We start from the raw sequence: 144179 nt of genomic DNA on the forward strand, positions 1-144179 counted from the left end.
CCAACACAGGCGGACCGTTCGCGGTCCTTTGGCGGACCGTCCGCAGTGTATTTTTGCGATTGAGAACTTCTCTAGTGAACAAGTCCCATGAACGGCGGACTGTCCGCCTCTTACCCGCGGACTGTCCGCACTATCAAAATTCAGACAGCCCAGAATTTTGCCAACTTTCACAATTTCAATTTTGAATTTGTATCATTGCTCATATAAAAATCTAAAAATCTCAAATCTTGTATGAAGACCTTCCAAAGACTCATATGAACAAGTTACAATAAGAATTCAAAAAATAAAACGAGTAAAATCATGAAAACTCATAAATGGCTCAAAATTGCTTCAAAAAATCAGAAAAAAGAAACAAAGAGTATACATAAGAACCAAGTGTCATATGTACTAGTTTTCAAATCATTTTTGAGAAGTCAATGACATGTAACTCATTTTCCAATATGCAAAATGATTTTTCATCCAAAACAAGATTCAACTCAAATAAATTTGCAAGCCATCAAATATTTCCAATAAATCATCGCAACTAGAAAAAGATATTTGTATGTTGTAGTACTTGGACTTCATTATTTTGACTTGACATTGGGATGAGAATAGCACTAGGCTTCAATTACTTGACTCAATCACATGATGAACAAGATAAAACCAATTGAGTCAAACTTCCAATGTCATTGGTACCTACACACATTTATCCACGTTTTGATGGTACCCAAACTAGGTTGGGTCCTCTCAAGTTAGGAGCAACATACTTTGGCAAAGCCTTAGTATGAATAGCGGGAGTTTTTGTAATAGCAACAAATGAGGTACCATTACCATCCTTTCTAAGCATAATATTTGCATCAATTGAAATAGGCTTAGAATTATTACCTAAGGGACATGAATAAGCCATGTGTCCCCTTTCCCGGCATAAGTAGCATCTTCTCTTTTTTTGAGCCTTTTCTTCCTTACTCATTTGATGCTTCTCATTGCCTTGCTTCTCATTGTTTGCTTGAGCCTTCTTCTCAAGCTTGTTTGGGCAACCCGAAGCTAGGTGACCCAATATTGCACAACTATGGCACTTGATGTGAGCATGTGGATTCTTATCTTGAATCTTGTTCTTGCTCAACATCTTGGCATCTTGAATATGAGTTGGATGCCTTGCTCTTGCCTTGCCACCCCTTCTTGTTCTCTTTTTCATCATCTTCAAGTCATCAACTTGATCATCATGGTTGATCTTGACTTGAGGTTGGGGTACCTTCTCTTGCTCAACTTGTGGCTTTAGTTGAGGCTCTTGTTGCTTCACCAATTGCTTGGTTGGGCACATTGAGGTGAGGTGACCCCAAGTGCGGCACTTGAAGCATTTGACATGTTTAAGCTTCTCTTCTTCCTTCTTCAACTTGAGCTTTTCTTTGTTGGGGCAACCATTTGCAAAGTGTCCCATCTCATGGCATTGAAAGCACATGAAATGAGATAGCTTCATTTCTTCTTGCTTCTTCATCTTCCTATTATATTTATTCTTGCCCCATTTCTTGCCTTTGGCTTTGCTCTTGTTGGAACCAATGCCACTCATGTCACCGAAACTTCTTTGATTTTTGATTATGCTTTCAAGGGTGACTTTTGATTTTGTCCATCTCTCTATCTTGTTGCTTAAATACTTCACTTGACTTTGGAGCTCTTTGTTTTCTTCTACAAGGTTAGTCTCATATTGCATAGTAGAAGAAGAACAAGCATCTATATGTGAAGTACATGGCATAGACAATAAATCATCACAAGAGGTGGATACATGTTTCTTGCCTACATCACAAGGGTTAGCAATATTTTGCAATTGATCATTTGACCCATGTGATGAGCTCTCACTAGTTTTAATTCCTTTATTACAAAGCTTGCTAGTGAGTAAAGCATGGTCTAGTACCAAGTTCTCATGAGCAACACTAAGCTCCTCATGAGTCAATTTTAACTCCTCATGTGAACAACTCATGACATAAAGTAGATGCTTTTGTTGTTCACATGTGTCTTTGAGAAAAGAGTTTTCTTTTTCAAATTTGATTGTTTTGGCTAACACTTCCTCAAATAATTTGGTCATGCTAGCATATCTATTCAAGAGCTCATCATATGAATTAGGATCAATCACATTGCAATTTGATACCTTTGTGTCACCTTGTGACATGAAGCAATGTGATGATGGAGATAAGCTTGACGTAGCAATATCATCCGTGCATGAGCCAACTTGATCATCAAGTGTGCTTGGAGTAGAATCATAATTTGCAACACTTGAATCATCATCAATCATGTCAAGTGAACTTGTTGTAGATTGATTATCATCGTCATCACTTGACCATGAAGTGGAGCAATCTTCCACAACCACCATGTCATGGATGTGCTCATCATCCTCATGCACTTCCTCCTTGGTCTTATAATCATCATGGTCATCGGAGGCCACCCCATATTTCTCATTTAGATAACTCCAAATCTCATGGGCGGTCTTCTTGTCCATGATCTCACCAAGAATGCAATTATGCAAAGATCTAAATAAGATGTTAGTAGCTTGGATGTCTAGATCTAGGCATTTCTCTTGTGTTGGAGTTAGATTTTCTTCATCTAACACATGAGAAAAACCTACATCCACCATCCACCACATTTGTGGGCAAATAAATTTAAAATTGCATATTATCCAATTTTTCCACCGTGCAAAGTGTGTGCCATCAAAAATATGTGGACACTCAACATCTAGCCCATAAGTCGCCATCCTCTCGGGTCGGTAAGGACCACAAATGAGAGACCTCGGCTCTGGTACCACTTGTAGGGTCGAGATGGCGGACTAGAGGGGGGGTGAATAGTCCTTTCTAAAACTAATTGCGTCGGCTAACCGAAACTTATGCGGAATTGAAACTATTCGCTTAGCCAAGACTACACCCCTCTAACTATAACTTTAAGGCACCTCTAAAAAGATCCTACACAAAGCAAATGGAGTGCCAAGCTAGTAAGAGCTCTCTTAAAAATTCTAAAGCCAAGTCACACAAGCCTAAGCACTAGTACTACACAAACCGGGGGAGCTCCTACACAATTCTAATGAGCAAAAGCACAAAGCCAACCTAAGCTCACTCGATGCTCAAGGACAAGGATACACAATCCAAATCCAAGAGCTCAACTTGCTTAGTTACACAATCTAAGCAAGAGCAACTAATTAAGCTACACAAGCTAACTAGATACACTAGGATCTCTACTTCTAGCTACACAAGCAAGAAGTTGATTAGCAAGCTACACAAGCTAACTAATCACTAGAGAGCAACTACACAAGCACAAGATATAGAAGAATGTAAATACAATGCTTGTGATTTGGAGAATGCAAACCACCGAGAAGAGTAGACAAAGTTGACACGGTGATTTTTATCCCGAGGTTCACTTGGTTGCCACCAAGCTAATCCCCGTTGAGACAAGCTCCAAGGTTGCCGCCGATCCTCTTGCTAGTGTTGACTCTCAAGTCACACTCTCCCACGTGGAGTGCTCACACCGAGCTCTAGCACATGATCCGGCCGGACCACTTGTTGCTCTTCATGTCTCGCTCAACTAGAGTTGCTCTTCGCGGCTCCCGCGGGGTGAGCACAATACCCCTCACAAACTCTTCTCCGGAGCACCGCACAAACTTCTTGCGGGCTTCAACGGAGTCTCTTGCCACCAAGCCGTCTAGGAGGTGGCAACCTCCAAGAGTAACAAGCACACCGGCTTGCAACACGATCACCTAGTGCCACTCGATGCAATCTCTCAAAGCAATCGCACTAGAATCGCTCTCTCACTCGATCGGATGATTACTATCAAGTTAGAGTGAGTAGAGGGCTCTCAAGCACTCTCACACATGGACACCAAGTCCCCAAGGTGCTCTCTACTCTCAAATGGCCGGCCACACCCTCTATTTATAGAGGGAGGCCCTAAACTAGCCGTTACACTCAAATCCTGTGAAAACTGAGTTTTCGCGGACTGTCCGCCTCACAAAAACCGGACCGTCCGCCATTTAAAACCAACGGCTGGAACTGTAATGATTATGTGTCAGAGTCGACCGTTAGAGCCCCGGGCGGACTGTCCGCGCCCCTGGGGCGGACTGTCCGCGGTTCAAAACTTCGAACCAACCGATTTGCAAACGTCTCTGACTAAATCTGGAAGTTACCGGCGGACTGTCCGCTCCCCAGGGGTGGACTGTCCGCAGTTCAAAACGTGAGCACACACAGAAACCGCAGTGTTTCTGTCCCAGAAATTTCAGTAGGAGGCGGACCGTCCGCCCCCAAGGACCGGACGGTCCGCAGGTCATTTTGGGCACCCAAGACAGAACAACCAAGTTTCTGCGCCCGTTTCAGCTTTTAAAGGCGGACCGTCCGCCCCCATGGACCGGACGGTCCGCAGGTCATTTTGGACCACCCACAGAGCCAAAAACGGTTCTGTTTGAGCTCAACCGAGATAACGGCGGACCGTCCGCCCCTCAAGGGCGGACCGTCCGCAGGTCTAGGGCGGACCGTCCGCAGGTCTATTTCCAGCAGAAATGTACCTCGGTAAAACGGCCATAACTCTTAGCTCCGATGTCCAAATTAGGTGATCTTGGACTCTATGGAAAGCTAATTCAGAGGGCTACACAACCCAACTGAATTCTTGATCCAAAACACAATGAATCAAAGCAGTATTCCACTCCAAGAGACAACCTAATTTCCGGAGAAAACCAAAAGACCTTTCTTACTTCCCAAAGTTGATCAACATCAACTCCAACTCTTTCTCCTTTGCAAATGTGCCAACACCACCATGTGAACAACACCATGTGCATGTGTGTTAGCATTTCACAATCATTTTCAAAGGATTTTCACTTGATCTCACCACGCCACTCGATCCTAGCAACATCGCAATGTTAGATCGCTCAAGTGGCACTAGATGACCGATATGCAAACAAGTTTGCCCCTCTTGATAGTACGGCCATCTATCCTAAATCCGGTCATGCACTTCTCTACACAACCTTTGACCGGTGAAATGAAATGCCCTACAAGTCATACCTTTGCCTTGCGCATTCCATTTCATCTTCCCAAATGTTGATGCCACACAAGCACCAAACTCCATCAAGCCTTTTGATCATCTTCATGAGTCAACACTTGGCTTGATCTTCCTTGAATGATATGATCCATTCCATATCATTACATGACCTCTTTGGTCCATCGATCTTGACCTTGCTCGCTCTTCACCGTTGCCTTGGTCCATCGGCGCCAAATCTTGCCCAAACTTCACCGCCTCGCGGTCCCTCGCTTCAAAGCCTTGACTTGCCCTTCTCCATTGCAACCGGTCCATCAAGCCAAGCCTTGTCTTGATCTTCTCCACTTTGGTCACATAACTCCATGTCATGTCTCATATGCAATGAGCTCCTCGATCACACTATATGAGCATAGCATCAACCTTTAGCCATTTCTCCTCCATGGCACACGTTGCTCATACTAGTGTCTTTGTGTGGACTAATCTCCTATGTATCTCAACATAAACACTTATTAGTCCACCTAAGTTGTCACTCAATTACCAAAACCAAACTAGGGCCTTTCAGTGTCCCCGGAAGAGACTTGATTGCTGAGAAGCAATACTCTTTGTGAGTGCTTCAACAGCATGGATGTAGGTGTGCCTTTGTGGCTAACCGAACCACGGGATAAATCCTCGTGTCAAAGAGTTTGCTTTCTCTCATCCCTCCTTTAAACTTCCGCATTTACTTATTGCAATTTTTGTGTGTCTTTACATTCATAGAGTAGTATCTTGATAGGATTGGCTATAGGTTGCAAAACATATTTTGGGATGAGGGTTTCACACTAGTTGAACCTTAGTTGTACATCTAAATAGCATGTCCTAGTTCAATTTATGTCTTGAGGTTAAGGTTTTAGTTTGCCTAATTCACCCCCTCCCCCTCTTAGGCTATGAGCACCCAATTCCTTTCACCTGTCGGGACAGGCACACCTTGGGTTGCTCTAGGCTCGACAGGCCAGCTAGGGCATCCTCAAACATCATGGAGACGAAGGAAGAACAACATGTCGAGGTTGGAAAAGTTAGGGTAAAGAGAAAAGGTAAATACGATAAAAAGTAGTAGATTAGCTTGTGTTTGATCGATTGGATCCCCTCAATCGGCCGTGGCTCTTTATATTTACAGGGTGGGTGGTCTTGCCTCGCAAAAATCCTTTTACAGATATAAATCTATGAAAATTCTTAATTGTACTCGGACTCTGTATGGACCGGTCAGACTGGTCGGTCGTGCCAGACCAGCAGGGGCGAAGCTAGCTGAAAATGGAGACGGGGTCTTTGCTATTGCACACCGGGGTCTTTGCCTTCAGAGAACAGTGATGAACAGTAATTCTCATTAAATTTTCAGAAATTCCTCGGGGTTGGCTGACCCCGGCGAGTACATGTAGCTTCGCTCCTGCAGACCGGTTACAAGAACCTTGACCGGTCAGACCGCCTGCGGGCATTGGTCAGACCGGTTTGCCAATTTTGGCCGTCAACAATAAGTAATTGTTCAGCCCACAAGGTTGTTAATAAGTTTGCTTAGTTAATTTGAAGAAGGGACGGCAAGATCTCAAACTCTTTTCAGGTAGGTTGCGTAGTTCTGATATTTCTTAAGAAATATAATTTCATTTAAATTATAACTAAGAAATGTTATTATTTGTGTTAGTGGAAATATAAAAGTTTCCAACCAGAAACTGCGAACCAGCTAACCTCACTACCAGTTTACCATACACATGAGTGTGTAGGTACATCCATTATTATTCTTGCCCCCCAAAATATGTGAAAGTTCATACATGTAGTAATAATGTTAAACCATTTATCTCTGTGTTGAAAAATGTGTAAAAATTTGGTTACATTTTTTAAGGATAAAATCCAGCCATTCATATCCACACAGTGGATATATACAACCAAAAGGTTACAAATTAAAGAGTTCCGGTAAGAAATCCCCATTAGGCTATAGTTTGTTTCGGTTCACATATCCACATAGTGGATATATACACAATGCGTAACTGTAGTTGCACATCTAGATAGCATGTTTTAGTTTATATTTTCTATAAACTAGTTTGAGCCGTAGGTTAAGATTTTAAGTTTACCTAATTCACAAACACTGATTCCTTTCAGTTCTTAGATTTTGATCCTCAACAATGAGGAGCTCAACAATACAAGATGGAAAACTCTAAGACAATTAGATGACTAAGCTTCATTCTTCTTGAGTCCATGTCGTCTTTCGTCTGCTTAAAAACTTGACGTCGGATTTAGAATACTTGTCTCCTATCTCACACAAAAGACTCCACCTTATTAGGTAATGAATGTCGAACCAAAGGGCTTCCAAGACGATGCCTTCAAGAAGGATATGATGTCGAAGACGCCGTCGTCGGCCATCCGTTGGGCTTGAGCAAAGTTTTCACCTAGAAGACCATTGATCTTGTAGAAAGTATCACAACAAACGCATCAAGGGAGGGAAATGACGCCCAACGGTGCAATCGTTGTTGACACTAACATAAACAGTCAGGCAAAGCTTTCGCTCGTTGCTCCTACATGACATCATCACCATTGCAAGAAATGTATCTACCTACCACCTCATAGCATGCACGGTTGAAACACACAGCCAGCCATCGGCGGCCTCACCAGCACCAAATGTCTCACTACCACCAGCATCATAGAGAGTAGGCCCGCTGCTGCCACCAAGTGCATGAGGAGAGGAGGAGGAAGGGTTCCCACCACCGCTGTAGGAGCCGCCTAGACTGGAGTACCTGCACCCCGAAGGTGATGCGCCCCTAGCAGGGTGCAAATCGAGATGGGTGGGGAGGAGCCCGCAAGAATCTAACCGGTCCACCAAGGTGAAGCCCGATCCTACACATGGATCTGCTATCCCAGCTAGCAGGGTCACCGAAACTGGGCAAGGGGAACCGATCGAGATGCATATGGACCACCGTGCTACCATGGCTCAAGAAGAAGATGGGATGGCTAGAGGGGAGAGGGAAGGAGGAGGAAAGGGGAAAAACTTGCTCGGCCGCCGCTAAAGGTGTATGAGTACCGTGAGCAGGGATTCGTGGGAACCCCCGTTTAGAGATTTAGTTAGGGGTGTAACATGCACTAGTATTCAGTCTATGGCGGCGTGGTTCCGTGGACATGGCGGTTTAGATGTAACACGCAGTAGCATAACAGCCTACGTCCTATGTGTTGTCTAGTTATTGGATGCAGAGATAGTCTTCTCCTCTGAGTGATATAGGTCTCAAAAGGAGTCGATCCCTTTACATGTTTCCCTTCTCTGTTTATGGCCTCTTCCGAGGGCTTTTGGAGGAAGGCTCACTACCGCCTTAGGTGTGAACACAGTGCCCAAAGAGGGCGCAGGCCAGTGAGAGGGCCCCACCCCCTGAGCAGAATGCAGGCCTATAGAGCAGGCCTACACTTGCCCAATGGCGTCTTCCATGGGGTCCCGGGGCATCTCCTGCGGTTGTCCTGGGACCTTTGTGTATCTCGAGGTCTCCTTCCCCACGCCGCTCGGGATAGCCTGTGATAGTGGTGCGGCCTATCCCGTCATCCTTCGTCGGGTCATTTGACGTGACCCGGGAGGCGCGTCCCCTCAGGCCGGTCGTCGCCCCGTCTGAAGACACACTTCCCATGTAATCATGGTGTCTTTATGGGGGAACAAAGCCATCCTCGGGCTCCGTTTGGCAGCGTTAGGTCAGCGCAATAAATGTCTTGCCAGCCAATTCCTTTGCCGTGAAGGGATCTTCTTTGCCTTGGTGGTCACCTGTTCTCTTAGTACCAGGCCCTTCCGGGGAGAGCCCCGCAGCCAAGGCATTTGCCCCAGCCCATCTTCTGTTGCTGGGCCGCGGTGGCTCCCCTACTCCCCCCCCCCTTCACCCTGATTTGTCCAGTGCTAGGGGAGACCCGTTCCCGCTGCTCTGACAGCCGCTTTCCTCAAGTCTGTGCGGGCTTGCGGCCGAGCTCTCCGGCTGTGGCGCGGGGTAGGAAGTGGAGATGGCGTGCTGTCAAGTGGCGGCGGGGTTCCACCTGAGTCGCCCTTAGGGGCGATGCGGGTGACGAGCGGCGGAAGTCGAAGGGGTTTTTTTTTCAAATTTGGTTATATTTTAGCAAAACTGTTCGCAGTTACAACACATATTTCAGTTTTATTTACATTTTTTTGCAAATCAGTTTGAATTACATGCTCGGGATGACTATACCACTTCCAACCTGTATGTTTGGGTGAACTCGGATATAGCCATTTATTGTGTGATTGTGCTGTTTGTGATTTTTTTTAGATTGCACAGTATAACTCGGACACTCATAACGCGCACACACTCATCCCCTATGAACACACGTACGCAAATCCTACCACTATGAGCATCTTCGAAGACTGAGCCGGCAAATCATCGAGATTAACGAAGTCACCACAGGCGCCTCGCTGTCGGCGGGAACGTCGCCTACCACTGAATGCACAACACTGTTACATCCTAGAATATTCACTCCCATGAGGAATTAAACCCAGAATTTCAGGTGCTACCGAGGCTCTTGTAACCACTAGACTATAGGCCTTTGTTTAGATGCAACGTGTAAAGTTTTTGATAATGAATTTTTCCACATTTGAAGTATTAAACATAGACTAATCACAAAACTAATTACAAAACTCGTATGTAAACTACTAGATGAATTTATTAAGACTAATTAATCTATCATTAGCACATATTCATTATAACAATTTATTTTCTAATCATGACCTAATTATGCTCATTAAATTCGTCTCATAATTTATAAGCAAATTATATAATTAGTTTTTTTATTTTATCTAGATTTAATACTTTATGTATGTACCGCAAGTGAATTTTAGAACTTTAAATTTTGCATCTAAACAAGCCCAAAGCTACAGAAAGCCGCATCATCTTGTTGCATCGGGAGCTGCACCGCTTCTTACTATAATAACTACCTGGTGGCCTGGTATTTCGCTAAAAAAATAAAGGATAATGAGAACATGCTTCTTCATGGAAAATATCAACGATACTTGACATGCAAGTGAAGTGAAAACGAATGGAAGCCAAGTGAACAAAAATGAATAAAATTGTCCAAAATTGTAAAAAAGGATACATATTCAATATGGCTTCAATACTTGAAGATTGAACTCGATCACATTTCCAATTAAACCTGCAAACAACGACAGCAACATAGTCTTTTGTCCCAAGCGAGTTGGGGCAGGCTAGAGATGAAATACATGATCCCATTTGAATTTTCGGAATCAATATTCTATTTCAGAATTAATAATGTAATTCGCCTATATGCAATGATTGAATGTATAGGCATACTTTCTATATACTGCTAGACCTGGTTGGAGAGCAGACTATTAAGTTCTTGTTTAGATGCACGGTGTAAATTTTTTAAAATGAAATTTTTATACATTTGAAGTATTAAACATAGATTAATCACAAAACTAATTATAGAACTTGTCTAAAAATTACGAGACGAATTTAGTAAGACTAATTAATCCATCATTAGAACATGTTTACTGTAGCATTACTGTAGAATTATTATCTAATCATAGCCTAATTAGGCTCGTTAGATTCGTCTCATAATTTACAAACAAACTATGCAATTTATTTTTTATTTTATCTAGATTTAATACTCCATGCATGTGCCGTAAGATAATTTTGAAATTTTGAATTTTGCATCTCAAGAAGGGCAATGAGGTAAAACTGGGAAAATAAACACAACCCATCACGTCGAAAACAAGGGATGTCATATCATCGAACAGTAAGCCTGTGAAAGACCTACATTAATTTGTAGTGAACCCACATGAGCTCCGGCGAAGGTAGCTCCATGCTTCTAGTGAAACTGGAGATATGGTTACCATAAGTTATTTATTTATTTGGGTGCCGTACCATTAACTAGCAGCAACCGATTTACTAAGCTGCACATTTTACGGACTATGTGAAATAACTTTTTTATTTTAAAGTTAACAAAACATAATGGACCAACTTAAACTTTAGGATAAAATAATAGTGTGATTCGCTAAAAGACGATGTGAAATAATTTTTTAATGAAAACACCGTACAAACGGAGATAGTATATATATTGTTGTTACATGTAGTAGAAACAAGTTGACCGTAAATAATAATGACAGCAAGTCATGTTTCTTTTTCAAACGTAGCAGCGAGTCATGTATGTGAATATTTCCATTCATGTCCATGTATATTTATAGATATGTAGGTGATGTTACCTTCTCCGAATCCAGCAAAGATATGATGCAAGTAGGCTTGGTGCAAAATTAATTAAAAAACCACAACATCCATGAAAAAGTTGATTTGATTTTACTGAGACTAATCAGCAAGATCTTGCTTGATGTTACTATATATTGATTATAATGTTACTTGTTGTCTTAGTTTATTGTATATTTCTATCAGTCAGCAACAATGAAAACATACGTCTCAGCAAACAAGTGGAGGACAGCGAAAGATGCATGCACCTAGCCTCTTCGGGGAAAAAAAAAACTTCGACTTCCACTCTAGGCAAACATGAATCACCATTTTTTTTTCTTTCTCATGCATAACCAAGTACATTACTAGAAGAAGAAATCCTTTTACGCATGAAGCTGGCTGTAAACGGGTATGTGTACTTTTTCATAAACAAACAGGAGGGGCAAGACCCTAATTATTACATATAACTTAATTATAAAAAATGTACAAGTGCCAATTATAAATATAAAAAGAAGAGAAAAGAGAGAAACAACAACTGATAAATTAGCTGAAAGAAACTAGCCACATGGAGAGAGGACGACAGCTTTCTTTGCTCCATGGATAAGCAGAGAACGTACCCATGCTTTGCTGTTTGGATCTTTTCTGGTCGAAAATGAATCGTTTCTTGTTATCCAGATACTCCATCACATTAGTGTCACGATTTCTCTGTAGAAGGGTATGCCATGCCAGGGAACAATTGAACTGTTCCAATGTCTGGAAGGGCTGTAAATTATCTGAAACTTGAACGGTAACCATACTAGAGTTCTTTGGACAAAGGGGTAATGCATGCAATCTACTGAGAACAAATTAAACAATAAATATGATTGCAGGTTCATGTTTTTCTTTCTTAGTTTCTTAGTAGAATGGGCATTCTTACATATTACTTAGGAAGACACTGCAGGGTGCGCGTTCGCCGCCAGCGAACGAACTCCCCTATATTATTCTTCTTCATCCTAGCTGCTTCTTCTTTCTAGCTTCTTCTTCCACCACCTCGCCAGAGCTCGCCCCCGCCGCCGGCGCCGCCCTGCCCGTCCCCGGCGGCTCACGTTGCCGGATCCGCCGCCGCCGTCTCGACCTCCACCACCCTAACTCGTCGCCGGAGCTCGCCCCTGCCGCCGCCGTCGCCCTACTCATCTCCGGCGGCTCACGCCGCCGTATCTGCCGCCGCCGTCTCGACCTCCCCCATCACCGCCGGAGCCTCGTCGCCGCAGCTCGCCATCCCCCACCGCTCGGCTGGCGGCGCCCGCGACCTCCGCCTGGCCGGCCGGCCGCCCCGGCCTCCCTCTATAGCCGGGGAACTCCGGCGACCCCAGCAACCCCAAAACAAGAAGGCCGCCGCCTCCCACCACCGCCCACGGCCGGCGGCGACCTCGCCGCCGACCGCCCGCCCACCTACAGTCGGGCTGGTTGCCGCTACCGGTAGCGGCAGCGGCACGCGCGCGCTCTATAAGAAATTTGTATTAATTATGAACAAATACATCAGGAGAGACTGGCAGTATAAGTTGCATTTTGAGGGCTATATATCCAAGCAATGTCCAGGGAAGCACAATAACTCGAACGTGAATTGCAGAAAAAAAAATTGAATTCACGATCATATATAGCCACTATCTGAAAAGTTTGCATTCTTATGCTCTTCATTACAGTTCTAGACATATATCCAGACATACACATATGCATATAAATTTCAAGATGTGCTGCTGTTATTTTTTACCTTTTGATACAGTTGAACCGCCGATGAAAGTGAGTAGCAACCAGAGTTATATTGTAGGCGTCTTGTTAATAGTAAAATAGCAAACGATTCAAGGATAGATTTGCATTATGAAAATAAAAAACATGTAGATCAACACAGAACAAGACACTGTTTTCTCATAACAAAGCAACAGGAGACTGGAGACAGGAATTACACATCTCAGCCCATGTATTCTCTCATCTGACAGCACGCGGTTCGCCGACCACACACACCGTGCCGACGTGTCTGCGCCTGTAGTTGAGGATCGGAATAAGTGCAGATGCCTATGTGCTGCTACAACAGGGATAAAAAGCTAATAGCAACCGATAATAAAGTATTTTGAAGAAAAGTTATTAGGCCTCAGCACTGCGGAATGAAGTGCACATGCGCATTGCCACTTGACTGGGACACACGTCCAAGTGGACATCTGAAACCGACGACGGGAATGAGAGTGAAACTAGGGGCAGAACCCCGGATTGGGCTGCTGACGATATTGTTGGATCTCCAGGTGCATGAGATTGACAAAATAATTCCAACATGATTCTCTCCTCTCTAAATTTTTTGCTGCTTCTGACACGCCTGAAATCTAGCGTGGGCTGATTGTACCATTCTTTTCAGAACACATCACAATCTGATGCACAGGCTGAGAAGTGCATTAGTGGTGCTTTTCTTGCATAGGTCTCACATGGTGGACTTTGTTCTTGTCTATGATCAAACTGAAGTTTAGTTTTAAGAAGATGAAAGCTGTTTCTTTCCTTTTTTTTCCAGGCCTTCATATGCAATGTGTTCAGGGCACTGCTACTTCCAAACCCTCCTTTAGTCCCGGGTGTCGAATGGGGAATACAAATCTAGGACTAAAGACCCAGATCATTAGTCTCAGTTCCCACACCTAGGACTAAAGGGTCTGTGCAAGGAAAAAATAGTCCGCACCCTGGACTCAAACCCGAATTTCTTGCCTCGCACATAGCTTTTTCACATCACATGTGATTTGTTCACAAGTTATCAATAAAAGTTGTCTCGTTAGATCAATCCGCTTAGACTAGCTTGTTTTAGCTTTTAGCAGAAGTTATCGATATCCGCTTAGATCTTGCTAGTTTAATTCGTTTAATCTAGTCTGCTTTAAGTTTTTACCACAAGTTATCCAGCTTAGATCTGCTCGCTATCGGCTTCCTTTGTGATCCCACAGTCATAGCCGATTGGATCTGGATCTAGGTGTTGCTGTCAAGCTATGTTGCTATAAACGCAACTTGCTACCCTAAATCGGCTGTTCGATAGCCAATTGCTAACGTCATCGATATCGGCTGGCTAGCTGATAGCCCTCAAAATTTAACGTTTCATCCTCCTTATCAATTGCAGGTCAAATTGACTGTCACACCAGCGCACCACAAGCGAGCCATTGGGTTAGTTACAACGGAGCGAAGAAAATCTCTCCGGCCCTAGCGTATGTGGAGCGCGAGGATCCGATCGGCGGATTTTTGCGTCAACAAAATCAAGCCCGCCGCCTCAAAGGGAGAAAAGCCCACCAAGTCCGCCGCCTCAAAGGGAGCAAACTCCACCTAGCTAATGAGTGTGAAGCAAACTTGAAATCTGTGACCTCCACCGTCAAACTTTGAGCAAACTATGAATAAGCAGAGCTGGCGGGATGGAACCCGAGTTGTACACAAGTGTAGTTTAGATGAACGGGCTGCATTTTGTGCCCAACACAACAAGACAGAGGAAGAACTTCTCGTAATAGAGTATGGAGAAGATTGGTGGAAACAACCTTTACTAGTAGCACTTCTTCACTGCAATGTGAAATTGGGAAAGATCTGGTGGAGCCAGAACAAATCCTGATGCTACCCACGAGAATGCGGCAGTTGCATTCTTGGTACAAGACACAAAAAAGGTGTGATGTTTGGGGTAAGATATCTTGATGAAGTGTCTTCATAAGGGGGAAATCATAGTGTTGGTTGAATTCAAGTACTTGTATCACTTCTACCAAAAGGCTGCCCTCGACCTCTCGATCATGAGCTTGTGGACTATGTAAGTGTCCTCACTAGTGGTCTGTTGATGACATCAATTATAACTCATTTGCATGTTTAACTTTTCATCATTCTTTCTAGAATGGAGTCACACAAATGCAGACAAGAGGGGATTAACAGTGTAGGCTTCTTGGACCCTAGCACTCTAAATGAGAAGACAATCAACTTACCAGCCACTATTGACTACTTGTACAATGCTTTCCTCACAATGCAGGATAAAAGATGCATACTTCTTTCATACACCTACTAGTAAATTTGTTTTCTACTTCCATATCAAAGTTATGCTTACCACGCTTATTATTGATTTGCTTTGTTTTCCCTTTATATGCAGCTACCATCATATCTTACTTGATATCTGCCTCGGAGAAAGCAAAATTCTTGTTCTTGACTCCCCAACAAGTAAGTAAAGCAAGTGATTTAATACAACATTTGAATGTCATGTATCTTATTCATGAAATTTCTCGTTCATAATTTTGCACATAGAGCCTTCGGTAAGTTCTGTAAGAAAAGCAAAATCTACTAACCTTTTTGGGGAGACTTCACTATAGATGAGGTTAAATACATCCTCAAGCAGTCTTCAGGCAACGATCACTGCAGATTCTATGTAATGCATTACATGCACTGCTACAATGGTGATTATAGAGGTGCCGATCTGGTTCGTATGAAATGGTTTCATATTAAGGTATGTATGTTCTTGTGTCTTGAATTACCTAACTTGTCTAATATCATGTTCTTGTGTCTCGTAATTTTACAGAATGCTGAGTTGAGTACTTCTGAATTGATCTATGGTGATCTAGTAGCACTTCAAGAGCAACTAGCCAGATGGCTTGAGGACTAAGTTGTGAAGCCAGGAGCTGAGTATAACATAATAGGGTGTGATGCATAGATCGTATCGTTCTTATCAAACATTGTAATATATTTGGTGTATGGACTCTTTGTTTTAATTTCGATGTATGGACTCTTTGTTTTAATCTACATGCATGCTTTGTTTTAATCTTGATGTATGGACTCTTTTTTTTAATCTTGATGTATGTACTCTTTCATTTAATCTTGATGTATGAGATCGTATGGTTAAATTCTGCTGCTATAATTATGTATAAGATGTGTTGTACAAATAGTGCAATATTATCATATGAATAATATTTTTTATGGGAAAAAGGTCTTCACCGCGCGTTAAACTGTTGGTGATGTGAGCTCATCACCGCCAGTTTGTGTCATTAACCGGCGGTGTTGATGTACCCATCACCAACGGATCCAGACAAGAACTGGCGTTGATGAGTACTCATTGGCACACTCATCACTAGCGATTTATGAACAGATGGTGATGATGTCAGACCAGGGGCAGCGGGACTGCTCATAGGCACAAAATATTCTAGAGTAAGGGCTAGCACATGGATGTATCTTACCTCTTTTGTAACTACCCGAATAGGAGTAGAACTAGTTGTAGTACAAGGAAACTACCCGACCAGGTTGTAATAGGACTCCAACAGTACTCGGCTAGGACTTTCCATGTAACCCTGTCCCCCCAGAGTATATAAGGGCGGGCAGGGACCCCCTCCCAAGACAATCAACACCTAAAGCAATACAAGCAACTACACAGGACGTAGGGTATTACGCACCTCGCGGCCCGAACCTGTCTAAATCTTTGTGTTCTTTGCACCATCGAATTCGAGAGCTAGTCGATCCCTTCCCTACAATCCTATAGCTAAGGGTTTCCCTTAGCAGGCTTGGCGGCTAAACACCGACAGCTAGCACGCCAGGTAGGGGAATCGGCGAGTTCATCAGCGAATTCGATGGCCGGATCAAGCGACGCCAACTCCGTTCCCAAGGGCACAACTCTTGTTTTCAGTTCTTGGGCCTGTACGGCTAACGGATCGGGAGGCTTCTCTAGCCACCTCGTCACTTCTAAGGCACCAAAATCGAAAACTAGCAACCAATCCGCCGAAATCGACAGTGCTGACGGACTCGTCGGGAACCAAGCTCCACCTAAGCTCGATCCGGAAACCGATGAAAACGTGTCAACTCCAACTCGTCTTCATGGGTCAGCCGAGTCCGACACAAACCCAAATTCCAAAAAATTTCAATTTTCTCAAACTCTAGGAAAATACGTGGCTTATCTCAAATCAATAAAACGTCCTAAGATCGTCAACTCAGAACTACTCAATGGACTAGATCCAGTTTCTCGATCAATCGAAGGATGTGCATCAAGCTTGCAGAATCTGCCCTCGACTCATCTAAGACACAGCATAGCCCAGAAACATCAAACCCGCGATAGGTTTGCTTGGGCGACATGTTCTTAGGGATCGATCGAGTAGATTCAACACTCGTCGACTGCATTAACATGGCTGAGGAGACTCTGCGACACAAGAAACAGGTCGAGATAAGGAAAACCTATGGGAAACCCGAGAAGGCAAACCCTCGTCTTCCGCCTCCCTCAGGGAAACCCCAGGACTCCTCATCAAAACCTGTCCACAAGTGGACTCCTGAACTAACCGATGTTTCTGATCCTTTACTCGATTAGGACTTTGACTAGTTCATGGAAAGTCTCAACAACCTCGAGCAATATGATGACCTCGAGGACTGGTCAGACGATATCGACTTGTTTATGGATGCCGTGTCCACTCACCACACATGGCCAACATCCTCTGGGAGGAAGCCAATTTCAAGAATCAAGGAGAAACTTCCAAAACCCCAGAAAAACCTAGCGAGTCGATTTTCGACAAGCCATGGCTTAAAGAGCCAGAAGGGCTAACCCCAGCTCAATCCTGGCTGCATTGGATGAATGAAAATGCCCTCTGACTAGAAATGGGCATCCCACTCTGCGCTCATCAAAAACACACATGCTCAAAAATTGGTGGTCTAATCGATTCTGACTCCGAGTACTCCTATGATTCGGAGGATGAACTGGATAACCTTATTTAGTACAGTAAGGAAGCTGAATCCAACTCAACTAAGAACCCCAAGTCCCATCAGGACTCCTTACCCAACTTGGTTATATATCTGATGCCCAGAGGACGGACGGTACGCCTGGAAGAATCAGGGCCAAAGAGTCGATCAGTTGAGACCTCTCGCCCTCAGATCGATGAGCTCCCCTTCCAGAAAGGCACCCCGCTAGACCTCCCCGAGCTCAAAGGAGATCAAGAAGTTGAAGATCTTGGCCGTGAGATCCTCATGGTTCGCATCTCAGAGGTCCACGACTCAGATGAAGACTCGATGGAACGCCTCAACCTCAACGACTACAATTCTGATGACTACAACGAGTACCTCTCCGACAACATGGATACTACTCCCTCTCCAACTACTGAAGTAAAGCAACCACCAAGCAAAACCCGCCCTTAGCATCACCACCTGTGACAGTCACCGTTCAATTGGAAGATGAGCATGTGGCGGAAGACCCGCCTTCAGCTCCACCGGCTGTTACGGTCACCGTTCAGTTGGAAGATGAGCCTATGGCGGAAGATCTCTACGAACAGCGCCGCATTTGCAATCAAAAGTGGGTGATCAGACGCCAACGTGTCGGTGACCGTCACGAAAAACAACAAGGCGACAACTACGACTACTCCAACAGCGATCTCCGCAACCTGATTAATATTGGGCGCGACGCACACACAATATAATCATCTCAAGGAAAAAGGAGCATGAGGAAATTGAGACTTATAGCCCCTCTTCCAACTATCGCATACCCGTCAACAGTCCAGGACCCTCCAAGAAGCGCAAGCAGGCCAATGCTGGTTTTCAGGGCAGGTCCCGTGATCAACATGATGCTGGTTTTCAGGGCGAGTCCCGTGATCAGCATCATATTGGTTTTCGGGGCGGGTCCCGTGACCAGCATCGGGTTGATTTTCAGGGCAGGTCCCGTTCATGCTGATTTCAGGGCAAGTCCTGTGATCAGCATCATGTTGGTTTTCAGGGCGGGTCCCGTAATCAACATCACGCTGATGCATCTATTGGAGGTGACAAAATCAACAAGACACTACAACACAAGTACTTCCTGCACCCAAAAAGCTCCCACACAATCTTTGAGTGCAACTCACTCCGTAAAGCCCTCAGAGCACCACTGCTGGACATAACTCCACCAAGAGTCTAAGTCGACTACCTAGTCGAGTAAAGCTATTTCTATATATTTCATATTTAGTTATGTAAACCATTGCACAAGTGCATATCACTATGGGCAAGGGGTAGCTCTTATGAGTTAGAGTCTGTCATCTTACAAAGTCTTGTAACCGCGACAATTCTTTTTCAGTAAAAGTTGATTTCTGTCTAAATCGACTACTTGCGTCTCTCTCAGCCACGACCTACACCCTCCCCTTAAACTACTTCGAGTCACCCGTGTTACCTCCAGCAAGGTTTGGGACAAAAATCGAGTAGTTTCTAGGCTACGGCCTAGCCAGGGAGTATCTTTAAAAGTTAGTCCCACTTGGGTAACCTGACGAGGTTAATCCTAAACGGTCAACTTTAAAGGTTACTTCAATCCTCAAGGAGGACACCCTACTCGCTAGCATGAGTAGTTTTTGGATATCTTTAAAGTAAGTCCCACTTGGGTAACCTGACGAGGTTAATCCTAAACGGTCAACTTTAGAGGTTACTCTAGTCTTCGAAGAAGACACCCTACTTGCTGGAATGAGTAGGTTTTTGGATTTTTTCAAAGTTATTCCCACTTGGGTAACCTGATGAGGTTAATCCTAAATAGACAACTTTGGAAATTACTCCTGTTCTTAATTAGGACAAGAAGATCTTAAGTCATGGAACTTATTAAAGGGCAGGACAATACCTTCGTTCTTGGTACCCCGAGTAGTTGACGAGAGTCTCCCGCTTGCTTGGACCACCGAGTTCCCAGGGTGTTACACTCGTTCTTGGTACCCCGAGTATTTGAAGGGCGTTGCCCGCTTGCTTGGACCACTGAGTTCGTAAGGTGTTACACTAAGTTCTTGGTACCCCGAGTAGTTAACGAGAGTCTCACGCTTGCTTGGACCATCAAGTTCATAGGATCCTGCACTTGTCCTTGGGTGCCTCGAATTCGAGGTACTCTGCCCCTGTGCTTAGTGCATCGAGTTGTATTGTGCTCGCAACAGCCATACCCTTGAGCTATCTTTCGGATTGCAAAATCAACTAGGATGCTATATATCACATTTCTTTAAAAGGAAACGCTCCACAGGCTATGGCTTGACTCTTTTCCTAGTGCTTTTCCCACTTGGTTAATCTCATCAGATTCAATCCTAACCGGTCAGCGCTAGGAAGCTTTCCAAAGTTCTAATATAGAACAATCTACTCAATTGATTTTCGAGAAAAATCAAAACTGTTTGGCTTTATCCTTGCCTAAGGAATAAACCAGGGTATCCTACTGGACAAATATTCTATCTCTGTCATTACGTCGAGTAGGCGCGTTGCCGCCAAACTCAAAAATTACTTATCCTGAGACTACTCAACCCGTTACTCCTTTTGACATCAATAAATGGTCAGTGCAAAGCAAATTTAAATATTTGTACAAAGCACAGGAGTATTTTGAGACCACCAGTGCTATTACACAATCTTTCAAAAAGATTCAAAAGATCAGGAATTATCCAGGCTGTCCACTATCCTATCCGCAATAGGCGAAACTTCAGAAAGGTATTGGTCAAACTGCTCTTCGCTGCAGTCTGACCTCACGCCCTCGCTTAGCGGATCCAGTGGTGTCTGTGGCCAGTAGGACTTCACCAACCCGAGTACGTGGGACACGTATTGATGGGTAGTTGTCGAGACATACTACAGGAAGCATTGAGGAACCTTCCGAAGCTTTCCTGCTAAGGAGAGCGGTGCCTCTGCATCGTCATCTGGTATCTCTACTATGTCCACCACAGCCTGGGCTGCAACCTTCAACTCTTCGAGTTCTTGTTGCAGTGCCGTATTGGAATCCGACAAGTTTTTCACTTGTTGTAATGCTGCAAGTACCTCCTTGTTGGAATCCGCCTTGATCTTCTAAAGCTTTCCAATTTCATCTGCACGATACATTTCTCGAATCTTGCCCTCAGGATCTTCTTGATTTTGAGGACCTAAGGAGAAATTTCGAGCAAAAAAGACGAGTCAATGGAAAATCCAGATTCAGAGGAAAAGGCATCATAGGCTTATCTATGAGGATCTCCTCATGTGGCCTTTCCTCCTTCTCCATCTCAGGAGTAGGCGAATCCCGTAGCAGGGAATCCGCCATTTCCTCTGCAGCACGAGCATCTGCATCAGCGACACTCATAGGATCCTCCGTTGAAGGCTTGAGGGTCGTACAAGTACTCCCTCCAGACCCTCCGGATCCTAGAATCACATTGCTACAAAAATGTCAGGGTTAAAAGTACTCAACATAAAAAGAAAGACCTGAAAACAAGTATCAAGATACTTACGCAAGCGCTCTCTTCATGGAGAGTTTTTTCGCTGTGGTGAACTTGGGAAGGGACCCGACGACTAGTGCCCTATTGTCACCAGTACCGGCGCCACCTCCCTTAGAACCACCTGTCGGCGCAGTCTTCTGCAGTGGGATAGCTTCTGTCCCCTTTGATGAGTCTGCTAGGGTGGAAGGGACGGTTGATCCCACCCCAGCATCATCCCCAAATGCTATAGTCTGTGGCATCTTGCCCGCCAAACTTAAAAAGCCAAATAGTTTGAGAAAAGCAACTCAAAACAACTTGAAAAAGTACTCGATTACAACTCAAGCTAAAACTTACCTATCGACGTCGGACTGCAAAGCACCCCGACGCTTCCGCACTGTTGTCGAGTGCCCTTGGGGTGATCAACCCGAGTATCTTCACTCGGGCTGGGGCTATGTCCCCCACTTTAATCATCACCAGCAGCTTCTCCAACCTCTGCATGATCAAATTCATTATCAGAACTATCTATATAACTTTCCATAGATATATGCTCTTCTAGATTTGGTTTTGGTGGTGCATGAGTGCTTGGAAGAAGGTGAAAAGGACGAAAATTGCCTGGCAAAGGAGGGCTGCTTCTATAAACATCCACGTCCTCCAGAACAAAAGCAGATTCTATTAGAATCTTGCTAAAATAAAGTACTCGAGAACAGGAATCGACTACTTTGTTCATACCTGTCTCGGAGGATTCGTCGCTGAGAAGGTATCAGGAATAATGGACACATGCTCCACATTCCTAAGTAGTCGCTGTACTCGACTAAGAACTTCTCCATTGGAGATTTGTTTTTTCGAGAACCGAGACAGATCACTTACTCCTTGATATTGGAAACCAAGCATTTCCTGAGCTTGTAAAGGTTGGATCCTTCTTTTCATCCAGTCGAAAATAACAGCCTCCCCGGTTATATGTCTTTGCTTCAGATTGGCAATTCGCTCGAGTAGATCGGGAATCTGGCTGTCATCTACTAGCTTCTTATTCCACTCAGGCCTCTGAATTGGTGGCCCCGGAGTAATTACTAGAAGAGTCTCGCCATGGTTTTCTATGTATAACCATTTTGGCTTCCAATCAATGACCTTATTTGACAACTTGTAAGGGATATACACCCTATCCATTCTCTGCCTAAGTTGAATACCAGCACCTCCAACTTGAAAGTGATCGGATCGTGCTCTAGCCTAAGAGGGGGAGGGGGTGAATTAGGCAACTTAAAACCTTAACCTATGGCTCCAACTAAATTTCACAATATTAAACTAAAACATGCAATCTATATGTGCAACTAAGGTTCTTCTAGTGTGAAACCCCTATCCCAAAAGAGTTTAGCAACCTATAGCCTTTCCTATCAAGATACTACTCTATGAAAGTAAAGGCATACAAGAATTGCTAGTATGAAATGCGGAAACATAAAGAGCGGGATAGGAGGAAGCAAACTCTCGACGCGGGTGTTTATCCCGTGGTTCGGTTAGCCACAAAGGCACACCTACATCCACGTTGTTGAAGCACTCACTAAGAGTATTGCTTCTCGGTAATCAAGTCTCTTCCGCGGACTCAACCATGGTCACCTTGATCCCGATTTCCACTAAGGAGCTTCTCCACAAAGGATGGGGGGTCTCCACGTCCCCTGCACAAGGTCGTCCACGCCGCTCCACACCAAGTCGGAGGGTCGTTGACGTTGCCGGTGAGCTTCAAATCTCCAAGGTGCCGGCGCACCAAGATATCTTGTTGGTTCAACAAAGAACCACAGAACAAAGGCTCAAGGCCTTGCTCTCTCACTCTCTAAAGAGCTCACCTAGCACTAACACTCTCAAATATGTGCTAAGAACTAAAGATATGATCACTAAGCTCTTGAATGGCTTGGAGATGTTCTTGGGTGTGGGTGTGATGTTCTTGAACTCCAGCAATCTTTAAATGACCGGGGGAACCCATATATATAGGCCACCAAGTGGAGAGAGCCGTTGGGAGCCGTTACCCAACTTTTCTGCGTGGTGTCGGATAGACCAATGGCAGGGCACCGGATCATCCGGTCACTCTGCTCCCTGAGGTAGCCGTTGGATCTTCTGACACGTGACGTAGGAGGCACCGGATAAACCAATGGGGTACGCATCAATCAACATGATACGTTCATTTTTCCATGATATCATTATAGTATCTCGTTAGATTAGCCTCTGTCTCATAACAAAGTAAAGGAAAGCCAGCAAAACCAAATACACAATACCCACCAAGCAACTGACCTTTTCAAAGAGGAGAAAAGCGCATTGTCCCTATCTATTTTCCTTCTATTTTGTGTTTGTATTAGATACGTTTGTTTCGTCCTATGATTATATTGCTTGATTGCCACAGTACGTGGGTTAAATAAATTAGGCAGTATCTTCTAGATGTGTGGTTACAGAAGCAGTGATATGGCAAGCAAACATATATGTTGTTTCCCATCAACAAACTGTATCTAATTTGGCTACAGCCTACTAACATATATAGAGAAGGGTCCGGAGGGAGTAATTAATAACTAGCGAGTAATAGAATGGTCTGAACTGTTCGACTGAGAAAACAAGATCTGTTGCATATTATATATATCAACATACGAATCCATCTTCTTCAAAACCAAAGACGCTATACATGTTTAGACTTTCTAATGTGGCTGCCCATATGTTTTTGCAATTTACCGTCAACATAGTTTTGACGAGTACGGCCTAAATAGAAGTAGCATATCCCAGCCCCATTGTTGTATCTGGTTTCCGCAAAACCACAGAAGCTTGCGCCGCATTACAGGCGGCAGTATTACTAATAATAGTTCGTACAACATGCGCAAACAAGATGCATGGTTAAATAATCCTGGAGAATCTTGGAGAAATCATGTGGTGGGGTAGGTGATGAAGGACTGAGTTCTTGGTTTATAGCTATGCCAGATTACAGAGTTTGGAAGCATTCCTCTAACCTGCCGTCTTCGTTTTGTTTGGTCAGCGACCTACGGAGTATCAGGCCCACTATACCTGCTTAAACAAACTGTCAGAATGGGTTGATTCATTGTACTTCGTGCGAGCGGTTATAACTAGCTACTGCAACTTGGAGGGCTTAGTTTTTTAAATACACCATGATAATCTCAAAGGATTTGGTTCTTGCACTGCTAGAGAAACTAGCATTACTATCGCGGGAACCCCCGGTTAGTACCGGCTCTTTGCCCAATACTGTCTGGTCGGTAATAAGTGCGCCTGCACTTAGTACTGGTCAGGCCGCCCGGTACTAAGAACCGGTTGGTAATACCAAGTGGTACTCAACTGCTTGCCACGTAGGGGAGCTTGGTGCGGCAGTTTAGTACCAGATGGTAACACCAACCGGTACTTTTTTTTGCCTAGGTTTCTATTCTTTTCCTTTTTTTAGTTTCAATTATTTTGTATTCGTAGCCATCTGCGTATTCGTATTCATATCCAGCATCCATATTTATCCTACCACAGGGACGAATGCCCCTTTCTTTGGCAGTGTTGATTGTACTTGATGCATGCGTGCATGCATAGAGTAGATACATATACTACTGCTGTTTTTTTGAGAACACAATTTAATTACCTGCTAGTCACATTTTTTTTTTGAATAAGGACCTGCTAGTCACATTGCAACTTATAAACGTATCTGGTGGCTTCTTCAAAAGTACTTGACCCGTATGTGAAGAACAAAGTAGTTATATATCTCTCTTTATGCTCCTTTTTTTTGTGTATCGACATGTATTCAACTCGGATCCACGGTGGGCAGCTAGCACCGAGATATATATACTGTAAGAATCGTGCAATTCAAGCAAACTGCCTGTCATTTCCATTCAGATGAGAGCTACAAGCTCGCCCAAGGGCGTGTCGTCACATGCTAAGGTTTCATGAACCGACACACAATTCACTTAAAATGAGCATAGCCCTAGTAGGTGTGTTTGCCACATGCCCAAGAAATAAATAAGCACACATACCGTATACACACATCACCATAAGAATCATAAAGAGCAAATTTTAGTATTACAAGCTTAGACATTTGGGATCACAAGTTCACAACATAGGAGGGGTTCAAATCTAAAATTAAAGATGTCTAAGCTTCATATTATGTCACACCCGATTTTAATGAAAACCGAATGCATAAGGTACCACAAACAGGTGTACGTACCATAGGTACCCGCAACAAGTATCTTGCCGAGCAGTGCTAAACGGGCCAAGCGCCCCAACAAGCAGGGCCCAATAGTGGGCTACAACAACAGTCGGGGTCGTAGCACTCCTGACTTGATGCCGTGAGGGGACCCATGGTGAATCCCCGACCCTCTCACGAGGGGTAGGGGGATCGCACGCCATCTCGACCAAAGCCGAACCTAGTTCCTAACCTAGGAGGCCACGCGAAGGACATACCGGTGGGGTTTTTTTTTTTGGCAAAAACAGACATGTGTTCCTTTCATGGTGCTCAATCAGAAGGGGTCGTTGAGCAAGGAATTTATCTCCCTATCTTTCTCATGTAATGGTTTTCCCCTTGAACCAAGTGCTGCTTCAGTAGCTTTGGCCAAGGTGCCTAGCCAACGGAATTCAGGTGTAATGATACCTGGAGTTCAAGATGGTAAAAAAACCAAAGAGAAGTGGAAAGAATGGGTTTAAAGATTCAATCAAAATGTTAGTAAAGAAGGGTATGGTAGTGGATAAGATTATTACTGCCTCCTTGAAGCTAGATAGTGAACTTCCTGATCTTAATGAGGAGGCAGAGGATGACAAATTTATGGGTGATGTGATAAGGACATCCTCCACTATTAACCGCTAGCAAAGATGCAACAGGGGCTATGTGGCCCAGTTATAGTCGGGCGGCGACCATGTGAGCCTATGAATAATCCCATCTTGCTTAGCTTGGGAGGAGGAAGCCACCTTAAAAGGGAGAGCCATCCTTCCCCAATCGGACTAGTCTTTTAGGGATATTGGGTGTTTCCCCGAGTGCGTGTGCCTAAGAACTGTTGGGGTTCAGGCAACCTTAATTTGTTGGGCCTCGGCCAACCTCACCTGGGCCGGATCTATCAGGATGTGCTAGTGAAGTTTCACCATCAAAATGTAGCAAGATAAAAAGCTTAAACACAGCAATATCTGGTAACCTGGTGGGAGCTCATGGCGAGCCCTACCAGGAGCAATGAATGCTATAGCCTCAAACTACCAGCAGTGGCGGAGCCAGCAGTCTGGCCAAGCTCCTGCGCCAGCGTCATCCCCCCGAGCATCTTGATAAATTTGATAGCATGCATGTGTGTGTGGTTTATGCTACATGTATATACTGCAATGTCTCTATAGGTAAAGTTTGATCCTAGCTGTGCCACTCACTGCCGGGGGTGGGGAACTCCTAGATAGTTCATGACTTGACTGCTCTTATGCAATCCAATCACCCCAAGCTTGTTTTCCTCTTGGAGACTAGGCAAAGTAGTGAGCAAAGAATGAAGAATTTGCGGTGGACAATTGGTTTAAAGGGTTGTCTTGCTATTGACACTCAGTAACGACCAATTCTAGGCGTCAACTTGATCAGAAAATCATAAGAGTTTGCATTTCTTACACGCATTATCTATCAAATAAATCCCAAAACACACTTTATCCCTAGAGAATTGCAAGTTGTGTTTTCAAGCTAATTTGTAGGTTGCAAGCACACTTTGGTCCGAGATAAAATCACAGACAAAATCAGAGCGCAGATTCAGGCTCAATTGGACCAAGTGTAGCCCAAAGACCAAAGCAAAACTGATTAAGACAGGCCATGACTCGGTGTTTGGACAAGAGGAGGCCCAGACAAGCCCAAACCCCAGCAGTTGGGGGCGGTTGGCACCGTGGGCTGGCTGGCCGACCATGGTGGTCGGCCGATGGCCTAGTGGGCCCCACTGCCTGCAACTGGTCATGTGGAGGCATGGCATTGGCTCCAAATGTCGGTTCACTGAGGATCAGCTGCTACTCGGTCGTGGCTCCCTCCTATAAATATGAGGGGAGGGGGTGAGATTAGAAGAGACACACACCTCTCAAGTTTCAATACACTCTTGCATTAGCTCTTTAGGTTAGTGGAGTTTAGGTGAAGTCTAGTAGTCATCGAGTCCCCGGAGTTGCTCAGGAGTTCTGATATGGGTTCTTCTCTAGTTCTCTTGTGTAATTCTTGATTGTTTCTCATAGATTTGAATTATGGTTACCGATATCTGCTTGATTTATATTCTGAGTCATCATACATATATTTCATGATCTGGTTGCGTTATCATTCAATGCTTGCATTATGTTATCGCCCTGTTCTTGTGATGGTTAATATATTAGCTTTAGAACTCTAGCAACTGCTCCAGTATTCATATGTTTGATTCGGAGGGTGGGGGCTCTGCGCGGGATGCTAGTATCACTTACTAATGTAGACGTGGTGTCTAGACTTGTTAAGTGTTGCTGGATGTCGCCCTTTCCCACGATTTGTAGAGAAAGCCGGCAGGTGGTGACAGCCCTGTTCGTGCCCAGTAATCCTCCACATTCGGATTGGGGGGGTAGGAGGTGCATAAAGCCGCATAGTTTGGTCAGACTCCTCCCATCAAGCTATAGGAGCGGTCTCCCTATTGTACCTGTTTAATTTTCAGTTGATCTAACCATAAGATAGCATAGATATAGCTAGCCTAGTACCTTTGACTCCAGCTGCTAACTTCTTTCTTTCTCCCTGCCTATATGATATATTTAGAGTTGACTGTAATTTGTGTGTGTCACACTACCTCCTATTCAGTTATTTATCTTACCCCTATTTATGCATTTGAATATCCAATCTAGATTAGTTCATTAACTAGTCTATGTACTTCCATTCACCTCCTTCCCTGCGAAAATATAAATGACACCCCGGTATACTCCCGGGTAAAATGTTGCAGCGGTATTTCGTGCACTTGTGGATTTATTCGTGGTTCATGAAATACCTGCCACCCCTTGGCGTCTGCAGGCGTCATCGTTTGGGGTTACCTAGTCATGGCGGTCGGTGACGTTGGTAGTCGTCAACACTTGCTGTGGGCAGTGTGGATTGCTCTATTCTGGGACGAATCAATATCGGTCAAGCTAATTGGCATGTGCAACAGAACTATACATGTCACAGTTCAGGAGTGTCCAGCGTCACCTCTTTCCGAGTCACTTTCTGTAACATCCCGTATTTTTACATAATGTTATATAGTGTAAAAATGTGAATTTTCCAAAACATTTTGCGTGCATGTGATAATAGGTGGAAATAATGTAAGGATTTAATTCTCTTCCATCTCAAATCCTAGTAAATTAAAAACAAATTAAATATAGGTTGATATATTTGATAGTGTGCAATATTTGGAGTTAATTGAATCCTTTTCAATCTACATTGTTTGTATTTAGTTTCAAAAAAAATACCTTGTTTGTATTTGATTTTTTTAATTTTTGTTTGAATTGTGTGGAACTTAATTTGATTTGAACCAATCAAATTAAGTTCAAAAGCTAACTAACCCCTCTGTCTTGGGCCAAAACCCCTAAAAAAACCTAGCCCAGTTCCTAAACCTAACCCGACCCAGCCCGCTTTTGCACCAGCCAAACTGGCCGGTCCGACCCATTTCGGCCGCCTCGGCCCAAACCGCCGCTCCCTCACCCGCTCGGCCTAGCTTCACCACCGCTGGCCCAGCTTCAGCAGCAGCCAACGCCGCCCGCTCCCCTATCGCCATGAGCCGCTACCAAGCGGACCCAACGGGTCAGGCGTACTGTGCGCCTTTCTCCTCCACCGCGCCTCGCGCCCCTTTGCTTTTCGCCGCCGCTGCCTGTCCCGCGCGCGACCGCCACCGCTTTGCGACAAGAAGGCGAGGCCCGCTTGCCACCTTTTCCCCTACGCCCTCGACCACCCGCTCGCGTGCCCCTGGAACCCTAGAACACCGCGTGGAGCCACTGGATGCCGCCCACGTGGTCCCGCATGCACACCGACCCCGGCGTTAATTCTCGGCGTCCGTGCCCTGGGCTAGCCTTGCGCCGCACCTATAAAACCCTCCTCAACTGCTGCGAACCCTAGAGGCCTCCCTCTTCTCGCCAATTGGCACCGCAGCTGCCACAAATCGAGAAACAGAGGAGGAACTTGGCGCCGTCGCCACGCCAAGAGAAGGAGCCCAATGGGAGGAGGACCCCGATGCCGGAGCCGCCGCCACGCCGCCACCGTGGATCTTCACCGCGCCGGCGCCCGAACGGCTACACCAAGGACCCCGCACGGCACGGCACGGAATCGAACACGCCTACACCGACCCGCCACGGCATCAAGCCCATCTTCCCCAGGCCGACCGGTGAGTTGCCGCCGTAACCCCGTGCCGCCGCTCTAACCCTGTGCACCATGGCGCCGCCGTTCTGCACCGCCATAGCCATGCCGAGGCCGTGCTCCGACACGCCCACACGTGCTCGCGCCCACGTCGGCCAGCCTTTGGCTCGTGCACACGCACACCGCCTCGCCGGCCGTCCGCTTGCTATCTCGCCATCGCCGCCGCGGGCCCGGAATGCCGGAGCCCCGTGCGCGCACGCCTCGACTGCGCCGCGGGTCTGGAGCACCCAGACATCGCGCGCGCGAGCACCGCCTGAGCCTCGTCCGGCCTCACCCCTGTAGCCTCGCCGCCACGGGACTGGGAGACCAGCGCCCCCGCGTGCGTGCTGTGTCGCTGCCAGGTGAGCCAAAGGGTGAACCTTGGCCAAGATCCGCCTAATCAGCCCCGCCCCGTCGCCACGACCTCGTCGCCGTCAAGCCCACCGTTCGCCGCCCATGCATACACCGCCTCGCCTCCGCCTGACCTGCCTCGCCGTGGCCGTGCTGGGCATGCGCACGCCATCACGCCGGCCGACAGGCCCTGTGTAACGAACATGGCACCATTGATGCCATTTCGAGTGATTTTGGTGATCGAATGACAACACAACACTTGGACTAATATGATTGTTAAGATGATCATTCTCAGGCTTTTAGGTTCAAGTGATGACAAAGAGAAAGAGAAAATAGGCGTAGCAAGGCCCGAAGGGCAGCCCCTACGGAAGAACCGACGCCAGGGCATCGGAGCATCCGATGGTAGTCGGAAGAACCGACGCCTTGATACTTTGGTGCAGAAGGGAATCGAAGCCAAGTCAGCCTATAGGCACCGGTTGAACCGACGGTCTAAAATAGGGCATCGGTGCAATGGCCGTCCTTTGTACCAGAGACGATGTCAAGTGCCCAGAAGAAGTTTCTTCAGCACCGGTTCAACCGACGGTGCATCGGTGCATACCACCGGTGTAATGACGTCAGCGTCCAGGAGAAGATTCCTTCAGCACCGGTTGAACCAGTGAGGCATCGGTACAAAGCATCGGTTCAACCGGTGGTCTCTGCGTCAGCCATCAGGAGTCCAACGGCTACTTCGTGTTATGAGTGACCGGATGAACCGACGCTACCCTGCCAAGAGGCATCGGTTCTTCCGGTGGTACGCAGATTTTCAGCTAACCGTTGGAGCAACGGCTACAAGACTTGGTGGCCTATATATACGCCTCACCCCGGCCATTTGAAGATTGCTGGAGTTGCTGGACATCCCACACACACCCAAGAACATCTCCAAGCCATACAAAAGCATCAAGATCATATCCTTAGCCCTTAGCACACTTTGAGAGTGTTGTGTAAAGGATTAGCTCTTAGTGAGTGAGTTTGCAAGGCTTAGAGCCTTTGTGCTGTGGTTCATTAGTGAATCAAAACAAGAGCTTGGTGCGCCGGCACCTTGGAGCGTGGAGCTCGCCGGCAACGTCATCGACCCTCCGACTTGGTGTGGAGCGGCGACGACACCTTTGTGCGGGGGACGTGGAGACCCCCATCCTTTGTGGAGAAGCTCCTTAGTGGAACCCGGGGGCAAGGTGACCGTGATTGTGTTCACGGAAGAGACTTGGTGGCCGAGTAGCAATACTCTTAGTGAGTGCTACAACAACGTGGATGTAGGTGTGCCTTTGTGGCTAACCGAACCACGGGATAAACACCCGCGTCAAGAGTTTGCTATCTCCTATCCCGCTCTTTAAGCTTCCGCATTTCATTCTAGTAATTTGTATGCCTTTACTTTCATAGAATAGTTTCTTGCTAGGAAAGGCTATAGGTTGCTAAACTCTTTTGGGATAGGGGTTTTACACTAGAACAACCTAGTTGCACATCTAGATAGCTTGTTTTAGTTTAAGCTTTGTGCAAACTAGTTGGAGCCATAGGTCTAAGTTTTTATTAGTGCCTAATTCACCCCCTCCCCCTCTTAGGCTAGAGCACCCGATCACTATCAATTGGTATCAGAGCCAGGTTCTCACTTGTCTCACAAACAAAGCCAATTCTATTGGCAAATTTGTGTTTACCGGCTCATTAGATCGGTAGGCTTCACCGCATAGTGAGTTAGCTCTTTTAAGGGAAGGGATGGATTCTCTAGGACCTCCTCCACGTTTCGATGGCACGGGCTTCCAACGATGGAAGATTCTAATGCAATCACACCTCCAAGCAAAGGGCCTAAATGTTTGGAGAGTTACGAGTGAAGGAACTAAAAGCACTAATCAACAAGAGAGGCAATACGATGCTATAGCCAAGTGTGCTATTTTAACCTCTCTTGGTGAAAATGTGTTCAATCGTGTATTTGCTTGTGAAAATGCAAATGATTTATGGAAAACTATTAGTGAGAACCATGAAGGCACAAAAGATATTGCAAATGAAAAATATCATGTTCTCATTGATAAACTTAATAGTTTCAAGCAACTTGATCATGAAAATGCCGAAACTATGTACTCACGGTTGAATATTCTTGTGAATGAGATTAATTCTTTAGATGTGAAGAAAATTGAAGATTTGGAACTCATTCGCAAGATCCTTCACTCACTTAGAAGGCCGGACTATGATTTGGTGACAACAATTCTTTATGAGAAAGATCTCACCACAATGACACCAAATAAAGTCCTAAACAAGGTGATAGCCCATGAGCTACGTCATGATATCAAGCCAAGAGCGCCACCTTATTCACCAACACAAAGTGCACTTGCATGCAAGCAAGTCCAAAAGTTAAAGAAGATGGCCATCAAAGATAGCTCAAGTGATGAGGAAGAAGAGGAAGCAAAAAGCTCCTCAAGTGATGATCAAGAGCCAATGCACCCCAACCTCTACGAGCATGTAAAGAAGATGAACAAATGCTTAAAGGAAATCAACTCAATGGGGTATTTGGTCTTCCTCAAAGATGGGCCTCACCATCAACTTATGAAGGTTGAGAAGAAGTTCAAGAAGAACAAGCAAATGAAGGAGAAGAAGCTCAAGCATGAATCATTTGCCATATTTGGTGAATGGGTTAGTGGTGGTGAAGAATCAAGTGCTAGCTCAAGCGATGAATCAAGCAAGAGATTCACCACCCGCACCAACTTCGGATCATCATCAAACACTTGCCTTATGGCCAAAGGTATGGATAGCGATGTAAGTGATGATGACTCCGATTCTCCTTCAATTGATGAACTTCTTGACCTTGTTCATGAGCATCAAAAAGTCATTAAGAAACAATCAAAAGAAATTAAAAACCTTAGTGCTCTCAAAGATCTAAATGCTTCTCTTGCTACAAACTTTGAAAATTTGAGGTGCAAATTCAATTTGCTTAGCAAGGAGCATGAAGAGCTCAAACTAAAATTTGAGAGCATTAATGATACTAATGACTCTTTGGAAATGAAGCAAACTATCCCTTGTGCAATTCCTATCTCTAGGGTAGATGCTTCAACTTCTTGCATTGATTTAATTGATAATTCTTGCTCTGACCCTTGCAATGAGAAATGCAATGAGAATGTTTTTGTAGAATCATGTGATGATCTCATTGCCAAGGAGAATGATGAGCTCAAGCAAGAAGTGGAAAGGCTCATGAAGGACTTGTATAGATTGAAGGGCAAAAGCATGAAGAGCAATGTCCAACCTTCTCAAGATAACCGTGAGAACATGGTGAAGAAGCTTGAGAAGGGGTCCACCGTGACTTGCTCTAAGTGCCACAAAGAAGGCCACAAGTCCAACAAGTGTCCTCAACCAAGAAAGAAGCTTTCGGATGAGAAGAACAAGAAGAAGCTAACAATCAAGAGTTCTCTCATCTACACCAAGCCCAACCGGAGGAACAAAAGCAATAGCACCTCCTATGTGATCAAGAAGAAAACAAATGGCAAGGTGGTTGCCCACAAGGTTGGGAAGCAAGAAAGGAGTTGGAACCGCCCCATTTGGGTGCCCAAGGATGTCATCATCAATATGAAGGGGCCTCAAATGGTGTGGGTTCCAAAGGAGATTTGAAGCCCATGGAATAGCTTCGGGGGATTTGGAGGCTTAGCTCACAAGTTGAAGTGAAGGTTCAAACCAAAGAAGCTAAGCTCACAACTTGGACATTTGATTGCCCAAGTCCCCCATAAGGTAATGGTAGCTAAAAGTTTCAATTCAAGCATCATGTAGCTCCATTGCTCTTGCTAGGTTGTTTGCATTGCATCACCTAGTGTTATATATGGTGGGTTGCTTGTGTCACGACTCTAACCCATGAGCAACCTACATGGTTTGATAAGTGTGTAGAAAGCTACACAAGGTTACCCTTCATGGTACATGCATCTCATAAGGTATGTATTTCATATGTGTACCATGAACACAAGCTATAGGGTAAACTTCCTAATTGTGTCAAAATTAATGTGCATACATTTGCTTGGTGATTCAAACACTAAATGCACACTTTTAGGGGGAGTTCATCCTATAGGTTGTGATTTTTGAGACTAACATGTTTTCTAGCTTATCTTTTGTAGTCTCACGTGGAGTTAACACTCTAAGAGAATGTTTCTCACGATCAATGTGAATAAACAACTCTACAAGAGTGATTAGATAAATTGTGCTTCATGCATATTGAGTCATGCTCTATTGAACTTAAATGCTCATATCAAAGTTCATAGGCTATGTACTCATACATTTGCTTAACCTTGGTGTACCAAGTGCTTCTTGTTTAAAGACTTTCAATTGGTTGCAAGTCACTTTCTTTTAGTACATACAAGGTAAACAAAGTTACCCCCGGAGGTATGTAAGGTTCTAAACTAATTAAATTGGTATCTTTGTCATATCCTATTTACTTTAGAGCTACCTCCGTGCATGATATGATCTAAGCTTTCTAATTATTACTTCTAGTTGTGCACTTGATTTTCACATTATCATTTTTGTGCACATACTTATGGAAAGCTTAGCTCATGTCATGGTAGTTTCGTGATTTTGTGATCCACCATAGTATAGTTTTCAATTGGTATCTTTATTGATATCATACAATTGGATCATGAATCATGAACTAACTCCCTAGGCTACTAATCTTCTCTTGAGCTATATTGTTTTGCAAGACCTTGTTTTTAGGAACAAGACCTTTTAGGTGATTTGATTCCAAAGGGGGAGAAATGTGGATCAAAGCAAGGTATTTTTCTCAAGGAAAATAAGTATATCCCAAAGGGGGAGAAATACCTAAGTGAATCAAGTCATGATGGAGAAGTATCAACATAAGGGGAGGTTAAAAGGGGGAATCATGGTTTTAGGGGGAGGCCAAGTCATCATTGGATGGTGGTAAACATCCAAGCAAGCGTAAGCGGTTTTCAATTAATTTCAATTGGTATCAAGTTGTTAAATTTGTCAATTTTATGCAAATTATGCTTGCTTTGATTGTGTTGTCATCAATCACCAAAAAGGGGGAGATTGTAACGAACATGGCACCATTGATGCCATTTCGAGTGATTTTGGTGATCGAATGACAACACAACACTTGGACTAATATGATTGTTAAGATGATCATTCTCAGGCTTTTAGGTTCAAGTGATGACAAAGAGAAAGAGAAAATAGGCGTAGCAAGGCCCGAAGGGCAGCCCCTACGGAAGAACCGACGCCAGGGCATCGGAGCATCCGATGGTAGTCGGAAGAACCGACGCCTTGATACTTTGGTGCAGAAGGGAATCGAAGCCAAGTCAGCCTATAGGCACCGGTTGAACCGACGGTCTAAAATAGGGCATCGGTGCAATGGCCGTCCTTTGTACCAGAGACGATGTCAAGTGCCCAGAAGAAGTTTCTTCAGCACCGGTTCAACCGACGGTGCATCGGTGCATACCACCGGTGTAATGACGTCAGCGTCCAGGAGAAGATTCCTTCAGCACCGGTTGAACCGGTGAGGCATCGGTACAAAGCATCGGTTCAACCGGTGGTCTCTGCGTCAGCCATCAGGAGTCCAACGGCTACTTCGTGTTATGAGTGACCGGATGAACCGACGCTACCCTGCCAAGAGGCATCGGTTCTTCCGGTGGTACGCAGATTTTCAGCTAACCGTTGGAGCAACGGCTACAAGACTTGGTGGCCTATATATACGCCTCACCCCGGCCATTTGAAGATTGCTGGAGTTGCTGGACATCCCACACACACCCAAGAACATCTCCAAGCCATACAAAAGCATCAAGATCATATCCTTAGCCCTTAGCACACTTTGAGAGTGTTGTGTAAAGGATTAGCTCTTAGTGAGTGAGTTTGCAAGGCTTAGAGCCTTTGTGCTGTGGTTCATTAGTGAATCAAAACAAGAGCTTGGTGCGCCGGCACCTTGGAGCGTGGAGCTCGCCGGCAACGTCATCGACCCTCCGACTTGGTGTGGAGCGGCGACGACACCTTTGTGCGGGGGACGTGGAGACCCCCATCCTTTGTGGAGAAGCTCCTTAGTGGAACCCGGGGGCAAGGTGACCGTGATTGTGTTCACGGAAGAGACTTGGTGGCCGAGTAGCAATACTCTTAGTGAGTGCTACAACAACGTGGATGTAGGTGTGCCTTTGTGGCTAACCGAACCACGGGATAAACACCCGCGTCAAGAGTTTGCTATCTCCTATCCCGCTCTTTAAGCTTCCGCATTTCATTCTAGTAATTTGTATGCCTTTACTTTCATAGAATAGTTTCTTGCTAGGAAAGGCTATAGGTTGCTAAACTCTTTTGGGATAGGGGTTTTACACTAGAACAACCTAGTTGCACATCTAGATAGCTTGTTTTAGTTTAAGCTTTGTGCAAACTAGTTGGAGCCATAGGTCTAAGTTTTTATTAGTGCCTAATTCACCCCCTCCCCCTCTTAGGCTAGAGCACCCGATCACTATCAATTGGTATCAGAGCCAGGTTCTCACTTGTCTCACAAACAAAGCCAATTCTATTGGCAAATTTGTGTTTACCGGCTCATTAGATCGGTAGGCTTCACCGCATAGTGAGTTAGCTCTTTTAAGGGAAGGGATGGATTCTCTAGGACCTCCTCCACGTTTCGATGGCACGGGCTTCCAACGATGGAAGATTCTAATGCAATCACACCTCCAAGCAAAGGGCCTAAATGTTTGGAGAGTTACGAGTGAAGGAACTAAAAGCACTAATCAACAAGAGAGGCAATACGATGCTATAGCCAAGTGTGCTATTTTAACCTCTCTTGGTGAAAATGTGTTCAATCGTGTATTTGCTTGTGAAAATGCAAATGATTTATGGAAAACTATTAGTGAGAACCATGAAGGCACAAAAGATGTTGCAAATGAAAAATATCATGTTCTCATTGATAAACTTAATAGTTTCAAGCAACTTGATCATGAAAATGCCGAAACTATGTACTCACGGTTGAATATTCTTGTGAATGAGATTAATTCTTTAGATGTGAAGAAAATTGAAGATTTGGAACTCATTCGCAAGATCCTTCACTCACTTAGAAGGCCGGACTATGATTTGGTGACAACAATTCTTTATGAGAAAGATCTCACCACAATGACACCAAATAAAGTCCTAAACAAGGTGATAGCCCATGAGCTACGTCATGATATCAAGCCAAGAGCGCCACCTTATTCACCAACACAAAGTGCACTTGCATGCAAGCAAGTCCAAAAGTTAAAGAAGATGGCCATCAAAGATAGCTCAAGTGATGAGGAAGAAGAGGAAGCAAAAAGCTCCTCAAGTGATGATCAAGAGCCAATGCACCCCAACCTCTACGAGCATGTAAAGAAGATGAACAAATGCTTAAAGGAAATCAACTCAATGGGGTATTTGGTCTTCCTCAAAGATGGGCCTCACCATCAACTTATGAAGGTTGAGAAGAAGTTCAAGAAGAACAAGCAAATGAAGGAGAAGAAGCTCAAGCATGAATCATTTGCCATATTTGGTGAATGGGTTAGTGGTGGTGAAGAATCAAGTGCTAGCTCAAGCGATGAATCAAGCAAGAGATTCACCACCCGCACCAACTTCGGATCATCATCAAACACTTGCCTTATGGCCAAAGGTATGGATAGCGATGTAAGTGATGATGACTCCGATTCTCCTTCAATTGATGAACTTCTTGACCTTGTTCATGAGCATCAAAAAGTCATTAAGAAACAATCAAAAGAAATTAAAAACCTTAGTGCTCTCAAAGATCTAAATGCTTCTCTTGCTACAAACTTTGAAAATTTGAGGTGCAAATTCAATTTGCTTAGCAAGGAGCATGAAGAGCTCAAACTAAAATTTGAGAGCATTAATGATACTAATGACTCTTTGGAAATGAAGCAAACTATCCCTTGTGCAATTCCTATCTCTAGGGTAGATGCTTCAACTTCTTGCATTGATTTAATTGATAATTCTTGCTCTGACCCTTGCAATGAGAAATGCAATGAGAATGTTTTTGTAGAATCATGTGATGATCTCATTGCCAAGGAGAATGATGAGCTCAAGCAAGAAGTGGAAAGGCTCATGAAGGACTTGTATAGATTGAAGGGCAAAAGCATGAAGAGCAATGTCCAACCTTCTCAAGATAACCGTGAGAACATGGTGAAGAAGCTTGAGAAGGGGTCCACCGTGACTTGCTCTAAGTGCCACAAAGAAGGCCACAAGTCCAACAAGTGTCCTCAACCAAGAAAGAAGCTTTCGGATGAGAAGAACAAGAAGAAGCTAACAATCAAGAGTTCTCTCATCTACACCAAGCCCAACCGGAGGAACAAAAGCAATAGCACCTCCTATGTGATCAAGAAGAAAACAAATGGCAAGGTGGTTGCCCACAAGGTTGGGAAGCAAGAAAGGAGTTGGAACCGCCCCATTTGGGTGCCCAAGGATGTCATCATCAATATGAAGGGGCCTCAAATGGTGTGGGTTCCAAAGGAGATTTGAAGCCCATGGAATAGCTTCGGGGGATTTGGAGGCTTAGCTCACAAGTTGAAGTGAAGGTTCAAACCAAAGAAGCTAAGCTCACAACTTGGACATTTGATTGCCCAAGTCCCCCATAAGGTAATGGTAGCTAAAAGTTTCAATTCAAGCATCATGTAGCTCCATTGCTCTTGCTAGGTTGTTTGCATTGCATCACCTAGTGTTATATATGGTGGGTTGCTTGTGTCACGACTCTAACCCATGAGCAACCTACATGGTTTGATAAGTGTGTAGAAAGCTACACAAGGTTACCCTTCATGGTACATGCATCTCATAAGGTATGTATTTCATATGTGTACCATGAACACAAGTTATAGGGTAAACTTCCTAATTGTGTCAAAATTAATGTGCATACATTTGCTTGGTGATTCAAACACTAAATGCACACTTTTAGGGGGAGTTCATCCTATAGGTTGTGATTTTTGAGACTAACATGTTTTCTAGCTTATCTTTTGTAGTCTCACGTGGAGTTAACACTCTAAGAGAATGTTTCTCACGATCAATGTGAATAAACAACTCTACAAGAGTGATTAGATAAATTGTGCTTCATGCATATTGAGTCATGCTCTATTGAACTTAAATGCTCATATCAAAGTTCATAGGCTATGTACTCATACATTTGCTTAACCTTGGTGTACCAAGTGCTTCTTGTTTAAAGACTTTCAATTGGTTGCAAGTCACTTTCTTTTAGTACATACAAGGTAAACAAAGTTACCCCCGGAGGTATGTAAGGTTCTAAACTAATTAAATTGGTATCTTTGTCATATCCTATTTACTTTAGAGCTACCTCCGTGCATGATATGATCTAAGCTTTCTAATTATTACTTCTAGTTGTGCACTTGATTTTCACATTATCATTTTTGTGCACATACTTATGGAAAGCTTAGCTCATGTCATGGTAGTTTCGTGATTTTGTGATCCACCATAGTATAGTTTTCAATTGGTATCTTTATTGATATCATACAATTGGATCATGAATCATGAACTAACTCCCTAGGCTACTAATCTTCTCTTGAGCTATATTGTTTTGCAAGACCTTGTTTTTAGGAACAAGACCTTTTAGGTGATTTGATTCCAAAGGGGGAGAAATGTGGATCAAAGCAAGGTATTTTTCTCAAGGAAAATAAGTATATCCCAAAGGGGGAGAAATACCTAAGTGAATCAAGTCATGATGGAGAAGTATCAACATAAGGGGAGGTTAAAAGGGGGAATCATGGTTTTAGGGGGAGGCCAAGTCATCATTGGATGGTGGTAAACATCCAAGCAAGCGTAAGCGGTTTTCAATTAATTTCAATTGGTATCAAGTTGTTAAATTTGTCAATTTTATGCAAATTATGCTTGCTTTGATTGTGTTGTCATCAATCACCAAAAAGGGGGAGATTGTAACGAACATGGCACCATTGATGCCATTTCGAGTGATTTTGGTGATCGAATGACAACACAACACTTGGACTAATATGATTGTTAAGATGATCATTCTCAGGCTTTTAGGTTCAAGTGATGACAAAGAGAAAGAGAAAATAGGCGTAGCAAGGCCCGAAGGGCAGCCCCTACGGAAGAACCGACGCCAGGGCATCGGAGCATCCGATGGTAGTCGGAAGAACCGACGCCTTGATACTTTGGTGCAGAAGGGAATCGAAGCCAAGTCAGCCTATAGGCACCGGTTGAACCGACGGTCTAAAATAGGGCATCGGTGCAATGGCCGTCCTTTGTACCAGAGACGATGTCAAGTGCCCAGAAGAAGTTTCTTCAGCACCGGTTCAACCGACGGTGCATCGGTGCATACCACCGGTGTAATGACGTCAGCGTCCAGGAGAAGATTCCTTCAGCACCGGTTGAACCGGTGAGGCATCGGTACAAAGCATCGGTTCAACCGGTGGTCTCTGCGTCAGCCATCAGGAGTCCAACGGCTACTTCGTGTTATGAGTGACCGGATGAACCGACGCTACCCTGCCAAGAGGCATCGGTTCTTCCGGTGGTACGCAGATTTTCAGCTAACCGTTGGAGCAACGGCTACAAGACTTGGTGGCCTATATATACGCCTCACCCCGGCCATTTGAAGATTGCTGGAGTTGCTGGACATCCCACACACACCCAAGAACATCTCCAAGCCATACAAAAGCATCAAGATCATATCCTTAGCCCTTAGCACACTTTGAGAGTGTTGTGTAAAGGATTAGCTCTTAGTGAGTGAGTTTGCAAGGCTTAGAGCCTTTGTGCTGTGGTTCATTAGTGAATCAAAACAAGAGCTTGGTGCGCCGGCACCTTGGAGCGTGGAGCTCGCCGGCAACGTCATCGACCCTCCGACTTGGTGTGGAGCGGCGACGACACCTTTGTGCGGGGGACGTGGAGACCCCCATCCTTTGTGGAGAAGCTCCTTAGTGGAACCCGGGGGCAAGGTGACCGTGATTGTGTTCACGGAAGAGACTTGGTGGCCGAGTAGCAATACTCTTAGTGAGTGCTACAACAACGTGGATGTAGGTGTGCCTTTGTGGCTAACCGAACCACGGGATAAACACCCGCGTCAAGAGTTTGCTATCTCCTATCCCGCTCTTTAAGCTTCCGCATTTCATTCTAGTAATTTGTATGCCTTTACTTTCATAGAATAGTTTCTTGCTAGGAAAGGCTATAGGTTGCTAAACTCTTTTGGGATAGGGGTTTTACACTAGAACAACCTAGTTGCACATCTAGATAGCTTGTTTTAGTTTAAGCTTTGTGCAAACTAGTTGGAGCCATAGGTCTAAGTTTTTATTAGTGCCTAATTCACCCCCTCCCCCTCTTAGGCTAGAGCACCCGATCACTATCACCCTGCCTTTTGGCCTAGACCACACGCACACCGCCTTGCCATTGCCCGTTTCGTCCTCGCCGACGCCTTGCCGCCCACGATGGCCGCGCACGCCGTTGGGAGGGCAGCCCACGCGGGCATACCATCGAACACCCTAGGGGCGATGGGCACACCCACGCACACACCAGTACAGCCGCACCGGATCCGGGCATAGCCACGCCGGATCCGCCCTCTCGCTGATAGGCGAGCCCCGCTTTTCAGTGAGGGCAGGAAAAACCTGACAAGCGGGACCTAGCTGTCAGTGAGAGGGAGGGAGTGAAAGAGGGGGGAGGGTTAGACCTTGGGCCGTGGCCCGTTCCTTTGAACAGCCGTAAGCTGGCCCGTTCTTCGGTTCAAAACCACAAGCGGTGTGGACGATTTGCGGCAGGAAGATCGCTGCGCGGACTTGAGAGACTGGAGCGACGCGCGACTGGCGACTGCCGCATTTTTTTTATTTTAATATTTTTCAAAATCGTTTTTTACAGAAATATATTTTTGGTTTCATAATTTACAGATTTATACCGCTACCGCCCGCCTGCCGGGCGGTAGGGACCTTAATTGTCGGTGTCGTGACCCGGGGGTCCGGATCCCAACTAGTAAATGCTGCGTGTTTCCTCGTCCCAGATGATGATGCAAGAGGCAACACAGTAACGCACGGTTTACCCTAGTTCCGGCCGCGGGGCCATACATCCAGCAAAGGGGGTGTGCGAGGGTACTATATTATCTTGCACCCAGAGTGCTTGTAGTAGGGTGTACAAGCGAGGTGAGAGAGGGAGGGAAGCTCCCGGGTCTCCACTAGAAGAAGAGTTGAGTGTGGCGATGATCGTGAATGTGGGTGACCGTAGTCACTGATGTCCAGAAGCATCACGTCTAAAGGAAGCCCGCCTCCTCCTTTTATAGTCACAAGGAAGGGCGGTGTACATGAGTGGGGACGCAGAAGTCGTTGTTTTCCCATGAATCGCGGGGTACAGTGGCCGAATACTGTAGAAAGTACACTATGGGGCATGGCGTTGGGCGTGGCGATCGTCCTTGGTCTCACGGAGATCGCGCCGGCGTCCTGCCAACCCCTATAGGCGGAGTGGTCGTCACTGTTGGGTGTACAGTTCTCCAGATGTAGCATTCCGTGGGCCCTGCGGGTCAGGATCTTGCGTACTCCAACGGTGGCGGGGCACGCGGCAGTCCCGGACCCCCTGGACGGAGTACTTGTCGTGCACACTAGGAGGTCCGGGAGACACGTGGAGGTCCCGAACCCCTCGAGGGGGGAGGTCTGGGACTCCGGCTTCGAGTGATGGGCATCCCCCTTCGAGGAGCCCGTGGCGGCACCGGACCTCCTCCCAAGCAGGAGGTGGGCCCAGGGCCATGCGTGTGATGATGTAGAGTCCGGACAGCCGGAGTTGGCAGAATAGTGCGGGGAGCAGGGCCAGGCACGCTTCGTCCCGCGTCGCAGGTCCCACAGTATCGCCACATCGCCCGGGATGGCGGTGCAACGACCGGAGTTGGCGGATGGGACTTCGGTCACAGCCATCGTGGGAAATGGCAGTCTGACACCATCTGTCCTGAGCACTATGGAGGAGTGGTTGGCACTTAAACCCTCCGTACGACGGGCGGGTGAGCAGTAGGGCTGTTTGTCCCTTGCACCGAGGGGTGGCCTTGAGCGAAGTGGAGATGAGTCACCCCCTAGGGGGTAGGTTCGCTACCCTCGAGTGAGGCGAAGATGATTCGCCCGCTCGAGGGTAGGTTCGCTACCCTCGAGCGAGGCGGAGATGTGGGGCGCAGTCGATGGGTCTCGACGGGAGCCCTCGAGCGAGGCGGAAATCACCCCGCGGTCCGAGGGGAGCGTGGATGGGCCGCACCGTGTCGGTGGGCCGCGTGTTTGGGCTTCTTTGAGTCCTTTCCTTTCTTTCAGATCGGAGGGAGGCCGTGGGCCTTCGCGGGCCCAGTTACCTTAACATGTGTTTGCATTTTAAAGCGATCTTAGTACCCCGTTTAGGGTGTCCCTAATCGTGGTACCCGACAGTAGCCCCCGAGGCTTTGGTCGAGTCAAAGGATTCGGCCAAAGGGTGATTCGGCGATTTCCCTCTTGACGTGATTAGTCAATGTCGCGCACCCGCCCGACGCGCCTGAGAGCCAGCCCGGCGGATGTGACAACACATCGATCGGGGTAGTGCGCCCGCGGGGGAGTACTTTGAGGTGAGCGCCCTTTTTGTTTTGTTTGTTCCGGGGACAAGACGTGCCCGCACGCTGAGGGGGGGCCAGGGCGACGATGGCGCCTGCTGCTCGGCAGCTGGCGCTTTCGTCGCGCTGTCCCGCACTCAGGGTGTTGGTCCCGGCTTCCCTGGTTGCCCTGCGGTGCGCCAATCGAGGGCGGTCGGCCTGAGCCGATGCTGCGCCGCTTAGCGTCCAGGGGCTCAGCTTCGCTTTATTTCATTCGGTCGCGTCTCGGCGTGGTAACCGAGGGCATCCTTTGCTCGTGAAGTTGTGCGCCGTCACGGGTGGTCCAAGCCCTTGCCTTTTAACAGGCTTGAAGCTTGGCGCTCGACGCAACTATAAATAGGGGGTCGTAGAGTTCCCTTCCTTCTCCAACCTCCCTGCTCTTTCTTCTAGCATTGCCCAAGTCTTGTAATGTTTTACTTTGCCTCTCGTGTCCGGCCCCCAGATAGGGTGGCATGGCTTTTTAGGCTTTGATGCTAGAAGAATGCTTGCGAGTGGCGGGGGAAGACCGGAGAGGGCGTGCGCACCATCCCTCAGCTTAAGTGGGATCAGTAGAAGAGCATTGGGCCAGTGGGGTCCTGCTCCTGCGATGTCCCCTAGCCTGAAGGAGGATGGAGACACCTGACCGTGGCGCTGGCACCAGGTCTGGCGGCTGTTCTTCGCATCGTCCCCCCGGCAACAAGGTTGCTCTCGGGGAGACGGTGCAGAGGGCGCTGTCCGCCAGCTCGACCCCCCGCGTGGTTTTCGGTGGAGGAGACGCTAGAAGAAAGCTTGCGAGGAGAGCATCCCGCTGGACCCGTAAGGTCTGGGGGCTATTCCTTGCATCCCTAGCAGCCTGGCCGTCGCTTCGGCCAGGGGCTCGGTGCCTTTCTTCGCCGCTTGCTCCTCCCCAAGACAGGGAAAATTGCCACGCAGGTGGCAATGTGTTTGTACTTTTCGACGGCTTCGCACCGGTAACCCTTTGTAATCTTTATTTGCATTGAGCAATAAAGTCCCCCTTTCTTCTTTACGGGAAGTATGATCGAGGGTATAGGGACATACAGAGGGTTACAGTCCTCGAATATGTGTGAAGTCTCCTTCGCGGGGGCACTTCAGCGCACCCGCGGGTGTAGCCCCCGAGGCCTTGGGCTATAAACGTTGCCCCACTGGGTTGCCTCACCGGGATGGTCGTCCAGCGTCTTTTTCAGCCGGCAACGGCACTCTTTCAGCCGCCCTCGGCATTCTCCGTGCTGGTACAGCGACCCGGCATTCAGCTTAACCATCAGGAGAGCGCACGTTAATAGCAGGGGATTTGGTTATACGCGTGGAGCTTCGCAATTGACGGTCATCGACTTATTCGAGGGTGCGGTCGGAACCGTGGTGTGTGAGGAGCCCCCGAGCCCAGGCCCGTGTGAAGGCATTCAGGGGAACCCTCGACTTTGATTACGACCCTCGTCGCCCTTTCGCAGGGAGGAGGGGTGAAGCGCACCATGCTACCCATGCCCGGGCCACGAGCTATGGCTGCTTCAGTGAGCTGTTAGCGGGTAGTTCAAGCGGACGTCCGTGCCCCGTTCGATAAGGGTCGGCTCGTGGTCCATGGACACGTCGCATAAAGCGCTCGCGAGGGTTCGCTAGGCGGGGCTCGGATCCGTTCGATAGGATCCGAGGGCTCGATGCTCTCCCTCGATGGGATCCCCCTTCTAGGCACCCTCGACTGGCCTTGAACACTGCGCAGGATGTCTCGAACTCCGCGTTGGAGGGTAGCTTGTATGGCACATCCATGCAGACCCTGACTCTGGCGATCTGGGGCGCCTGTCGAACCCCCGATGGGCCAGGCTTCAAACCCTTGATCAGTAAGGCCTCGGAATGCGATTCCTTCGAGGGTAACGAGACCCCGGAAGGAATATTCCGTCATGATTCGAGAATGGCGTGGAGTCGCGAGCGGATCTTCCGCTGGTTATGGGCGACGTGGCCCGATTCGTGCGGTGCGGTGTGGGCGCGCCTTTTCAGGCGGCAGCCTCGGGCAGACGAAGCGATGCGGGTGGCGTCTGACAGATGGGATAGCGCAACAGTCGCGCTGCGCCCCCCGATTACCGTGCCGTAGTTACTACTGCGTGCGCGCGTGGGAGACTCCGCAGCCATGGGCCCAGCTGTCAGCGACAGCGAAATCTATCGCATTCAATGCGGTAGATTCGGGCTGTGGCGGCGGGTCCGCCCGTCGTGGTTTATAAAAACGAAGAGAAGGGGGTTGTTTGGGCTCACCTGGCTGTTTGCCTTCATCTCACTTTGCCTTCTCCGCCTCCCCTGCATCCTGAGCCCGCAGCAAGAGTGAAAGGAGGAAGAGGAAGGAGAGAGAGAGAGAGCGCACCTTAGCCATCCCAGAGCCTTCACTCACACATTCCCCCTCGAATCGAAGAAATGTCGGATATCCAGGAGCCCTTGCCGTGGGGGAAATCCTCCGCCACCGTGGCGGTTCTGGAGCAGCTGGTCGCCGACCAGCTGCTGCCGCGGAACCCCGACTCAGGGGCGCCGGCGTGGATTTCCCCGCGGCCAGAGGAGACCGAGCCGAAGCCCCCGCAAGGCTACGTCGTGAGCTTCGTGCGCCTTCACGAGCGAGGCTCCGGCGTCCCTGTCTGCAGGTTTATGCGGGCGTTGTGTGATTATTATGGAGCGGAGCTGCACAACTTCAGCCCCAACTCCATCTCGCAGGCGGCGGTCTTCGTCGCCGTCTGCGAGGGGTACCTTGGCATCGAAGCCCACTGGGATCTATGGATCCACTTGTTCCGCGGCGAACTCTTCATCGAGAGCGCGCGGGGCCAACCAAGGCGATTCGCGCGCGCTGGTGGCCAGACGTTCCACGTGCGTCACTCCCGGAAGAACTTCTACATCCCGAGCAAGATGACGACGAACAACGCCGGGTGGAGCCGAGGGTGGTTCTACCTTCGGAACTATAGCGGCGCTCTCCCGGCGTTCACCAACAGAGTTCTCCGGGAGCGACCGCCGACGTGGGACTGGGGGGTGTCACCCCCAGCACAACAAGCCAAGCTCGAAGTCCTCACCGACGCGCTGGCGCATCTGGCGAGGAAGGGGTTGACGGCAGTGGCCGTCATCGCAAACTTCCACCGGCAGAGGGTGATCCCTCTCGTGGAAAGGGCCCTGCCGATCTTCCAGCTCACCCCCGGGAGCCAGGCTGAGGGCTCGAGGACGTCGTTCAAGCTGCTTTCCCGCACCACCGCCGCCCGGGGATCCCGAGGATGCGGTGGCAGAGTTCCCCCACGATCCCGAGGATCTTTGGAGAATCAAGATGTGCCCCAAGACAGGGTACATTGCTTTGGTAAGTTTTGATTCCGAATCCGCTGTCTTGTGCAGCCCCTTTTCCTGACTCCAACTCGAGCATGCTTTGCAGGGGTTGAAGTGCCGCCCCTCGAAACCCCCGATCCCGGAAGAACGCCAAATCAACCGCCTCCACGTGGAGAAGTTGAAAAGGCGGAAGGACGCAGCGGAGGCAAAGGTCGAGAGGAAGAGGAAGAGGAAGACGAAGCACGACAAGCCGTGCAAGCTTGCTCGCGCGGAGGGGAGGCTGCGGCCCGCCACGCCCGAGTCCACGGAGGAGGACGAAGAGGAGGCCTCGGATGCCGAGGACCACGCTCTGGGGGGCGACGGGGCGGCAGCGGGTGCGAGCTCCCCGCCGACCTGCCAGTGGGATGATGACGAGGGGGCGCCGGCGGCCCGGGAAGAGACGAGGGCCGTGGCGGAGTCATCGGCGGATCCGTCCCTCGAGGGTGCGGAGCGGGAGTCATCCTCTCCGGCAGCTGGTGAGGAGACGCCCGCACCCTAGGTGCTGATCCGTGGCGACGAGTCTTCGGCGGGCGCGGAGTCGTCCGTGCTGGCAGCCTCGAGTCACCAGGCCGACATGAGGGGGGCGCCCTCGGGGCAGTCTTCGAGGGGCTGCGCGGTGCCGCGGGCCCGAAGAAGCGCCACGAGGAAGCGGAGCATGAGTGCTCGATCCGGGTAAGTAAACTTGGGTTTTGTTTCTGTTGCGTGTTTGGTCGATTTCTCGATCCCGTTGTCTTTAGCTTTCGTTTCTCGATTTCCAGCCCCGGGGCCGTTGCCAAAGACGCGGTCCAGCTCGCCCCGACTAAGGCCCTCAAGACTGGGGCACGCAGTACACCGCACACGGTGCCACAGTCCCTGCCAGCCGTGGACCTTGTGGCGGAGGCCGCGCAGCTGCGGGAGGCAATGGCTCGAGGGGCCCAAGCAGCCCAGCAAGCTCGGGCCTAGGAGGATGGAGGCGGCGTCGGCCAGAGCGGTGCTGAGGCTGCCGCTCCGGCTGATGCCGTCGAGGAGACCGGCCGGGTAGATGCGGATGGCGCCACCCGGCCGGACGTCGAAGTTGGGGCCGGTCAGGGCGACGCGGCCAGCGCCGCCCGACCGGATACAAGAGGAGAAACTGGTGGGGGCGCGCAGGAGCGCCCCGCCGACCATGTGGTGGTGGAGACCCTCATCCTCGAGCCCCTGAGGGCTGAGGTCGAGGGCGTCGCAGAGGAGGAGACGGCGCTAGGGGCGCCGGTGGTGGAAGGAGCCCCCGTCTCAGAGCCCACCGAGGCCCGGGACGATGGTATCGTCGCGGTGGTGCCGGTGCCGACGGGGCAAGGGAGCATGGTGGCTGTGGTGGAGCTGCCGGACAACAGCGAGGAATACGGGGATTCGATCGAAATCGACCCTGCTGCTGCGGCAAGCGCCGCCACGCATATCGAGTAGCAGAAGGCCGAGCTGCATGCCTTAGAACAGTGCTCGAGCAGCAGAAGGCCGAGCTCCTCCACAAGGAGGTGACCGTTGTCACGCTCACCGGGACCCTCCGGGAAAAGGGTGAGGCCCTCGAGGAGAAGGAGGTGGCCCTCCAGAAAGTGGGGACCGCCCTTAAGGAGAAGGAAGACTCCTTGTCCTCGCTCGCAGAGGCTGCCCGAGTCCAGAGGGAAGAGGCGCAGAAGAGTATCACGGGTAAGTACCTTCGAGTTTTCGTTGTTTTGTTTCTTTTCGTAGCTCACGTTAATTTCCTTTGCTCAGAGCTGAGGCAGAAGGTGGCGGACGAGTCCGCGGCGAAGGAGGCAGTCCACACCGCACTCACGTCGGCGCAGATGGAGTTCGCCGAGCTAGACCAAACCACCGTGAGCATGTGTCAAGAGCTCGAGGGGGAGGGTGCCGTCTCGGGCAGTTCGGTGATCAGCTGCCTGCGTGCGCTAGGCAGTCGGATTGCCGAACATGCCAAGAGCACCTTCCGCCTCGGTGTCCTGCGGGCCCTCGCCGTGGCCTCGACACACTACCTCATGGATCTCCAGAGGGTGTCATCGGGGTACGTCGTTCCCAATGACGCAGATGCGGACGCCGCGTCGGCCATCATGGACGAAGCCGACGCAGCCGCGGAGGAGTTCGCCACAATCCTCGCCGAGAAGCTCGAAGCCGACATCCCTCCCATTGCTGAATTCGACACCACTGAAGACCCGCAAGGGGGGATGGTAGCCTGTAGGAAATCTAGGCCTCGAAGCCCATGTAAATAGATTAGTGTTTATCGTAATCACACTTTGTAATCATACCTTATGAATATAAGAGATTTATTTTCGTTAAATCGACTATGTGGCCCATCGAGGCCTTATGCATTCGAGCCTATGTTTTCTTTACTTTATTTCCGTGTTCTCGTATGCGATTTAGATGAACGTCTGTGAGGAATTTCGCATTCATAAGCAACGTAGGCGTGGGGTGGTGAGGGGGGTGCCGTATCCCAGAGGCGTACGCGGCCCCGCGACTCGGCCGGCCCCGTACCGTAGTTGCTTACGCCTCGCGTCCGTTTTTTCCAAGGATACGAGAAGCTTAGGGTCAAGATGGAAGTATTTCGAAAAAACATTGGCGATTTTTGGGGACGTTCGGGGGTTCCCCCCGTAGTAGCCCCTGAGGGAGGCGTGGCTTTGCCGAGGGTAAAGCCAGGCGTACCTCAGTGTTCGTGCGCATCCGAGCCTTCGAGGGTCCGGAAGGTTCCCAAAAATAAACAAGTAAGGCCTACTTCTTTATTATTTCGGGAAATCGAAAATGCGAGTACAAACAATGTACAAATAGCTCGGAATTCTAAGGATAGAAGCGACGTAGCTATTGTATGTTCCAAGCGTTGGAGAGGACTTTGCCTTTTTCGTTTGCCAGCTTGTACGTGCCGGGTTTGAGCACCTCGGTGATTATGTACGGTCCTTCCCATGGAGGTGAGATCTTGTGGCGGCCCATGTTGTCCTGTCGAAGCCTCAGCACCAAGTCCCCTTTGTCGAGGTCTCGGCGCCAGACTCTCTGCGCCTGATACCTTCGTAGAGACTGCTGGTAGCGCACAGAGTGTAGGAGCGCCATGTCTCGAGCCTCATCCACTTGGTCCAGCGAGTCTTCGTGGGCTCGCTGGTTATCTGCTACTCTTGGTATGCCCTGAGCCTCGGCGACCCGTATTCCAGGTCCGTGGGGAGTATTGCCTCGGTGCCATAGACAAGGAAGAACGGGGTAAAGCCCGTGGCTCTGCTTGGTGTCGTCCTCAGGCTCGAAATGACCGAGGGTAGCTCCGTGAGCCACCTCTAGCCGAATTTGTTCAGTTTGTTGAATATTCATGGCTTCAGTCCTTGGAGGATCATGTCGTTGGCACGCTCCACTTGCCCGTTCGTCTGTGGGTGTGCCACAGGCGACCAGTCCACAAGTATGTGAAAGCTTTCGCAGAACACCAAGAACTTCTTGCCTGTGAACTGGGTGCCATTGTCGGTGATGATCGAGTTCGGGACCCCGAACCTGAATACGATGTCGGTGAAGAATAGAACCGCTTGCTCGGATTTGATCTTGCCGATGGGTCGAGCCTCGATCCACTTAGAGAATTTGTTGTCTGCCACCAGCAAGTGGGTGAAGCCCCTGGGTGCCTTCTATAGCAGACCGACGAGGTCTAGTCCCCACACAGCAAAGGCCACATAATGGGGATGGTCTGCAGAACGTGCGCGGGGAGGTGCGTTTTTCGAGCGTAGAACTGGCAGCCCTCACAGGTCCTCACGACGTCGATGGCGTCGGCGACCGCAATGGGCCAGTAGAAACCTTGCCGAAACGCATTACCCACGAGGGTGCGTGGTGCGGCATGATGGTCGCAGACGCCAGCGTGGATGTCGCGGATTAGCTCCTTGCCCTCGGGGATGGGGATGCATCGCTGCAACACACCCGAGGGACTGCATTTGTACAGTTCGTTGTCGAGTAGGATGAAGGACTTGGCCCGCCTAGCCAGGCGCCGCGCCTGAGCGCAGTTCAAGGGCAGGACCCCTCGAATCATCCAGTCAAGATACTGGACGCGCCAATCTTGCGATGTGGGGGCATCGTCAACTTCCATTGCTTCGGCCTCGTCCGCGGAGGTGGTCCCGAAGTCAATGTCCATGGACTCGGCCTCGTCCGCCGGGGGATTCCCACCGGAGGGCTCGACGGTCGAGGGGCCCAGCTCTGCCGGATCCTTGAATTCGACGGAGGGTTTGGTGATGTCACGAGCGAAGATGTTCAGGGGAACGGTGGTCTGCCCCGATGCGATCTTGGCTAGTTCATCGGCATCCTCGTTGTACTTGCGCGGGACATGATTGAGTTCTAGGCTGTCGAACTTGTCTTCGAGGCGGCGCACTGCATTGCAGTATGCCTCCATCTTCAGGTCGTGGCAACTAGACTCCTTCATTACTTGGTCGATAACGAGTTGAGAGTCACCGCGTACGTCGAGGCATTTGACGCCAAGCTCGATGGCGATTTAGAGACCACTGAGGAGGGCCTCGTACTCCGCCATGTTGTTAGATGCAGGGAAATGCAAGCGTATTACGTACCTCATGTGTTCCCTGAGGGGTGAGATGAAAAGGAGGCCAGCACCGGCGCCAGTTTTCATCACCGACCCGTCGAAGTACATGGTCCAGCATTCGGCCTAGATCTGGGGTGGGGGTAGCTGAGTGTCCGTCCACTCAGCCACGAAGTCAGCCAAGATTTGGGACTTGATCGCTCTGCGAGAGGCATAGGTGAGTGTTTCTCCCATCAGCTCCACAGACCAGTTGGCAATTCTACCCTCGGCTCCCCGGTTGCGGACTATCTCTCCCAAAGGGAAACATGAGACCACGGTGACGGGATGGGCTTCGAAGTAGTGGTGCAGCTTGCGTCGAGCCAAAACCACTGCATAGAGCAGCTTCTGAATCTGCGGATAGTGTGTCTTAGTTTCAGACAACACCTCGCTGATGTAGTACAACGGCCGTTGGACGAGCAGAGCATGGCCCTCCTCTTGTCTTTCGACAACGACCACCGCGCTGACCACTTGGGTCGTCGCAGCTACGTACAGGAAGAGGGGCTCGTCGTCCGTGGGTGGTGTGAGAATGGGGGCACGAGTGAGCGATGCCTTCAGCCTGTCGAGGGCTTCTTGGGCTTCGGGGGTCCACGTGAAGTGCTTGGTTTTCCTCAAGAGTCGATACAGGGGTAAGCCTTTCTTGCCGAGACGCGAGATCAACCGGCTGAGGGACGCTAGGCACCCCATGACCCTCTGTACCCCCTTTAGGTCTCGGATCGGTCCCATCCGAGTGATGGCCGAGACTTTGTCAGGGTTGGGTTCGATGCCCCGCTAGGAGACAATGAAACCCAAGAGCATGCCTTGAGGCACCCCGAACACGCACTTCTCGGGGTTGAGTTTTACCCCTTTGGCCCGTAGGCATTCGAACGCGATCCTGAGATCGGCGACCAGGTCGTCCGCCTTCCTGGATTTTACAACGATATCATCGACATATGCCTCTACATTGCGCCCGAGATGGTCTTCAAAAATGTGGAGCATACACCGCTGATACGTAGCTCCGGCATTTCTGAGGCCAAAGGGCATCGTAATGTAGCAGTACATGCCGAAAGGTGTGATAAAAGAAGTCGCGAGCTGGTCGGACTCTTTCATCTTGATTTGATGGTAACCGGAGTAAGCATCAAGAAAGGATAAAAGTTCACATCCCGTAGTAGAATCTACGATTTGATCGATACGTGGCAAAGGAAAGGGAACCTTCGGACATGTTTTATTTAAACTAGTGTAATCTACACACATCCTCCAGTTTCCACTCTTTTTCTTCACTAATACTGGATTAGCTAGCCACTCGGGATGGAATACCTCCTTGATGAACCCGGCCGCCAGAAGTTTCTGCAACTCCTCGCCGATCGCCCAGCGCTTGAGCTCGTCGAAGCGTCGCAAGCCCTGTTTCACCGGCTTGGAGTTGGGTCGGATATCAAGGGAGTGCTCGGCGACCTCCCTCGGTATACCAGGCATGTCTGAGGGGCTCCACACAAAGATGTCTGCATTGGCACGGAGAAAGTCGACGAGCACCACTTCCTATTTGCTGTCGAGGGTGGCGCTGATCCGCAACGCCTTGTCGTCGGAACGATCCGGATCGAGGGGCACCCTCTTGATACCCTCGGCGGGCTCGAAGCTGCCCGCGTGTCGGTGCGTGGAGTCCAAAGCCTCGCTTGCCATTTTGTCGAGGGTGGCTGCAAGGGCCTCGTCCTCCGCCTGAGCCTCCGCGTGCTCAACGCATTCGACGTTGCACTCGTAGGCATGCTCGAACGAAGAGCTGACGGTGATGATGCCCTTCGGACCCGGCATCTTTAGCTTGAGGTAGGTGTAGTTGGGGATGGCCATGAACTTGGCATAGCAGGGACGACCAAGAATGGCATGATAAGATCCTCGAAACCCCACCACCTCAAAGGTGAGTACCTCCTTGCGGAAGTTGGCTGCCGTGCCGAAGCAAACGGGCAGATCGATCTGGCCGAGGGGTTGGAGGCGCTTCCCCGGCGCAATGCCATGAAATGGCGACTTGCTGGGGCAAAGCTTGTTCAGTCCGATCCCCATGAGCTCCAAGGTGTGGGCATACATGATGTTTAGGCTGCTGCCTCCATCCATGAGCACCTTGGAGAAGTGAGTGTTGCCGATGACGGGGTCGACAACGAGTGGGTACCGTCCTGAGTGCGGGATGTAGTCAGGGTGGTCATCGCGGCCAAAGGAAATGGTGTCCTCCGACCAGTCGAGGTAGGATGGCGTGGCCTTGGTGACGGAGAAAACTTCTCGGCGCTCACGCTTGCGCTGCCGGGAGGTCATGTTCGTCGTTGGTCCTCCAAAGATGAAGAAGGTGTTCTCCACTGGGGGGAACTCGTCGTCTCCACATTTGTCGCCAGCATCCTTTTTCCTGTCCTCGTCGCGATGCGCGACGCGATTGTAGTACATCTTGAGCATCTCGCATTGCTCGAGGGTGTGGTTGACCGAGCCCTTGTGATAAGGACACGGCTTCTTAAGCATGTCGTCGAACAGGCCACCACCGCCTCGAGGGGGGCCTCGAGGTCCTTTACGGTCCAGGGCGGCAGTGAAGGCCTCCTCGGAGTCCTTTGCCTGCCCCGATCCGCGCTGGTTCGGTGGGACCGGTTTCTTTCCCTTCCTCCCCCGCTTCTGTTTCTTGGGGCGTTGGGCTTGACGTTGCTGCCCTCCGCGGGCGCATCGTCCTTGCACTTGCTTGGCTTGTCGTCGAAGATAGCACCAACTGCCTCCTCGTCGGCGGCGTAGTTGGTGCCAGCGTCGAACAACTCATTGGTGTTGGCGGGTCGACTTCTCGCAAGCTCGTGCACCAGGTTCCTGCACGTCGTACCCTCGAGGAAGGCGTTGATGACCTCGACGTGGGTAACGCTGGGGAGCTCGGTGCATTGCTTGGAGAAGCATCGCACGTAGTCGCGCAGGGACTCGTTGGGCTTCTGGCGACACCCTTTGAGGTCCCAGGAGTTCCCAGGGCGCACGTATGTGCCTTGGAAGTTGCCCACGAAGATCTTGACTAAGTCGGCCCAGTTGTGAATCTGGTCCGCGGGCAAGTGCTCGAGCCACGTTCGTGTGGCATCAGCAAGGTAAAGAGGAAGGTTGTGGATGATGACCGCGTCTTCTGTCACACCGCCTAGCTGACACGCTAGGCGGTAATCGTTGAGCCAGACTGCAGGATCGGTCTCGCCCGAGTACTTGACGAGGGTGGTGGGTTGTCGAAAGCGCGGGAGAAAGGAAGCGGTTCGAATCTCCCGGCTGAACACCCGGGTGGCTGGAAGCTCCGGGGACTCACCCCTGTCGTGCTCGGGGTTGAAGCGTTCACCCAGTCGAGGGGTGTACTTTCTGCCGCCGCCGACGTAGCGGGCATCGCCGTCTTCGGCGTGCCCACGTGTGTCGAGGAGCCTTTCCCTCGCGGGAGGCCTCCCAATGCAGTCGTGCACCGAGGGTGCCTTCGCACCGGGAGCTACGGCTGCCTTGCCCTTCCCTGTCGGTGGAGTGTGCACAGAAGCCTCGTGGTCCTGGCGTGCGGTCCCACCAGGCTGCTCCGGTGCTTTCGAGCGTATACGGGACGCAGAGCTCTCGGCTTGCTGCACGGCAGCTTGCTCGATGAGTGCCTGTGCCTCGCAGCGCAGGTTGCGGCCCGAAGGCGTCGATGGCTCGGGCATGGCTTGGAGTAGGTAGGCCGCAGCGACGAGTTTCACGCCGGCCGTCTTCAGTTCCGGAGGTTTGTCGACGTTGTCGTCGGCCAGGATGCGTTCCCGGGCAACACGCGCCGCCACCTGGGCACGTGCACCACGTGCGGTGCGCTGCTGCTCGAGCGCGGTGCGCAGCTCCTGGGTCTGCTGACGCTGCTCGTCGAGCTTGGCTTGGAGCTCTTTCAGCTGCGCCAGCTGGGCTTACCGCGCCGCCGAGCTTGACGAAGAAGAAGGGGCTGCAGGCGGCACCACTGGTTGGTTCGCCTGCAGGTCCGCCCCGCCGTCCCCGTCGTCGCCTAGGGCGTTGTCGTTTTGCTCGTCCGCAAGATCTACCATGAAGCACTCCCGGGCGGGATCATAATCCCCCTCGCTGGAGTCCTCGGAGAAAGTGAGGCAATAGCCCGTCGCGAGTTGGAATGAGCGAAATGTGTCGGGGTCGCGGTCCCCGGAGTAGTCCTCGGCCTCCTTGGCCGTGAAGTTGTTCATGAAGAAGTTGACATCGTCAGCGACCGAGCTCACCGTCTCGGGGTAGGATTCGTCGGGGGATGACGCGATGAGGTTGCGGATCGACAGAAGGTGATGACCCGGCAGATCCTCATACTCGGTGAAGTTAGAACTGATCAAAGAAGCGTAAGTTGCAGTATTGCGCATCCCAAAGGGGAAGGGCGATGGCGAGGTCGAGCCCCCCTGGGAGGCACTGGTACTGCGGCAGATGATGATGCCAGCGCAGACGACGCCGAGGCACGTGATGACGATGTGGTGGCCCCGTTGGCCGCAATGCCGAGTTGCGACATGCCAGCCTCAACCCACGCGGGGGAGCTGGGACATGAGCACGGCGCCGCTCCGCGCGTGCTTGTCGGGAAGGCTGGCCCGAGCGCCTGGTGCGCTGGGCTAGTGAAGTCGAAGGGACGAGGTTGCATCTGGGCGAGAGGAGCTGCATGAGGTAACCGTTGCCGGTTGCTCTGAACTCGAGACTCCCAAACTAGATCACGAACCCCACTGGGAGCGGATCTGAAACACCCATGGGATATGGGTTGGATCTGCCCGCCATCCCTGGAGATCAAATGGGAACAAGAGAGAAAATGTCACGCAGCGAGCCCCTACCTGGCACGCCAACTGTCGGTGTCCTGACCCGGGGGTCCGGATCCCAACTAGTAAATGCTGCATGTTTCCTCGTCCCAGATGATGATGCAAGAGGCAACACAGTAACGCACGGTTTATCTTGCAAAGGGGGTGTGCGAGGGCACTGTATTATCTTGCACCCGGAGTGCTTGTAGTAGGGGGTACAAGCGAGGTGAGAGAGGGAGGGAAGCTCCCGGGTCTCTACTAGAAGAAGAGTTGAGTGTGGCGATGATCATGAATGTGGGTGACCGTAGTCGCTGATGTCTATAAGCGACACGTCTAAAGGAACCTCCTCCTTTTATAGTCACAAGGAGGGGCGGTGTACATGAGTGGGGGCGTATAAGTCATTGTTTTCCCCCGAATCGCGGGGTACAGTGGCCGAATACTGTAGAAAGTACACTATGCGGCATGGCGTTGGGCGTGGCGATCGTCCTGGCCATCGTCCTTGGTCTCGCAGAGATCGCGCCGACATCCTGCCAACCCCTGTAGGTGGAGTGGTCGTCGTTGTAGGGCGTACAGTTCTCCAGATGTGGCATTCCGTGGGCCCTGCGGGTCAGGATCTTGCGTACTGCAGTGGTGGCGGGGCACGCGGCGGTCCCAGACCCCCTGGACGGAGTGCTTGTCGTGCACACTAGGAGGTCCGGTAGACACGTGGAGGTCCCGGACCATTCGACGGGGGAGGTCCGGCACTCCGGCTTCGAGTGATGGGCATCCCTCTTCGAGGGGCCCGTGGCGGCACCGGACCTCCTCCCAAGCAGGAGGTGGGCCCGGGGCCATGCGTGTGATGATGTAGAGTCCGGACGGCCGGAGTTGGCCGAATAGTGCGGGGAGCAGGGCCGGGCACGCTTCGTCCCGCGTCGCAGGTCCCACAGTATCGCCACATCGCACGGGATGGCGGTGCAGCGACCGGAGTTGGCGGATGGGACTTCGGTCACAGCCATCGTGGGAAATGGCGGTCGGACACCGTCTGTCCTGAGCACTGTGGAGGAGTGGTTGGCACTTAAAGCCTCCGTACGACGGGTGGGTGAGCAGCAGGGCTGTTTGTCCTTTGCACCGAGGGGTGGCCTCGAGCGAAGCGGAGATGAGCCACCCCCTCGGGGGTAGGTTCGCTACCCTCGAGCGAGGCGAAGATGATTCGCCTGCTCGAGGGTAGGTTCGCTACCCTCGAGCGAGGCGGTGATGATTCGCCCGCTCGAGAGTAGGTTCGCTACCCTCGAGCGAGGCGGAGATGTGGGGCGCAGTCGAGGGGTCTCGACGGGAGCCCTCGAGCGAGGCGGAAATCACCCCGCGGTCCGAGGGGAGCGTGGATGGGCCGCACCGTGTTGGTGGGCCGCGTGTTTGGGCTTCTTTGAGTCCTTTCCTTTCTTTCAGATCAGACGGAGGCCGTGGGCCTTCGCGGGCCCAGGTGCCTTAACATGTGTTTGCATTTTAAAGCGATCTTAGTACCCCGATTAGGGTGTCCCTAATCGTGGTACCCGACATTAATGTAAATAAAATTTATTTTTAATCGCATTTTGGCTCCTGCGGGGAGCCTGCCGCCCGGCAGCCGGGCGGCAGGTACCCGCCGCCCGGTGGCGGGGCGGTAGGCCTACCCGCCGCCCGGCAGGGGGCGGCAGGCCCCTCCCGCAGGTTAAACCTTGACCGTCAGTGCGGCAGTGCGGCATTAGATGTGGTTTTAAATATTTTGGATAGAAATAAAAACCGTTAGTAAAGTAGATGAATATGAAAAGTATAACTTAGCAATTCATACACATACGCAACTGAGAACGAAATAGGTGATGCATGAGAACGAAATAAATATAACATGACGACATGTTCATAACAAAAATACAGAAACAACTAGAAGCACCTCCTAACCACCCCGGCCATGTCGACCTCTTTTACGCTGTGTGTGGACGTGGTCTGTAGGATATGTGTGTTGGTCTGGAGGCCCTATGTCTCTACCTGGACGTCCGTTGGCCACATGTGTCTGGAAGGTAGGATCGGCCTGCTGGTTAGGTGTAGAAAATAACCGACTCCAGTCTTCGAAGTTCGCCTCCAAGATATCTTGTGTGGCCCCTATGCAGTAGCAATTAAGATATCTTAATCATCGTCTTATAAGTCATCTATTTGAGTACATATTCATCATACGTACCTGTTGGTGGTCGATACGAAGAAGGACCCATATCAGGAAGCTGGTGGTGCGATCCTGTAAACCGTTTAAATTATTTAAAATATTCATATAAATAAGAAGAATATGATAAATTCGGGTTACGAATTAGATATTTACCATGCGTTCCTTCTGCTGTCGCCATAGGGTAATACGAAGAAGGTCCCGCATCATATAAGTGTTGTGATCCTATATGTAAATGCAAAAGGAATTAGACTTCATACCAAAATTAATTGAAATTAAGATATGGACTATATGTTTACCAAAATGTCGTGGTGGTGCCTGTGTTGGTTGAAATGACATCCCTGTAGCTGGTGCCATGGTACTAAACTGGGTCCCTCCGAGAGGTTGATAAGGTGGGTGTCCATCACCTGTATGGACTGAGAATTAATTGTTATTATCAAAGTAGGAAGTCAGTAAGTATCCTCATGTACCTGGATAATGCTGCTGAGACCAATAAGGTGCTGGGGAAGGCTGCTGCTGTGTGGGACCACAAGAAAATGAGGTCGAGGCTTGAGACGAACCGTAGGAGTCCTCGTACGATGTCCGGCTACCAAAGGCTTCAAGCATGGAATGGGCTCTTTGTGAAACTCGGGTCTAGGCCGACTCTTGCTCATTCCTATCCATCATAGATCCCGCTCGAATCCTCATCAAATTCGCCCTAGCATCTACGTCCATCAACCTGCACATTTCAAACTGCATGCAAGAAAAAGAAAGACATTAACACTCTAATCCAAAGTATTTGAAAAGCGATGATAACTATGACTCACTGTCCCAGCTAATGCCTCATCCCTATGTCATGTATAGCCATCCTGTGGGGTCGCAACATGCGGCTCTGGATGCATGTCAGCATATATCAAGCGGCAACGAGTCTTAGGCTGGTACCAGCTCAGGTACGCCCTGTACGAAGCCTCCGTGTGTGCAGGGGTCAGAAGCGCCACGTTCTCCTCTGCCTGGTCCCAGCCATCGACCCAAGGCTGCACCCTTGTCACCCACATGTTCGAGAAGGGTTGACCAGCCCTCGACAAACTAAATATTGATTAGTTAAAGCAGCAATGCATTATCACTGAAATGACATATGAATCGTTACCTGTGGTCATGACGTTGGACCCGATCCAATGCTAACAGCACAGGATACAACTGCCTTTGACCGAATTGTCTCCTGACTCTGTCCGGGCAGTGGGCCTCAATGTAAACGTCGTACACCAACGTTGTAGTTGTCATCCAAAGGCCCTGGTCCTGAGAGCAAACCGAAGATATCCCGAACGGTGCACGAGTGTTTATAGCCAACTGGGAGTAGGGCTCCCACACAACGTCTTCAGGTGTCAACCAATCAAACTCAGCTACAAACTCAGGATAGGACCGCTGAGACTGTACGTGGGCCCAACTCTTCTGCACGAAATTAATAATATATACCAATAAGAAATACAAAGAGGATCAAACAAAGCAACAGAATTGCCAACAGAATAGTACGAGTAGCAGTCATTTCCATACCTAACGAGCGTACCAGAGAGTCCCCGTGGTCGGCCTATCATCCTCGGTGTCACCGTACATATCCGGCTCATACGGTGAGTGGTCGATAATCGGACGACCAATTGCTATCCTCTCGTACGACCAAAGCTGTAGCAGAATCGGACATCATGTAAGAATTGCATTGTGCTTATTTTGCACCGATGCCTTGTAGAGGCCACGGTACGTGGCTGCAAGTACCGCTGAACCCCAACTGTATTGAGGCATTTCCTCCGCTGGTGGACGTGGACGCAGCACATTAAGTTTCACGCGCTGAACCACTGCAAGGAAGGACCGGTGTGACCGCACATATAATTTTCTAGTACTTTCTAATACTCAATCTAACACTAAATGTACTGTATCAACACTAATCGTTACAAGTAACACCTAAATGTATCACTAATCACTTTTAACAATAATTAAATTGATTGCTAATCTACAGTTTCAACAAAAATAATTACAACATAATCTATTTATAAAATGTAGAAGAATTTTGGTTACCTGCAGTCGCCGACTCAAAAATCCGGCAGGGCTTCGCCTCTCTCCCTTCCTCTTTTTTCTTGGTTTCTGAAATTTTAATGATGCAAATAAAGGGTGGGGGGACCAGCCAACCCTTATATAAGGGTGGGAGAGCCGGTCCCCCTGCAGCGGGGCGGCCAGGGCCGGCCGCCCCACTGCCGGGCGGCCAGGGCCGGCCGCCCCGCTGCCGGGCGACCGGCTCCCATGGACCTGCGCGCAAATATTTTCGCAAAAGTTTTTGCACAAAAACCCTTGCCGCCCCGCAGCGGGGCGACCAGGTCCCGGCCGCCCGGCAGCGGGGCGGCTGGGGTATATTCCTGTAAATTTCGAAAACGAAAATTGATTTTTGTAAAAAAAGCGAAAATAAAAAATAAAAAAATAAAAAAAACCGCGTTGGTTCTGCGCCTGGACAAGGACGCCTGGGCCCGGACGCCGATGAGTTCGGCCGACGGAGTGGCTACGGCGTGCAGGCCGGTACACATGTACTCGCCATTCGGGCACGGGCCCCGGACCTGCATTGGGCAGAACCTGGCGATGACGGAGCTGAAGGTGGTGCTGGCGCGGCTGCTGAGCAGGTTTGCCTTCGCGCCATCGCCGAGGTACCAGCTTGCGCCCGTGTTCCGTCTCACCATCGAGCCTGGCTTCGGCATGCCTCTGGTGGTCACAAGGGTGTGAACCTGTTGCCTATGTCTATCAATGCTGAGCTTATATGCACCTAAAAGTTTGTATGTGTCCTCCGTTGCAAAACAAATCAGTGTCCGCACATTTTCTGAACTTGTCAATATCATCAGGCAGGAAGCCATTGTTGTAACAACAGAAAGGTTAAGCTGGGTTTGAGCGCCAAGTCTGTCGTGGATGCTGTCAGTGAACTGCTCAACACAGATTCCAAATTTCCATACGTGCTGTCAGTGGTTGCAGCGGCCGCACAACCACCTCGGCCGCTCGAATAGCCCGGTCGTGCGGCTGCGGAGACGCTGGCGAAATGCCACGGTGCGTATTTCATTTCCTAATATGTTTGGTTGATTGTTTCCAACAATTTGTTTGGACCTTGACCAATATCTTGGGGATCTCTCCAATTATGAATTGGGATGTTGGATTTGAATTTCTGACGGTCAGTGCTTCTGTCAGTATAGACTATGTCCTGCATCTCGTTCAGCTCTGTTCCAGTTCAGTTTCTAAAATTTCTCTTTGCCGTCTCTTGTTCTTTGAAAGCCTGCCATCACTATCATCCTATCAGGATTGTAAATTTATGCTTCTCATCCTGGCCTGCTCCGCTCATATTATTTCTGTTATATGGACGGACTGTACTGCTTTCGTCACAGCAAGTGGGCAAAGCTCTTGTCTACGGTAGCGCTGAGGTTTTGGATGGGGAGGTTTTGAAATGCACCTTTAGACGATGTTTTTCGCCTAGGCTGTTGAGAGCGTGGGAGGAAATCATCCAGTTAGCCTCCACTATTTGCTTTACCGGAGATGAGGATTCTGTGATTTGGCAATATATCTCTAATGGAGTGTACTCAACTCAATCTCTATATAGAATTGTTAACTTCAGAGGAGTAACACCAGTCTATACACCAGCTGTTTGGAGTTTGTACGTCCCTCCTAGAATCCATGTATTCCTGTGGCTAGTATCTAAGAACAAACTCTTGACTAGAGACAATTTGGCCAAAAGAAAGCATACATCATCTTTTCTTTGATTGTTGTGTGGCCAAACAGATTTGGATAGAGTTAGCTGCAATCATTGGCTTCCCCTCGGACTCTAAAAAAAAAAAGCTCTTGTCTACGCCCACTAGTCTGTCTTTTTCATTATTTTTATGTCAGCAATTGGTGGTGACTCGTGCTACCTGCTCACAGTGCGTGAGCTTTATCTGCAGACTGCAGGTTTCCAGCTTCCCTGCTCCCAGTCTCGAGCACAGGCACAAATGGAACCTGGCTTCTCCTTACTGCGATGGCTGAGACTGCTACTTCCGGTCTTGCTCTGTGTCTCCCTCCTCGTCGCCTACTTTTACAGCATCCTATGGCTGAGACCAGAGAGGCTCAGGCAGAAACTGAGGAGCCAGGGAGTGAAGGGCCCCAAGCCGTCTTTCCTCTTCGGGAACATACAGGAGATGAGAAGAATTCAGCAGCAGCTGACCGAGTCTCGTCAAGAACAAGAAGCAGGGATTACTGATCGCTTCTCCTCAAATTATGTGGCCACTCTGTTCCCTTACTTCCTCCACTGGAGCAGGGTCTATGGTATGCTACACAAAACTTTGGCTGAGTCTTTGTCTATTCGATTTCAAATGTCGATTCTTCTGTGGATTTTATTTAGATCAGTATTTCTGTTGACTTATTTTCTATAAACAGAGATATATTAATTTATATTAGGGAACATAATTTTTAATACTTTTAAGGGAAATGCAAACTTTTAAGGGAAAGGGTATACTGCTAATATTTCTTTAATTTATCATTGAGACGTGGCGATATGTCTGCTTTTCCACCTTAGCACAAGTTTCACATAAAGTTTACAGGCTCAAGCGTATTTCATTTTGTGTCAGGCTCCATCTACCTGTATTCTACTGGAAGCATACAGGCTTTATTTGTGACAGATCCAGACATGGTAAAGGAGCTGGCCAACTGCAAGTCTTTGGAACTTGGAAAACCTCTCTACCTGCAAAAAGAGCTTGGAGCTCTTCTTGGTATGGGAATTTTGACATCAAATGGTGACCTATGGGCACATCAAAGAAAGGTGATTGCACCAGAATTCTTCATGGACAAGGTTAAGGTAAAATTCAGCCAAAGATTTGCAGGGAATGCTGAATTTGATGATGGAGGCAGCAAATGCAATGTTGAGTTCATGGGAAAATAAAGTTGACAGTGAAGGAGGTAGTGCAGAGATTGTGGTTGATGAGTTCCTGAGAAACTTTTCAGCTGACGTCATCTCAAGAGCTTCTTTTGGGAGCAGTTTTTCTGAAGGGAAGGAGATATTCAACAAGATTAGACAACTTCAGATGGCAATGGCAAAGCAAAAAATGCTTATTGGTGTTCCTGGAAGTAGGTATGTAAAAAAAAACTTCTCTTGGGCTATTATGCTATATATTAAAGTAGCATTTTGGGATGGCAAACTATGGTAGCACTGTGACTCATTAGAAAAACAGGAGGCTTTCTGAGGGAATACTATTGTGCTTCCAAGGAATGGAAATTCAGGAAATTTGAAGCAAAGTATCCTTACATAATTCTGCAGTAAATGAATGTCCTGTTCTATTCGCCTGGGGGGGGGGGGGGGTGAGCCCTATTCAGATACATGAGGCACATTATTTTGATATGCAGTTCTTACCGAAATGTTGTCTTAGAAATGTCATGTTCTTTCAGATATGTCACTCTATACTGTTGGTTAGTATGTGCAGCAATCTATTCAGTTTCAAGCTAAAATTATTTGTGACCTTTTCCCCTGATACAAATGAGATGTTTATTCAGATATTTACCAACAAAGGGAAATAGAGAGATTTGGCGTCTAGGCACAAGCATCGGCAACCTCATTTTAGAAATAGCGAAGAGACATGAACATGATTCAGTGACATCTGTGAATAAGGGTCTGCTGCACTCCATCATTGAGGGTGCTAAAGCCGCCCCTTCCAGTTCATGCACCCCTGAGGATTTCATCGTGGACAACTGCAAGAACATCTACTTTGCAGGGCATGAGACAACCTCGACCACCGCTGCTTGGTGCTTGATGCTTCTTGCTTCACACCCCAAATGGCAATCCAGTGCTCGTGCTGAACTTCTGGATGTTTGTCAGGGAAACACACTGGACGCCGACATGCTCCGCAAGATGAAAATGGTATGATTAATTGATTATTACGTAACAGGATCGGTTGCACACTTCTTCTTAGGCAAAAGAACTAGTACTTGTTTGTGTAACATTTGGAAAGTACTATTAGAAATCGATTTTCTGACCCTTGCAAATCCCATTGTGAGTTTGCAGCTAACAATGGTGATCCAGGAGACGCTCCGCCTGTACCCGCCATCAGCTTTTGTCACACGAGAAGCTCTGAACGACATAAAGCTTGGCAGCCTCAACATCCCAAAAGGAACCAACATCAGGATCCCAGTAGCACTGGTTCACCGGGATCCTGCCGTATGGGGTCCTAACGCTGACAAATTTGATCCGAGAAGGTTTGGCAATGGCATCGCAGGCGCCTGCAAGCCCTCTCACATGTACATGCCCTTTTGGGGTGGGTGCCCGGACCTGCGCAGGCCAGAACCTGGCTATGGTTGAGCTCAAGGTTGTATTGTCGCTCCTGCTGTCAAGGTTTGAGTTTGCACTTTCGCCAGACTACGTGCATTGCCCTGCGTACAGGTTGACCATTGAGCCCGGGAAAGGTGTGCCTCTGATTCTTAAGAAGCTGTGAATCATGATCCGTGTGAGCGATCTTTTTTTATTTCTCTATGTAGGAGAGTGAACTGCAGAACCTTTTGGGCCCCTTGTGTCAGTTAGGCTGGGTTGTGTATCATAAGAATGTGCTGAGTCCGCATCAGGTAGCTGCAAAGGCTGTGCGTATGAGCAACCAATGTTTTATTATCTTGCTTACTAATATGTTTTCTACCGAAATAGTTCGTGCAAGGTCAGGATGGCCGAGTGGTCTAAGGCGCCAGACTCAAGTTCTGGTCCTCGGTTGATTCAGAGTATTTTGTTTTATTCATCTTTTTTTTTATCTCTGTTGTAACTATAAGAAAAAAAGAAACTGTTGAGCATCCTTATCTGTTTCTTTTTTCTCTTTTTGTTAATCGTACTTGAGGTGTCATTATATTGATTGCCTATTTTGATAGGCGAATGTATTATGTACTAATGGCCGGCTGCAATGCTGTTGCCATGACTTTTTGTGTCTGCCAATACGCAACTTGAAAGTGGCCCTATAGATTAAGATGACGTTAGGAATCAGACTAAATGTTGTGGACTCATTCCTGGGCCGCACTTATCTGATAGACATGTATCTATTATTTAGGAAGTGTGATTTGATTTGGTTAGGAGATTGAGAGAAGCTAGGGAAGGATCAGATTAGGAAGTTGAGATATTATAGGAAGGTGTAATTATCTGCCGGCTCTCTATATAATGAGGCCGCCTCTATGCAAAGATTAGATGTTAGAAGTTTTGAGCCTGGCCCAAATAATAATTCCAAATAAATACCAAAGACCCACTCACACATGCATGGGCGGCGGGAAACTTTAGTACCACCTTGCTACTCTAGGTGGAATGAGACCAACTAAATAGTTGAGTTGTCTCCACTTGGTTGAAGCTATTGAGGGGCGGGGCGGGGCAATATGGGCGTGGGCGCACGACATGCACGTGAATGGTCCGACGAATTTCTCCTTTTCGCTACTCAATATTTTTGCATGCATGGAGAAAATTGCGGTGGACTAATTTGGTAAGCAATTATTCTCGCACTAATGGTGATTGCTCGAATTATGGTAGTCGACTAAACAGGCAGGTCAATCATGATAGTGCTGTGATTAAGCGGCTAATTATTTTCCTTAGCCGCGGCGGTCTATATATTGGGGGCGAGACGTCGTCTTCAGTACACACGGTTTCCCTCTCCTCGTACTTTCGTGCTACGCCGCCTCAGTCTTCCCCATCCCGTCGCCGACATGCCATCGGCGTCGGGAGAGCAGGATCTCCGAAGCCCACGTCTCCTCGTGTCCCTGCACGGGTAGGGGACGTATAAGGTTTTTGGGAAGTGCCGTCGCGACTGCTCGCCGTCCGTCTACTTCCTCTAGCCGGAGTCGCTGGTCTGCTTCGTCTACTTTTGAATCGTTTCGGTGCCGACAACCCCACTGTAAGAATGTCTAAACTCTCTCTGTTAATCGATCTTGTTTTCTTCATGTTGCTAGCACTAGGTTTCATAGTGCCAGTGGTTTATTCACCCATGTCACCTGCTGTTGCCCCTTTTATGATTGTCGGAATTAATTTGTTTATCACTAAATTGTTGTTTATTCCAACAATCCAAAAACCTTATAGGCATTTAGTGATGGCTGGATTTTCTGATGCGATGAAACCCGAGAAGTTCACTTGTGTGAACTTTAAGAGATGGCAGACGAGAGCGCAGTTGTGGCTCTTGACTATGGGCGTGTTTTGGGTCGTGAGTAACCCTCCCGCACTACCTCTAGGATCTGAGAAAGAGGTGCAGGAGTTTATTGCGGCTACGACGATTTTCGTCGAATGCGTCCTTAACGTTCTCTCTGACCAGCTGTGCGATGTTTACATGAACATCAAGAGCGCCGCTGAACTATGGGAAGCGCTGGAACATAAGTTCTCTGCCGCTGACGCTGGGCGCAAGCTGTACGTGATGGAGCAGTACCACAACTTCAAAATGGTTGAAAACCGTTCGGTCGTGGAACATGCTCATGAGTTCCAACTCATTGTGAGGGAACTCGAACAACTCGGACACGTCTTGCCCGATAAATTTGTGGCGGGCGGCATGATTGCCAACTTGCCCCCTTCATGGAGGAACTTTGCCATAGCTCTGAAACATAAGAGATAGAAAATCTCCGTTGAAGATTTGTTGGCTGGTCTTGATGTTGAAGAGAAGGCTCGGGCAAAGAGTGCTCCACCAAGGGCACCTGAAGGGCAGTCTAGCGGAAACATGGTGCAACATGCTGGGAAGAAGAACATGAATCCCAGTCAGACTACACAATTCAAGAAGAAGAAGATGAACATTGACGAGGTGAGAATGGCCACTTCACCAAGAAGTGCAAGAACCGCAAGGGAAAGAAGAATCAACCTAGGCAGAAATCTGCCAACGTGACTATTGGCGATCCTAGCGGATCTGGGTAAGGTAATTTATCAAGTATATTTTTTGTATGTCAATCTAATGATTGGTGGATAGATATAGGGGCCAATATTCCTGTTTGTACTGATATCTCCATGTTTTCATCTTACCAAGTCGGGCGAGGTTCGGCCGTCATGATGGGGAACGGCTCACATGCTACTGTTCTTGGTATTGGTACGGTCGATCTGAAGTTTATTTCGGGGAAGATCGTGCGGATGAAGAACGTGCAGCATGCGCCCTCAATAAATAAGAATCTCCTTAGTGGATCCCTCCTATGTCGAGATGGATTCAAGCTGGTATTTGAGTCTAATAAAGTAGTCATTTCGAGATATGGCCAATTCATTGGCAAGGGCTATGATAGCGGAGGCTTGTTCCGCTTTTCTCTCTCAGATTTTTGCAACAAAGTCGTAAATCATGTGTGTGATTCAAACAATTCTGTGGCTGATATATGGCATTCTCATTTGTGTCACGTTAATTTTGGTTGTATGTCACGTCTATCCAGTATGAGTTTAATTCTGAATTTTACAAATGCAAAGGTTCTAAATGTCAAGCGTGTGTGCAAGCAAAGCAACCTCATAAGCCACACCATGCTATAGACGAGAGGCGCACGACTGTACTAGAACTCGTACATTCTGATCTTTGTGAGATGAATGGTGTGTTGACAAAAGGAGGCAAACATTACTTTATGACTTTAATTGATGATGCAACTAGGTATTGCTATGTGTTTCTTCTAAAAACTAAAGATGAGGCATTTGAATGTTTTAAGACTTATAAAGCTGAGGTGGAGAATCAATTGGAAAAGAAAATAAAACGTGTTAGGTCTGATAGAGGCGGTGAATACTTTTCCAATGAGTTTGATCTTTTCTGTTTGGAGAATGGAATAATTCAAGAACGGACACCTCCATATTCACCTCAGTCTAATGGGGTTGCCGAAAGAAAGAACCAGACGCTAATGGACTTGGTGAATGCCATGTTAGGAACGTCCGGTTTGACTAAGGCATGGTGGGGGAGGCTACCTTGACAGCATGTCACGTTCTGAATAGAGTTCCCACTAAAAATAGTGAGATGACTCCATATGAAGGATGGAAAGGAAGGAAATCATCACTGCATTACTTGCGTACGTGGGGCTGTTTGGCCATGGTTAGCGTACCAATTAATAAGAAGCGTAAGCTCGGACCTAAGACAGTTGATTGTATCTTTTTAGAGTATGCGCACCATAGCACAGCTTATAAGTTCTTGGTGATAAAATCAGACACGCCTGATATTTTAGTTGATTCACTAATGGAGTCACGGGATGTTACCTTCTTTGAGAACATATTCCCGATGAAAGCTGTATATTCTCTACCTAGTGAATTTAATGAGTTTATTCCTGAACCCACACTTGAAATTGAGCCAATCGAAAATCCACCTGAAAATAGAGAGGATGACAGTGAAGTATCTCCTAGAAGGAGTAAGAGACAAAGGATAGCAAAGTCCTTTGGTGAAGACTTCAATGTGTACTTTGTTGATGATACTCCCACAACCATTGCAGAGGCATATGCATCACCTGATGCTGAATATTGGAAGGATGCAGTCCGTAGTGAGATGGACTCCATCACTACAAATGGTACATGGGAAGTAACGGACCGACCTGTGGGCTGCAAGCCAGTCGGTTGTAAGTGGGTTTTCAAGAAGAAGCTTCGACCTGATGGTACTATTGAAAAGTACAAGGCAAGGTTGGTGGCTAAAGGTTATACACAAAAAGAAGGCGAGGATTTATTTGATACCTACTCACCTGTTGCCAGACTAACTACAATCCGAATGCTGCTATCCTTGGCTGCTTCCCAAGGTCTTCTTGTTCATCAAATGGATGTGAAGACGGCTTTCCTAAATGGAGAGCTAGAGGAGGAAATTTATATGGAACAACCTGATGGATTTATAGCACAAGGACAAGAGGGCAAGGTGTGCAGGTTAATTAAGTCCTTGTATGGCTTGAAGCAAGCGCCCAAGCAGTGGCATGAGAAGTTCGATAAAACTTTGACATCTGCTGGGTTCACTGTAAATGAAGCCGACACTTGTGTGTATTACCGCTATGGTGGGGGCAAAGGAGTAATCATATGCTTGTATGTTAATGACATACTAATTTTTGGGACAAGTATCAATGAGATAAATGATGTGAAATCATTCTTATCCCAAAATTTTGATATGAAAGATCTGGGGGAAGCTGATGTGATCCTGAATATTAAACTTATTAAGGGTGAGAAGGGGATTACTCTTTTGCAGTCTTATTATGTGGAGAAGGTATTGAGCCGCTTTGGCTATACGGATATCAAACCTTCTCCAACACCCTATGATCCTAGTCTTATACTTCGAAAGAATAAGACAATAGGAAAAGATCATCTGAGATACTCCCAGATTATTGGCTCGCTAATGTATCTAGCTAGCGCAACCCGCCCTGACATCTCTTTTGCTGTAAGCAAGTTGAGTAGTTTTTTATCTAATCCAGGAGATGATCATTGGTGTGGTATTGATAGAGTATTGCGCTACCTTAAGGGTACAATGAGCTATGGGATTCACTATTCAGGGTACCCAAGTGTACTTGAAGGATATAGTTATTCAAATTGGATTACGGATGCTGATGAGCTAAAGGCCACAAGTGAATATATATTCACATTGGGTGGTGGTGCTGTTTTGTGGAGATCTTGTAAGCAGACAATAATTACAAAGTCTACCATGGAGGCTGAGCTCACGGCTCTGGAGATAGCTTCTACTGAAGCTAAATGGTTAAGAGAACTGTTGATGGACTTACCCGTGGTTGAAAAACTAATTCCTGCTATTCTCATAAATTGTGACAATCAAACGGTTATCACGAAGGTGAAAAATAGCCAGGATAACATGAAGTCCAACATACATGTGAAACGCAGGCTAAAGTCTGTCAGGAAATTGAGGAGCTCCGGAGTAATAGCTGTGGAATATATCCAGACAGCTAAGAACTTGGTAGATCCCTTCACTAAGGGGCTATCACGTACTGTGATTGATAATGCATCGAACGAGATGGGACTGAGACCCGTGTGAGTTAACCTCAGTGGTAACCCAACCTATGTGATCGGAGATCCCGTGAATTAGGTCTTGGGAAGAACAAGCTATTGGTTAATGGGAGAGTACACTTAACCATTAACCCACTCCGTTGGAGATGCAGTACTCTCATTTCTGTAAGGTAGGCTGACTTAGTCTTAATGTGTTCTAGGCTTTTATAGCGGGATACTGTCCTACAAAGTGTCCTTGAAAGAACACACCTATGTGAGCTCAACTATTGGTCGCAGTTTGTAAGAACACTGGATATTCTTTAATAAGCTCATGAAGTGAGACATGGAGTATGACCTATACGCTCCACTCGCGGGGTAGGCATATGGCGGCCTAGTATCAGTCAAGACTTCAAGAGAAGCCTGTTCACACCAAACTGTCAATTCAAGGCTTAGTCCATTGTGCAGTTGTGGATTGGTCTATCTTGTAGCTCCAGGTGGATGTTCAACCTTAATCGGTCTCCACTGAAAAGGTTGGTATATTAACAGTACTATGGTACAGGGAGGATGAAGCGTGCCTCTGGGATCTGGTGGGGGATTGTTAGAAGTTTAGGGTCTGGCCCAAATAATAATTCCAAATAAATTCCAAAGGCTCACTCACACATGCATGGGTGGTGGGAAACTTTAGTACCACCTTGCTATTCTAGGTGGAGTGAGACCAACTTAAATAGTTGAGTTGTCGCCACTTGGTTGAAGCTATTGAGGGGAGGCAAAGGAAGCCCCACACGCGCGCGCTCGCTCGCCTCATCGGGCGGGGCGGGGCAATAAGCGCGGGCGCACGACATGCGCGTGAATGGTCCGGCGAATTTCTCGTCTTGACCTTGCAGGCGCGCGGCTTCCTTTTTGCTGCTCAATATTTTTGCATGCATGGAGAAAATCGCGCTGGCCTAATTTGGTAAGCAATTATTCTCGCACTAATGGTGATTGCTCGAATTATGGTAGTCGACTAAACGGGCAGGTCAATCACGTTAGTGCTGTGATTAAGCGGCTAATTATTTTCCTTAGCCGCGATGGTTTATATATTGGGGGCGAGACGTCGTCTTCAGTACACACTGTTTCCCTCTCCTCGTACTTTCGTGCTACGCCGCCTCAGTCTTCCCCATCCTGTCGCCAACGTGCCATCGGCGTTGGGAGAGCAGGATCTCCGAAGCCCACGTCTTCTCGTGTCCCTGCATGGGGTAGGGGACGTATAAGGTTTTTGGGAAGCGCCGTCGCGACTGCTTGCCGTCCGTCTAATTCCTCTAGCCAGAGTCGCTTGTCTGCATTGACGGTCTGCTTCGTCTACTTTTGCATCGTTTCAGTGCCAACAACCCCACTGTAAGAATGTCTAAACTCTCTCTGTTAATCGATGTTGTTTTCTTCATGTTGCTAGCACTAGGTTTCATAGTGCCAGTGGTTTATTCACCTATGTCACCTGCTGTTGCCCCTTTTATGATTGTCGGAATTAATTTGTTCATCACTAAATTGTTGTTTATTCCAACATTAGACCTAATACTTCCCAGAGCCTCCAACGTGAGGGCGGGTAGACTCTAATCCTGCTATCTACCACATCAGCAAGGTGTTTATGTACATGAATGAACAAGCATATGGAACCCAGTAAGTAATCTAAAAACAGCAGTGTCTAATCTCTCCAACCTCTCTAGATGCCTGCCGAGGCAGCAACAGCGGCAAGCAACGCCACAAGTCATGTGCTCGCCTGCATCCTCCCCACGCGGGGCTGCTCTTCCCCATCGCTGCATCACTCTCCTCCATCCTCCCCACGCAGCGGCGCCCACCGCTGCCTCACCCTTCCCACGCGGGGCTGCCCTCCCCGCACCTGCATCCCAACACCGGCTGCTGAGTCCCCTCTCGTGCAGCTCACGCCTATCTCCCAGCGGGATTGGCCGCGGCAGCTTGGCCACTATCAACCGTGCCCCCAAAATCTCCCCAGCTAGGGCGGGGCATGATGGGGCCGTCAGGCCGTGGCGAACAGGCGCACACGGCCGGCTTCGAGTTCAAAAATGACCGTCGAATGTCGAGGAATGAAATTAGCATGAGAATCAGGGTGTCGAGGGAATTTCATTTTAGTGCCTAGGTTGGTTGGAGAGGGATCAGGGGTGCAAGTTCGACGACAGGGTTGAGGTCGGGGCGACGACGTTACTGGTGGCCGCGAGATGTGCGATTCCTGACGCTTTGATCGCCGGGGTTTGGGACGGAGGCATCGTGAAGGGAGCTAGGGAGGTGGGTGAGTCATGAATGCAATTTTTTCGATTTGAAGATGGTGGCCGGTGTTGTGCAAATTTTGCCGGCGTAGGTGCTGTGCTTGCCGCGGTTTAGTTTCAGCAAGATGAGGTCGGCAGCTGTGGGAGAAAGGAGGAAGGAAGAAAGAGGGAGACAGAGGCGAGCACAGCACAGCACAGCACCGCAAGATTCTTCTTGCGATTTACAGCTAATTCGTGCAAAAAGTTTTATAAATAGATTTCATTTAGTACTCTATGCATGTGTCCAAACATTTGATGTGATGTTTTTGGGGGGAAAACTTTTGGGATCTAAACAGACCCTTGTATTTTGTAAAACATGAACAGCTCCCTATCAATTCACTATTGCAAGACCCGCAGCCCAAGGAAGGCACCGGCCGCCAGAGCTGCTGGTACCAACCAGGAAGAGTTTGGGAGCAGCATCAACGACGGCACCCGGACACTAGTTCTGCTATTCCAGGCTCCGGTTCAGTCTCGCCCCGAGCGGCCAGGCCCCTGCATCTACGTCGGCGCCACGGCTCCTCTGCGCTGGCTCCTGTGCGCCGGTTCGCCTCCAAGGATGACCGGGAGATTCACGCGCCGCTGGGTCGTGATAGACCCGAACCCTATGTCCTGTGGTATTGAATCGACGCAGTGCCCATGGGGCGATTCGGCTGTGAGCCCGGCAGATGAGCGTGCGGCAGCCATTTGGGGGCGGCGGAGGCGGAACAGAGAGCAACGCTGAGTTGGTGGCGGCGCGATCGATGACGACGCGATCGAGCTGGTCGTTCAGCCGCTTGACATTGAACCGCACGTCGTCGACCACTCCTTCCATCTCTTGCTTCCAACTCTCGAGCTCACCAGCGACCGCCTCCAGCGTATCAACATGCGGATCCGACCGATTCTCGAGCGATGCGAACCGAGACTCCCACTTTTCGTCGTGCTCGCGGAACTTGCGGTCGAGTTCGTCGAGGATGAGCTTGGTATTGGAATCCATGGCGCCCAACAACTTCTGGTGGCGGGTGTAGTGGCGATGGATCAACGGCGGCGGCGGCGAGGGAGGTGGTGGTGGTGGGGAATTGAATGCCAGGACGGTGAATTTGATACCAAATGTTATAGATCCAGCAAGGGGATAGGGAAATTGGAGAATAGCAGAGAGGAATTGAGTTCGGAGGAACTGTAATTAGAATTTTGTTTACACAAGTTTGATTGATTCTCCTCTCCTCTCCCACTACTTAAGCACGCACGCACTCCTCACCAGCGACAGCCTGGCGCCAAATCACGTGGACCATTCTGGGCCCGCCATCCTCACATTGGGTCTTCTGGGCTGAGCTCCCTTGCGAGGCCCAACTTCTCCTTCGGACGCGGCATCCAGTTCTTCAGTGCTGACAGCTAATGGTGAAGTCTGATCTTCAGAGCTGCTTTTTTTTTGAAATAAACGTACATGTATTAGATTGTTAGGTACAGATGCATGCAACAGTACATATACATCATAGGCTATGTTTAGATCCGTAAAATGGTGATAAAAAAGATCACATCGAACGCTGTAGCACACTGTAGCATTTTTCGCTTGTTTGTGGTAATTGTTATCCTATCATGACCTAACTAGCCTCAAAAAATTCGTCTCGTCGTGTACATCAAACTATGCAATTAGTTTTTTTATTTACCTATATTTAATGCTTTCATGCATAAAGCAAGAGATTTGATGTAATAGGTGAATAGTGAAATTTGGAGAGATAAATTTTGGAACTAAACACAATTCACACAAAAGACCCTATGAAAAAAATACAAAAAGATCCTTGAAATCTTTTGTGCTTGCCACCGTCTTCATCCCGCTTCCACCTCCGTCGCACGCCATGGCAGCTCCGGAGTAAGGAGAGGAGGAAGAGCACCAAGACTAAGAGAAGTACCATCGCACGAAGGCTTTGAATCGAGCCGCAGTAGATCTTGACAAAGAAGGAACTTCAGCCAGGGACACGCCCCATACTTCCTTGGCCGCAGCCCTGCAAAACTCGCCAACAAGCGGCGAGGAAGAAGCACAGGGCCACCCACCAAGCAACCGCATAACCCATAGCCATCCATCTGCATCGGGCCACCAGCAATCGAACCATACCTGGTTGAATCGCCGAGTAGCAGACTCCTACATAGAAGCCACCAAGATCTGGAGAAAATCCACCACTGGCAAATCGACCAGATCCAGAGAGCTTCTTCCTTCTGCGCCCACCACCGGCATCGGAGTAGAAACCGACAGAGTGGAAAACAAGCCGGAGAAACTTATTCCAAAAGAGCAGAGCCGCCTCCACCCAGCAGCCGCTGCCAGGAAAGGCTAGCCTCAGCTTCCATGCAACGCAGATGAAACAAGGCACACAATCCCACACCGACGACGAACACACCGAAGACAAGACAACACCACACCAAACTAGACCAAGACTACCTAAACAAGAAGGAACTATGTACACCGCCTCAATCCCCGTTCCTCATCCTCTCCGCCGGCACGACGGCCGCTGGAGCGGAAAAGGAACAGCAGAAATCGGCGCCGGACTTCAGTCGCTCTCCTTTTGCCCTCTCTCAAACAGTAATCGCTGAAGGGTCGAGAGAGAGACGCAGATTTATCTTCAGAGCTGCTAAGGGTCTGTTTAGTTAATTTTGCAAAAAAAAATTGCAAATGAATCTGGGTCATTTGAAGTACTAAATGAAGTCTATTTGTAAAATTTTTTGCATAGATGGGTTGTAAATCGCGAGACGAATCTAATGATGCTAATTAATCCATGTTTAATCAATAATTAGCGGATGGTTACTGTAACATCACTGTTGCAAATCATGGATTAAGTAGACTCATTAGATTCGTCTCGCGATTTACAGCCCAACCATGCAAAAAGTTTTGTAAATAAACTTTATTTAGTACTTTAAATTAGCAAAATTCCTTTTCATTTTAATGCGTTTACGGTTTTTTTACGTTTACATGTAAAGAACTAAACAGGGCCTAACACACACTTAGAACATTCAGTTTAGCTATCTTGAGTCAGAACAGACTCGGCGGATAACCCTTCATCAAGACCGACTTTACCATCAGCCGTCCAGTGCTCATCCTACAGCTGCCTCGACTCCTCTGTTGTCGCCTCTGTTTTGGCCTGCAGGTATAAAGGCTGGGAGAGCTCAGAAAGAAGGCATCAAACAAAAGAAAGCTTCATTATCACTTATCAGAAAAAAAAAAGCTTCATTATCTTATCTAGTAGGCAGTAGCTGTAGTCGAACTCGACGCCCCTCTGGCGGTGGCTCAGTAGGAATAATTTGAATCCATGCTGTTCTTGCTGTTTATCGCTCTGTTTCCTGCTGGATTCGTTTCTCTTTTTCTGTTCTTGACACCAATGTCCATCATCTAGTTATAATCGATGGATCCCGCAAGTCAAATTACTAATGCCCCGAAGGAGTCAATTAAATGCATGGTTAGGCCTGCAGTTTTTTGTCTGTCTGTATGAAGAAGGTATATATATCCTCCTCGTCTTGATCCATTCAAGGACAAGAGATCCAGCCAAAGTGGGTATCCCGTACCCACCAACAAATTCGCGTGACCAAGGCATCTGGAACCATCCATTCTTAATCGTCACATAATCCCCATGACCGGTCAACAATAAGATTTCTCAGTCTTGTGGTGACGGAGACAACAAAACTGTCAAGGTTCCAAAGATAATTCATGAGAAAAGTGGATCCTACAGAGTTGTCAAATAATTGTGAAATTTGCGACCAAAGGTTTTCAACAAGTCCACCGACGTGGATGAAGTTCGTTCTGCTGAACTTCGGTTTGGTTTTGGGATTGTTTAAAATCGGTAACAAATGGAGCCACTATACCATGCACCACTGTGGCAGTCCCGCCTAAATTAATCCGGTGTAAGTGCGCTAACCATCACCGAAACGGCAACTAGGGTTAACACGCACTTAAAACGGAGTAATCCGGCAGTGCTGTCGGGTAAAATTCCGATTAAACCACTTGAAACAGGATAGACAAAGCAGTTTAGAGAATACAACATTCCACAAATTTTTACAGCACAGAGTATGAAACTGAATTATTATTATAAACCAAGTTTGAATTTATAAACGTACAACAGAGTTCAAGTTTGACGGAAAACGAACGATAGTCTAGCGACGAAACCAGATGTCATGATGCAGCCCGGACATGACGTCAACCAGATCCTCAGACGAAACCAGACGTCATGATAAAGCCCGTACATGACGTCAACCAGATCCTCAGATGTAGCATCTGAAAAACAAAGCCACAAGCAAGACTGAGTATACTAATACTCAGCAAGACTTACCCGACTAAGGGTATCCTTAACCCTTAATCTAGATATGCAAGACTTTTGACTTGAGGAGTTTGGTTTGCCAAAAAGTAGTAAAGAGTAGATCCTTAATTGTAGTTTTTAGCTTTCAGGTTCTAGTTCAATTAACCATTCTAGATGAGCATCTATCCAATAGCATACATGGTGAAAACAATTATCTTTTATCATCCAACCAGTCATATTCATCATCATCATCTTTCACTTCTTACTTTATGTGGCAAAAGGGTTAAGCAGTCCCAAACCGTGAGAAGCGGACGATTCGAATCGAATTTGTTAACCTGTCAAGGCAGACCTAACACACGCATGGAGATCGACATCTCGCTTCGCCCACTTGCGGCGTGGCGGACAGGGGATGGCGGGGCGCGTGTCACGTGCGGGAGGGAGCCAGAGGTGCCGGTTTAGGGGAAACTGGGGGCGCGTGAGGTGGATTTGGCCGCAAGCACGGCGAGGGCACGGCGCGTGGCCGACGCCGGCGGCGAACGCCGTCACGGCGGGAAACAGAGAGGGGTAGAGAGGGAGACGGTGGTGAGGGCAGTTTTGTAATTAACTCGAAGTTCAAAATTCTAGTTTGTATACTCAATTTTTCTCCCTATTCAAAAGGTCAAATGAAAAACTTTTGAATACCAAACTTGCTTAAAATTTCGAGATCTACAACTTTCATTTTAGGCACTTTTTCATTTGAGTCTTCGTTTGAAAGATAAAAATTAAAACTTGAGTGCATTTGAAAATGTCCTATACACTTTGAAATTCAAATTTTTCTCCCATTTTTGTGTGCCAACTCGAAAAACTTTGATCACGAAAGTTGTTCATCATTTAAAACTCTACAACTTTGGTTTTAGGCAAAAGTTCATTCAAGCAATGATTTGAAATTCATTTTTAAAACCCGTTTGTTTCAATTTAAAAGATATTTTAAACATTTAAAAATTTTGATTTGAAGAACTCGTCATTTCATGTGTAAAATTTCATTTTCTCCCCTTGGCATCAACTAGACTTTGGTTTACCATGATGTTAGTGATATGTCAATTCAATTTCAGATGCAAACTTGCATCATTTTAAAAGTTATTTAAGTTTTCTCACCTGAGTTCAAATACACATAAACACACATACATAGAGACATTCATGCATACACGTGCATTCATTTCAATGCTTCTTGGTTAATGATGCATGATGACAGGTTTAACATTTCTTGCTTAACATTTTAAAACTCAGGGATGTCACAGCCTACCCCCTTAAAAAGAATATCGTCCCAAGATTCTGAACGATCAAAGTCAAAATAAAGAAGATTTATGTTGACGATATGATCCTTTGCAGATAAGAATTGAGAACTTAGAGAAAGTTTAAGAAGCAAGGTATAAGAAACACGATGTCTCCTACGATTTTATCCGATTGGTAACTTGTCCAACTTTGCGTGCTTTATGCCCTTTTGTTCCAATGGTAATGGCATAGATGGCTTGAGCATCTGGGCAGACTAAACGGAGTCCCTTGTCTACCACCTCTTGGAGTCTTCCCACGTTCACATCCATTACCAATTCCTTCGAAGATTATTCTCTTCGCATCTTCCGAAGAAAGGCTTACTCGATTTGAGGTCCGATATATAGATCTCCAGACAGACAATAGAGACAGAATTGAGGGAGGCTCACGCGATACCTGCGCGTGCCGAGTAATAGAACCTGGTGTTGGTTGTCCACAGAAGGCTCTCGTTTTCGTTGTAGCATTGCCAGTCGTTACTAATAACACCACTACTCAGCATATCTCTAACTAGAATTTCCCGGGTAGTATAGAGAAATAATGTATGGATGAGCATTATGAAAAGATGGATAGCAAAGAGGTGATCCAAATACAAGGTATGGTATATGAGTGGTAGAGATTAATTGTGCCACTGTGTGAACTAATCAATTATTTTTCCACACTAAAAAGCTCAAGGGCTTCAGTTTTTGCAGCAAGAGACTGTGGATAATATATGTGAACACAATCACCATCAAAGGCGGCTGGAAAGGACCGGTGAACTATTCTAGTAGTAACATATAGCAGGATTTTGCAGAGAAGAGAGGATCTAAGTCCTGGAAGAAACAATTTCTCAATCTGATGGTGAATCTAGATAGAAAAGATATCAAAGTGAGTTTTTGCTCAAGGACATTCTTACTCAAACTATTGATTAAATTAAACGGTATGATGCGAGATGCATATGCTTGATGACCATGAAAATGATGCACCCTCGAAATGTATGATTGCAATGCTGGTGTAATACAGTGACGAAATGTTTTATGCGCAATTGAAATGGTGCTTATGTCACGATGCAATTGCCACGATGCTGACCCAATTTTGCATACACTATGATGCAACGATGATGATGCTCTTGATGGATGCATGTATGAGATGCATAAGCATGATGCACATATGGATAAGTTGATAATGCACATATGGATAAGTTGATGATGCACATGATTTGCACCCCGTAACTGTTCTCTCTTGACTAACACCTTGTTAGCTCTATACTCTTGAGAAAGGACAACAAGTGAGGACACTAGTAAGGGTTGCATAAAAAGGAATTGCAGTGAGTTACGTCACACATACCTAGGCACCAGCGCGCCCCTAGTGGCTCAATCATGTGGTTGCAAAGCACATGAGGCCCTAGGTTCCGTCACGGCATCAGGGTCATGTGATTAAACACCACCACAAGAAATCAAGAGTGGCAACCCAATAGCGCCATCAACGACAAGATAGGAACCGAAGACAACCCACAAAGTGGTACTCAAACGCATACCCATTAGTCAGTCTACAGATTCCCGATTATGATGCAACACCATGCACTGACGAATGACATGAAATGATGTGATGCATGATTATTGCATCAAGGACTGTATTTCAAAAGTTATTATTATCATGAATGTTTTTAATTTATCCAAAATTAACTGAGCAAGAATGAAGGTACAAGTTTTTAAATGTTAGAATCAAGATAGCCAGCAATATAGATTACAACATCAAGAAAAGATAGACCGGTCATTAAACGATGAATCGAAGGACTTTGTTGACAAAAACCAAGGCTTAGTCACAAAAGGAAAAGCAACAATGATTTTGTTGGAATAGATTCAAGGCGATCAAGGGTTGGATTGATTAACAAGCTAAGATCAACGGTAAGGTTCATACAAGATCCAAAGCCTCTGAAAAAGATCTTCTCAACCAAGGTTAGCCTAGCAGATTGCATGAGTCCACTACTAAGTACACAAAAATCTAGGTGGACATTTAGGTAACAGCACCACATTTTTGAAGAACGACGTAACAAGTAAGACAATCAACCAAACCAAGATATGCCATGATGCATGCACGTCCTATACGTCCTCACAAAACAAAACAACTGCCAAATAGCTTTGGACTTACGGGGTTAGCACCGGTGGCATGGCACAAATTACGTCTCTCCCTATATATAACTAGCTGAATGCTATTCGTTCTTAATCTATCGCAATTGTGGTTAGCGTACCTGCAGAAAATGAACAGCATATATATATATAAATATTCAAGATTGGACCCTTCGTGCCAGCACTCACGAACGGCCCCAATGTGTCCTACGCTACATGGGTAACGCATATACAGTTGCCCACATATTCACCCACACATTACCGTTCACTATAGAAACGGCAGTCATACAATTTCCGCTGTATGGCCAATGTTAACATACGCCACTGAGGTAGCGTATTCACAAGTTTCTTTACTCCCAATATAATCGACTGATGGTCGGTATATTGGCAGCAGCTCAAGTAGGCCACTGCTTGAGCACAGCGTTCGGTTCGCATCACCGATGGGAAGGTCAGACTCCCTCAGCTGACTGAGTATACTTTACTCCCAATATAGTCAACCGATAGTTGGTATATTGGCAGCACCTCAAGTAAGCCACTGCTTGAGCACAGCATTCGGCTTGCATCACCGACGGGAAGGTCAAACTCCCTCAGCTGACTGAGGATCCTTACCTTCTTACCTTAGCGTAGGTGCGTCGTTACAGAATTTAAGAGTTGATTGTGCACAAAAGTAAGATTTGACAGAAATATAAAGTGCTGGAAGTCAGATATAAATAAACCATAAGTAGATAGCCACCTAACAAAACTCTCATAATTTCCCCTAGGGCTTTACGAACTATGCACAATCCTTAACGGACCAACGTATTTGCAAATGCGATTTTTGTAATCAAGTTTTAAGAAAACATGTTTTTAAGGTTTGTTACACTCTCTGAAGTCTGCTTTGCAGCTCTGATACCAGCTGTGGCAGTCCCGCCTAAATTAATCCGGCTTAAGTGCGCTAACCATCACCGAAACGGCAACCAGGGTTAACAAGCACTTAAAACAGAGTAATCCGGCAGTGCTGTCGGGTAAAATCCCGATTAAACCAATTGAAACAGGATCGACAAAGCAGTTCAGATAATACAACATTTCGCAAATTTTTACAGCACAGAGTATGAAACTGAATTATTATTACAAACCAAGTTTGAATTTATAAACATACAACAGAGTTCAAGTTTGACGGAAAATGAACGATAGTCTAGCGACGAAACCAGACGTCATGATGAAGCCCGTACATGACGTCAACCAGATCCTCAGATGTAGCACCTGGAAAACAAAGTCATAAGCAAGACTAAGTATACTAATACTCAGCAAGGCTTACCCGACTAAGGGTATACTTAGCCCTTAATCTAGACATGCAAGGCTTTTGGCTTGAGGGGTTTGGTTTGCCAAAAAGCAGTAAAGAGTAGATCCTTAATTGCAGATTTTAGCTTTCAGGTTCTAGTTCAATTAACCATTCTAGGTGAGCATCTATCCAATAGCATACATGGTGAAAATAATTATCTTTTATCATCCAACCAGTCATATTCATCATCATCATCTTTCACTTCTTACTCTATGTGGCAAAAGGGTTAAGCAGTCCCAAACCGTGAGAAGCGGACGATTCGAATCGAATTTGTTAACCTTGCCAGACAGACCTAACACACACGCATAGGGATCGACATCTCGCTTCGCCCACGCGACTTTTCCCTTCAATTCCCGCTGCACGGAATAGGCCCACTGCCCTCGACTACAAGAATCCACGCCACGGTACGACGCCGGGTCGTGAGCCTCCTTGCACCCGCATGTGGCCGCATGAGAACAACGTTCAAAGACGGTGGGGAGTATGTTCCGGCCTCGGTGCAATCCTGTACTTAAGCTTACCGATTACCATATTTCTCGGCATGTGGTTAGTACGTTCAAACGCTTAACCACCACTACCACATACTGCGGCCTTATCCATTTACACTAAACAGACGGGGTATCACAAGTACCACAACCCCGCCCGTGTTCCTTATAGTTACAGTATGTAGTAGACATTCAACTCCTATAATTCTCGTGAGTGACAGAAAATCACTCGACTTCTACCGAACCATTAGCCTAGCCATCTAGCGACCTACACATACTAGTGTTCAAGCATAGGTACCTAGGAATCATGTAGCTAAGGTTCCAAGCAACTCCTTTAAACTTAAATGCGCAAGTAGATAGGAATAATAAGTTGCATAAATTTAAAAGAGATAGGACATGCTCCGGGGCTTGCCTGAGATTAACACTAGGTCAGTGTTAGTTAGAGGACACTCGCTCGGCGAACATCTTCCTTCGGTCGTGCACATCGGGATCCTTCCGTCCATCTTCTGGATGTGTCCACCATTCACCGTCTTCTGGCTCGACTCCAACGTCACCTCATTCATGTGGTTATCTATTGTACCTAAATGAAATGAAACAATGCATATGTATGAATGCAAAGTTCCGAGTTGTTTAGCGATTTAGGTTTTATTATTTTTCCTTCACGATAAAGTTGTAGTCCACCTAAAGTGAGTTTGGTCGTGAAACTTCTCAATTAATATTTCCTGGGCAGTCATTTATAGAGTAGCAATTTAACACAATTTAGTTCATAAAATTAAAGTGGGGTTTTCATCATATACCAAAACATACAAAAGTTATTTCCTCTAACAAAACTAAAGATAACATGCCTTGTCCAAAACTATAGTTACTCATAGCTTATGAGGTTGAAATTCTTATGCAAGGAACAAAACTGAAGTACCAACTTACAATAAAATTTTTAGCTATTTTCATGAAGCAGATTATACAGGAACAATAAGTTAAACAACTTCTGTTGGGATAAAGATCTATTTTTATAGGACAAAGTAGGAAGTTATTGATTCTCAAACTTGGCATGCAGGTTCGTCTACTCAAAACTAAGTAATGTTATAAATTTCAGATTTTTCTAAGCACTAGAACTATTTATCATGAAATAGCACTATTACACCTGGATTAAATCGAAACCATAGTTAAATAGTTGTAATAGATTCCAAAATTTTATCATACTGTTCTAGTAGTATATCAAATGTGCTGAAAAAGTTTCACTCAAAAATATGCACTAGAACATCAAGAACACAAATGTGATATTTGATCCTAGCTTAAAATAAGATCTAATAAAACACCTAGTTAAAGTTGGTTTCTGGTCATGAAATTTTTATGGAGTACTCTATTCAGTGATGTACAGCTACTGTCCAAAATCATCCATAGTTCATGTGTGGAACTCCTACAACCATCATGTGCTATTTATTTTATTCATTATCCTAGATTAAAAAGTAATCAGAAACTGAAGATGTGCATGTAATGAAACTTGTAGATCTTGTTGCAAGGAATCCAAAACATTTGAGTTTGCATTTTTCTGATTTTTCTATGATTTTTTTGTTGAATTTACAAGTTCACAGCAACAATTTGAAAACAAACTAAATATTGCAGATGGGTCCCTAGGTTTTGCAGAAAACACCCTAGGAAGAATTGGGGCCTCACAAATAGGCCCTTGACCGGATTTGAAAACAGGGGAGGGGACAGGGAGGGCGGTGCCGCCGTTTCCCGGCAAGGGAGCTCGCCGGCGGCGGGGGCCCCGGGGTGGAGGAGGATGTCGGCGTCGAGAGCTACCTCTAGGTGTCCTCGGTGGGGCCTGGGGTGGTCGGAGGTGGCTCGTCGGTGTGACAGTGGCGGCGGCGGCGGTGTGGCTCGACGGTGGCGGCGCTCCGGCGTGGGTGGAGCGGCAGGACTGAGCTGGGAAGGTTCGGTGGACGGTAAGGAAGCTCGCAGGAAGGTCCATTTGAGCAGTGGAGGGGCGGACGGAGGAGTTCACCATGGAGGCCACGTGCGGCGGCGCTAATGGCAGCCGGCGGCGTAGCTGCAGTGAGGGGAGGGGCCAAAGGTCGGGCTGGTGAGCTTCACTAAGGGGTGGGGATCCCGTTCCCAGGGTCGGTTGGGGCAGATGAAGGCCGAAGGGTGGCGCTCCGCGGTGAGCTAGGGCGGCGGCGGCCATGGCGCGGCGGGATTGTGGAGGGCCGGTGAGCTCGGCGTGCGAGCAAAGCCTGGCTCAGGATGAGAGCGAGAGTGGAGTGGAGAAAACGAAATTGGCCTCGACGGACAACTTAAGCGGTGGCGCTGGGGAAGGGCCACATGGCCAGGCGACACGGAGGCACGGCGACAGCCATCCTCGTGCGCAGTGGCGGACAGGTGACGGCGGGGCGCATGTCGCGCGTGGGAGGGAGCCAGAGGTGCTGGTTTAGGGGAAACCGGGGGCGCGGCGCGTGGCCGACATTGGCGGCGAACGCCGTCACGGCGGGAAACAGAGAGGGGAGAGAGGGAGACGGTGGTGAGGGCAGTTCTGTAATTAACTCAAAGTTCAAAATTCTAGTTTGTATACTCAATTTTTCTCCCTATTACAAAGGTCAAATGAAAAACTTTTGAATACCAAACTTGCTTAAAATTTCGAGATCTACAACTTTCATTTTAGGCACTTTTTCATTTGAGGCTTCGTTTGAAAGATAAAATTTGAAACTTGAGTGCATTTGAAAATGTCCTATACACTTTGAAATTCAATTTTTTTCTCTCCCATTTTCGTGTGGCAACTCGAAAAACTTTGATCACGAAAGTTATTCGTCATTTAAAACTCTACAACTTTGGTTTTAGGCAAAAGTTCATTCGAGCAACGATTTGAAATTCATTTTTAAAACCCGTTTGTTTCAATTTGAAAGATATTTTAAACATTTAAAAACTTTGATTTAAAGAACTCATCATTTCATGTGTAAAATTTCATTTTCTCCCCTTGACATCAACTAGACTTTGGTTTACCATGATGTTAGTGATATGTCAATTCAATTTCAGATGCAAACTTGCATCATTTTAAAAGTTATTTAAGTTCTCACCTGAGTTCAAATACACATAAACACACATACATAGAGACATTCATGCATACACGTGCATTCATTTCAATGCTTCTTGGTTAATGATGCATGATGACAAGTTTAACATTTCTTGCTTAGTATTTTAAAACTCTGGAATGTCACAACCACCGTCTGGCCTTTGATATCTCGACCCCGGAGATCGTCCATGCCACTTAGGTAGGCAAACAAATAGCACGACACTCACCCTTTCTCCATGCTCCACGACCCAATAACAACACATGTCACAATAATCTAAAACCCTAACTCTTCCTACTTCTTTTCCCACTGTCGCTGGGCCCACCCTAACCACTTGGAAGCTCCCGTCTCGCCTACCACCACCGCAACCAACCTACCCTCACTTTTTTCCCTCTAGATGCGGCGGCACAAGGAGAGAAGGAGGGGGGGGGGGGGGGGGGTTGCAGAGTCGCTATGCACGTAGGTGGCACCGACGAATGGGGTCTGGAGCCCATTACTACTACTCTTTCGTGGCCCATCATCCTTCCAAGCAAAGGAAACCTTGGGCCCTGTGATGATGGGCTACTAGTCCGATGGGCTCGCCGCAACATTTTATAGCCCAAGCAACCCTCCAGGACGACACGCACACGCCGGCAGTTTCCGGCCACGTCTCCCCCTTCTTATCCCTCCTGCTCCTGCTCCGCAGCGCTGGCTGCGGACGACGCACTAATAAGCAGCAATGGCCGCCCTCCGCCACCTCGCCGTCGGCCCCGGCCCCACCTACCACCGCCACCACGGCTTCGCTGCCGCTGCAGCCACATCCTCCCTCCAGCTCCGCCGCCTGCCCTCCCGCCCGCTCCGCTCCCGCTTCAGCCGTAACTAAACTTCTCTGCTATCTATTGTTCTATTGTTCCTTTCTGTTCCCAACTTCATTGCTTTGCTTGCAGGGGTCTATGCGCTCTCCAGCAATGACATCAGGGTCGGCACCAACATCGAGGTCGACGGCGCGCCATGGAAGGTTCTAGGTGACTAAACATTTACTACTCCTGAGATCCTTCGTTTCATTGCTGTTGCTGGGCAGCTGATCAGTCAGTCGGTCAATCTAGTAGAATCTCTTGCAGTCTTGCTCAGCTGCTGCTCTTGAAGGATCCATAACACTAGTCACTAGTGCAGCGCGAGAACGTATCTCTAGCATTCGTTTTATTCACAAAGAAAAAATGCTACCTTTGTGAACATTACATACTGCTCTATGTATTATAAATGTATTTAACCTGTACCCTGAACTGCTTCCCAAAATTCCTATCAAAGTTATGCGACAAAAAGTCAATTGATTTCTCCTCCATCCAACAACAGAGTTTCTCCACGTCAAGCCTGGGAAAGGTGCCGCTTTTGTCAGGACAAAATTGCGCAATTATGTCACCGGCAACACAGTTGAGAAAACCTTTCGAGCTGGAAGTACGGTAGGTAATTCGCCTCAAACTCACATCTTCACAATCTTACCTCAATTCAGCCGCTAGTGTTTTTTTTTCTTTTTCTTAGGGATCCCCCTCTGTGTCCATGTTACTAGGAGTACATGTTTCTTCTTCTGAAAAAAATATAATAGTACCTACTTTTTACTTACAGTAGTTAACAAAAATCGTGCTTTTTTCTTGTTTTCCATTTTTTTTTCTACAAGTATATGTGCTATATCTTTGGGCTACCATGGGTTTCCTTTGCTTCACCAGCCCATCACCCATGTATGATGTTCATTGTTTCTCCTCAGTGTTATCCAGACATGCAACAACTAATAGTTGCTTCTGTATCAAAACTATCAGCTACAGCCATAAAAAAAAACTATCAGCTACAGGAACCATCCCTTTCTTACAGTAGTTAACAAAAATCGTGTTTTTTCTTGTTTTCCATATTTTTTTCTACAAGTATATGTGCTATATCTTTGGGCTACCATGGGTTTCCTTAGCTTCACCAGCCCATTACCCATGTATGATGTTCATTGTTTCTCCTCAGTGTTATCCAGACATGCAACAACTAATAGTTGCTTCTGTATCATAACTACCAGCTACAGGAACCATCCCTTTCAAAGGAGAACAAGCAATTTACATACAAGGATGGCTCCCAGTTCGTGTTCATGGATCTGGTATACAATTCTGGACCAAATTATTAGTAAAAAAAATTCAGAATACTTGTCCCTGCAAGCCATCTTGTTTGATGCTTCTAGCTTTTCAATGCTCTTCTTAATTTGAGATTCCAGACGACATTTGAAGAAAGTCGGTTAAATGAGGCAGATGTTGGTGACAAGCAAAAATGGTTGAAAGAGGGAATGGACTGCAATTTGCTGTACTGGAATGGAAAGGTATTTCCCATTTTGTTTCAAGATCATTTGCTATTCAATTAAATACTGAATTGCATTCTAGTAATTTTATATGGTATGCTAGCTAGTTGATCTTTTTTTATTAGAACCCAGGAGAATACTATACTAGTCGATATGTTCTTTTACAGCAAAATACACCAGTAAGTAATAATGATAACATCTGTAGATCATCGATTTCGAGCTTCCAATCACTGTGAGGCTGACTGTAACTGATACTGACCCTGGGGCAAGTGATAGTGCACAAGGTACTGAATTCTTTATCTCAATCACACCTTTGGTAATAAAAGTATCTGTCTACAATCAAGCTGTGAAGAGCACTGGATTATGTTGACCATTTATTTTCTGATGGAATTATGGAAATTGAAATAATGTTCTTGCTGTACTTTTGTAGGAGGAACAAAGCCCGCAACCCTGGAGACCGGAGCTGTGGTCACCGTGCCCTCTTTTGTGAATGTAGGCGACGATATTCTAGTTGATTCAAGAACTGGCCAGTATATGAACCGAGCATAGAGGACCGAAGAGGATGTTAGATTTGAAGAGAACACTACATTTTTGTTCGGACATTTTAGTCCCATTCACCTGTACGAATGCTCTGCATCTTTTGACCCATGAAACTACATATTTTTGCATTCTGTTGTGGATCCTCGGATCCTCCATACCAGGACACAAGAAAAGTATGTTCAACATGTTGAGGTCTTGTCTCAAATTCCTCTGATTATTAACACGCAGTCATACACAGACCAGAATTATGGCTGTCTCAGAAACAATTAGAATCAGCTGTGTCGATTTCAAATTTCAATTTACTAACATGAAGACCAGAGAGCACTACATTTTTGTTCGGCCATTTTAGGGGCTGTTTGGTTCAGCACCATCACTCGCCACGCCACACTTGTGGCTGCCACCGGACGTTGGCTGCTGCTTGGATTGCAATTACGTTGAGGCAGCCACATCGCTTTTGTGAGTAGAGTTTCGCCTTAGGCGGCCAATCTTAGCGCCGCAGCATTGGCTCCGCGCACAGCGGCGTGGCCAACGAAGGCCAGCAACCAAGCAGGCCCTGTCCCATCACCTGTACGAATGCTCTGCATTTTTTGATCCGTGAAACTACAATTTTTTGCATGTTGAATTGTGGATCCTCCATACCAGGACAAAAGAAAGTTATGTTCAACAAGTTGAGGTCTCATGTCAAATTCTTTTGATTATGAACACGCAGTCATGCACAGATCGCAGAAGATGAGATGGATTATGACTGTCTCGAAACAACTAGAATCAGTTGTCAAATTCATATTTCATTTACTAACATCAATACCAGAATCTGATAAATGTGTAAAAGCCATGCATGAGCACGACATACTAGAAACGAAGACACCTGCAGAAATAGTGCTTCAGCTAACCAAACCCAACCAAGATAAATCTGCAATATGTGAAAACTAAATTAAAGGAAACAAACCAACTTCTTTCTCAGAACACCGACTCTTAGATATTTTTGGGTATGAGCAATACATCTTTCTGGTAGACGCCAGTCTCAAGTAAAACGGTTCCATCTCCATGTTACCAAACAATGGATGCCATCATGAACCGAACAACGTGGTGTGTTAGGTGCTCAACTTGCACTTAAATCCTCGAACACTGACCACAAACACAACTAAACAGTAAACACCAGCTATGCCCGTTTGCCCATCTCCTTTATTGGTACTGAAGAAAAGAGATGGCAATTATTACTAAACAAGTCACCCAGACACCCAACTCATACTGTCATACAAAACGATCTAGAAATTTACAGGATCTCGAGTTGCACGCTACACATGATCAACACTCTAGTCACATAGTGCAAGTGTATATATGCAGCCCAAAGGTCAGTTTCCGCTCTTAATCCTATTACGGGGAAGCCAGCTGTGTTGCTCTTCACATCTCTATATGGTGAGAGTGACTCTGAACATCTCCTTGATTGTCCAGGGGCATGTATTGGGCCATGATTGCACGGATCTCTGAATCCATGTAGCTCTGTAGGCACAGGCAATGCAAAGAGAATTAGATGCAGGCCCAGAGTTATCAGCAAAAAATGAACCTGTATAATCTGTCTGTATCTTACCCGGATCCTGTACTTGTAAACAGCATATCCTGCAATTCCTGCTGCCACAAGGCCAAAGAAGATGACCCACAAGAAATTCCAGCCAACCCCTGTTGCTCCATTGTTGCCTGAGCACACCAAATATCCAATTAGCATCACTGTGTGTCAAGTTATATCTAGATTTATCGCATATATTGCAATTGTGAGTTTTGAACTCGCAATTCTTGAAGGGAAATGAATTCCAAATTCTCAAATGCGATTGAGCCTTAAACTTGCAGTGACTATGACCAATAAGTCTCACTGGTTGATTAATTCAGCATGAGCATCACAATTCAATAATAAGCTGACAGTAACATTACACATGTATGACTGTATGAAGAATACATACTTATGCATGTATCATGTTCCTTCATGTAAAGCAAACCTCCACTGCATCCGCACTCATAGCTTCCCCATGTGTTCTTGCATTTGCATTCTTTGCACTGGCATGCAGTCCTTTCCTTGCATTCATCAATATCTATCACAAAATGTTTGATATGAGTTCAGCAGTGACAGCCAATTCTTAAGTGCATATCCACAATTGTGTGCTAAAGCAGAATTTGTGCAGGAGGGCTGAGCGCATTCAAATTCAATAGCCTAATGGAGCTCAGGAATTGATTCATACCTTCACATTTGTGCGTACCATCACCCTTGAAACCAACTGGGCATTTACAGCCCTCATCCTGTCAATTACAGACATCACAAATACAATTACAAACTTTCACGGAATATATGGCAGTTTTAAGGACATAAAAATAAACCATCTGATACTTACAGTGCAGGCAGAGTAAGTATGGCCATTCCGAGTCTCTTTCCAACATCCTCCATTGTTAATCTCACAACGTCCAGATCCCGAAGCTAAAATAATAGGACACATGTTATGATTCAGAAGGCTCTAGTGACAAATGTTGATTTTCCCTGATCTTACTGTGCTATATAATACTAATAAGCACATAAAAGAACAAACTGCAAAAAGAATACCCTGTTGCCTTGTAGCATACCTTCACAATGGGTGTAGCCATCGCCAACAAATTTTACCCCTTTAACAACTGGACACTCACAAACTCTTCCACGGAAAGTATCCTACACGTACACGAATAAGTCCTTTATGCATAAGGCATATGCTAAACAGAAAAAAATCTGACAAACAAATATTTTTAGAAAAGATTAACATCACGGGGAGTACCTTGCATGCAGTGATATTAGCAGCCTTGTCTTCCCAACAGCCACCATTGTTCTCCAGGCACTCATTTGTTTGTATATCTAAGGTTTCAAATAATATGAATGCAACAAATTTAAGACTTATTTACCAGTTTCAATGCAAACTCCACTTAAACAACAGGTATAAGTCATGATTGTAGTAAACATGGGAAACATAGGGAAATCAATGCACTGACCTTCACTCAAGCATACAGCTGGCTCAGTAGTTTCTCGAAAGCCAGCACAAAGTGCTTTAAGAACTGGTCCTTTGTCAAGCTTCCCTAAGAAATATAAATTTGGATAAGTCCAAAGCAACCTCAAATTCCTCCCTTTTCTTTTTCTTTTTCTTTTTCTTTGAAAAATGCAACTTTATCGGATAGAAGAGTACGTACCTCTGTATTGTCTATTGTTGATTACTAGAGTTGGTAAGATGGTAACATCACCACGAGAGCCCTTGCCAATCTATGCAAAAGTAGTGGATTAGGGTATATTCAGATCAGCAATAGGATGAATAGAAAATACATCACATTGAAATACTGACTTGTGCATCCTGTTCAGCTTTCAGAACAGGATTTTCTTCATCAGCATTTGGATCACCAATACACTTATCTATTGCTTTATGGTCAAGACCTGTAAATTATAAACCAATTGAGTACAACTAATGCATGTCCACACCCCACCACAAAACAAAGAAGATTATATGCAAATACCACATACCAAATGACTTGATAACTCCATCAGCACACTCCTTGGTATACTTCTTTTCTTTCATTGGGCACCGAATTGCAAAATCCGTAACATAGTCCCACCATAACCAAGGCTTCTTGTGCTCCTTAGCAACCTTAAACACACAAACTTGGAGCAAATTCTGGACCACCACGTCCTTCCCATCATATCCTCTGCTAAAGTCCTGTTCTGGGTCAGGGGCACAGTATCTCCCATGATTGATGCACTGGGATTTGCACTGCTTGCTCAGAATGAAGGCCTCTGGGCAGTACCAGGTAATGTAATGAGGAGTGAACTCCGTGTAACCCTTCTTCTCAAGAACCTGTGCTGCCCCTTTGAAGGTCTTGACAAAATCAATCTGGCTATCACACTTTGGACCACATTCGTCATTGCTGTTGGTCCAAAACTCATACTCAACACGCTCATCGGGATGGGGCAGGGCCTCCCTCCAATCCAAGTTCACATTAACCATGTCACCGTTATCAATCGCTTTCTTGAGCCTATCCCCAAAGCTCTTGGTTATCAGTGCTGAAGGAATAGTGATGTTGTCTAAATGATCTGCCCTTCCACCCTCTTCAGGGGTGTCCATTGTAATTAGGGGTTCATCCTTGTCATCAGCAACAAGGATTGCTGCAGCTCCTGCATTCTGTGCATTCCATGCCTTCTTTGTGAAGTAGCAATCTGAATACAATAACAAAAACATACCATGCTATCAGTGGAGGATTTATAAGTTTCATTAACAAATAGGATGCAACATCACAAAGAGACGGCAATCATGTTAAATAAACAGCAAATTGACTGAAAATGAAACCATTGAAGATCGTAAGAAGGTATAAAGAAATGAGACAGTGACATAGCTACTACAAACTGAAGCAGCCGACTGCAAGCTTTCAGATTAATTTCTCTTGGTGCAGAGACCTAGACACATTTGGTTGTTGTACCAATTGGGGTCAACAAACATTTCAACTCAATTACATCAGCAAGTGACAAGATCTAATTTTCGCGTACTTAACTAAGCACCCATTGCTGCCCCTGTAATCAAATTGCAACTACACCCTATTCATCTAACTCAGTGGACACATGGATGATCGAACATAGACCAACTACTTGGACTGAATTCCCAATGATAAGAAGCAACTTTCTTTTTCTTTTTTAGGACAGTGACATAGCTACTACAGAATGCAGGAGGGTTCGACAGTAACCTTTCAGATTTTAGTTTTCTTACTGTGCATATCTAGCCACGGATTTGGTCGTTCTACCAAATTGGGTCAACCAACATTCAAATAAAATCATATTATCACATGGAAGAAATATCTAATCCTCAACGCATCTAACTAAAGACAACATGGCTTTAAAAAATACGTATTGGCGGTTAAATCTTCAACTACACTGTATCCAATAATAGGGAGTCCACGCACGGATGACCTAACAGAGACCAACCACTAGCACCACAATCTAGTATTTTTCTCACCTCCCCTGTCGACCAGTAGGAAAGTGGGGAAAGCCCCGGGCTTGGCCTTGTATGAGATGTCGAAATCGTCGAAGCTTTTGCAGGCCTTCTTGTTGGCCTTGGGGTAGGCGACGAAGCCGACCATGGTGCCGCCGTACTGGGGCACGCCGAAGTTGCCAATGGCGCACTCGTAGGTGCCCTTGAGGTCGTCAGGCGCCGTCACCTTGAGGCTGTTCTTCTCCACCACGAACCTGGCGTGGGAGCAGCCCAGCAGGAACGCCGCCCACACCAGTAACCCCAGCACCCCGCCGACGGATCGAAACCCCATGGTCCAATCCAGCCTCTAGGGACGGACTGGATTGGGTTGATACAGTGGGGTTTGATCGCTCGGACCGAAAAAGAAAACAAAAAAGACCGATCTTGGGGGCGGAGGTGGCGGAAAACGGCGGAGGGGAGCAGAAAGATTGGATTTTGACGGCTGGGTCGGGGTCGGGGAGGGTGTTTGAGCGAGGCAGGATTATGGTGCAGTGCTGCTCTAGCCTCTACTTGGGCGAGGTAGTTGGAGTGGGAGAGAATCTTCTGTTCCTCGAGTTTTTCTTTTTTTCTTTTGCAGGAAAAAGATTTTTGCGTTGCCTTCTGGACTCTGGAGTCTGGAGGGTTTGGGAGAGGAGAGAGACGCGGCCAAGGAAACGGAGACGGTGAAGAAAGAAAGCAAGAGGCAGGGCACGTGAGGCACGTGTTGCCGCAGAACCGACTCTCGTTGAGTCCAGAAGATTGTAGGTTGCTCACTTGCTCAGCAGCTGCAAATGTGCTTGTTGATACTCTGTACCAGGGATACCCACTTCTACTGTAACAAGACAGGACTCGCATAGTTATCTGTGACCAACGCCATAAGGGGCGGAGCTGCCGGGCCCCACGGGCCAGGCTCCTACCTCACCGGACCAATGGCCCCGGACCTGCTCCCCGCTCTGGGACGGGTCCGGTGACGCCACGTGTCCCAAGAGGAGGGGGAGCTCCGAACCAACGGCCGGGGCCCCGGACCCCATAGGGGTACGGGACCTCCCGCGCCTACCCGGACCTCCCATACGCGTAGAGCCAGCATGCCGCCAGGGGGTCCGGAGGTTCCACGTGTCCCGCAGGTGCGAGCGCGGGCACGAGTCTTCCACTGGAAGACTCGCCCACCTACCGCATTTAATGCGGATGGTTGAGGCGTGCTCTGCACCCGCGGCACGCGGGGCAGCCTTTTTCAGGCCTCACTGTAGACCGCGTTTTACCGTGGACACAGTGCAGTCGCCTGCGCCGCACCCTCGCAGAGCCCGTCTGTCGCATTAATTGGATACGACGGCACGACACTTTTCCATCATTGCGCCTACGCCGCAAGCTACACGGCCCGTTCAGCTACGTGGCAGGCGACGCCGCTAGCTACGCCTGGCACCGTTACGACAAGACAACGCCTGGTTATGCTGAATGGGGGATTCAAGGAGCAAACAAGGAAATCCAGGAGTGAGATCCCCTTCGCCTGCATCGTCATAATGTATGAACAGTACATTATTTTATGCTACATCATTGGGCCCACCTGTCGGGGACCCAGCAGCCATGTACGCGCCTCCCTTGAGATATAAAAGGGAGACACTCGCTGTACACAACAAGCTCTCCAGAGCGCACTCAAACACACGCTGCACTCAGCTCCAAATTCCTCAGTCTTGAGCAATACAGCACACAGTGGACGTAGGGTATTACGCTCCGGCGGCCCGAACCACTCTAAACCTGTTGTGTTCATCGTGTTCTTGGGTGAGTCGAACTAATCCTAGCTAACCCCCGAGTACTCACCCTCTGGGCTTAGGCGGGTGCATTCCGCCACCCGGCTGTGGTTTGCCACACCACGACATTTGGCGCGCCAGGTAGGGGGAGTTTAGCTGGTCGCAGTTCATCTCTCCCTCGTCTCCATGGTTCGGGTGGACTACGTGGAGATGACGGAGGGTGTGGCGTCCTCCACGCCACACGCCTCTTGCGTTCCTGCTACAGGGGCAACCGTGCCTGTGGGGCAGCCATCGGCGGCGGCGGCGTGCGCTGCACGCCGGCAAGAGTTAGGGCGCCCATCAAGGGCCCCCTCACAAGTTGCGAGCGCGCGGAGCACTGGCGGCGGCTAGGGAGTTGCTTCGCAACCCCCCGGCTGCTGCAGCCTCGCCAGACGCCCTGAGGCAGTGGCGGGACGACGTTGACCGTCTCCTCCATCTGGCTCAGGCCTCCCCCAGTTCTGCAAGGACTGGACAACGACCTCCTCCTGGCAATGCGGTGGTGCCATACCACCAGCGCCAGGGCGGTGCGTCGGCATCTGTGGGTTCCCCCACGGTGAGGGGTGCACGAACAGAAGACCTGCGGGCGGAGCTCAATCGCAGGCGCGCGGGTGAGGATGCCCGCATCTCCGTGGAGAGGGCGCGCGAGCGCCGTCTCAACATTGAGGGCCGCAAGAAGCTGTACGTGATGTACGGCGGAAGCTGGGAGCTTGTCTCCCGACGGGACGTGAAGACCCTTCACCGCGAGGTTCTTTCGGTGAAGCCGGGGGGTCCCGAAGGCGGCGCCACACCAAAGGTGGATGAACACCACCATCTCATTCGGGCCATCCGACTGCCCGGAGAATATGGCTGGGGCCGGTGTACTACCTCTAGTCACTGCTCCTGTCATATCCAATGTGAAGCTCTACCACATGTTGATCGACTGTGGGGCTGGCCTCAACGTCATCAGCTACGCAGCATTCAAGCAGCTGCAGATCCCGGAGTCCAAGCTGACTCCTTCTCGCCCATTCTCTGGAGTGGGCCCACATCCGGTGTTCCCTCTGGGGAGCATCACACTGCCGGTCACGTTCGGGATCGAGGAGAACTTCCGCACAGAGAGCGTTCTGTTCGATGTTGCGGAGGTGAACCTCCCGTTCAATGCAATCATTGGCCGGCCAGCACTCTATCGCTTCATGGACATTGCCCATTACGGGTATTTGGTCTTGAAGATGCCTTCCCCTGCTGGTGTCCTTACCGTGCGGGGTGACCGCACCGCTGCCGTCGCTGCAGTTGAGAGACTGCATGCTCTAGCGGCAGAGGCTGCCCGTACCGAGGAGGAACCATCCACCTCGCAACCCAGGGCGCCTGCAAAGGCTCCCAGGGTCCAGCCGTCTGCTCCGGATGATGTTCCCGTGAAGACGGTGCAGATCGGGGCGGACGCCACCAGGACCACCCGCATCGCGGGGAACCTGGAGAAGAAATAGGAAGACGCGCTCATCACTTTCCTCCGGGCAAATGTGGACGTGTTCGCTTGGGAACCGTCACAGATGCCCGGGATCCCCAGGGAAGTGATCGAGCGCAATCTGAGGATCTACCCCGACGCCATGCTGGTGCGCCAGAAGCCTCAGAAGCAGTCCGTGGAGCGGCAGAACTTCATCCGCGAAGAGGTGCACAAACTGCTGCATGCTGGCTTCATCGAGGAGGTCTACCACCCCGAGTGGTTGGCCAATCCGGTCATCATCCCAAAGGCCAACGGGAAGTTTCGGATGTGCATCGACTACACCAGCCTCAACAAGGCATGTCCTATAGACCCCTATCCTCTTCCACGTATCGATCAGATCGTGGACTCCACCTCCGGGTGTGACCTTTTGTCTTTCCTAGATGCATATTCTGGTTTCCACCAGATTCAGATGTCTAGAGAGGATAGGAAGCATACTGCTTTTGTAACAGTAGATGGGCTTTATTGCTACGTTGTCATGCCGTATGGTTTGAGGAATGCCTTACCCACGTTTGTACGAGCTATGAACAAAACCTTCTGTAATCTAATTAGAGATATTGTTGAGGTGTATGTTGATGACATTGTGGTCAAGACTAAGGTAGGGTCAACACTAGTTGAGGACCTGTCCCTCGTCTTCAACCGGCTGCGCGCCACGCGCACGAATCTGAATCCTGAGAAATGCATCTTCGGCGTCTCGGCAGGGAAGCTACTGGGTTTCCTGGTCTCACATCAAGGCATCGAGGCAAACCCAGCCAAGATTAAGGCGATCGAAGCGATGAGGCCTCCCGGCCGCATCAAGGACGTCCAGAAGCTTACTGGATCTCTCGCCGCTCTTAGCCGCTTCATATCGAGGCTGGTTGAGAGGGCCCTTCCCTTCTTCAAGCTATTGAGGAGGTCCGGTCCATTCTCTTGGACCGAAGAGGCTGAGCAAGACTTCCAGGAACTGAAGCAGCATCTCACCTCACTGCCAGTATTGGTGGCTCCAGAGCCCGGTGAGACGTTGTTTCTATATCTTGCTGCGTCCGCAGAGGCGGTCAGCATGGTGCTGGTCGCAGAAAGGACGGAGCAAGCTCGCTAGGGGAACACCAGGATCTCCCCGGCCAAGGATCGTGAGCCGGACCCCGGCCACGGGGGCTCGTCAGCCTCACCCCTGTCTGAAGGTCCGGACCCCGGACAAGGGGGTCCGGAGGAGCCTCGTCCCAGTGGAAACCCAGAATTGCTGGGGGCCCAAGGACCTGACGTGGTGGATGAGTATGAGCCGGACCCGGTCACCAGGGTCCGGACCATCCAAAAGCCAGTCTACTACATCATCGAAGTCCTCCACGAGGCGAAGGCCAGGTATCTTGAGATGCATAAGCTTATCTATGCCATACTTATTGCGTCCAGGAAACTGCGCCACTACTTCCAGGCACACCGAATTGTCGTAGTGACCTCTTACCCGCTAAGAGCGATCCTGCACAACTCCAACGCCACGGGCAATATCGCCAAGTGGGCAGCAGAATTAACTGAGTTCCAACTGGACTTCCAGCCTTGCCATGCAGTCAAGAGCCAGATCCTGGCTGATTTTATAGCAGAGTGGACTCCTTCCCCAAGCAATTCTGGGGGTCCGGACTTCAACGCTGGACCCCCGGAGCTGGAAATCAGAACACCAGTCTTCACCGAGCCCCACTGGACACTCTTCTTTGACGGGTCTGCTCGCAAGAAGTGGGCTGGAGCTGGTGTGGTCCTCATTGACCCAAACGGAGATCAGCTGAAGTACATGGTGCACCTTGAGTTCAAGGCCACCAACAACATGGCGGAGTACAAAGCCCTGATCTTTAGCCTGACACAAACCCTGACTCTGGGAGTCCGGTGTAACACCCTAATTTAAATTTCAGCATTTATTAATAAATTTAATTGACTTTATTTAATTTTCTAAGGTTTATTGTGTTAGACTTGCATTTAATATAAATTTTTGTTGTATAAGTAATTAAAATTTCATCATAGGTTTACTTCTAATGTTGCATTCATGCTGGTGCTTTTATTTTACTCATTTGAGTGTGGTTTGAATTCAAATTTTATTTGAATTCAAATGTGTTTGATTGTTTTAGAATTAGAAAGAGAGAAATAGAAAAGAAACAAAAAAACCCAGATAAATAGAAAACCAACCCAGCCCAAGAACCCAAGCCGGCCCAGGCCGTCTCCCCTCTCCCTTTTCCCTGTGCCGGCCCAGCACCCTCTCCAGCGGCCCAGCAAACCCCGCTCGCGGCCCAGCCTGCCTCACCCCATGCTCGCTCCGCGCCAGGAGCCCAGCAGTCCCGCGCCGCGTTGGCGGCCATGTGGACCCCGCTTGTCAGCACCTCTGGCCCTCCCCGCTCAGCCCGGCCCCGCCTCATCCCGCGTTGCGTCCCCAGGCCCACCTGCCAGCGCACCGCGCGCACGCGCGTCGCCCACGCCCGCTGATGCCGTGGCCCCACCTGTCGGCCCCTTCCCCTTCCTTCCGCAACCGCCGCTCGCACAGCACCGCCCCGCCCGCAATCCCCGCCGGGATCACGACGGGCGCGCACCCCAAGATCCCCGGTGCCTTCTTAAACGCCTCAGCCCGCACCCCAGGAACCCTATCTCCACCTACCGCCCCTAAACCTAGCTACCGCCGCACCGCCCCACTCCGCCGTGCCGCCGCTCTGCGCCGCCGCGGCTACGCTGCTCCGCCACACCGGAGTCCCGGCCGAGGAGCGCACCGGCTCCGCCTCGACTTCTGGAGCTTCCCCGGGCCCGCTGCAATCCACTCCAACCTCTGCAGCGACCTTCTCCGCGAGCGCCGCCCGCGACCACCGCCCGGATTTCGCCGACGACTACCCTGCGCCGCAACTCCGTCCACCGCAACCCCTCGGTGAGCACCCTGGAGCCCCGTGCCTCCTTTTTCGCCAAGACATTTGGGCCGTAGGCCACTCGGTTGGCAGAGCACCGCCGCCGGCATTCCCCCGCCGCCGCTCCGCCATGGCCACACCTCTGCAGCACCACACAGCCCCGCGTAAGCCCGCGTTGTCTTGCGTTTGCTACGTAGAGCCTCCCTGACCCCTTTGCGCCCACAACCTAGCACAGGCACAGCCCGCACGTGCCGCGCCGGCGAGCTCCGCCGCGCAGAGCCGCCACGGCAGCCATGCCCGGCGAGCAGAGCCCCGCCGTACCCTGTTTTTGGCCCAGGTGCATCGCGCGTAGCGCGCTGGACGCACCCGACCCAAGCACGGGTCGAAGCGACCCATGGAACACCGCTCTTGGTGAACTGTGGCGAGCCCTGAGCCGCGCCGCCGCGCGATTCGTCGCCGGCGGTAGCGTCCCGCCGCCGCCCCCGCGCCCCTTTGCCCTGGACCGCCAGATCCGTTTGCAACGGCCTAGATTAGATCTAGGACCAAGCCACCTAGAACCGTTAGATCCAGATCCAAGCGTCCTGAATCAAACACACCGGTTTGCCTTGCATGTTTTGCATAAGAGCCCCTGTAGTTTATAGTTATCAACCCGCGGTCCAGATCTATTCAAAATTAATTCCAGTTAGGTCCTGGTTTTCACACTTTAGCCCCTGAGCTTTTTAAATATTGAACCTGCCGTCCAGCACCTGGTCTTTTGTACGCTAGCCCTTAGATTTAACAGTTAATTACGTTTAGGCCCTCAGTTTTTGCAGAAAACCCCCTGGAACTTAGTTTTTCTCGCAGATAAGCCCCTAGAACTTGTTTTTAGCCTAGATTATGCGTTTTAGCTCCGTTTTGGGTGATCTTTATGTCCACGCGATCGTTGTAACGCGTAGAATAGTTTTAGACAAGTTTAGTGTGCTGTTTTTATGTATTGATGTACTGTTTCTTAGTTTTTATTAGTGTTTGCGTGTATGCTTATTATTGTGCATTGTTTTGGCCATGTGTTCGTGAGTAGACGTTGATCCATCTGAGGAGCCCCAGTACCAGTACCCGGAGCAGCCGTCTTCCGAGCACTTTGAGCAGCAGCAGGAGCAGTACGAGGAAGGCAAGTATAACATGAACAACCTATCACTTTTAATTATACTTTCATACTGCATTTTAATACTGTATGCCTATAAGGATTTCCTAGCCACTTTATATCCTTTATATATACCTTTGGGTTGCATTTTGGTTAGTTGTGCTAGGTGCCGTGCTATAACACATAATGGTCCTTTTTAATTAATTTGATTAATGGTATATGCAACTTAATTCTGAGAGTGACCCTCTGTGTGGCTTGAGTGGTTCACGTCCCGTTAAAATTGGTTTTGTTAGAAACATGGTTTAGGGGGCCAGCACGGTGCTTACTGCCTGGTTGGCCACTCTCCATAAGGACCGGTTCATAGAGCGACAACCTGGGACAACAGCGCTACCACAAGACTGGAATGGGACGGTCTTGGCGTAATAATTAGGTCTTTTTGGTTTGGAATAACTTACCTGCGGGGCAAGGGTGGTAAGCTTCTATGTCCCTCGTACTGAGTGGCCTCGTCTGTGGTATTCTTGACGCCCACTAGACCTGCTCCATAGTCGCCGATCCACCCTCGCGGTTACTCCTTACCAACGAGATTCTTTGTAAAGGCCTCATAGTGAGTCGCTAGTCATCTCACCTAAGAAAGTGTGATGAACCTCTAGCGTAACTCACGACTTGTGGGTAAAGATGTGCAACCTCTGCAGAGTGTAAAACTAGTATACTAGCCGTGCTCACGGTCATGAGTGGCCCAGATCCTCCTTTTGATTAGTGGGGTTATCTTCCTTCGACGAGGCAGGTTTCCCCGGGTGGCTTGGTTTGGTTTGGTTCTCAGTAGTAGCATGATTAATTTTGATTAATTACTACGTAACTGGGTTAATGGTAATTCATCAACTTGTAGTAAATAGCTTTAATAAAATTTTGCCAAGACTTAAAAGCTAATGCAGTTGAGTCAGCCAACCTTAGAGCCTCATAGTTTGTGTTATACTTGTTGAGTACAAGTTGTGTACTCACCCTTGCCTCTTCTCTACTTTTTCCTCTTGGATACACTACTGCTGCTCAGTTCCTGCCGACGCGAGAGAGTTCGCTCAGCGCTACCAGGACTACGAGGACTTCTAGGTGTTCGTCTCCCAGTCGACGTCCCTGTGGCGCCCTGCTCAGCTTCGGAGAGTTTTTACCGTATTTGTACTTCGCTTCCGCTGTATCAGACATTTTGTCATTAATGTAATAAATAACATTCGTATTCGCTTTATTATGTCTTTTTACGTGATATGTGCTGTGATATACTGTTCATTCTGTTGTATATACGTGTGACTTGATCCTGGCACGTATATGATTGCTCGGTTTATGTTTTTTTATAAACCGGGTGTTACAGAGTGGTATCAGAGCCGTATCGACTGTAGGACGAAGCCTAGATAGAACTGGTCGAGTTGTAGGACTTCTTCTCTCCAATCCTTGTTTGCTGAAACTATTTTACTATTATACCCCTTGAATTCTATGACTTTTACCCATCTTGCCTTGATTTCTCTCTCTGAAGAATAGTTTTCGTAGATTTGGCCTGAATCAGTCATCTGACCACCATGAGTATTAGCTAGGTGACCCTTTTATAATAATAAGATAGCACGATCCGCGACGCGTTGTGTTAGTCAAGTCGTATGTTAAACTCGGCTAAGTTGTGAAAATTGTCTGTTTGTTATTATGCTACATGTTTGATTTGGATTTTTGAATGATTGCATAGCTTAGCAGTTTAAATTTGTTTAAAGAAAATCACTCTGATGTTAAAGTTAACTAATTAATAAAATGAGTTAGATCGTTGGGGGTAAAACAGTCCACTCTATCCTGTCTACTTTATCACAGCTGAGTCTTTTTCCGCAAAGAGTTATCATATCCATCTGAATTTATTCCTGCAATATCTTTACTCGTGAAATCTTTTGTCCAAAATCAGATGGTGAACACTAGGCGTGGTTCTGACCAGCAGGGGCAGAACAACCAGGGTCAGAACACCCAGGGGACCGGGATCCCGATGCCTCCGCCTTTGACTTCGGAGCAGTACTTCCAGCTCCAGATGCAGATGATGGCCACCCTGAACAACACTGTTCAGGCACTTCAGCAGGCTCACACTCAGCCTCTGCCTCCTCCACCGCCGCAGCCTCGCGACAGGCGTGCTGAGTTCCTGAGGGGTCACCCGCCGACGTTCTCTCACACGTCCGACCCTCTTCAGGCTGACGACTGGCTCCGTGCAATGGAGCGTCAGCTGGACATCGCCCAGTTCGATGATCGGGAGCGAGTTCTGTACGCAGCAGGACAGCTGCGAGGGGCAGCTTTGGACTGGTGGGAGTCCCACCCAGTTCAGGACCGCGAGGCTCTCACTTGGCTCCAGTTCCGGGAGCGGTTCCACAGCCACAACGTCCCCGCGGGCATTATGAAGATGAAGCAGAAGGAGTTCCTTGCACTGAAGCAGGTAATCTTAAATATAATCATTCAGCGGTTTCTTTTGAGCTAATGCCCCTTGTTCTATCCTTATGAATCTTGAGTTAATCTTCCGATATCTATTTGTCTTTGTCAATTCAGGGGACTATGTCGGTCACGGAGTATCGTGATCGCTTTCTGCAGCTTGCTTGCTACGCCCCTGCTGATGTTGCGGATGACCGCAAGAAGTAGGAGCACTTCATGGAGGGCCTTGAGGACTACCTCCAGTACGCGCTGCTCAACCTCCGCTTCGACGACTTCAACCATCTGTTTGACAGCGCGCTCAACACGGAGCGCAAGCACCTGGAGATGGAGGACAAGAAGAGGAAGATTGTCCCCGTTGCTTCCGGCAGCAACACTCGTCCTCGCCTCCAGCCGCCCCAGCAGTACCAGCAGCCTCAGTACTGGCCTCCCCAGCAGTACCAGCAGAGGCCGCAGCAGTACCCGCCTCAACAGCAGCAGGAAGGTCAGGGCCCGAGGTTACCGGCACCTCCGGCTCGTGCTCCTCCAGCTCCGCCAGCACTTCAGGCTCCACGGCAAGTAGCTCCTCCTGCCGGACAGCAGGCTCCCGCGACTCCTCGCGTGTGCTATCACTGCGGCCATCCGGGGCACTACGCCAACTCTTGCCCCCGGAAGGCGCAGGCGGGACAGCAGGGGCGCCCAGCTCAGCCCAGGGCGCCAGCACAGGGTCGTGTGAACCACGTGACGGCCGAGTCAGCGGCCGAGGCTCCTAACGTGGTTATTGGTACGTTCATGGTCAACTCTCACCCCGCTACAGTGCTTTTCGATACCGGTGCTACTCATTCTTTCATTTCAAAGTCATTTGCCGAGAAGCATGGTATACCAATTTCTTGTTTGAGGACAGCTATGGTAGTTACCTCACCTGGGGGCCAGATACATACATGTTCTATATGCTCTGGAATTAATATTGTCATAAAGGGGGCAGAGTTCTGCACTGGTTTGATCTACATTGATTCCTCAGGGATAGATGTGATTTTGGGCATGTAGACCCTTACTAGATGGGGAGTCCGTATTGATTGTGCTCAGCGGACAGTTCACTTATCGGCATTTGATGGCCAAGTGGTGATAGTCAGTGCTTCAGAGCCTTCTAGATTTCTTCATCAAATGGAGGCTAGACCCACGGACGGTATTCGCGTGGTGTCTGAATTCCCGGATGTCTTTCCGGATGATCTGCCAGGTATGCCACCTGAACGCGCCATTGAGTTTTGTATTGATCTCTTGCCTGGCACAGCTCCTATTGCAAAGCGGCCCTACCGTATGGCACCTATAGAGCATGAAGAAGTCAAGAAGACTATTGATGAGTTGCTAGCCAAGGGCTATATCCGTCGCAGTTTCTCTCCTTGGGCTTTTCCATTATTGCTGGTAGATAAGAAGGATGGCTCAAAGAGGATGTGTGTGGATTATCGGGAGCTGAATGCAGTCACTATCAAGAACAAGCATCCACTGCCCCGTATCGAGGATCTCTTCGATCTGCTTCGAGGTGCTCGTATATTCTCGAAGATTGATCTTCGTTCGGGTTATTTTCAGCTGAGGATCCGTCCTGGGGATATTCCGAAGACAGCATTCACCTGCAAGTACGGGCTATATGAGTACACGGTCATGTTATTCGGCTTGACTAATGCCCCGGCTTTGTTCATGTATCTGATGAACATGGTTTTCATGGATTATCTGGATGTCTTTGTGGTGATCTTCATTGATGATATTCTGATCTTCTCCAAGACAGAAGAAGAGCATGAGGAGCATTTGAGACTCGTATTGCAGAGATTGAGAGAGCATCAGCTGTATGCCAAGTTCAGCAAGTGCGAGTTCTGGATTGACGAGGTTCCATTCCTCGGTCATGTTATCTCTCAGGGAGGCATTGCTGTTGATCTGAGCAAGGTGAAGGATGTGCTAGAGTGGGAGACACCGCAGACAGTAAAGGAAGTCAGGTCTTTCTTGGGCTTAGCTGGATATTATCGGAGGTTCATTGAGAATTTCTCTAAGATCGCGAAGCCTTTGACTTCTTTGCTGGAGAAAAATGTGGCTTTCGTGTGGACTGATGAGCATCAGAGGGCCTTTGATGAGCTGAAGAAAAGGTTGACTATGGCGCCAGTCCTGACTCTGCCAGACCAGACGAAGAGGTTCACAGTATATTGTGATACTTCGAAGGATGGTCTTGGGTGTGTTCTGATGCAGGAGGGCAGAGTGATTGCTTATGCTTCACGACAGTTACGTCGGCATGAGCTGAATTATCCCACTCATGATCTTGAGTTAGCCGCAGTTGTGCATGCTCTGAAGATTTGGAGGCATTACTTGTATGGCAGCAGTGTGATATCTACACTGATCACAAGAGCCTCAAGTACATTTTTACGCAGAATGAGCTGAACATGCGGCAGAGAAGATGGCTAGAGTTAGTCAAGGACTATGACCTGGAGATTCACTATCATCCAGGCAAGGCCAATGTCGTAGCAGATGCTTTGAGCAGGAGAAGCTATGTCAACATGGCCGTGGCTTTCCAGATGCCTCCAGAGTTATGCGAGGAGTTCGAGCAGTTGAGTCTGGGCTTCTTGCATCATACCTCCAGTGCAGCGTTTGAGGCAATACCGACTCTAGAGTCAGAGATCAGGCAGCATCAGAAGGAAGATGAGAAGCTGCAGGAGATCCGTGAGTTGCTCAAGAAGGGCAAGGCTCCACACTTCAGAGAGGATGATCAGGGTACCTTGTGGTACAAGAACCGGATCTGTGTGCCAGATGTGAATGATCTCCGGAAGTTGATTCTGAGTGAGGCCCATGATACAGCTTACTCTATTCATCCGGGCAGCACGAAGATGTACTATGATCTGAAGGAACGTTTCTGGTGGTATGGGATGAAGCGTTCAGTGGCAGAGTACGTGGCTATTTGTGACACCTGTCAGCGTGTCAAGGCTGAGCATCAGAGGCCAGCAGGTCTGTTACAGCCTTTGAAGATTCCAGAGTGGAAATGGGAGGAGATCACGATGGATTTCATAGTTGGATTGCCTCGTACTCAGAAAGGGTACAACTCCATATGGGTAGTAGTGGATCGTCTGACGAAAGTTGCACACTTCATTCCAGTGAACACTACTTACTCCGGTGCTAGACTTGCAGAGTTGTACATCTCTCGGATTGTCTGCTTACATGGTGTGCCCAAGAAGATCATATCTGACAGAGGGTCTCAGTTCACTTCTCGATTCTGGGAGCAGCTCCATGATTCGTTGGATACGAAGCTTCGTTTCAGTACGGCTTATCACCCTCAGACAGATGGGCAGACAGAGAGAACCAACCAAGTGTTGGAGGATATGCTGAGAGCTTGTGCTATTCAGTATGGTACTAGTTGGGATAAGTGCCTATCTTATGCTGAGTTCTCATATAACAACAGCTATCAGGCCAGTCTGAAGAAGTCCCCCTTCGAGGCATTGTATGGCAGGAAGTCCAGGACTCCTCTCTATTGGGATCAGATTGGTGAGAAGCAGCTCTTTGGCCCTGAGATCATAGATGATGCAGAGCAGATGGTTCAGGCGGTGCGAGAAAATCTGAGGATTGCACAGAGCAGACAAAAGAGCTATGCAGATGGCAAACGGAGAGACCTGACTTTCAGTGTTGGTGATCATGTATACCTGAAGGTGTCTCCGATGAGAGGAATCCGCAGATTCAATGTCAAGGGGAAGTTAGCACCTCGGTATGTGGGGCCATTCAAGGTGCTAGAGCGGAAAGACGAAGTTGCTAATCACCTGGAGTTACCTCTCAGCCTCTTAGGAGTTCACGATGTCTTCCATATATCTCAGCTGAAGAGGTGTTTGTGAGTACCCGAGGAGCAGGCACCACTGGATGGAGTAGATGTCCAGGAAGATCTGACTTATACTGAGCATCCGGTGAAGATTCTGGAGACATCAGAGAGGGTTACTCGGAACAAGCGCATCAGGATGTGCAGAGTTCTGTGGAGTCATCACAGTGAAGCTGAGGCTACATGGGAGCGAGAAGATGAGCTAAAGACATATCCAGATCTCTTTGCTAGCCAGCCCAGCTAAATCTCGGGGACGAGATTTCTTTAAGGGGGTAGGGTCTGTAACACCCTAATTTAAATTTCAGCATGTATTAATAAATTTAATTGGCTTTATTTAATTTTCTAAGGTTTATTGTGTTAGACTTGCATTTAATCTAAATTTTTGTTGTATAAGTAATTAAAATTTCATCATAGGTTTACTTCTAATGTTGCATTCATGCTGGTGCCTTTATTTTACTCATTTGAGTGTGGTTTGAATTCAAATTTTATTTGAATTCAAATGTGTTTGATTGTTTTAGAATTAGAAAGAGAGAAATAGAAAAGAAACACAAAAACCCAGATAAATAGAAAACCAACCCAGCCCAAGAACCCAAGCCGGCCCAGGCCGTCTCCCCTCTCCCTTTTCCCTGTGCCGGCCCAGCACCCTCTCCAGCGGCCCAGCAAACCCCGCTAGCGGCCCGGCCTGCCTCACCCCACGCTCGCTCCGCGCCAGGAGCCCAGCAGGCCAGCGCCGCGTTGGCCCCGCAGCCGTGTGGACCCCGCTTGTCAGCACCTCTGGCCCTCCCCGCTCAGCCCGGCCCCGCCTCATCCCGCGTTGCGTCCCCAGGCCCACCTGCCAGCGCACCGCGCGCTCGCGCGTCGCCCACGCCCGCTGACGCCGTGGCCCCACTTGTCGGCCCCTTCCCCTTCCTTCCGCAACCGCCGCTCGCGCAGCACCGCCCCGCCCGCAATCCCCTCCGGGATCACAACGGGCGCGCCCCCCAAGATCCCCGATGCCTTCTTAAACGCCTCAGCCCGCACCCTAGGAACCCTATCTCCACCGACCGCCCCTAAACCTAGCTGCCACCACACCGTCCCACTCCGCCGTGCCGCCTCTCTGCGCCGCCGCGGCTACGCTGCTCCGCCACACTGGAGTCCCGGCCGAGGAGCGCACCGGCTCCGCCTCGACTTCTGGAGCTTCCCCGGGCCCGCTGCAATCCACTCCAACCTCTGCAGCGACCTTCTCCGCGAGCGCCGCCCGCGACCACCGCCCGGATTTCGCCGACGACTACCCTGCGCCGCAACTCCGTCCACCGCAACCCCTCGGTGAGCACCCTGGAGCCCCGTGCCTCCTTTTTCGCCAAGACATTTGGGCCGTAGGCCACTCGGTTGGCAAAGCACCGCCGCCGGCATTCCCCCGCCGCCGCTCCGCCATGGCCACACCTCTGCAGCACCACACAGCCCCGCGTAAGCCCGCGTTGTCTTGCGTTTGCTACGTAGAGCCTCCCTAACCCCTTTGCGCCCACAACCTAGCACAGGCACAGCCCGCACGTGCCGCGCCGGCGAGCTCCGCCGCGCAGAGCCGCCACGGCAGCCATGCCCGGCGAGCAGAGCCCCGCCGTACCCTGTTTTTGGCCCAGGTGCATCGCGCGTAGCGCGCTGGACGCACCCGACCCAAGCACGGGTCGAAGCGACCCACGGAACACCGCTCTTGGTGAACTGTGGCGAGCCCTGAGCCGCGCCGCCGCGGGATTCGTCGCCGGCGGTAGCGTCCCGCCGCCGCCCCCGCGCCCCTTTGCCCTGGACCGCCAGATCCGTTTGCAACGGCCTAGATTAGATCTAGGACCAAGCCACCTAGAACCGTTAGATCCAGATCCAAGCGTCCTGAATCAAACATACCGGTTCGCCTTGCATGTTTTGCATAAGAGCCCCTGTAGTTTATAGTTATCAACCCGCGGTCCAGATCTATTCAAAATTAATTCCAGTTAGGTCCTGGTTTTCACACTTTAGCCCCTGAGCTTTTTAAATATTGAACCCGCCGTCCAGCACCTGGTCTTTTGTACGCTAGCCCTTAGATTTAACAGTTAATTACGTTTAGGCCCTCGGTTTTTGCAGAAAACCCCCTGGAACTTAGTTTTTCTCGCAGATAAGCCCCTAGAACTTGTTTTTAGCCTAGATTATGCGTTTTAGCTCCGTTTTGGGTGATCTTTATGTCCACGCGATCGTTGTAACGCGTAGAATAGTTTTAGACTAGTTTAGTGTGCTGTTTTTATGTATTGATGTACTGTTTCTTAGTTTTTATTAGTGTTTGCTTGTATGCTTATTATTGTGCATTGTTTTGGCCATGTGTTCGTGAGTAGACGTTGATCCATCTGAGGAGCCCCAGTACCAGTACCCGGAGCAGCCGTCTTCCGAGCACTTTGAGCAGCAGCAGGAGCAGTACGAGGAAGGCAAGTATAACATGAACAACCTATCACTTTTAATTATACTTTCATACTGCATTTTAATACTGTATGCCTATAAGAATTTCCTAGCTACTTTATATCCTTTATATATACCTTTGGGTTGCATTTTGGTTAGTTGTGCTAGGTGCCGCGCTATAACACATAATGGTCCTTTTTAATTAATTTGATTAATGGTATATGCAACTTAATTCTGAGAGTGACCCTCTGTGTGGCTTGAGTGGTTCACGTCCCGTTAAAATTGGTTTTGTTAGAAACATGGTTTAGGGGGCCAGCACGGTGCTTACTGCCTGGTTGGCCACTCTCCATAAGGACCGGTTCATAGAGCGACAACCTGGGACAACAGCGCTACCACAAGACTGGAATGGGACGGTCTTGGCGTAATAATTAGGTCTTTTTGGTTTGGAATAACTTACCTGCGGGGCAAGGGTGGTAAGCTTCTATGTCCCTCGTACTGAGTGGCCTCGTCTGTGGTATTCTTGACGCCCACTAGACCTGCTCCATAGTCGCCGATCCACCCTCGCGGTTACTCCTTACCAACGAGATTCTTTGTAAAGGCCTCATAGTGAGTCGCTAGTCATCTCACCTAAGAAAGTGTGATGAACCTCTAGCGTAGCTCACGACTTGTGGGTAAAGACGTGCAACCTCTGCAGAGTGTAAAACTAGTATACTAGCCGTGCTCACGGTCATGAGCGGCCCAGATCCTCCTTTTGATTAGTGGGGTTATCTTCCTTCGACGAGGCAGGTTTCCCCGGGTGGCTTGGTTTGGTTTGGTTCTCAGTAGTAGCATGATTAATTTTGATTAATTACTACGTAACTGGGTTAATGGTAATTCATCAACTTGTAGTAAATAGCTTTAATAAAATTTTGCCAAGACTTAAAAGCTAATGCAGTTGAGTCAGCCAACCTTAGAGCCTCATAGTTTGTGTTATACTTGTTGAGTACAAGTTGTGTACTCACCCTTGCCTCTTCTCTACTTTTTCCTCTTGGATACACTACTGCTGCTCAGTTCCTGCCGACGCGAGGGAGTTCGCTCAGTGCTACCAGGACTACGAGGACTTCTAGGTGTTCGTCTCCCAGTCGACGTCCCTGTGGCGCCCTGCTCAGCTTCGGAGAGTTTTTACCGTATTTGTACTTCGCTTCCGCTGTATCAGACATTTTGTCATTAATGTAATAAATAACATTCGTATTCGCTTTATTATGTATTTTTACTTGATACGTGCTGTGATATATTGTTCATTCTGTTGTATATACGTGTGACTTGATCCTGGCACGTATATGATTGCTCGGTTTATGTTCTTTTATAAACCGGGTGTTACATCCGGCAGCTTCTGGTGAATGGGGACTCTCAGCTAATCATCAAGCAAGTCCGAGGGAATTGCAGCTACAACAATCCCCAGCTCGCGGCATACCTCATCCATGTGAGGAAGCTCGAGAAGGACTTCGACACCTTGGAGCTGCAACATGTTCCCCGCGAACTCAACTCAGCAGCAGATGATCTCTCCGCGAGAGCATCTACCTGGGCATCCGTGCCCGAGGGCGTCTTGGAAAGACGGTTGCTGAGACCTACCGCCCAGCCTACCGAATTGGGTGAAAGGGATCAAGCTAGCACTTCGAAGCTAGCGGTCCCGGCGGCATACCACCTGTGGTGCCCGCTCTAGGCTGTGAGCTCTGTCGAGGATTCTGGAGACCTCGTAGAGCCACTCCCATCTACCCAGGGAACTCCGGATGCATGGATCTCCGAGATCCGGGACTACCTGATAGACAATATCCTCCCTGATGACGATGTGTCCGCGGAGCTCATAGTACGATTGGCTAAACGCTACGCGGTGGTAGAAGGGGATCTCTACCACCGTGGCGCCAATGGTATCCTCATGCGGTGCATTTCCCAGGGAGAGGGCCGCGAGTTGCTCGCGGAGATCCATGGAGGCGAGTGTGGGAATCATTCCTCATCTCGCATGCTTGTTGGCAAGGCCTTTCGGCATGGTTTCTACTGGCCAACAGCACTCTAGGATGCGGCTGAGCTGGTGAAGTCATGCAAAGCATGCCAGTTCCGTGCAAAGCAAATACACACACCGACTCAGGTTCTGCAAATGATCCCGCCCTCATGGCCATTCGCCGTATGGGGCGTGGATATCCTGGGGCCATTCCCCCAGGCCGTCGGCGGGTACCGGTTCCTCTACGTCGCCATCGACAAGTTCACAAAGTAGCCGGAGGTTACCCCTGTGGTGAACATCACTAAGAAATCAGCAGTCGCATTCCTCAAGTCCATTGTGTGCAGATTTGGCGTCCCAAACCGCATCATCGCGGATAACGGGACCCAATTCAAAAGCAGACTCTTCCAGGAGTACTGCGAGGACATCGTCATCCAGCTATGCTTTGCGTCCGTGGCACACCCCCGCATCAATGGACAGGTTGAGAGAGCGAATGCAGAGATCCTCAGGGGACTCAAGACCCGCACCTACAACTGCTTAAAGAAGCATGGTGCCAAATGGGTTGACGAGCTTCCATGTGTGCTATGGGGCAACCGGACCACACCCATCCGAGCCACCGGGGAGACTCCATTCTTCCTAGTCTACGGGGCTGAAGCATACCTTCCCCCAGAAATTCACCTGGCCTCACCATGGGTCCAGGCCTTTGACGAATCCATGTAGGAACAGCTGCGGCGTGACGATGTGGACTTCGTTGACGAACGAAGGTGGCGAACAGCTATCCGAAATGCACGCTACAACCAGGCGCTCCGGCGCTATCATCAACGGTTCGTGCACAGTAGGGAGCTCCGGGCTGGCGACCTCGTCCTCAGACGGATCCTGAACCGAGCAGGGCTCGACAAACTCTCCCCCAGCTGGGAGGGGCCCTTCAAGGTTACAGAGGTATGCCGGCCCGGGTGCGTTCGCCTTGCCACAGAAGATCTGCGTAAGTTTTACACTCAGACAGAGCAGGGAAATGAATTTTTCCTTTGTAATAAGATAGAGTCAGTGTGCGGCCCAGAGCGGTTGGGGTCCGTCCCCGTAAACCCGACCTCTGGCATCCATCGCACCGATGGCCAGCATTAACGCGCGGCCCAGAGCGGTGGAGGTCCACCCTCGTAAACCCGGCCTCTGGCATCCATCACGCAAGCCATGTATATCAAGTTGCAAAGGAAAGATTTTCTCCCAGTTCTGACTTTGTGTCAAAATTTAGTTTCGCATTACGATTTTCGAGATTTTACTTTCCTAACCCCCGCACGGACTTCGACTCTTGTCGCTACAACTAAGATCTGTATTGAGCTGCTGGACTGTCAAACAGGTCCGGACCCTCTTGCTGCTGGAGAGGGGTCCAGACCCCTAGTGTGGCAGAACCGCCTAAATTATCCCGGCTCAAGTGCGCAGGCCATCACCATAAAGGCAACATTAGCTTAAACGCACTTCAAACGGAACAATTCTTGGTCTGTCGGGTAACGTCCCGATACAACCACCGGTTCTCGGATCGAACAAGCATACCCCGCACGAAGGCGAGTCCAGAGATATTACAACCACAAGTTTTGCATCACAGGCATAAAAGTTATTACAAACCAGTTCTAAAGCATTATTACAAGACCAACCTTAGTAAAACAATTATCCAAGCCATAACCATAAGTTCAGAGTTTAAACACAGCGGAAGATAAAACACGACGGCTGCAACACGTCGTAAAATGGTGCCAAGCTAGCCCAAGCATCGCATCACTCGTCAAAGTCATTGCCGGCCGAAGACGTATCCCACTCTACGGACCAGCCAGGAGGCAAAGAGCATAGATAGATCAAACTAGCGATCTGCTCTTCGAACTCAAACCTGAAAAAGGGGTTCAACAGCAAGGCTGAGTATTCTAATACTCAGCAAGACTTAACCGTCAACGGGTATAAGTAGCCCACTATAGCTAGACTATGCAAAGTTTGTGAGGCTCTGGTTTTCCTTTTTGCTGAAAAGCAATAAAGAGTAGATCCTTACTTTCAAGTTTTAGCTTTCAAGATTCTAGTTGATTAACCATTCTAAGTAAGCAACTACTAAACCATCATGGTAGAAGACTAAGCAAACATCAATATTGATAAATAATATTATTGCTCTTATTACTCTGTGTGGCAAAGGGATCAAGCAGTCTCATTTCATCGTGAGAGGCGGGCGATTCTGAATCGAAATTCAACCTTGCAAGGATAAACCTAGCACACACGTCTGGAACACCGTCGGGTCATTCCCAAACAACCTTTGACCTTTCTTTCCGGCTTGTGGATAGTGCCACTCTCCCCGACTCCAGGGCTCCAAGGCCGAACCTTGTCCCTAGAAGTCGTAGTGTTGCGCAACATAAAATAAAACCTATTTCTAAGAGAGAGTGGGAGGTATATCCACTCCCCGGTCCAATCGGCTACTAGGCTTGCCGCGTACCATATTTACGGCATGTGGCTAGTACTTTCAAAAACTTAACCACCGCTACCACACACCGCGACCTTAGCAAGTTCATCAACACAGACGGGGTCTCACATAAAGTCATGATATCGATCACAACCCCGTCCGTCGTCCTTATATTGATAACAGAAGTAAACAAACAATTCCTATAAAGCTCGCGAGTGACAGGCAATCACTCGACTTTTACCGGTCCTATAAGCTTAGCAAGTAGTCGAACTCAAGTCTAGTGTTCAGTACATAGGTTCCTAGGATCATGCATCTAGGGTTTCAATTCAAATCCTAAGAACTGTAAATGCACAAGTAATACAGTAAATGATATTAATTTGAAGTATAGGTTATGTCCGGGGCTTGCCTTCTCGATAGTTGCTAACTATTTCAGCCCTAGGCTCTTCCGAACTTTGGTCCGGGGCTTCAGTTAGTTCAGCAGTGTTTACTTGAGCTTCGAGATCACCTCCGTCAGACTCCGGGATCAGCTCGTACGTCCCGTCCGATAAGGCATTCGTGTCTACATGTAATGCAAGAACAGTATTATAAACACACATGGGCAATCATTTATAGAGTAGTTAAATACCAAATTTAACTACACAAGGCATCATGATCAACAGCACAAAAGAAGTTGACTAACTTTATAAACAAGTGGGGGTGGTTTTCTTATAACAAACAAACTTAGTTTGCTAACAAATCAACTACTCATAGTACAAATTGTAACAAATGCTGCCAAAATTACCCTAAACAGAACATGAACAAAAGCAATCAACCCTGTAAAAATCATGCCAAGACATGTAGCCATTTAATCACAACAAATCATTCATTCAGACAACACCTAGCACAAGCTTGAATTATACAGGTCAAACTAGAACAAAATAGAAGCTCAAAATTTAACAGGAGGTTGATACGGAAAATAACTAGCAACAGTGAAGTTTTCATGATTTTATCTATAAAGAAATAAATATGAGAAAATAAACAAAACAGACAACAGATGAGCAGGATTTATTTTTAGCCCCTGATCTAGCCATGCACTGAAGCTCAAACTTCCTGGACAATCTAAGATACTCCAGATGAACACTCAGGAATATTTTCAGGATTTAAAAAGAACAGAAACTATTTATCATAAATAAAGTCTATTAAACAAGGATTAAATCAAATAAAAAGTTACACATAAGAACTGAGCACGAAATTTTTATAGAAACACCATATACATATGTGTAAACCACCATAAAAATTTCATTGCAAGATCAGGCTTCACACAGTAGATAAGAAAAAGATAAAATCAGCCAATATTTATGCACTAGCAACACAAATCAAATTCTACAGCAAAAACATGTAACTAAAGCCTAACATATTATGGTTCTAGTGCATAGAGCTCTTCAAGAGGATTCTAAAACATCCAGATTTACTATTTTACGAATTTTCCACGAATTGCTATTGAATTTCAAAGTTCACTGAAAAACATTACAAAGCAGTCCCTAAGGCACTATTCAAATGAGTCTTGGGCTATGCATAAAACCCCTCGGGTTTTCTTTTCTTTCAACCCGAGGTCCTTGGCCCGGTTTGGGAAGGGGAACAGGGGAGGGAGCGCCGGATCCCGGCGGCGTGTGTCGCCGGCGGCGAGGGGAAGGGGGCCATGGAGCTAGAGGGGACCACGGCGCACCTCTAGGTGGCTTCGGGATGGCTCGGGGTGGCCTGTGGTGGCGGCGCGACGCGAGCAGGCGGTCGGCGGCGGAGGAGAACGGCGGTCGCGGCGCTCCGGTAAGGGATTGGCGGGGAGAAAAGGTGGGCGAGCTGCGTGGGGTCGAGGCTAAGCTATATGTGGGGTCGATTTGGGCGGAGCGGCTGTGGAGGCGCGGCTCGACGGCGGGCTCGAGGCTCGCCGGCGTTCGGTGGAGCGGCGGCGGCGTTCCGGGGTGTCTGGGTAGGGAAAGAGCGAGAGGGCGAGGGGAAAAGATCAAGGAGAGCTCCCTGGTTCAGATGCGCGCGAGAGAAAAGAGAGGCGGGCTCTGCCCTGGCCGGGCCACGGCGGCGTCAAGGTGGCGGCCGGCGGGCGCTCACTGGGCGCGTGGCGCGGGATGGAGGCTCCAGCGCGAGGGGAGTTGGGTCCAGAAGCTGGTGGAGGTGCCACGTGAAGCGGAGGCGAAGTTGGAGTTGGCCGGGGGCGACCCAGAGCGGCGGGCGGGCGGCGCACGGCACCGGCGGCGAGAGAGAGCAGAGAGAGAGACAGACAGGGGAAGGGGAAAAGGGGCTAATTTGTAATTTCTGAAATATCCAGGGACCCAAATGTAATCAAGCAATAACTTTTAAACCAAAGCTCAAGTGAAAAAGTGCCCAACATGAAAGTTGTTCAATTTTTCAAGATCTACAACTTTGATGTTGTGCAAAAATTTATTTGATCAAGGATTCAAGAGCTAAATTTTAAAACATAAGAGGGATTTTGAATTCCAGGAATTTTGTCTTTTTCAAAGCAATTTCACTTTAAATTTAAACTTAAAAGCAAAATTTGCTGCCATGTAATAAATGCACTGAAATTTTGCAAAAACACCCTCCACAAAAACTATAACTGCACACCCTATTCAAATTAACTATAGAAAGGACCTTGCATAAAATCATAATTACACATATAACCTTTATATTTACAAAAAGATCATTTTTCAAGCAATTCAAGCACATGGTGCATAATTGGGTTCTAATTACCCTAAATTGGCTATTTAAAAACCTGGGCCGTCACAGCCTACCCCCCTTAAAAAGAATCTCGTCCCGAGATTCCTAACGAAAACTCTCAAGGGAAGAGGAGTAGACTAACCATCAAAGCCAACAGGACAAAGTCACAATAGCGAAGGTTGATGTTGACGATATGATCCTTTGTAGATAAGGATTGAAAATTTAGAGAAAGTTCAAGAAACAAGGTATGAATTTATGAGCGAGAGGAATTACTGTGCGATTGTGTGAACTAATCAATTGTTTTTCCACACTAAAGGCTCTAGGATTTCATTCTTTGCAGCAAGAGTCGGTGGATAAAACACGAGATCACAATCACTATCAAAGTCGGCTGGAAAAGACTGGTGGACTATTCTAGTACTAACATATAGTAGGATTTTTGTAAAGAAGAGAGGACCTAAGTTCTAGGAGAATCAAGGTCTCAATCTGGTGGTAAATCTTGATAGAAAAGAGATCATGGTGAGTTTTTGCTCAAGGACAATCTTGCTCAAACCGTTGATTAAATTAAACATTATGATGCGAGATGCATATGCTCGATGACCATGAGAATGATGCATCCTGGAAATGTATGATTGCAATGCTGGTTAGTGACCCAGAGGGATATACCAAAAACTCACGGTTTTTGGTTGGCCGAAACAAAACCCCAAGTTAACACAATATTCAGGTCGCAAAAAATGGATTGTCGGGGTATTGCTTACACGTACCAAGATACCAGCGCGCTTCTAGTGGCACAAACGTATGGTTGCAGCACACACGAGGCCCTAGGTCCCGTCGCGGCACCATTGGTCAGTGACAGACACCACGACAAGGTAAAAATATAGCAACCTAAATAATGTGCATGGCTAGAAAGAAAGACGGAGGGTTAGGTGATAAACGCAAAACCCTTCCCAGATGCATAGGATGTTAATTGTAATTGAGCCCCATGATGCACATGTTTAAGTAATGGCCATGCAATAACCATGCTAGCAATGATCCTGCGTGTTATTCTAGTATTCTTGATTGCCACTCTTTTTAGTTTTCAAGGAGAGTTATACGAGCAAGGAGGATAATGAGATTTCCCTTTGTTATGCAAAGTATGGGCTAGACGGTTTGAGAATAGAGAATATACCCGTCATAACCGGTGCACCTTCAAGAAGATCGGACAGTGGGGTGCCTCCAACCTTTCCTTGTAAACTATCCTGTCTCATTCCCTTATTTTTGTTGTTCTGCATAGAATCTTGACCCCGTTTTGGTCGTCTAGGCTGGGAGCAGTGTCGAGCGAAGTGGTTAGGATTCCCACAATTGAAGCAACGTTTTATTTTGCCTGAACCACCATGTGGGATGAAATCCGTGCAGGTAATTTCCCACCCAGTCAAGTCTATGTCGCTTGGGTAATGCTTGAGAGTCCGATGCTTTGCTTGGCGAGCCTTAAATTCCATCGGAGGTCGCGATAGTGGTGTTAGGGAGTCTGAGTAAACATCCCTCATCTCCTTTATTCCTTCATTGAGCTCTTGATATTCCGCAACCAGAGGTTGGGGGACATTGTACCCATCCCCTAGCTGGTGTTGCTGCTGTAGGAGTTGATAAATCTCTTGTTGTCTCTGAGCAAGTTGCTGGAGTAGTTTGGTCTGGGTAGCCACGAGTTCAGCCAGGTTGGACAGTAGTGGCTGTCCGCTATCACAAGCATTTCCCAACCCTGCAGGAGCATTGTGTGCCCCTTGCACCATCTGCAATGCGTAATTCTTTCATTAACTAGGAAAAAAAAATTTAATAGTAGCTAGAGAACTCGCTTTCGAACAAAACTTTCCACATGATCAACTATAGATCAGATCACATACTAGGCCAATAAATTTTGTTTTTCCCAGATACAATAGAACGGCAGATTTCTAGATAGATCTTAGGCGATCGATTAGACAGGGTTCTTGTGCTACGATGCTAATCAACAGAGATCATAGTAGTGATTGGACTAAAAATATAGTCTCACAGATTCAATAGGCTAAAATTTGATGAGCATCCATGTCATAGAATTTGCAATATCTTTGGTATTCATCAAACAGCCTAGAAATGCACAATGAAGAGATTTGGCAAGTAGGAAGGATCATGATATTCCAAACTGGTAATCCAAGTGGTACTGGTTCATCATTTGAGATTCTAAGGAATGAAAAGATCACTAGACATCAAGATGGGGCTTAGGATGAAGGCATGACTTAAAAACCATCTTTTTCATCCAAGAAAGTCTAAGCATTTTAACAAGCATGCTACTAACATCAAAATTTCGCTCACTCATGTTTTAAGCACACTAACACTTATCTATGAGGATTCATACTAGGAACAAAATCAAACATCAACCAAATATGCATGCACGTCCTGACCGTTCTCACAAGATAAACAATTGCCAACTATGGTTGGGCTTACGTGGTTAGCACGGTGGCATACATAGATACGGCTCTCCCTATATAGCTAGTCGATACATTCTAACCATTCTGAACTTAGCAAATCGTGGTTAGTGTACCTGCAGAAGATTGACAGAACATATACATATATATCCATTGAACCTTTCACGCCAGCACACATGAAAGCGTCCCCAAACATTACCGCTCACTATAGAAGCAGCAGCCATACAATTTCCGCCGTATGGCCAACGTTAACATACGCTACTCAGAGGCGTATTCACAAGTTCCTTTACTCCCAATATAGTCGACCGAGATCGGTATATTGGCAGCAGCTCAAGTAGGTCACTGCTTGAGCGCAGCGTTCGGTTCGCATCACCGACAGGAAGGTCAGACTCCCTCAGCTGACTGAGCACACTTTACTTCCAATATAGTCAACTAATCGTCGATATATTGGAAGCACCTCAAGTAAGCCACTGCTTGAGGGCAGCGTTCGGCTCGCATCACTGACGGGAAGGTCAGACTCCCTCAGCTGACTGAGGATCCTTACCTTCTTACCTCAACGTAGGTGCGTCGTTACAAGAATTAAGAGTTGCTTGTGAGTATGGTTTAACAAAATGTAAAGTGCTGGAAGTCAGATAACATAAACCATACATAATAACCACCTAGTAATTCCCATAAATTCCCTAGGACTTTACGTTCTATGCACAATCCTTAACGATTCCAACGTAGTTTTCTGAAATACCTTGTTGATCCCATTTTATACGGAAAGCGATTTTTAAGGTTCCAACACCTCTGGTATACGCTTGTAGCTCTGATGCCAGCTGTGGCAGAACCGCCTAAATTATCCCGGCTCAAGTGCGCAGGCCATCACCATAAAGGCAACATTAGCTTAAACGCACTTCAAACGGAACAATTCTTGGTCTGTCGGGTAACGTCCCGATACAACCACCGGTTCTCGGATCGAACAAGCATACCCCGCATGAAGGCGAGTCCAGAGATATTACAACCACAAGTTTTGCATCACAGGCATAAAAGTTATTACAAACCAGTTCTAAAGCATTATTACAAGACCAACCTTAGTAAAACAATTATCCAAGCCATAACCATAAGTTCAGAGTTTAAACACAGCGGAAGATAAAACACGACGGCTGCAACACGTCGTAAAATGGTGCCAAGCTAGCCCAAGCATCGCATCACTCGTCAAAGTCATTGCCGGCCGAAGACGTATCCCACTCTACGGACCAGCCAGGAGGCAAAGAGCATAGATAGATCAAACTAGCGATCTGCTCTTCGAACTCAAACCTGAAAAAGGGGTTCAACAGCAAGGCTGAGTATTCTAATACTCAGCAAGACTTAACCGTCAATGGGTATAAGTAGCCCACTATAGCTAGACTATGCAAAGTTTGTGAGGCTCTGGTTTTCCTTTTTGCTGAAAAGCAATAAAGAGTAGATCCTTACTTTCAAGTTTTAGCTTTCAAGATTCTAGTTGATTAACCATTCTAAGTAAGCAACTACTAACCCATCATGGTAGAAGACTAAGCAAACATCAATATTGATAAATAATATTATTGCTCTTATTACTCTGTGTGGCAAAGGGATCAAGCAGTCTCATTTCATCATGAGAGGCGGATGATTCTGAATCGAAATTCAACCTTGCAAGGATAAACCTAGCACACACGTCTGGAACACCGTCGGGTCATTCCCAAACAACCTTTGACCTTTCTTTCCGGCTTGTGGATAGTGCCACTCTCCCCGACTACAGGGCTCCAAGGCCGAACCTTGTCCCTAGAAGTCGTAGTGTTGTGCAACATAAAATAAAACCTATTTCTAAGAGAGAGTGGGAGGTATATCCACTCCCCGGTCCAATCGGCTACTAGGCTTGCCGCGTACCATATTTACGACATGTGGCTAGTACTTTCAAAAACTTAACCACCGCTACCACACACCGCGACCTTAGCAAGTTCATCAACACAGACGGGGTCTCACATAAAGTCATGATATCGATCACAACCCCGTCCGTCGTCCTTATATTGATAACAGAAGTAAACAAACAATTCCTATAAAGCTCGCGAGTGACAGGCAATCACTCGACTTTTACCGGTCCTATAAGCTTAGCAAGTAGTCGAACTCAAGTCTAGTGTTCAGTACATAGGTTCCTAGGATTATGCATCTAGGGTTTCAATTCAAATCCTAAGAACTGTAAATGCACAAGTAAGTAATACAGTAAATGATATTAATTTGAAGTATAGGTTATGTCCGGGGCTTGCCTTCTCGATAGTTGCTAACTATTTCAGCCCTAGGCTCTTCCGAACTTTGGTCCGGGGCTTCAGTTAGTTCAGCAGTGTTTACTTGAGCTTCGAGATCACCTCCGTCAGACTCCGGGATCAGCTCGTACGTCCCGTCCGATAAGGCAGTCGTGTCTACATGTAATGCAAGAACAGTATTATAAACACACATGGGTAATCGTTTATAGAGTAGTTAAATACCAAATTTAACTACACAAGGCATCATGATCAACAGCACAAAAGAAGTTGACTAACTTTATAAACAAGTGGGGGTGGTTTTCTTATAACAAACAAACTTAGTTTGCTAACAAATCAACTACTCATAGTACAAACTGTAACAAATGCTGCAAAAATTACCCTAAACAGAACATGAACAAAGCAATCAACCCTGTAAAAATCATGCCAAGACATGTAGCCATTTAATCACAACAAATCATTCATTCAGACAACACCTAGCAAAAGCTTGAATTATACAGGTCAAACTAGAACAAAATAGAAGCTCAAAATTTAACAGGAGGTTGATACAGAAAAGAACTAGAAACAGTGAATTTTCATGATTTTATCTATAAATAAATAAATATGAGAAAATAAACAAAACAGACAATAGATGAGCAAGATTTATTTTTAGCCCCTGATCTAGCCATGAACTGAAGCTCAATCTTCCTGGACAAGCTAAGATACTCCAGATGAACACTCAGGAATATTTTCAGGATTTAACAAGAAAAGAAACTATTTATCATAAATAAAGTCTATTAAACAAGGATTAAATCAAATAAAAAGCTACACATAATAAATGAGCACAAAATTTTAATAGCAATACCATATACATATGAGTAAACCACCATAAAAATTTCATTGCAAGATCAGGCTTCACACAGTAGATAAGAAAAAGATAAAATCAGCCAATATTTATGCACTAGCAACACAAATCAAATTCTACAGCAAAAACTTGTAACTAAAGCCTAACATATTATGGTTCTACTGCATAGAACTCTTCAAGAGAATTCCAAAACATCCAGATTTACTATTTTACGAATTTTCCACGAATTGATATTGAATTTCAAAGTTCACTGAAAAATATTACAAAGCAGTCCCTAAGGCACTATTCAAATGAGTCTTGGGCTATGCATAAAACCCCCCGGGTTTTCTTTTCTTTCAACCCGAGGTCCTTGGCCCGGTTTGGGAAGGGGAACAGGGGAGGGAGCGCCGGATCCCGGCGGCGTGTGTCGCCGGCGGCGAGGGGAAGGGGGCCATGGAGCTAGAGGGGACCACGGCGCACCTCTAGGTGGCTTCGGGATGGCTCGGAGTGGCCTGTGGTGGCGGCGCGACGCGAGCAGGCGGTCGGCGGTGGAGGAGAACGGCGGAGGCGGCGGTCCGGTAAGGGATTGGCGAGGAGAAAAGGTGGGCAAGCTGCGTGGGGTCGAGGCTAAGCTATATGTGGGGTCGATTTGGGCGGAGCGGCTGTGGAGGCGCGGCTCGACGGCGGGCTTGAGGCTCACCGGCGTTCGGTGGAGCGGCGGCGGCGTTCCGGGGTGTCTGGGTAGGGAAAGAGCGAGAGGGCGAGGGGAAAAGATCAAGGAGAGCTCCCTGGTTCTGATGCGCGCGAGAGAAAAGAGAGGCGGGCTCTGCCCTGGCCGGGCCACGGCGGCGTCAAGGTGGCGGCCGGCGGGCGCTCACTGGGCGCGTGGCGCGGGATGGAGGCTCCAGCGTGAGGGGAGTTGGGTCCAGAAGCTGGTGGAGGTGCCACGTGAAGCGGAGGCGAAGTTGGAGTTGGCCGGGGGCGACCCAGAGCGGCGGGCGGGCGGCGCACGGCACCGGCGGCGAGAGAGAGCAGAGAGAGACAGACAGGGGAAGGGGAAAAGGGGCTAATTTGTAATTTCTGAAATATCCAGGGACCCAAATGTAATCAAGCAATAACTTTTAAACCAAAGCTCAACTGAAAAAGTGCCCAACATGAAAGTTGTTCAATTTTTCAAGATCTACAACTTTGATGTTGTGCAAAAATTTATTTGATCAAGGATTCAAGAGCTAAATTTTAAAACATAAGAGGGATTTTGAATTCCAGGAATTTTGTCTTTTTCAAAGCAATTTCACTTTAAATTTAAACTTAAAAGCAAAATTTGCTGCCATGTAATAAATGCACTGAAATTTTGCAAAAACACCCTCCACAAAAACTATAACTGCACACCCTATTCAAATTAACTATAGAAAGGACCTTGCATAAAATCATAATTACACATATAACCTTTATATTTACAAAAAGATCCTTTTTCAAACAATTCAAGCACATGGTGCATAATTGGGTTCTAATTACCCTAAATTGGCTATTTAAAAACCTGGGCCGTCACACCTAGGGACCTGCTCCGGAGAGGGGGTGTTTGTTTCCTGGGGTGGTCCGGAGTCCTGTGTAGCCGCTTAGCCGGTTCCGTACCCAAAGCCTACACACTCCACCGCCCTGTAACAAGTGCTCTAGTACCTGGAGCCGGGTAATTAGGGGCTCGGACCTCGTTCTAGCTTAAGAGTTGGCTTCCTAAGTCCTACACGGCATGTCCAGCTCCATATCTCAAAGGATCCAGTATGACAGAATGACCTCACCCACTGCTAGGAAGGGTCTGGAGCATTAGAGCCAGGTCCAGAGAAGTCGTGTTGTTTCCTGGAGTAGTACGGAGCCCTGTGTAGGGCCTTAGCCTAGTTACGTACCCTAAGCTTACACACTCCACTACTCTGTAACATGCACTGAACTGCCTGGACCTGTGCCTCCGGAGCTCCGGACCTCGTACTGGGAGCCGGTCCAGAATAGGTCCCGCGGGCCTGCTACTAAGCTGTGACTTTGAAGTGGTACACATGTTAAGCCTTCACTGGTGGTTGTTAGCCTCAAACCAATGAGCCTACCTACCAGGGGGTCCCGGCAACTGCTTTAAGGTTTCATGTAGATCGACGTCCAGCTTCGGTGGTAGACAGACTCAAAACAACTGAGTCTATCTCCCAGGGGGCCCGGAGCATTCGCTTTGACCCAGACATCACGGATCGATTCTGCATGCGTCAAACAGCTAAGTTGCAGTATCATTGCTACTATATAAGCAAATTTGATTCTCCTCTCTATAGTTCTTTCGACTACACAGGAAACAAGATGCTCGCTCGGCTTGCAAACTATGCCACACCTATGCCCAAGGATGCTTACCCAACCTCATATAGGGGTCCGGAGAGTCTTCTACGGCTCGAGTGGCAGATAGGTCCAAACAACTGCACCTACCTGCCAGGGGGCCAGGGCGCCGGGGTACTGCATACCGCAACCAGAGCAATTGACGAGCAGCTAAGTTGAAATTTTCCTCCATTTAAAATTTCAATTGTTACAGTACAATGTTTTGTTACATAACTCAAAACAACAAAGCAAAGGTAAAATGAGCAGCTAGGAGTCTGCAGGTTCCCGCTTGAAGTAGGCGGCGACGAAGTCGATGACCTCTCGCATGCTGTCCCGAGCGGCGGCCTCCGTCTCCGCCACAGGACCATCGAGCACGGGGGTCAGCGAGATGGACGGGTCGTGGCTCCGGAGGCATGTCAGGATGTGCTCCGCTACCATCCGGATCAGTTCGCGACCCTCGGCTTCAAGCTGGCCAGCAAGGACCGGCTCAAGATGCCGGAGCCTATCCGAAGTGGAGCTCAGCACTGGAAGGGCATCAGCTATCGATGTAGGCACCTCTGCCACTTGGATTGGGCTCATTCCAAATGGCACCAACACCAAGCTCACTTCGCCCGCCCAGTCGACGATCTGCTGGGCCCCCAGGTGCTGATCCTCTTGCAGCTTCTGGACCGCCTCCTGCACCTGAATGTCTAGAGTTGCCTTGGCCGCTTCCACCTCGCGGGACCTCTCCTCGAGCTCTGCCTTCCTCTTCTCCGCCGACTCCTTCAGCCTCTTGAGGGAGTCGCACTGTATCCCAAGCTGCTTCTCCATGTTGGTGGCGTGGGACTCCCGCTTATAGAGGGACTTCCGGTCCTCCTCCAGCTCCTACTCGGCAATAGCCAGCTTGGTGGCCCTCTCCTCCAGCTACTTCCGCCATCCGGCCAGGGTCCAAGAGAGCTCGTCCAGCTCCTGCTTGCGAATCTCGAGACCCTGGCTGTGGGTCTCAAGCTCGGACCGCTGGGCAGCGAGCCGAGTCTCAAGATCGGACCGCTGAGCCGCGAAGCCGACAACCTCCAGGGCAAAAGCCTCCTCCCGCTGCGCCAGGGTTTTCTCCCGGTTCGATACTACGAACTCCCGGTCAAACACCTTCCGAAGGTTGGCTCGGTAGGCCTCTTGGTCGGCCTTGAGTTTGGACCGAGCTTCCGCAGCATGGGAGGCTTCAGCCTTCGTGTCCGCCTCCAGGCGGGTGTGCCAGTCAGAGAGGCGCTGGCGTTCGCTCTCCAAGGAAGCCCACTCCCGCCGAAAGGCCGCCTCTGCGGAGGAGATTGCCTCCACTATCGACCGCCGGACCTGGACCAGCACCTAGGGGAGGGGAGTCGCTTCCTCCTCCGGGGGTTGGAGCTGGAGGAGCTACCTACCAAAGACCACCTCCAGCTCCTCCTCTGCTACAGGATCGGAGCTGGAGGTAGGGACTTCTGGCGCAGGCATCGGGACCTCGCTTGCCGTTGTGCTCGCCGCCCCAGCACTTGTCGCCGTCGTGCTCACCGACGCCGAATCCGGTGGCGGCACAATTGTCATCGTAGGCGGGGTCTCGAGGGCCATCGCGCCGGGTGCGGACGCACCCACCGCTGCCGCATCGGGTGCGGCTGCACCTGTCACCGGCGCCTTCGCCGCTGCCACATCGGGTGCGGCTGCACCCATCACCGGCGCCTCCACCGCTGCCGCATCGGGTGCGGCTGCACCTGTCACCGGCGCCTTCGCTGCTGCCACATTGGGTGCGGCTGCGCCCGTCACCGGCACCTCCTCCGCTGCCGCATCGGGTCGTGCGTCCTTGGCTTCAAGGTCATCACCATTGATTTAACAGCACATAGCATGGCTTCAATGATGTGTCTTCTCCATGATTCTTGCTTTACCCAAGGTATCGGGATTAGTGGAGGCTCCCGTGCTTTGTGTTGATGATCTGAGCGGTTTTCTTCCTTGATAGCATCACTCGACTAGAAGTATATCGAGCATCCCACTGGAGAAGATAGGTGGTGTCATGATTCTTCTAATCTTGTTGCCTCCAGCTTTTGTCAACTTCAAATCATCATCTTTTGTGCACTCGGCCTTCCAATCATCCTTTGACATCGTCATCACTTTCTCCGTTGTTTGCTGCTGCACCTTTCTTTGTTGAATTGCTCCTTTGTCCAGTGCAGAACATGTACCAAACTCCAAGCTCATTGTGAGGTGTATCAAATCATGTTTCCAACAAGTGGTCATTTACCCAAATTGGACCTCGGATGAAAAAGTTATGCTTGTTTTACTCCGGCGCTACGCTTCGTCCCGAGAGATTTCAGAACGAGCAGCGTTGAAAGATCTTTCCATAACTCTTCACACCGATCTCTAGAATTAACGATTTTTGATGCGTTGGAAAGAAGACTTGATGGAACTTCATAATAATCTATTATTTCCTCATGGCACATATCTGATCTTGGACGAAAAACTCATCACAACAGCGACACTTCATAGATGATGATGATCCAATCGCACGATTTTCTTTTCGGACATGCTTCATACCTATTGCTTGAGCAAACAAATCTTCCCAAAAACATTAGTCTTTAAAATCAATTGACACGGCTGCGTACCTTATTTATCATCTTTTGCTTTAGGGAGTGGGGACTCGATAGCGGATGCTGGGCCACTAACAAAAGTTAGCACCTACCACTAAAGAACGAAACTTGATGTTATTCACATCTTGTCGAAGTGGATCTAGGGTTTTCGATGTTGATGTCGAGAAATCCTCGATCGTCTTGTCGTCGATTGTCGAAGTTTGTTGGAGCGGGTTGTGGACTTCTCGAAGCCCAAGTTTGGTGTCTAGCTTTTTCCACCTGCTTTCAAGGACACGAACAAGAAAACAAGGGTATATGCAATAATAAAATTTAGGGTTAGCCCAAAAAATTAGATAGATCGCCCTAGGGTTCGAGTTGCCGATCCCCGGCAATGGCGCCAGAAAAGCTTGTTGACGTTCACTAACGCCCCCGATTTGTATACCGCAAGCGCACGGTTCGTGGTAGCTTTTCCCTTAGAGTATTCCCCCAAGGTTTATCAATCCGTGGATCGACAATGAACTTACTAGGGTTTTCCATCTAATCTAACGGATCCATCCTAACATGAAGCATTAATTGCATATAAAAGGTGAACCTTTGATAAATATGAGTGATGTACGAAGGTTGATCTCATCCATGAACATCGGTAAGGATAAAGCATGACCGAAGGCATGACTAAACCTATCACACGCATTCTAGTTGTAGTTCTAGCTAAACGAGTAAGATCAACATGCATCTCATCCAAAGCCTCTTTAAATCAAAACCTCCAATCCGATCCCTCGATACCCAACCTACTTAGTGGCAACGGCCTGTCACGACACCTCCCCTTTCAACGGGATACCCTGAAGCAAGTCGAACCCCCTTTGGGTAGATCCGGTATGAACTTCTAGCCACCATAGCTACAAGAACACCCCATGCAATCTATCTCGAGAATAGATCTAGGAATAAGCGCACCCAAAGCAAGAACGAAATCGAAAGAGGAGAGACATGATCGCTAAATAGATCGGATGACATGAAGACATTACTCACATAATAGATTCGTTTGGATCGCCACCACCGCGTATACACCATTGACGACTCCAACTAGCTCATGAACTCCACCATGACACAACCACGCAGGGAGGCCATGGCGGCTAGGGATGGCCTAAGCCATCTCCTAAACAACTTCGAAGACTTGCGGCGGCCGTCGTTTCCCTCCGGTCTTGGCCCTAGGTTTTCGTCGAGTTCTGGTTGGATGGATGCTTCGAGTTGAATAAGTTGCGAGCTATTTATAAGCCGAGGAAGCCACCGGTCGAAGGGGAAGGCAATCCGCCTCAGAAAAGGGCTGGGCCGGCCGGCCTACCCCTTTTCGGGCTCGCCTCGGTCTCATCTTTGGCGTGTAGACTCCTCGCATCTTCTAGAGTTTCTGTCCTTGATTGCACCCCTTTGGACGTTGTTATCTTGGAGATATCTTCGAGGAAAGGATAGGATAGGGAATCCTTCCTTAAATCTTCATTTGCTTTGCTTAATCCCGAAGTATCTTGATCTCATCTTCGTGGGCTCGGTCCTTTGGGCTCTCTTGGAGGATGGATGTGCTTGAATGGGCTTCGAATCAACATGGGCTTTGGTCCTTCCTTTGGGCTTTGGCCTTCGTCTTTCTCCGTGTTAGCGCTCGATCACGGGCCTCGTCATTTCATGCTCCAAAATAGGCCAAAAATCTGCAAAAACGAAGTTCCTCCAAAATATATGTGCATATGTGAAAATGACCAATAATTAGGCCGGGGTTAGGACGGTTAGTGATTTTGATATTGAATTCATGCCATTATCAAGGATAAACAAGGGATAAAATGGGTACTTAAGGAGCGCCAACATTCCCCCCATGCTTAAACCTTGCTCGTCCTCGAGTAAGTCCAGGAGCTTTGCTTATAAAGAAATCAACGTTGCCCCTCAATGTCCTCTCTGCACTTAGTCATACATAACAAGACATATTGCTCTCTCAAGTATTTAGCATTTAAGTTCATGTTGTGACCGGCTACTTCTTCATTATGGAAGATAGACCAGCAATTAAAGAACAAGCCACAATAATAAATAAATGCAATGCTCTCAAACTTAAGCCAACTTCAAACCTTTACCTTGTTTCATCGTGAAGAGTTTTCAAAAGAATGCATATCAAACATAAGTGAGGTTCTCTTGCAAAAGATCATGGAAATACTCATCTCATCAAGTCGCTCAAGCCTACATTAGATTGTTTTCAACCTATTCTACTCATATATAAAAGTGGAAGGCTTATGTGGAGCTTGGTAGGTAAAAACAATCCTAGCAAAACATTATATCTGAAATATTGTCAAACTAAGAGAGAGATCTAATGGGATTACCGAGACTAGTCAAAAAGGCCATTGGAAAATAATGTTGGAGAGGGGGAAAGATGAAACACACACATTTAGATAGGTGGACATGTGCAAGTGGCAAATGGATGATCCCGAGACACAAATGAAGTTCTCGTTATCGGATTGCACATGGTTGGAAGATTTGAGTATGGAATAATTCTTCAAAGTAACTTGGAAAATTAATGAAACCAAAAAGAACTAAGGAGCATTTTATTCTTCTCTTTTTTTTCTTTTCTCCCCTTTTTTTCATTTTTCTTTTTCTTTCTTTCTTTTTGCTCCTTAGAACTTTTGATAACACATAATACTTACCCAGCCATCCCCCCATGCTTGAACGAATGCTCGTCCTCGAGTATGAATAGTGGGAGAACCCACTAGCTAGGGTAAGTATCTCAAATTCACCTTCTTCTTCGTAAAACCACTTGAAGGTGCGTTCCAGGATCAAAACCTTTCCCTCCCGCATACTGTCACTACACGAGGATAATCAGTAACGAACAACAAGAACACGATAGTTGATGTACTCTAGGTAAACCATGCAAGAGCAAAGCAAACCCAAAGCCAAGTCGCGATTCTATTAGTCATCAAAGTATCTCCGGGGAGCCTTGTCTCCCAAAACTTTTCTTTATATGGTGCCCTTGATTCTTTTGATTCCGTTGAAATGATAATCCATACTCAAATTGGGTTGTGGTCAAGGAGGTAATCACAAAAAGATATTTTTGGTTTAGGGTGGATATCCAGCGAGGTTTGTAAAATTCCCGAAGTAGAAACTCACAATGCATGGATAAATAGGCTAGCAAAAAGAAGGTTACACAAAAAGAACGGAATGACCAGCTTCTTAGTCTCATACCAAAGAAATCAATCTTAATCCAACTTATCAAAATATATGTTTGCAATCTAAAGGTTTCATCATGAAACAATATGTGTGTATAGGCTTTGGTAGGTAAAACTTTGCAAGAGATTCACAAATGTAGATAGCATAGGAATTAAGTTTTCAAATTAAACAACACAAGGTGTAAGGTCATCAGTAGACTTAAATCAAAGAGCAACATAGAATATGTGGGTTTAGAATTTAGTCATTTAACCTCCACAAATAAAAGAGCCGGTATTTAATCATTTTAATTCCATTTAATTGAGAGCAAATGGTCAAGTCATATACAACATAGCGTAGGTAAAACAAAGCAGCAACTTTCATCACTTTTCCATAAGCAAGAGCATATAAGAATATCATCGTGGTGAGCTCAAGGTGATGGTGGTTATCATTCATTGAAAACAAAAACAAATCTAGGTTGTACTCCTAGTAGCCATGTTATTATACGGAGAGATATACAAAGGTTGCATCTTTGGTTGAAGGCATATATGTACAAGCATTTAGAAAAAGAGAGAGTTGAAGAAGAATTACCGTCCTTCTCGATGCTCGTAATGAAGTGTAGCGCGGCCTCCTCCATACTTAAGCATTGTGCTAAGCATGGAAGAAGAATCATAAGCATCTTGTGGCAACCGTGATTATCTTACTCCATGAGATCTTTCTTCCTTGTCCCCGAAATCCTCCCCCATGCTTAGCATGATGCTAGGCGTGGAAGGAGAAGATGGACCATCTTGAAATTCTTGAAGTCCTTCCCTCATGTGTATGAATATCATCTTCAATGTGTCTTCACCTTTGTTGCCTCAATTTCCTTCAACTTCTTCTTGTACTAAGTCATGGTCCCAATCATTGCTTCACGTCGTCGTCGCCACCTTCAATTCCTTGTTGTCTCATTGCTGCCGCATCTTCACGAATTTTTCTTTCAATTTCCAGAACAGAACCTGTACTAAAACATTGCTCCATTGCGAAGTGCACGAATTTTTTCTTTCCAACGAGTCCTTATTTGCCCAAAATTGATTCCGAACAAGAGAGTTGTGTCCATTTTATCCTAGCGCTGCAATCTGTCCCGACGAATTTCAGAACGCGCAACGTCCAATGTTCTTGCCATATCTCCTTATACGGGTCTTCAAATTCATTGATCTTGGATGCATTGGAACGGGAATTTCATGGAGCTTCTGAATATCAACTTTTTCTTCCTTGTACATCTCTATACATGTTCTCAAATTGATGAAAACAGCTGCGTCCTTCTCGGGTTTCGACGATGTTGACGATCTTGATTGAAATTCTTTTGGCCTTGAACTCATGGGAGCGCTTCTTCATGCCTGCAAAACATTTTAAACACACACTACCCCCGAGGTGACGGTCGGGAGTAGAAACAAATGCCAACAAACCTACTATTCCTAAGATCTCAATTTGTGGCAAAGTTAGCTTAGCGAAACTAGTGAGTGTACGTGTGTGCTAGTGTAAATGCAAATGAGAGGAAGTTATATAAACAAAGACAATGTTTACACCTAGTTCTAAACACCATGTTTACAACTAGATTGCCGAACTTCTCTATAGCCACAAAGACTTATTTAACCAAGGTCAAAACACCATGTCTATCCCAAGATCAATAGGCCTTCATAGCACAAGAAAAAATAAAGCGCATTGCAAAGCTTATAAACCAACCAAATGCAACCTCATAGCTTGGTAACTAAATGATGATGGTCTTCAATCATGTCTAAACACCATGTTTACACAAGATTGCAAAAAGAAAAATGCTCACGTGAAGCATTAACATGGATATGAAAGCTTTCATTAATAAAGTTGAGACCAAGCTAGCAAAATGAGTGTATGAACAATGGAATGGATGCAAAGTGCAAATGCAAAGTTAGCAAAAACAAGTGTTAGCAAGGTTGAAGGGACCTTTCGATGTTGTTCCGCAACTAGCTTATTCAAAAACAATTGCTAAGAGTGACAAAAAGCCTTTGCGACACTTCATAAGAAGTGAGGCTTTTGTCAATGAAAATGTTATTTATCGAAAAGGACCAAGCGACCGAGCTAACAAGGTTTTAGAAGTAGGTTTATGGGTTTCCTATATTTTTGGCTTAAAACAAAAATTTTGAAGAGAGAGTGTTGTGTATAGAAATTCTATCTAAGGTGGTTTCAAAAAAACTAGAGAGAAACAAAAGTTAGATTTTTTTTTGAATGAAAAACATACCCTATGGTTTTAGGATTGCTCTATGAGTGGTTTTCCTAAGGGTTTTAGGATCTCAAAAACGAGGCTAGTCAATGTTTTTTTAGAAAAGGTTTTTTTAAATGCAACATGCAATGCAATGCAAGGGTGAGACGAACAACATGGTATGCAATGCAACACGGGGTGAGTGAATAAAATGATATGACATGATGAGGTGGTCTAAAACAAAACAAAAAGTTAGCCTAAGTTAACTAGCCACAAGTTTAGAATCAAAGGGTGGTGCAATGCTTCATAAATCTCTCTAAAAGGGACACAAAGAAAAAGACTCTAAACACTAATAGGCACACAAAAAGGTCTACAAGTTTCCCAAGAGCAAATAACAAAGTGCTCCCTCAATAACATTTAGAATGAACAACATGAAGTTGTGGTTTTTGTTAGAGTAATGGTACAATGTTACTTGATATTCCGATTAAAGAGTGCAATGTAGACGGTCATATTAATATATATAAAATAAAAGATCGGGTTGCCTCCCGCAAAGCGCTTCATTTAGAGTCATAGAGCTCGACTTTCTTACATACCTTCTCATTGATGCGAAGCCATGGTCCTTCATGCAAGAGGTGAAGGTGTTCCATGCAGCTCTTATTCCACTTCCCATGTTGGACATGATCAATCACGCTTAATGGAAAACTTGCCCAATCGTCTCTCACATCATGGTCACCTCCTTCTTTGTTGTCCTTCATCGCTACCTTTCTTTTCACGGATTTTCCTCTCTGTCCAGATTGGAAGTTGCACCAACCAATTGATCCAATGCAAGGTGAACGAAATCTTCTTTCCAACAAGTCTTCATTTACCCAAAACACATTCCAATTGAGGGAGTTATGCCCCTTTTTCCCCGTTACTGCAATCTGCCTCGTGCTGATTTCAGCACGTGCATCTCCGATGTTTGAGACATAGCTCCTCCCGTGGGTCTTCAATTGTATCGATCATGGATGCGTTGAACCGAGGACTTGATGGAGATCCTGAATATTCAACTTTCTTGCATTGTAAACCTCTGGACTTGTGCACAAAATTGATGAGGCTTAGCGACGTCTGTTCTTGAAACTTGAAGATGTTGATGATGGTGTTCAAAATTTTGGGCACAGTTTCCCTCCTCATCATTTGAGTTTCTTGTCCTGCATGGTTAGTGAAATTCGGGGCTTCTCCCGACATGTGCTCTTTTATGGTCATGAGCTTGACCAAGCGCAAAGCAAGATCGAGATTTGCAATTATTTGTAAACATATGCAACATAATCACATCCTCAATTAATTTTTATCAACAAGACATGGTGTAATTAAATGCAGCATGTGTTTCTTGCATAGTGCAGAACTCATTATTAGGCAAAGGTTCTTTAAGCATGAAATCAACCTTCTCAAGAAACTCTAGCCTATCATCATGAAAAGAACAAGGCATAGAATTTAAACTTTCATTCCGACTATCGGTTCGAAAATGAGATTTTTAAAGATTATCAACAAAACCAATAGATGCTTGAGAATTCACTGTATACCTTAGCCTCGGAGCTTCTTCATACTCATTGGAGTCGTGGTGCTTTGTGCGAGATGTCATCTTGATGCACTCTTCATGGTCCGTCGTGATTTGCTTCTCACGTCTCCATGTGTTGAATGTTGCGCTCTTGTAATCCGTCGTGGTTTGTTTGCAACATCTTCATTTGTCTAAGGTCGACCGCTTGTGCCTTCATTGGCCAATGTCATTGGGGTTCTTCCTCTGCTCCAAGCCTCTGAATTTTATCATGTACGCTTGATGAAAACATCGCCCAAGCTCCTCTTCATTGTTGTCATTGTCATCTTTTCTATCTTGTTCTCATCGCGTTGCTCCTGCCTCTTCTTCGTAGAATATCTCCTGTACACTCAACAGAACATATACCAAAATATAGATCTATTGAAAATTTTATGAAATTACCTTTCCCACGAGTGGTCACTCGCTTTAAACGGAGTCCAAACGAGAGAGTTATGACCGTTTTACTTTAGCGCTGCGTGCTGTCCAGAAAATTTCAGAGTGCACGACTTTTGATGTTTTGGCCATAACTTCTTGTGGGAAACTTCGATTGACTTCATTCTTGATTCGTTGGAATCGGAACTTCGTGGAGCTTTTGAATATCCAAAAATATACTGCAATTTTCTTCTGAGGTCGAGCAGAATATTGATGAGAATAGTATTTTCTTGTGAATTCATCCGAAGATGTCAATGATCTCAATCATGTGGTCTTTGGAGCATCTTGTCGTGCGTCCTTGGCTTCAAGGTCATCACCATTGATTTAACAGCACATAGCATGGCTTCAATGATGTGTCTTCTCCATGATTCTTGCTTTACCCAAGGTATCGGGATTAGTGGAGGCTCCCGTGCTTTGTGTTGATGATCTGAGCGGTTTTCTTCCTTGATAGCATCACTCGACTAGAAGTATATCGAGCATCCCACTGGAGAAGATAGGTGGTGTCATGATTCTTCTAATCTTGTTGCCTCCAGCTTTGGTCAACTTCAAATCATCATCTTTTGTGCACTCGGCCTTCCAATCATCCTTTGACATCGTCATCACTTTCTCCGTTGTTTGCTGCTGCACCTTTCTTCGTTGAATTGCTCCTTTGTCCAGTGCAGAACATGTACCAAACTCTAAGCTCATTGTGAGGTGTATCAAATCATGTTTCCAACAAGTGGTCATTTACCCAAATTGGACCTCGGATGAAAAAGTTATGCTTGTTTTACTCCGGCGCTACGCTTCGTCCCGAGAGATTTCAGAACGAGCAGCGTTGAAAGATCTTTCCATAACTCTTCACACCGATCTCTAGAATTAACGATTTTTGATGCGTTGGAAAGAAGACTTGACGGAACTTCATAATAATCTATTATTTCCTCATGGCACATATCTGATCTTGGACGAAAAACTCATCACAACAGCGACACTTCATAGATGATGATGATCCAATCGCACGATTTTCTTTTCGGACATGCTTCATACCTATTGCTTGAGCAAACAAATCTTCCCAAAAACATTAGTCTTTAAAATCAATTGACACGGCTGCGTACCTTATTTATCATCTTTTGCTTTAGGGAGTGGGGACTCGATAGCGGATGCTGGGCCACTAACAAAAGTTAGCACCTACCACTAAAGAACGAAACTTGATGTTATTCACATCTTGTCGAAGTGGATCTAGGGTTTTCGATGTTGATGTCGAGAAATCCTCGATCGTCTTGTCGTCGATTGTCGAAGTTTGTTGGAGCGGGTTGTGGACTTCTCGAAGCCCAAGTTTGGTGTCTAGCTTTTTCCACTTGCTTTCAAGGACACGAACAAGAAAACAAGGGTATATGCAATAATAAAATTTAGGGTTAGCCCAAAAAATTAGATAGATCGCCCTAGGGTTCGAGTTGCCGATCTCCGGCAACGGCGCCAGAAAAGCTTGTTGACGTTCACTAACGCCCCCGATTTGTATACCGCAAGCGCACGGTTCGTGGTAGCTTTTCCCTTAGAGTATTCCCCCAAGGTTTATCAATCCGTGGATCGACAATGAACTTACTAGGGTTTTCCATCTAATCTAACGGATCCATCCTAACATGAAGCATTAATTGCATATAAAAGGTGAACCTTTGATAAATATGAGTGATGTACGAAGGTTGATCTCATCCATGAACATCGGTAAGGATAAAGCATGACCGAAGGCATGACTAAACCTATCACACGCATTCTAGTTGTAGTTCTAGCTAAACGAGTAAGATCAACATGCATCTCATCCAAAGCCTCTTTAAATCAAAACCTCCAATCCGATCCCTCGATACCCAACCTACTTAGTGGCAACGGCCTGTCACGACACCTCCCCTTTCAACGGGATACCCTGAAGCAAGTCGAACCCCCTTTGGGTAGATCCGGTATGAACTTCTAGCCACCATAGCTACAAGAACACCCCATGCAATCTATCTCGAGAATAGATCTAGGAATAAGCGCACCCAAAGCAAGAACGAAATCGAAAGAGGAGAGACATGATCGCTAAATAGATCGGATGACATGAAGACATTACTCACATAATAGATTCGTTTGGATCGCCACCACCGCGTATACACCATTGACGACTCCAACTAGCTCATGAACTCCACCATGACACAACCACGCAGGGAGGCCATGGCGGCTAGGGATGGCCTAAGCCATCTCCTAAACAACTTCGAAGACTTGCGGCGGCCGTCGTTTCCCTCCGGTCTTGGCCCTAGGTTTTCGTCGAGTTCTGGTTGGATGGATGCTTCGAGTTGAATAAGTTGCGAGCTATTTATAAGCCGAGGAAGCCACCGGTCGAAGGGGAAGGCAATCCGCCTCAGAAAAGGGCTGGGCCGGCCGGCCTACCCCTTTTCGGGCTCGCCTCGGTCTCATCTTTGGCGTGTAGACTCCTCGCATCTTCTAGAGTTTCTGTCCTTGATTGCACCCCTTTGGACGTTGTTATCTTGGAGATATCTTCGAGGAAAGGATAGGATAGGGAATCCTTCCTTAAATCTTCATTTGCTTTGCTTAATCCCGAAGTATCTTGATCTCATCTTCGTGGGCTCGGTCCTTTGGGCTCTCTTGGAGGATGGATGTGCTTGAATGGGCTTCGAATCAACATGGGCTTTGGTCCTTCCTTTGGGCTTTGGCCTTCGTCTTTCTCCGTGTTAGCGCTCGATCACGGGCCTCGTCATTTCATGCTCCAAAATAGGCCAAAAATCTGCAAAAACGAAGTTCCTCCAAAATATATGTGCATATGTGAAAATGACCAATAATTAGGCCGGGGTTAGGACGGTTAGTGATTTTGATATTGAATTCATGCCATTATCAAGGATAAACAAGGGATAAAATGGGTACTTAAGGAGCGCCAACACCTTTCGTCGTGGGGCCGGACCCCGCAGCGCTGGGAATAGCTTGATCCCTGGGCGCACCAGGCATCCGGAGCCCACGGTTCGGGTCACCTCCAGTCTGATGTGCGGCCAGCCCACAGTCATCGAGGGTCGGCAGGGTGGCCAGCACCGTGGACCTCAGGCGCGAGTCCTCGATGAGGGGGACGACGCCCTGGGGAAGGATCAGGTGCTCCGGGACGAAGACTTCCCCGTCACCGCCTTCACCAGGACCTCCAGGACTTCCTGGGTCAGGTCGCTCCCCTCCCCGCGGTGGGTCCTGCTGCAGTCGTTGAGGCCGGTGAAGCTCCAAGCAGGGCGCGGCCACTGCTTCAGGGGGGGTGATCCGGCGCTTCAAGAAGTCCCCGAGCACGTGCAGCGAGGTGAGGCCGCTCTCCGCCAGCGACCTGATCTTGCCCAGCACGGAGTCGAAATCCGGCGGCAGGGACGGTTTGGCCCTCCAGGATTGACGGTCGGAGGCGGGTCCCTCGGTCGGCATGACCAGGCGCTCGTTCGCGTCGGTGGTGGCGACCACCCATCCCTGCGCCACTCCTCCCACTTTCCGCCAATGACTCCGGGGATATACGGCATGGGGGGATCACTCCTCATCTGGAAGTAGTACCCCCCCCCCCCACTTCGTCCTTGCTCCTTCAGGACCTCACCAGGACGAAGAAATGGCGGAAAAGGATGACGCAGAGCCGCACCCCCACGAACATCTCGCACAGGTGCACGAAGATGGCCGTCAAGAGGATGGAGTGCGGCATGAGGTGTTGAAGCTGGAGGCCGAAATCTTCCAGCAGTAGTAGAAAGAAGGAGGAGATCGGCAGCCCCAAGCTGGTAGAGATGTGCGAGGTGAACAGCACAAACTCCCCGGCGCGCAGGATGCCGAGGGGAGCCGAGCCTGCTTGAATCCCCCAACCAGTCTCCTGAGCGCTCCACCCCAGCAGGCGGCACACTGTGTTCAGCTCTTCTTCAGTCTGGAAACAACGGGGATGAGCAAGGGTTGCCATCTCACTATGGAGGTGAAGCAATCTACGCGGGGGAGCAAGGGGCGAGGAAGCTCGAAGGCAAAGGGGCGCAAAGGTTGGAAGGAAGAAGGCGAATGCGGAAAAGTAACCGCAGTATACGGCTCTTCCCTTTATAAAGCCTTACCCAACCAGCGCATCCCGGAACCATCGCTGCAACCCAAGCGACGCCACACACCTGGAGTTAACCGCCCAAACTATGACAAGGGGGGCCAGGCCCACCTGTCGGGGAGGGCGGTAACCACAAAGGTGTGAAAGGGCGGGATCTGAACCGTCGTCCGTGCGTGAAGCGAGGTGGAAGCTGAGCTGACGTGTGCGCAGTAAGCGCTGGCGTGCCGGGCTCTTCGGGAACTGCGCCGGTGGTAAATATCCCATTTATTCCGGCCGCAACGATGCCGAGCGTCGCGCGCGTGACTAGGTGAACCACTGTGAGTGGGACCCATAAGTCAGTAAGCTGTTGCGATGTAATGAGGTAGCAAATAACCCAAAGGATAGTCAAAGGCGGTCAAGACCTCAGCACTAAGAGGCTTCAAGTTAAGTAGAGCCAAATCGTTGTAGTGGCTCCACCTGCGGGTTCGTTCCTCTCCCGAGGTGGGCCCGGGGGCCACTGTCGGTACCCTGTATCAGGAATACCCACTTCTACTGCAACAAGGCAGGACTCGCATAGTCATCTGTGACCAACGCCATAAGGGGTGGAGCTGCCGGGCCCCACGAGCCAGGCTCCTACCTCACCGGGCCAATGGCCCCGGACCTGCTCCCCGCTCTGGGACGGGTCCGGTGACGCCACGTGTCCCAAGAGGAGGGGGAGCTCCGAACCAACGGCCGGGGGCCCGGACCCCCCATAGGGGTACGGGACCTCCCCGCGCCTGCCCGGACCTCCCATACGCGTAGAGCCAGCATGCCGCCAGGGGGTCCGGAGGTTCCACGTGTCCCGCAGGTGCGAGCGCAGGCACAAGTCTTCCACTGGATGACTCGCCCACCTACCGCATTTAATGCGGATGGTTGAGGCGTGCTCTGCACCCGCGGCACGCGGGGCAGCCTTTTTCAGGCCTCACTGTAGACCGCGTTTTACCGAGGACACAGTGCAGTCGCCTGCGCCGCACCCTCGCAGAGCCCGTCTATCGCATTAATTGGATACGACGGCACGTCACTTTTCCATCATGCCGCCTACGCCGCAAGCTACACGGCCCGTTCAGCTACGTGGCAGGCGACGCCGCTAGCTACGCCTGGCACCATTTCGACAAGACAACGCCTAGTTATGCTAAACGGGGGATTCAAGGAGCAGGCAAGAAAATCCAGGAGTGAGATCCCCTTCGCCTGCATCGCCATAATGTATGAACAGTACGTTATTTTATGCTACATCATTGGGCCCAGCAGCCATGTACACGCCTCCCTTGAGATATAAAAGGGAGACACTCGCTGTACACAACAAGCTCTCCAGAGCGCACTCAGACACACACTGCACTCAGGTCCAAATTCCTCAGTCTTGAGCAATACAGCACATAGTGGACGTAGGGTATTACGCTCCGGCGGCCCGAACCACTCTAAACCTGTTGTGTTCATCGTGTTCTTGGGTGAGATCGAACTAATCCTAGCTAACCCCCGAGTACTCACCCTCTGGGCTTAGGCGGGTGCATTCCACCACCCGGCTGTGGTTTGCCACACCACGACAGTGCTTGTTGTTGTAGGTGACCTGAAACCTTGTGTACATGTAATGGGTGCTGCTGAGCATCCTCTTGGATAAATTATTAACTGATCGTGTGGGATTAGGACACTAATCCAAGAAAGATGCTTCGATGTATGGAAACAAGTTCTAACACAGCCATATTAGTTTCTACGCCACACCGAAGAATGAAGTTCAGTCATAAACTAGAGTTTCCCTCGACAGAGTTGACGACGCGTATGCAGTCACTTGAACAGCAGAATAAGCCAAGAATTGCAACTAATACTGCCGACTAATATAACCCCGGCCCCGCGCATGTGTGCACACAAGCAGGGGGTCAGAGTTAGAGTCAGAGTCAAATGAGTTGTTGCCGCTCCTGGTCGTCATCGGGCGGGGATTATGTAGAGGGTTCAGTGTATATGTTCAGGTTTCAGAAAACAGACATGATGCAGCTAGCTAGCTCGATCGGGCTAGCCATTAACAAATTTGTGTTGTGGCAATCGTGGATATCAACTGACACTAGTATTATTATTAATTAATCATCAGATAAAGCTGAAGCCCCAGTGAAGATTATTACAATCAGACACGTGTTATGCGTTGTGACAGCTTAAGAAATCTTGTCTGACAAGTAGGGCAGTAGGCCGCTGCAAGAATTTCGTAACAATCAAGCAGACCATTATATTTCATTATACACTGATGATTGGTGAGTTCGATCCATCAAATAATAATACCAACTTGCTTTGTACTTTATTTACTTCATCTCTACTAGACTATTGCAACCGGCCGGCGTTACTGTTAGAGAAGGCTTAGGAAGTGTCATCCGTCAAATATCATCAACATGCATTGGTGCACACCAAATAAGCAGGAGTACAAGATTTTTACAACATATATATGTCAGTGCATTAATTACTAATTCTGCTAATTTAAGGATGCAAAATAACTTTTAGTCACAAAAAAGAGAAAGATATTATACATAATTAGATTTGCCAATTACTGTAAGATCTCAGACTTTTGTGAGTATAATTTCTGGATGGCCGACGGTTTCTTGTTTTCTCTAGGAATTTTATCAAATGGACGACGATGTTTGCACTGTGATTTGAATGTCCCAAAGGTAAAAATGCTTCCCTCCGCCCCTCTCTGGAGGCTACAGGCGGGAGGCACGAAGCCTTAGGCAGGAGGCGGAGGCGCGACGGTAGTGGTCGCGCCTAGCGGCGTTTTCGGCCGCCAGGGATGCTTTTTTACCGATTCCACGGAGTTTAATCGCTGCCGCGCCTTTAGACGCGGGTTTAGGCGCGCCTAGCGTTTTACCGAGCGTTTAACCCATAAACACAAAGCTAGGCCTCCGTTCAGCGTTTAATCTGGATTAAACGGCATTTAATTATGTTTTTTTGAACATTGCCCATGACTAGCAAAAAGCTCCATCATTGTTGACTCAAGCGCGACACCCCTTGTTTATTCGGGGTCTGTCTTCCTCTCTTTGTAGAAGGCCCCAGTGATGGATCCAGTGTGTCCCTCTGAAGACTACCTGCAAAGGAGAAAAAACTCGAGTAAAGTTAAAGGTTTCATCATTTCGGCAGAGCCATATAGCCCAGCACATGGCGCATGCTCCGACTAGAATTTGGCATTTTAAGCTTTTCCCTATCCCCTGTAACCAACCATCAAAAAGATGAGCTACATCAGTCGGAAGGGGTATTCCGAAACAGATCTCAACTATCCTCCAGATCAGCCTAGCCATATGACAATAAAAAAAGAGATGTGTTGATTCGTCTATGTCTCAAAAGCTACATTTTAGACTTCCTTGCCATCTCCTTCTTGCTAGATTGTCTCTAGTCAGAGTAACACCCTTAATCAAACACCACATAAAAATTTTAACTCTCGGGGGTAATTTTAGCTTCCATAGTATGTGCTTCCTCGGTACAATATTCGGAGCAACTAGTGCTTGTATATAGATTGTACCGTGAAGGAGCCATGTTGGGTTAGCAACCAAACAAAAGTATCTTTCCGATCACTTAGTTGGATGGACATCACACGTGCCACTAAATCTAGCCACGCTATGCGATTATTTCCTACTAAGGATCTGCGAAAGGATATGTTCAAAGGGGTCGCCCCAAGCACTGTGGCCACAGAAAGCGTGTTTTTTTCCTAGTTATGTTAAAAAGAGATGGATATTGGTACTTTAGAGCATCTCCAACCGGGAGACTAAATGGGCCTCTATCCCTTCTTTTAGTCTCCCAGGTGGAAAAAACAACTCCAGCCAGGCTCCTAAACGGGCTACTATTTTGTGGAGGCTACCAAATTTTGGTCCAGAGCCTCTAGAATTGGAGGCCCTCTATTTTCACCCGCGCCCCACTTTTTTTTCCTCTTTCTCCTCTAGTTCACTCGCTCGATCGATCCACTCCTCCCGCGCCGGCCGCCGCCGCCACCATCCCGCCTCGCCGTCGCCGGAGATCCTCGCCCGCCGCCGGTAGACTCCCCGCCATGGCTGGATCCGCTACCTCGCGGCATCTCCGGCGACGGGCGCCCTCCCCGGCCGGCCGCACCTACCTCGGCATCCAAGGAACCGAGCGCGAATCCTTCCCCTTCTCCTCGTGCCCCACAAAGCACACGAGCCAGCTGAACCAAGCAAGCGCTACTCTCCCCGACGACCGGCCGGCGGCGCGCGGCACGGCAGAGAAGGGATCGGCCTCGGCCATCCTATCTGGGATGTCTCGGTACGTGGAGATGCTGGACATGGCCGTGCGGAGTCGAGCATCATGGCCGGCGACGGCGGCCAGGCGACGGTGTGGTCCCAGAGGCCGTCGCTGGGGGCCTCGTCGAACACCTCGGGTGGCGGCACCTCCTGGAAGCCCCCTAGGCCGAAGTCCTCCGCCTTGGGCAGCCGCGTGACATAGTCCTCGAAGTCCTCCGCCTCGGCCTGCTGCTGCTGGTGGCTGTGGTCCACGGCCCCCGCCAGCTTGTCCGCTATCATCTGCTGCATCGCCGCGGTCGGGGTCGTCGCCGCCGAGGAACTGGAATTGGAGTAGTTGGAGCAGTTGGAGTTGGGCGAGGCGTCGTCGGCGGAGCTGCAGGGCGCGGAGTGCGTCATCGCCTTGGCCATCATCACGGGCTCCTGCTGCTGCTTGTAGTTGTAGTACTGGTGGTGGCGTCTAGGGGAGGACGGTGACGCCGCCGGGGACGCCTTCATGACCACCATGTTATTGTTCGCCGCCGCCGCCGCCGCCTGGGGGAGCGCGAGCATGAGGTTGAGCCTGGCGCAGTCCCCATAGAGCGCCCTGGCGGCGGCGTCGTAGGCGCGCGCAGCGTCGAGCGCGGTGGCGAAGGTGCCGAACCAGAGTTGCGCGCCGCGGTGGCGAAGGTTCCACTCGCACTGCCCGCAGACGGCGCGGATGTACTACAAGCCGCCGCAGGGCCAGGCGGCGGCGTCGTCGTCGTCCTCGTCAGGCGCGGCCGAGGACGACGCCAGGGCCAGGAGCTCCGGCGGCCTCCGCGCGGCGCCCGTGCTGCGGCCCTTCGCGGCGGCCGCGGATCTTGGCGCCAGCGGCGATCGGACGGGGTTCTAGGTCCACGACTTCGACACCGCGCACAGGTCATTATTTCTGGGAGGGAGGTCTCCAGTGGGTGCGGGAGGGGGAGAGGGAGGACGGCGGCGTAGCGCGAGCTCGAGCGCGAGCGTCCGCGGCGGTGGAGAATTTATTTGTTTCGCTGACAGTTGGGTCCCACTAGTCAGATTGATTTAGGAACCATCATTTGGTCAGGCTGGCTGGAGTCCGGAGAGAATTTCAAGCCCCTAAATTTTATGGGACTGCCCAAAAATACAAAATATGGGCTCATATTTAGTCTTCCGGTTGGAGATGCTCTTAACGGGGTGTTCCCTAACCATGTATCCACCCAAAAGCGAATCTGAGACCCGTCACCCAAGTTAAATTTGCCACTTCCCAGAAATTCCTTTTTTTTTGAATCGGGGCAAGCCCATTTTCCATTTCACGAAACGGAAAACATTATCCATATTACAAAGTAGTTCAGCTACTAAGACTAAAAGAACAGCAAGTAGCTAAGACTAAAAGAACAGCAAACAGAGTGTTATCGCCGTAAATTAACAGGATTAATTTATGGGCCGAAAGCAAGATGGGTTTAAAGCAGAAGATTGAAGAAGGCTTGTAAATCGGCTCCTGCGTGAGCATTTGGGCTACATGGGCCATGTATCTTAGATTTAGTTTAAGATTAGAGATAGAGTCCGATCGGGACAAGATTAGTTTAGATTGTTTTCCAAGTTTCCGGACTATAAATATGTACCCTATGTTATTCATGAAAGAAGAACGTCATCACGTCTCGCAAACAACAATCTCGGCGCATCGCCACCCCTAATCCTAGGATTTCGTCCAAGTAAGCACCGTGCTGCCCTGATCGCTTCTTGCAATCAAGGCAGCGTTGTTCTTGCTTTTACCTTGGTATTACTCGTACTGAAGCGTTTTTGATGGCGAGTAATGCTAGTTATCTTGATGTTCGTAGCATGGCTTTTAGTAGATCTATCGTGTCTTGTTGTTTATCATCTACGAATATCATGTTGTCTCTGTGCAGTCACGTTTCAATCTTATGCTAGTTCTTGTCATATAGGATTAGTTGCACAGAGACAACACCCTGCTTCCTTTATGTTTAGTAGATCTGATCTATTATGGTTTGCTCTTATTCTTGAGAGTTGGCGTAATATCTGCTAGGTTAGGCCTTGCAAACGGGTTGGATGATCCGGTGGTGTTTTAGATGCTTTATCTTAGCTTTAACAGGGAATTGATCCGGGAATCGGCTCTCGCTAGTTCTTAGGCCTCTGTTTTTTGTTATGGTTTAGTTATCTGTTACGTTCATTAGGCCCAGTTACGTGTAGGACGTTCTGATCTAGCAGTGAAGCTTTTACCGTTGTGGATTAGATCATTTAGATTTAA

The 144179-nt window shown here is 47.9% G+C and overlaps 3 protein-coding genes, 1 long non-coding RNA gene and 1 pseudogene across 6 annotated transcripts; 2 read left to right on the forward strand and 3 right to left on the reverse strand.

Annotated features, from left to right (window-relative positions):
• The first annotated feature begins 29360 nt into the window (after positions 1-29360).
• LOC120692154 lies at positions 29361-65204 on the forward strand (annotated as a pseudogene).
• An 8320-nt stretch (positions 65205-73524) lies between these two features.
• On the reverse strand, positions 73525-75873 carry LOC120692343. Of its 3 annotated transcripts, none has more exons than XR_005682585.1 (3): positions 75495-75509; positions 74338-75048; positions 73525-73845 (listed from the first exon to the last, which is right to left on the reverse strand). It is a non-coding gene; the product is annotated as an uncharacterized LOC120692343 (long non-coding RNA). The 3 variants fall into 3 exon arrangements; XR_005682586.1 differs by having other exon boundaries at positions 73577-73848; XR_005682584.1 differs by lacking the exon at positions 73525-73845 and having other exon boundaries at positions 74071-75048; positions 75495-75873.
• A 9732-nt stretch (positions 75874-85605) lies between these two features.
• Positions 85606-88099, forward strand: LOC120691877 (elongation factor P-like). Its single transcript, XM_039975078.1, has 7 exons — positions 85606-85842; positions 85915-85992; positions 86321-86427; positions 87024-87101; positions 87216-87317; positions 87502-87580; positions 87727-88099. Exons 1-7 carry the CDS (start codon positions 85707-85709, stop codon positions 87843-87845), a joined length of 699 nt encoding a protein of 232 aa, XP_039831012.1. The 5' UTR covers positions 85606-85706; the 3' UTR covers positions 87846-88099.
• Positions 88100-88789: 690 nt separating this feature from the next.
• On the reverse strand, positions 88790-93504 carry LOC120691018 (vacuolar-sorting receptor 1-like). Its single transcript, XM_039973967.1, has 12 exons — positions 92840-93504; positions 91360-92049; positions 91184-91272; positions 91035-91104; positions 90840-90923; positions 90629-90705; positions 90444-90525; positions 90218-90300; positions 90068-90125; positions 89792-89920; positions 89425-89531; positions 88790-89336 (listed from the first exon to the last, which is right to left on the reverse strand). The coding sequence occupies exons 1-12, from the start codon at positions 93144-93146 to the stop codon at positions 89238-89240; spliced, it is 1875 nt and encodes a 624-aa protein (XP_039829901.1). The 5' UTR covers positions 93147-93504; the 3' UTR covers positions 88790-89237.
• A 48367-nt stretch (positions 93505-141871) lies between these two features.
• LOC120688989 (dehydration-responsive element-binding protein 2C-like) lies at positions 141872-142836 on the reverse strand. Its single transcript, XM_039971332.1, has one exon. It carries the CDS (start codon positions 142478-142480, stop codon positions 141872-141874), a length of 609 nt encoding a protein of 202 aa, XP_039827266.1. The 5' UTR covers positions 142481-142836.
• Between the last annotated feature and the right edge of the window lie 1343 nt (positions 142837-144179).

This window comes from Panicum virgatum, chromosome 9N (genome assembly GCF_016808335.1).
Source record: "Panicum virgatum strain AP13 chromosome 9N, P.virgatum_v5, whole genome shotgun sequence".
In the NCBI taxonomy this organism is placed as follows: Eukaryota; Viridiplantae; Streptophyta; class Magnoliopsida; order Poales; family Poaceae; genus Panicum; species Panicum virgatum.

Bases quoted from the DNA above. Each gene is read 5' to 3' on its own strand.
- LOC120691877 (XM_039975078.1), top strand. From the start codon at position 85,707: ATGGCCGCCCTCCGCCACCTCGCCGTCGGCCCCGGCCCCACCTACCAC. The intron at 87,102-87,215 runs GTATACAATTCT...TTGAGATTCCAG, and splicing joins AGTTCGTGTTCATGGATCTG to ACGACATTTGAAGAAAGTCG. The intron at 87,318-87,501 runs GTATTTCCCATT...TAACATCTGTAG, and splicing joins TGCTGTACTGGAATGGAAAG to ATCATCGATTTCGAGCTTCC.
- LOC120691018 (XM_039973967.1), bottom strand. From the start codon at position 93,146: ATGGGGTTTCGATCCGTCGGCGGGGTGCTGGGGTTACTGGTGTGGGCG. The intron at 92,050-92,839 runs GTGAGAAAAATA...TATTGTATTCAG, and splicing joins CCTACTGGTCGACAGGGGAG to ATTGCTACTTCACAAAGAAG. The intron at 91,273-91,359 runs GTATGTGGTATT...TATAATTTACAG, and splicing joins TGGAGTTATCAAGTCATTTG to GTCTTGACCATAAAGCAATA.
- LOC120688989 (XM_039971332.1), bottom strand. From the start codon at position 142,480: ATGCTCGCGCTCCCCCAGGCGGCGGCGGCGGCGGCGAACAATAACATG.